At 42.9% G+C, this 144,179-nt stretch overlaps 1 protein-coding gene across 1 annotated transcript; it reads left to right on the top strand.

Annotated features, from left to right (window-relative positions):
* Nucleotides 1-128,150: 128,150 nt before the first annotated feature.
* Nucleotides 128,151-128,453, top strand: LOC122932580 (small ubiquitin-related modifier 2-like). Its single transcript, XM_044287075.1, has one exon. It carries the CDS (start codon nt 128,151-128,153, stop codon nt 128,436-128,438), a length of 288 nt encoding a protein of 95 aa, XP_044143010.1. The 3' UTR covers nt 128,439-128,453.
* The last annotated feature ends 15,726 nt before the right edge of the window (nt 128,454-144,179 follow it).

Here is a 144,179-nt window from a genome sequence, read left to right as displayed (position 1 = left end):
ACCAGAAGGATGGTCCCCACTGGTAGATGGTGGAAACAGGAGGCTGCTCCAGCCAGCATGGCTGAGAGCAACCTACTGAACCAAGCCAGGAACTGAGGCTTTATAGGCCAAGTGGCCCCACCCACCGGTCAGACACACCCAGTGACTCACAGACACACTGGGAAGGGAATTAACCCTTCCAACACCACAGAAGGGAAGGGAAGACAGCAACTAAAAGGAACAGTGTCCACACACAACAAATACACTGTGCCCACCAATAAAAGGCACACCTAAAGGAGAGGTTGCCAGGTGCAACCGCATGCCTACCGCAGCAAGCTGCCTAACACCGCTCAGGCAGCACTGCTGCCACATATCCAATGTTGCCAGCGGCAACCACACCTAGACCGCAGGCAACTGCTTGCGGTCACAAGAAGTCACGACCATGACCAAAGGTCATGACAGATAGGATTAGAAGAGACCAAGTACCTGGGGTATGTAATTGGTCACGGAATTATCAAGCCTCAGCTGAACAAAATTGAAGCAATTCGGAATTGGCCCCGAACTGTCACTACTCGGCAAGTACAGTTGTTCCTGGGAATGGTGGGATACTATATGAGGTTTGTCCCCCACTTTGCTACAGTCGCCACATAATTGACAGGCCTTTTGAAAGGACGCAAGTCAGTGACGGTCCACTGGAATGAACAGGTGGAAAAGGCTTTCTCTGCTTTGAAGTCGGCTGTTAATGTGCGAGGTACCACTATCACTGTCCCCAAACCAGTTTGCATCCTATACTACAATAAGCACATGGAAGGGTTTGATCTTTCAGATCAAGTTCTGAAGCCCTACAGTACCACACGAAAAACAAAAGTGTGGTACAAAAAGCTGGCCGTACACATTGTATAGGTGGTAATGTACAATGTGTAAGTTCTATTTCAATCTGCAGGCCACAAAGGAACTTTCCTCCAGTTCCAAGAGGTGGTTATTAGTGTTGAGCGCGAATATTCGAATTACGAATTTTAATCATGAATATCGGCACTTCAAGAAATCGCTAATATTTCGAATATAGTGCTATAAATTACTTTTTCGAATATTCATCATTTTTTCTATCTGAAGTCATGATTCCTCCTTGCTTAAGTTGCTTGACAGTGCTATATATTTGTTTTTTTAAAATATTCATCATTTTTTTCCATCTGAAAACTTAAACAGGGAGGAATCAAAACTTCAGATTGAAAGAAATGGCTAATATTCTAAAAAACAAATATTTAGCACTATATTCTATAGTGCTATATTATTTTTTTTTGACCCACATCTGTATTGATCGCGTAATATTTGCATATTACGTTATCATTACCTTGCCGATTTTCGAGTGAAAAAAAAGAATGTAGAATATAACGAATATTCAAATTCGCAAATATTCAACAAATATTCTACAAATTATTCGCAAAATATCACAAATTCGATCACTAGTGGTTATCAAGGCCCTAATAAGCCAGGCCGGGGAGGGTCCCAGTACTTTAGGCAGCCATGGTGCCTGTGTTGTACCAGGGCAACATTTTCCAGGTCAAGTCCCCCAGACAGCAAGGAAGGGAAGGAACCAAAAAATATGCGGGGTGTGTTCCAAAAGGGGAATAAGAAAATACACCATTTACCACTGCGAAAACCTGCCCTGAAAAACCTGGTCTATGCATGCTGGAGTGTTTTAGAATCTACCACACATCCATGACGTATTCATTTCATCCTTGATGTACACTGTCATTTTACCACCTTATACATCTGATTTAGTCCGCATAGCTTAACGATCCACTTTTTACCAACCACTACATATTCATTTCTATGAAATACCTGTTAGGTCAAAAATGCCCTTTCCACCCCTTAACATTTTCACACGGGGGTCTACTTTCCAAAATGGGGTCACACTTCTTGGGGTTTTTAATTTCTGGGGACCTCAGGAATTTCTTTAATGCGACATGGCACCAAAAATTAATCTCTGTTTATTCAGGCATACAAAATCCATATTTTTGCAGTTTGCCTCTAGAGCCCTGCTGTGCGCCCATACAGCAGGTTACAAGCACATATGGGGTGTTTCCTGAATAGGGAGAACATGGGGAACAGATGCTGGGGTGCATTATCTCCTTGGGGTCTGCTAGAATTTTTTTTATTTTTACCAATGTGTGATTTAAAATCCTTTCTCTACAGGGAGTGCAGAATTATTAGGCAAGTTGTATTTTTGAGGATTAATTTTATTATTGAACAACAACCATGTTCTCAATGAACCCAAAAAACTCATTAATATCAAATCTGAATATTTTTGGAAGTAGTTTTTAGTTTGTTTTTAGTTTTAGCTATTTTACAGGGATATCTGTGTGTGCAGGTGACTATTACTGTACATAATTATTAGGCAACTTAACAAAAAACAAATATATACCCATTTCAATTATTTATTTTTACCAGTGAAACCAATATAACATCTCAACATTCACAAATATACATTTCTGACATTCAAAAACAAAACAAAAACAAATCAGTGACCAATATAGCCACCTTTCTTTGCAAGGACACTCAAAAGCCTGCCATCCATGGATTCTGTCAGTGTTTTGATCTGTTCACCATCAACATTGCGTGCAGCAGCAACCACAGCCTCCCAGACACTGTTCAGAGAGGTGTACTGTTTTCCCTCCTTGTAAATCTCACATTTGATGATGGACCACAGGTTCTCAATGGGGTTCAGATCAGGTGAACAAGGAGGCCATGTCATCAGATTTTCTTCTTTTATACCCTTTCTTGCCAGCCACGTTGTGGAGTACTTGGACGCGTGTGATGGAGCATTGTCCTGCATGAAAATCATGTTTTTCTTACCTTGCAGACTTCTTCCTGTACCACTGCTTAAAGAAGGCGTCTTCCAGAAACTGGCAGTAGGACTGGGAGTTGAGCTTGACTCCATCCTCAACCCAAAAAGGCCCCACAAGCTCATCTTTGATGATACCAGCCCAAACCAGTACTCCACCTCCACCTTGCTGGCGTCTGAGTCGGACTGGAGCTCTCTGCCCTTTACCAATCCAGCCATCTGGCCCATCAAGACTCACTCTCATTTCATCAGTCCATAAAACCTTAGAAAAATCAGTCTTGAGATATTTCTTGGCCCAGTCTTGACTTTTCAGCTTGTGTGTCTTGTTCAGTGGTGGTCGTCTTTCAGCCTTTCTTACCTTGGCCATGTCTCTGAGTATTGCACACCTTGTGCTTTTGGGCACTCCAGTGATGTTGCAGCTCTGAAATATGGCCAAACTGGTGGCAAGTGGCATCTTGGCAGCTGCACGCTTGACTTTTCTCAGTTCATGGGCAGTTATTTTGCGTCTTGGTTTTTCCACACGCTTCTTGCGACCCTGTTGACTATTTTGAATGAAACGCTTGATTGTTCGATGATCACGCTTCAGAAGCTTTGCAATTTTAAGAGTGCTGCATCCCTCTGCAAGATATCTTACTATTTTTGACTTTTCTGAGCCTGTCAAGTCCTTCTTTTGACCCATTAGACCACACCCCTTCTCATTACAGAGATGCACATCACCTAATATGCTTAATTGGTAGTAGGTTTTCGAGCCTATACAGCTTGGAGTAAGACAACATGCATAAAGAGGATGATGTGGTCAAAATACTCATTTGCCTAATAATTCTGCACGTAGTGTAGTATTTCTGCCTTCTGTGAGATACTGTTTGCTGAAAAGTACCCTTCCACCACTTAAAATGTTCATACGGGGGTGCTCTTTCAAAAATGGAGTTACTAGTTTTTCATTTCTGGGGACCTCAGGAAATTTATTTAATGCAACATGGCAGCTAAAATCCATGTCTGTTTATTCAGGCCTGCGAAAAACAGTTTTTGCACTTTGCCTCTAGAAACCTGCCGTGCACCAATATAGCAGGCTACAAGCACATATGGGGTGTTTTCAAAAAGGGGAGAAAATGGGAAACACAACCTGGGGTGCATTTTCTCCTCTAACCCCTTGTGGGAAAAGATTGGGGTCTGCTAGTATTTTTTTTTTTCACAAATATGTGCTTTCTAAGTATTTCTGTCTTTTGTGAGACACCTGTTTGCTGAAAAGTACGCTTTCTACCCCTCAAAATGTTCCTACTGGGGTGGCACCTAAAATATATGTCTGCCAATTCAGGTCAGCAAAATTCATATTTAGCTGTTTGACTCTAGAGCCGTGCCATGTGCCCATACATCATTTTTTGAGCACATATGGGGTGTAGGCATATTCGGGGGGAAATGGGGAACAAAATGTGGGGTGCATTTTGCCCTGTTACCCCTTGTGAAAGTAAAAAATGTGGGTGTAAAGCAACTTTTTCTGAAGAAAATAGTAATTTTTCATTTTCATAGCCAAGTGTTTCTTAATTCTATGAAACACCCGATGAGTCAAAGTACTCACTACATACCTTAAAATATTCCTTAAGGGGTGTCGTTTCTGGAATGGGGTCATTTTTGGGGGATTTCCACTGTAGGGACACCTCAGGGTGTATTCAGATACAACATAGCTCCCAATTACCATTCTAGCTAAATCCGCTCTCCTAACGTCATATGGTGCTCCTTCCACTCTGAAGCCTGCTATGCGCCCATACATCATTTTTTCTGCACATATGAGGTGTTGGTATATTTGGGGGGAAATGGGGAACAAAATGTGGGGTGCATTTTGTCCTGTTTGCCCTTGTGAAAGTGAAAAATGTGGGTGTAAAGCAACTTTTTCTGGAATTTCCATTTTCATAGCCAAGTGTTTCCTAATTCTATGAAATGCCCGATAGGTCAAACGGCTCACTACACACCTTGAAATATTCCTTGAAGGCTGTATTTTCTGGAATAGAGTCACTTTTTGCTGGTTTCCACTCTAGTGGTACCTCAGGGTGTGTTCAATTGCAAGATGGCGCCTGTCAATTATTCTGGTGAAATCTGCCTTCCAGAAGCCATTTGGTATTCCTTTCCTTCTGACCCCATGTGGTACGCCCATATAGCATTATACAAGCACATATGAGGTATTGCTATAATCAGGAGAAAATGTGCAATACATTTGGTGGTAAATTTTTTCTAGTTCCCCATTGTGAAAGTGAAAAATTTGGGCCTAAAGTCAATTTTTGCGGAAAAAAATGTATCCCATTAATTAGGGGTATATCCAGAGGTATTAGTTAGAAATGAAAAAAAGCCAGCAGCACACCAAGAATTTCAAAAGGAAAACGTGTGGTTTATTCACCCAATGTCAGTAGCAGCAGAGGTATTACAGTCATGTGAAAAAATTAGGACACCCTTTGAAAGCATGTGGTTTTTTGTAACATTTTTAATAAAAGGTTATTTCATCTCCGTTTCAACAATACAGAGAGATTAAAGTAATCCAACTAAACAAAGAAAACTGAAGAAAAGTCTTTTCAAGATCTTCTGTAAATGTCATTCTACAAAAATGCCTATTCTAACTGAGGAAAAAGATAGGACACCCTCACATGTATTCCCTCTTAAATTGGCTCAGATCTCACACAGGTATATCACACCAGGTGCACATAATTAGTAGATCGTTACTCTGCATGTTGAATGAGGCTTGCCCTATTTAAACCTCAGACATTTAGTTTGGTGTGCTCCTGACTGTTGAAGTGAGAGTAAGCACCATGGTGAGAGCAAAAGAGCTGTCAGAGGACTTCAGAAAAAAGATTGTAGCAGCCTATGAGTCTGGGAAGGGATTTAAAAAGATCTCAAAAGATTTTGAAATCAGCCATTCCACTGTCCGGAAGATAGTCTACAAGTGGAGGGCTTTCAAAACAACTGCCAACATGCCCAGGACTGGTCGCCCCAGCAAGTTCACCCCAAGAGCAGACCGCAAGATGCTAAAAGAGGTCTCCAAAAACCCTAAAGTGTCATCTCGAGAACTACAGCAGGCTCTGGCTACTGTTGATGTAGAAGTACATGCCTCTACAATCAGAAAGAGACTGTACAAGTTTAACTTGCATGGGAGGTGTGCAAGGAGGAAACCTTTGCTTTCCAAGAGAAACATCGAGGCCAGACTGACATTTGCCAGAGATAAAGTTGACAAAGACCAGGACTTCTGGAATAATGTTCTTTGGACAGATGAGTCCAAAATTGAATTATTTGGACACAACAGCAGAGGACATGTTTGGCGTAAACCAAACACAGCATTCCAAGAAAAGAACCTCATACCAACTGTGAAGCATGGAGGTGGAAGTGTCATGGTTTGGGGCTGCTTTGCTGCAGCAGGACCTGGTCAGCTCACCATCATAGAATCCACGATGAATTCTACTGTGTATCAGAAGGTGCTTGAAGAACATGTGAGACCATCAGTTAGAAAATTAAAGCTGAAGCGGAACTGGACCATGCAACATGACAATGACCCAAAACATACTAGTAAATCAACCAAAGATTGGCTGAAAAAGAAGAAATGGAGAGTCCTGGAATGGCCAAGTCAAAGTCCAGATTTGAATCCCATTGAGATGCTGTGGGGTGACTTGAAAAGGGCTGTACGTGCAAGAAACCCCTCAAACATCTCACAGCTGAAAAAGTTCTGCATTGAGGAGTGGGGTAAAATTTCCTCAGACCGATGTCGAAGACTGGTAGATGGCTACAAGAACCGTCTCACTGCAGTTATTTCAGCCAAAGGAGGTAACACTCGCTATTAGGGGCAAGGGTGTCCTATCTTTTTCCTCAGTTAGAATAGGCATTTTTGTAGAATGACATTTACAGAAGATCTTGAAAAGACTTTTCTTCAGTTTTCTTTGTTTAATTGGATTACTTTAATCTCTCTGTATTGTTGAAACGGAGATGAAATAACCTTTTATTAAAAATGTTACAAAAAACCACATGCTTTCAAAGGGTGTCCTAATTTTTTCACATGACTGTAGTTGCTCCTGAACCTAAGTACTTTTGGGGGCTCAAAGACCCTTCTGCTACACAACAAGATACAAATATTATTAATAGGGGCCCAGTTACAGATTTAGCATTGTGACCCAGGTTTCCCCATTGACTTTTTTTTTTCAATCAATTTTCAGCGCACAGATGACAATGGATAACAATGCCAATTTATCTTGGATACCTTTTTAATGCAATCAAACCACAATAGCAATGGCGATGGTAAGGGAAGAATAATGGAAAACCACCTATATCAACCAACCAGATTTCAGGTCACATTTTTTAGAGGCCAAAATGAGAGTAAGCATCAATGGGTATTTACACTCTTCCTCTCTTCACACATATAACCTTCGTTATAGGAGAAATACCATCTCTCCCTAATCTTCAAGAAGGGATCCTAGGGAAGGAAATCATGAGAACTCCCCTGAAAAAAAAATTTACACAGCAATTTTCAACTTTAGGGTTGCATATTATGCCCTTTCTGTATTGCGTTCCTTGATGACTGCAAGAGCATAGAAACGCATCAGGACTGGGATTTCTGATATATTTCTTTTACCGATATTGGTATTAATTTACTATTTGGGGACCTTAACTTGTTTAATCATTAATATTCTTTCTGGTGGCTCTGATATTGTTAATGTTAATACATGTCACTACAAATGTACTGTTATTAGCTAACATTGGTGATCACTGCTTTTTCATCCTTCAAGCAATTTTCCTTATTTAAGGTACATTGCAAGGCGGGACAGGGCAGGTTCCTGTGCAGAGTCATTCCAAAGGGGACGTTGGCTTTGCATTTATTTTTAGGGTCTAATCAAAGTACTATACGGTCAAATAGGCATGTCTGAAATAAGCTTTCCATGTACCCTACCAATACTAATACTTCTTTTACCACTCTTTTCCCCTCACATGCATCTATTTTTCAGTCAGGGGATATGTTGCTAGACGCCTGTCTATAGTTTATATTTGATGTTGTAGCGTGGGATGGGAGTTTTTATATTATTTTTTCGTTAGAATTTATTTTAATCACCGTAATAAACGTTTCAAAAATAGTTTTCATATTGGCTCTGCTTCTTTGTACAATCATAACTTCGAAAGAATGTTACTTTTTGTGTTTTACTATTGTCTTTTTTTAGCCATATTATTCTCCTCTTCAGCTGAATAGCTAGATGCATTTCACTCAGAAGTAGGGGGCATATCCCTTCTGTGAAACAGAACTGTACTACTGTGATTTATTTTCCTATTCCCACAGTTTGTTTTATACTCCGGATCTCAAAGAGCATATAAGGAGGCGGAAATCCAGTTTAACAGACACATAGGAGGCTCCTATAATCTTAAAAATCTCTGTAAATGTTACTTTTATCAGGCTCAGGATCTTAGCTACCATAGCTCTGATATGCCCCCTCTTCTTCTCTGTCTATGTTTACTAAGATACTGAATGACAACAGGTGGTGGACTGCAAATTAGGTAGAAGTGAGAACTAGAGATGAGCGAAGTTTACAAAAATTCTGTTAGTTTTGTAATGAATAACTTCATCATGAGGCACATTTCTTTGTAAGTAGCGGGCACAATGACAGAAAACGGAATCAAAACTTCAGATACTTTGATTTGCTCAACACTAGTGAGAACCTTAGTGCTCATGACTTCATAGCTTTCAGGTGGGTACAGGCATATTTTTTCAAATAAACTGATTTAGAAATCTGCTTTTTACAGCATACATTATTAAATTAAATCAAATTGCGTGGAAGTACAGCGACTCTTTAAGTTTTATGGCTTTTGCATTTTCAGTGTGAAGGTTGATTGGATGCTATGGAAGATTGCTAAAGTTACTCTTTTACCTATCATGTCAATATAATGCATAAATCATCAGGCAGTCATTTTGCAATGAATTTTATGGTGAAATGTACAAGTTCAGTCCATAACAGAACAGAAATGATATTCTATATCCAGGCATATGTAGCCCATACTTATGAACCAGCAAATTAAAATGTATTGTGAAGCTATGACACAGAGAATATAAAAGGATTGGCCTTTTGATGTGCTATGGAATTTGTAATTAGACCAAGATTTGCCATTTAATTATAATACTATTTCATTGATAATGCTGAATGAAAAAAAACATTAAAGCCTTTCAGTGAAACACTGGAAGGATAAGAAGAGTATCACACACATATTTTTCCCTGAGCGGCCATATTTCATTACACTGCACACAGAGTTGAAAGCAATCAAGCGTAGTTAGCCTTCCTCATCCTTGGGTAAGGTAATTATTAGCATGAGTTTTTCTCTTACACTGCGCTTGCCAAAGAGGCTGCATGCATGAAGTGCTAATATAAGCGACCGGGCTAAATCAGGTTTTAAATCCACAGTACAGGTACTAAAAAGGGTGAATGTTTAGTAAGTCAATGACAATTTAAAAGACAAGGACATTTTACAATGTTTATTTCCAGTTGGTGCCTGATGTTAAAATAGAATATTATTGTAATATTATGGTAATTATTTTTACATACAATTTACTAACATTAAAAAGTGCTTAACTTTTTAAAATTATTCTCTGCAAATTTTAATAAATTGTATTCCATACACCAAAACTGGGTAAAAAACATTTTTAGCAAAAAATTCCCATAAAATATAAGAGCACACATACCATAAATTTTACTTACATAATGTATTGAATTGAATATCATTGTTATCATTGTCATTGTACCTTGTGCCATCGATTATATACAGAAGCATACAGAGTTTGTTCTTGAGGATTCTTATGGAATTTGAGAAAATTTATATTACAGGGGTGGAATATCTCTTCTATAGGATATTTTTATTTTATCTAATCTGTTTTTATTTTTTTATTGCAATTTTTTTTAATTCTATTTCCTGAACATGTTTATGGGGGGTGCCATCTTGCCTGAGTGTTTTTAACAGCATTTAGAAAACATTAAGAAAATTGCTTTATGGCAGCCCCATGGGCCATATACACAATGGTCAGTAGGGGACATCATTTACTTCTATGGGAGAATTTCCTAGGCATGCTCTGTGACCTATGCAGAGGTCATTGTACAATAGATAAGCTCTGGCAATCACCTATTGTGAATGGTGGATCCTGACTTATCTATACACAGATATGATATAGCCGTATTATTAGGTAGGTTTAGAATAATACATAAGTGCAGTAAAGTAATCTTTACAGACCAAGAAGTGGTGCCTATTATTAGGCTTAGTGGCCAGAGCAAAAACTGCAGAATTTTATGTTTTTTGTTTGACTATAGATGTTAATATGGAAAAGTAAAAATAATATATATTTTTTTTATATGTTAAATACAAAAAAGTGATTTAAATAATAGGTCATTTTTTGATGACAAGTTCTTTATATGCAAATGTTATCTTGTCTACTTTTTATTCCTAATAAATGGGAAAGACACATCTCTATATTTAATGAATTCCCCATCAGTCCTATTGGGTGGAGAGGGGGAGCAGAATAGAGAGCCACTCTTTATCTGAATGGCCACAATGTAATTTTACTATGGACATAGCAGTTGAGAATGGAGACATGCTATGATCAGCTGGCTTCCTTAAAAATCAGTTATGAATTTGTGAAAGTTGTTCCATTGGTCAGGAAAGCTAATGAATGTTGATATTTACATCTCGATCATCATAACAATTTGTAAAATCATTTTCATCATCAGAAATAACTCATCCAGTCAGATCCACGTTTCTACTATAGTCTCTCCTTGCCACTGTAAGGTATTGACTGGCCATGGTACATTGTTATAGCCTAAATGTTTTTGTGCTTTGTGTCTTCCTCTATCTTTGACTTCTATCATTTTTCACTTGACATACAGCTTCTAATCCTAACCCTTGACTATATTTTTTACTTGTCTTGTTTGATCCCTGGTTCTGCTGTCATTCTGACTTTTGGATTGGACCTCTGTCTATGCATCAAACCAGAAATCTTCTGGTTTCTCTAGTATAATTATCAACAACAGGAGACTATGTAGAGACTTATGGAGTGCATTGCAGACAGGGGCATAGCTAAAGGTTCATGGATCCTGGTGCAAGATTTCAGCCTAGGCCCCCCTTCCCTCAGTGTTTTGTGACCAGGGAGGCAAAAATTGAAACAGCACCCCCAACCCCCCTCATGCCAAATTCTTGACCTAACCCCTTCCCTGCAGCCAGAGGTGTAACTTGACCAGCATGCACTTTCCATAATACCAGTGTCTTCCTGTGCAGCACTAGGGTCTTTGGGCCCCTCAGGCTCCTGGGCCCGGTAGCGACTGCTACCTCTGCACCCCCTATAGATACGCCCCTGATTGCAGCATATAAGGTTCAGAACAAACGCTCAATATCCCTAGCTACCCAGTGCCAATTCACTTGCTATAGAAGGTAAATTATCTTTATATATAAAGTGATATCTTAATGCGTATTATGTTATGCAATGCTCTTCTCCTGGCAGGACAAGAAGATGCCAAATCAATACTTTTGATTAAAATATTTGACAAATAAAGAAGCTAATAAATTTTATTTAAATGATGTAAATGTTCATTAAAGTATTGCTTTGCTTGATTTTTAAAAGAACAATTAAAAAACTGCATTTATGAGGCACATGGGTCATCGCTAAAACTGCTAATTTCTTACATCTACAATGTATTTCGGCAGTTGTTTACACAAGATAATGACAATGAATGCCACCTAAATTATTAGAATTAGATCTATTGTTGACACTCAATTTGCAATTTCTTTAGTCACCAAAGGAAAATATATTGTTAAGACTGTTCTGCTTCCATTGTCTTTATGTCCCAGAGTGCATCATTAGCTTATCTCTTAGATTCTCTAGAATCCACACACTTAAGTGTTTGAGTTTAATTTGCTCTTGGGATATAGTATGCTAAATAACCATCAGATTACGCCTTCTCAGGCAAAATTGTGCTTGGTGGCTATAACATCCCAAATTAAAATGCAATGTGATTATCTCAGATAATGTGTTCAGCCATTCACTGCTTTCAAGCATAATAGAGTCCTAAAGTTTTACTAAGTCTGCAGAAAAAATGAAGAGGAAAGAACTTATCAAACTGGATTGGCTGTTAAATATTTAACTTTCATTTTAAGTGCATACATAAACTGGGATCAAAGATTTCTAAGTATGACTTGGTGAGCAAGCAGCAATTATGGACTCCAAGTGTACAGCCTTGAGGCCTCTTGGTGCCTACATGTAGGCGGCCTATTACACTGCCCGATGTTCGGACAGTGCATGTGCCGATTTATGAACCTATCAATCTGCGGTCGTTTGCACAGCCTAGATTACACAGGCCAATGCATACTGAATGTGTGAGGAATGACTGCTACTGAAGTTGTTCCTCCCTCATTCACTTCTATTCATTATTGTCAGCACATCCCTGATTACATAAGGATATGTGCTAAGGATAATTGGGCATCTTTTATCCTGCTGAAAGATGCCCATCAGCTGATAAATAATCGTTGGTTCATTCATCATCTGATAGGCTGCACAATTATACAGGTTAATTATTGGGAACAAGCTTTCATATGAACACTTGTTCCCTATAATTCTTCCAAAATAGTGCCGTATAATAGGACATTAAATGGGTTGTCTCATTTCAGCAAATGGCATTTATCATGTAGAGAAAGTTAATACAAGACACTTACTAATGTATTGTTATTGTCTATATTGCCTCCTTTGCTGGCTTGATTCATTTTTCCAGTCACATTATACACTGTTTATTTCCAGAGTCACCGCTGCAGTGCAGATATACCAGATGCCAGAGACGGGTGCTGCTCCTACAGTATGCATGCTTCCGAGGTCCCAGTTACTAAAGAGACTGGTGCTTTTTTTGATAGTGTGCAAGCACGACCACCGCTGCTGGATTGAAGTGGTGGTTGTAACCTCTGGAAATGAACAGTATATGATGTGATTGAAAAATGAATCAAGCCAGCTAAGGAGGCAATATGGCTAATAGTCCTCAATCAAATCATATGAATATTATGGTTATATAATAACATCTATGAAGAAAGCGACAGACTTTTTTATTAGGATTTCATACTACACAGAAAGCAATTATTCAAGATAAATCCAATTCTATAGTAAATGGAATTGACACTATTGACCCATATGTGCCTTCAAAGACTGACAAAGAAAATGTATTTTTCAAGGTATGTCCTTTCATTTACAATTGGTATCATTTGGGAGAAAGGTTTATTGCCAATTTAAGTATAGGACCCACAGTTCCATGATAAGACTATGGCTGGACAGCAGAATATATGGATCATTCTTATAGAGGAGAATAATCAATACAATGCAAACTAACACATGATGAGGTAATGTATGGTTCACTAAGCAGCTCAATATTGCTTTTAGGTACAACATATATAATTATCTTCTCTTCATAACATATATTATTGCAGACCATTAATGGCATAAACATTAATCGCACAAAATGACCACAATGGTGCAAAAATGTTGATATCCCAACTCCACTCCAAAAAAACTGCATGCTTGATAAAGGCGGTGGACCCCCAAAGCATAGCTACATGCTTGCTAGGCACCACATGTCTTGAACCTCAGAAGGACCCTATGCACACAGGACTTTATTGCTAGGTATGGACTTTGTGATAAATATGCGGTTTTGACTGAGTCATTTTTGAATGCACTATAATGTGAAGTATTTTTGATAAAGAAATATAAGTAAGAAGCTAATTCGGTTTTTGATGTGTTTTTTTTTACTTTGAGTCTGAATTGGAGTCGAGATGGGATATTGGCAATATGGAAAATAACAATACATCAGTAAGTGTACTTCATCTACATAATAAATGCCATTTTCTAAAGTGAGACAACCCCTTTAAAGGGGTTGTGTAGGCCATATATATTAATGACCTATTATCAGGATAGGCCATCAATATCTGATCTGCGGGGTCTGGCACCCAGGACCCCAGCCGATCAGCTGTTTGAAGAGAAGGTGGTGTTCCATGCGAATGTTGCTTCCTGTCCATCATCTCAGAAGCAGGGGCGTAGCTATAGGGGGTGCAGAGGTAGCAGTTGCTACCGGGCCCAGGAGCCTGAGGGGGCCCAAAGACCCTTGTGCCACATAAGAAGATACCAGTATTACAGGGAGTGCAGAATTATTAGGCAAGTTGTATTTTTGAGGATTAATTTTATTATTGAACAACAATCATGTTCTCAATGAACCCAAAAAACTCATTAATATCAAAGCTGAATATTTTTGGAAGTAGTTTTTAGTTTGTTTTTAGTTTTAGCTATTTTAGGGGGATATCTGTGTGTGCAGGTGACTATTACTGTGCATAATTATTAGGCAACTTAACAAAAAACAAATATATACCCATTTCAATTATTTATTTTTACCAGTGAAACCAATATAACATCTCAACATTCACAAATATACATTTCTGACATTCAAAAACAAAACAAAAACAAATCAGTGACCAATATAGCCACCTTTCTTTGCATGGACACTCAAAAGCCTGCCATCCATGGATTCTGTCAGTGTTTTGATCTGTTCACCATCAACATTGCGTGCAGCAGCAACCACAGCCTCCCAGACACTGTTCAGAGAGGTGTACTGTTTTCCCTCCTTGTAAATCTCACATTTGATGATGGACCACAGGTTCTCAATGGGGTTCAGATCAGGTGAACAAGGAGGCCATGTCATTAGATTTTCTTCTTTTATACCCTTTCTTGCCAGCCACGCTGTGGAGTACTTGGACGCGTGTGATGGAGCATTGTCCTGCATGAAAATCATGTTTTTCTTGAAGGATGCAGACTTCTTCCTGTACCACTGCTTGAAGAAGGTGTCTTCCAGAAACTGGCAGTAGGACCGGGAGTTGAGCTTGACTCCATCCTCAACCCGAAAAGGCCCCACAAGCTCATCTTTGATGATACCAGCCCAAACCAGTACTCCACCTCCACCTTGCTGGCGTCTGAGTCGGACTGGAGCTCTCTGCCCTTTACCAATCCAGCCACGGGCCCATCCATCTGGCCCATCAAGACTCACTCTCAATTAATCAGTCCATAAAAACTTAGAAAAATCAGTCTTGAGATATTTCTTGGCCCAGTCTTGACGTTTCAGCTTGTGTGTCTTGTTCAGTGGTGGTCGTCTTTCAGCCTTTCTTACCTTGGCCATGTCTCTGAGTATTGCACACCTTGTGCTTTTGGGCACTCCAGTGATGTTGCAGCTCTGAAATATGGCCAAACTGGTGGCAAGTGGCATCTTGGCAGCTGCACGCTTGACTTTTCTCAGTTCATGGGCAGTTATTTTGCGCCTTGGTTTTTCCACACGCTTCTTGCGACCCTGTTGACTATTTTGAATGAAACGCTTGATTGTTCGATGATCACGCTTCAGAAGCTTTGCAATTTTAAGAGTGCTGCATCCCTCTGCAATATATCTCACTATTTTTGACTTTTCTGAGCCTGTCAAGTCCTTCTTTTGACCCATTTTGCCAAAGGAAAGGAAGTTGCCTAATAATTATGCACACCTGATATAGGGTGTTGATGTCATTAGACCACACCCCTTCTCATTACAGAGATGCACATCACCTAATATGCTTAATTGGTAGTAGGCTTTCGAGCCTATACAGCTTGGAGTAAGACAACATGCATAAAGAGGATGATGTGGTCAAAATACTCATTTGCCTAATAATTCTGCACTCCCTGTATAGAAAGACACCAGTATTATAGAAAATGCATGCTGGTCAAGTTATAGCTCTGGCTGGAGGGAAGGGGTTAGGTCAAGAATTTGGCATGGGAGGGTTGGGGGGGTCTACTGTTTAAATTTTTTTCTGCAGGCAGCATGAAGGCTATGTGCTTCCCTAGCCACAAAACACTGAGGGAAGGGGGGGGCACAAGCTGAACCCTTGGACCAGGGCCCATGAGCCTTTAGCTACACCCCTGCTCGGAAGGTTCACTTGAATGGAACGAGTACTTGTAATTTCAGTACACCACCACTCCAGAGGAGATGATGCTTAGTGTAATGAACAGGAAGCAGTACTCGCATGGAGCACCACCCCCTATTCAAACAGCTGATCGGTGCATGAACAACCCCTTTAACTTTAATACATATAATAAACATAATAATACATTTACCTAAGAAAGGTTATATAATAACATCTATGAAGAAAGCAACAGACTTTTTTATTAGGATTTCATACTACACAAAAAACAATTATTCAAGATGATCCAATTCCATAGTAAATGGAATTGACACTATTGACCCACGTGTGCCTTCACAGACTGACAAAGAAAATGTATTTTTTAAGGTATGTCCTTTCAGTTACAATTGGTATCATTTGGGAGAAAGGCTTATTGCCAATTTAAGTATAGGACCCACAGTTCCATGATAAGACTATGGCTGGACAGCAGAATATATGGATCATTCTTATAGAGGCGAATAATCAATACAATGCAAACTAACACATGATGAGGTAATGTATGGTTCACTAAGCAGCTCAATATTGCTTTTAGGTACGATATATATAATTGTCTTCTCTTCATAACATATATTAATGCAGACCATACACTTGAGCCGTTGGTCAAACACTCATTTGGCTGACAGTTATCTTTCCTCGTTCCCCCATTCACATGCACGCTTAGCTCAACTGAGTATGCCTACATTGTGAATTCGGAGAGAGAACACTACCAGATTCCTCTGGCAGAGGTTTATCTCCTTGAGAATAAAAGGACTCCTGTTCCTGACATAGATTCACAGCATTTCACTGTAGTTGTCCCTAGAGGCATCTCAGTGCATAAAGATTTTACAGATTCCATTAACTGCAAGTGTAATAGTATAACTTCCAATGCACTGAGCACCTACTAGTGGTGGATGCAGGCAGCCAGTGATGTGAAGGGAAGCATGGTGTTTAAAGCTATATTAGGGAGATTTATCAAAGTACTGCTGTTACTTGTCTCTATAAATACATTCAGTGTCGGACTGGGGTACCTAGGGCCTACCGTACGAATACATTCAAATATAATAAATAATATAACAAGTTTCTTATATGAACATAGGCTGGTTGAGGTGCTGTACATTGAATATACTGTATGTATGCAGTGCAGTAAATCTACTCTGTTATGTGCCACTTGTGCAGGGGGTGGGAGACTAGGGGCCCACCTTGCTCAGGGACCCACCGGGGGATTCCACTGTACCCCTGTGGGCCAGTCCGAGCCTGAATACATTGAGAAGTACAGTATTCAGGATGAGTACCGTATTTATGAAGTACCTGTTACACGTTTTCCAAAACAGAAGGGAGGTAAAGTGGATAGGACAGAACACTTTTTAAAATTATTATTAAAAAAAAAATCATCCACTTTATAAAAAAATACATACATTTATCAGAAATCTCAGCCAAAGTTTTCCTATGGGGCCCTATGAAATCTGTGTGCACCCCTGCTATAAGGATCATGAGTACGCATCTCATTTTTTCAGACACTGTAAGAAGTTGTAAGATAGCAGCAACAAAAATTATAAAATATATATACAAAAAAAGCTCTGGTGGTTCCCTGCTGGCTCTTGAGGAGCAATGATATGTCCTCCTGGCATGTGATTGCTGCAGCCAACCAATGTCTTGATATGTTCTGGCATCAAATCTGAAGCCAGTGACTTGCTAAAGTGGTCACCCAGAATAAGACATCACCACACCTGGAAAGTAAACTATGACAAGTGTGGACCACTTGCCACTGGACATATTTAACAGGTATTCAAAAAAAAAAAAAACGTATGTTGCCACTGCAGTGTTTATTCTACTAACTCTCAGACAACCCCTTTAAGGACAATGTTTAAAAAAAATCTATTATGACAGTGTTCCCTACAGTACATATGCTCAACATGCTATCCTTATCTGTATTTAACAAATCTAATATATTCTCAGCCTGTCTGAAATAGGAAAATGCTATGTTGTCTGCAATCTTCATTCCTTCATTTATTTTTAGACCCACTGAAATTCAGTTTGTAACTGCTACAGTTGACAATATGACAAGTCGATTGGTGCTCATTTAGCTCAGTTTGCATGGAGCACATATTGGCACTAGATGAGCCCTAACAATCATTCATGCAATTGTTAGATATATACATGTTCATTATTGCTGTTAGCATATCCCTGTTTATACAGAATGCCTTGATCTGTAAACAGGCAGCCCTGACTGTAAGGCTACTTTCATACTAGCGGCACAGACCTCCGGCAGGCTGTTCCGTCAGGCTAGATCCGTCCTGCCGCTGGTGAACGTGTGCCCCCGTACTGCCGCTCTATCTCCATTGGCTATAATGGGGGCGGGGTGTAGTTACTGCGGAGGTACGGCAGCGCAAGGCGAGAGGCTGCCGGAATAAATGCTGGACATGTCGTAGTTTTATTTCGGCAGCCTTTCTCCGTGTGCTGCCGTGCCTCAGCCCCTTTATAGTCAATGGAGACGGTGCGGCAGTCCGGGGGCACACAGTCACTAGCGGCAGGATGGATTCGACAGGCTGTTCACCCGACGAAACAGCCTGCCAGAGGTCTGTGAAGCTAGTGTGAGAGTAGCCTACGACACACAAATAACTGCCCCTATCCTATCCCTAATGATTAAACCTGACTTTCTTCCTAGTAATTTAATCTATCGAACTAAATATGTCTTCATAGTCCCTACACTGCCCCTGCAAATCTTCATAAGGCTGTTTTGTGTGTCTAATTAATGTCTGTCAGAGACATGGAAGACATGTCCAATCAGAAGCTAGCATAGAACCTGATAGACCAGCTAATACGATCCCTTCTGATTTGCTGTCAGGCTGACTGCAAAGCATTGTGGGCAAGCTTGTCGTTATGTGATCCACCATATTCATCTTCCCTACCCTGTTTTCCTTGCTAGTGTACTGAATTTTAAAAGTAAAATGCCATCATTTTGCACAATTAGTCCTACTTAAATCTCCCAAATTTTCGATTGATGTATCAGAATTTTTGACAAATTTATGATGAATCTGATTTGTTTAGAATTGTTTTACTCATCTCTAGGGATGAGCGAACTCGAACTGTATAGTTCGGGTTCGTACCGAATTTTGGGGTGTCCGTGACACGGACCCGAACCCGGACATTTTCGTAAAAGTCCGGGTTCGGGTTCGGTGTTCGTCGCTTTCTTGGCGCTTTTGTGACGCTTTCTTGGCGCTTTTTGAAAGGCTGCAAAGCAGCCAATCAACAAGCGTCATACTACTTGCCCCAAGAGGCCATCACAGCCATGCCTACTATTGGCATGGCTGTGATTGGCCAGAGCACCATGTGACCCAGCCTCTATTTAAGCTGGAGTCACATAGCGCCGCCCGTCACTCTGCTCTGATTAGCGTAGGGAGAGGTTGCGGCTGCGACAGTAGGGCGAGATTAGGCAGATTAACTCCTCCAAAGGACTTGATTAACTGATCGATCTGCAGCTGTGGATCATTGAGCTGCTGATCCTCAATTGCTCACTGTTTTTAGGCTGCACAGACCGTTTGTCAGTCTCATTTTTCTGGGGTGATCGGCGGCCATTTTGTGTCTTGTGGTGCGCCAGCACAAGCTGCGACCAAGTGCATTTAACCCTCAATGGTGTGGTTGTTTTTTGGCTAAAGCCTACATCAGGGTGAAGCTGTCACACCAAGTGCATTTAACCAGCAATAGTCTGTTCATTTTTTGGCCATATACAAAATCAGGGGCAAGCTGCGCCTGTCACCAAGTGCATTTAACCCTCAATGGTGTGGTTGTTTTTTGGCTAAAGCCTACATCAGGGTGAAGCTGTGACACCAAGTGCATTTAACCAGCAATAGTCTGTTCATTTTTTGGCCATATACAAAATCAGGGGCAAGCTGCGCCTGTCACCAAGTGCATTTAACCCTCAATGGTGTGGTTGTTTTTTGGCTAAAGCCTACATCAGGGTGAAGCTGTCACACCAAGTGCATTTAACCAGCAATAGTCTGTTCATTTTTTGGCCATATACAAAATCAGGGGCAAGCTGCGCCTGTCACCAAGTGCATTTAACCCTCAATGGTGTGGTTGTTTTTTGGCTAAAGCCTACATCAGGGTGAAGCTGTCACACCAAGTGCATTTAACCAGCAATAGTCTGTTTATTTTTTGGCCATATCCCAGTCTAATTCTGTCACTAAATCCATACCGGTCACCCAGCGCCTAAATACTAGGCCTCAAATTTATATCCAGCTAAATCTGTCCCTAGTGCTGTAGCTGGGCGAGTTATTTAGTGTCCGTTCAAGCACATTTCTTGTTCTGGGTTGAAATACAATTCCCAATTTAGCAATTTCATAATTTAGTGGTTCCTGCTATATCAGAGCTATTTGAAATCTATCCCAAAAAGGGTATATAATATTCAAGGTGCACATTGGGTCATTCAGAATAACTTCACACACACGCTTCTGTGCATTTCCAAGTCTAATTCTGTCACTAAATCCATACCGGTCACCCAGCGCCTAAATACTAGGCCTCAAATTTATATCCCGCTGAATTTGAATACAATACATTGGGCCAAATAATATATTTGTTGTTGTGGTGAACCATAACAATGAGAAAAACATCTAGTAAGGGACGCGGACGTGGACATGGTCGTGGTGGTGTTAGTGGACCCTCTGGTGCTGGGAGAGGACGTGGCCGTTCTGCCACATCCACACGTCCTAGTGTACCAACTACCTCAGGTCCCAGTAGCCGCCAGAATTTACAGCGATATATGGTGGGGCCCAATGCCGTTCTAAGGATGGTAAGGCCTGAGCAGGTACAGGCATTAGTCAATTGGGTGGCCGACAGTGGATCCAGCACGTTCACATTATCTCCCACCCAGTCTTCTGCAGAAAGCGCACAGATGGCGCCTGAAAACCAACCCCATCAGTCTGTCACATCACCCCCATGCATACCAGGGAAACTGTCTCAGCCTCAAGTTATGCAGCAGTCTCTTATGCTGTTTGAAGACTCCGCTGGCAGGGTTTCCCAAGGGCATCCACCTAGCCCTTCCCCAGCGGTGAAAGACATAGAATGCACTGACGCACAACCACTTATGTTTCCTGATGATGAGGACATGGGAATACCACCTCAGCATGTCTCTGATGATGACGAAACACAGGTGCCAACTGCTGCGTCTTTCTGCAGTGTGCAGACTGAACAGGAGGTCAGGGATCAAGACTGGGTGGAAGACGATGCAGGGGACGATGAGGTCCTAGACCCCACATGGAATGAAGGTCGTGCCACTGACTTTCACAGTTCGGAGGAAGAGGCAGTGGTGAGACCGAGCCAACAGCGTAGCAAAAGAGGGAGCAGTGGGCAAAAGCAGAACACCCGCCGCCAAGAGACTCCGCCTGCTACTGACCGCCGCCATCTGGGACCGAGCACCCCAAAGGCAGCTTCAAGGAGTTCCCTGGCATGGCACTTCTTCAAACAATGTGCTGACGACAAGACCCGAGTGGTTTGCACGCTGTGCCATCAGAGCCTGAAGCGAGGCATTAACGTTCTGAACCTGAGCACAACCTGCATGACCAGGCACCTGCATGCAAAGCATGAACTGCAGTGGAGTAAACACCTTAAAACCAAGGAAGTCACTCAGGCTCCCCCTGCTACCTCTTCTGCTGCTGCCGCCTCGGCCTATTCTGCTGCTGCCGCCTCGGCCTCTTCCTCCGCCTCTGGAGGAACGTTGGCACCTGCCGCCCAGCAAACAGGGGATGTACCACCAACACCACCACCACCACCTCCGTCACCAAGCGTCTCAACCATGTCACACGCCAGCGTTCAGCTCTCCATCTCACAAACATTTGATAGAAAGCGTAAATTCCCACCTAGCCACCCTCGATCCCTGGCCCTGAATGCCAGCATTTCTAAACTACTGGCCTATGAAATGCTGTCATTTAGGCTGGTGGACACAGACAGCTTCAAACAGCTCATGTCGCTTGCTGTCCCACAGTATGTTGTTCCCAGCCGGCACTACTTCTCCAAGAGAGCCGTGCCTTCCCTGCACAACCAAGTATCCGATAAAATCAAGTGTGCACTGCGCAACGCCATCTGTAGCAAGGTCCACCTAACCACAGATACGTGGACCAGTAAGCACGGCCAGGGACGCTATATCTCCCTAACTGCACACTGGGTAAATGTAGTGGCAGCTGGGCCCCAGGCGGAGAGCTGTTTGGCGCACGTCCTGCCGCCGCCAAGGATCGCAGGGCAACATTCTTTGCCTCCTGTTGCCACCTCCTCCTTCTCGGCTTCCTCCTCCTCTTCTTCCACCTGCTCATCCAGTCAGCCACACACCTTCACCACCAACTTCAGCACAGCCCGGGGTAAACGTCAGCAGGCCATTCTGAAACTCATATGTTTGGGGGACAGGCCCCACACCGCACAGGAGTTGTGGCGGGGTATTGAACAACAGACCGACGAGTGGTTGCTGCCGGTGAGCCTCAAGCCCGGCCTGGTGGTGTGTGATAATGGGCGAAATCTCGTTGCAGCTCTGGGACTAGCCAATTTGACGCACATCCCTTGCTTGGCGCATGTGCTGAATTTGGTGGTGCAGAAGTTCATTCACAACTACCCCGACATGTCAGAGCTGCTGCATAAAGTGCGGGCCGTCTGTTCGCGCTTCCGGCGTTCACATCCTGCCGCTGCTCGCCTGTCTGCGCTACAGCGTAACTTCGGCCTTCCCGCTCACCGCCTCATATGCGACGTGCCCACCAGGTGGAACTCCACCTTGCACATGCTGGACAGACTGTGCGAGCAGCAGCAGGCCATAGTGGAGTTTCAGCTGCAGCACGCACGGGTCAGTCGCACTACAGAACAGCACCACTTCACCACCAATGACTGGGCCTCCATGCGAGACCTGTGTGCCCTGTTGCGCTGTTTCGAGTACTCCACCAACATGGCCAGTGGCGATGACACCGTTATCAGCGTTACAATACCACTTCTATGTCTCCTTGAGAAAACACTTAGGGCGATGATGGAACAGGAGGTGGCCCAGGAGGAGGAGGAGGAGGATGAGGAAGAGGGGTCATTTTTAGCACTTTCAGGCCAGTCTCTTCGAAGTGACTCAGAGGGAGGTTTTTTGCAACAGCAGAGGCCAGGTACAAATGTGGCCAGCCAGGGCCCACTACTGGAGGACGAGGAGGACGAGGATGAGGAGGAGGTGGAGGAGGATGAGGATGAAGCATGGTCACAGCGGGGTGGCACCCAACGCAGCTCGGGTCCATCACTGGTGCGTGGCTGGGGGGAAAGGCAGGACGATGACGATACGCCTCCCACAGAGGACAGCTTGTCCTTACCCCTGGGCAGCCTGGCACACATGAGCGACTACATGCTGCAGTGCCTGCGCAACGACAGCAGAGTTGCCCACATTTTAACCTGTGCGGACTACTGGGTTGCCACCCTGCTGGATCCACGCTACAAAGACAATGTGCCCACCTTACTTCCTGCACTGGAGCGTGATAGGAAGATGCGCGAGTACAAGCGCACGTTGGTAGACGCGCTACTGAGAGCATTCCCAAATGTCACAGGGGAACAAGTGGAAGCCCAAGGCCAAGGCAGAGGAGGAGCAAGAGGTCGCCAAGGCAGCTGTGTCACGGCCAGCTCCTCTGAGGGCAGGGTTAGCATGGCAGAGATGTGGAAAACTTTTGTCAACACGCCACAGCTAACTGCACCACCACCTGATACGCAACGTGTTAGCAGGAGGCAACATTTCACTAACATGGTGGAACAGTACGTGTGCACACCCCTCCACGTACTGACTGATGGTTCGGCCCCATTCAACTTCTGGGTCTCTAAATTGTCCACGTGGCCAGAGCTAGCCTTTTATGCCTTGGAGGTGCTGGCCTGCCCGGCAGCCAGCGTTTTGTCTGAACGTGTATTCAGCACGGCAGGGGGCGTCATTACAGACAAACGCAGCCGCCTGTCTACAGCCAATGTGGACAAGCTGACGTTCATAAAAATGAACCAGGCATGGATCCCACAGGACCTGTCCGTCCCTTGTCCAGATTAGACATTAACTACCTCCCCATAACCATATATTATTGGACTCCAGGGCACTTCCTCATTCAATCCTATTTTTATTTTCATTTTACCATTATATTGCGATGCTACCCAAAGTTGAATGAACCTCTCCTCTGCCTGTGTGCTAGGCCTAAATATATGCCAATGGACTGTTGCAGTGGTGGCTGACATGAAGCCTGATTCTCTGCTATGACATGCAGACTAATTCTCTGCTGACATGAAGCCAGATTGTCTGTTACGGGACCTCTCTCCTCTGCCTGGGTGCTGGGCCTAAATTTATGACAATGGACTGTTGCAGTGGTGGCTGACGTGAAGCCTGATTCTCTGCTATGACATGCAGACTGATTCTCTGCTGACATGAAGCCAGATCCTCTGTTACGGGACCTCTCTCCTCTGCCTGGGTGATGGGCCTAAATTTATGACAATGGACTGTTGCAGTGGTGGCTGACGTGAAGCCTGATTCTCTGCTATGACATGCAGACTGATTCTCTGCTGACATGAAGCCAGATCCTCTTTTACGGGACCTCTCTCCTCTGCCTGGGTGCTGGGCCTAAATTTATGACAATGGACTGTTGCAGTGGTGGCTGACGTGAAGCCTGATTCTCTGCTATGACATGCAGACTGATTCTCTGCTGTCATGAAGCCAGATTGTCTGTTACGGGACCTTTCTCCTCTACCTGGGTTCTGGGCCTAAATTTATGAAAATTGACTCTTACAGTGGTGGGTGACGTGAAGCCTGATTCTCTGCTATGATATGAAGACTGATTCTCTGCTGACATGAAGCCAGATTGTCTGTTACGGGACCTTTCTCCTCTGCCTGGGTTCTGGGCCTAAATTTATGAAAATTGACTCTTACAGTGGTGGGTGACGTGAAGCCTGATTCTCTGCTATGATATGAAGACTGATTCTCTGCTGACATGAAGCCAGATTGTCTGTTACGGGACCTTTCTCCTCTGCCTGGGTTCTGGGCCTAAATTTATGAAAATTGACTCTTACAGTGGTGGGTGACGTGAAGCCTGATTCTCTGCTATGATATGAAGACTGATTCTCTGCTGACATGAAGCCAGATTGTCTGTTACGGGACCTTTCTCCTCTGCCTGGGTTCTGGGCCTAAATTTATGAAAATTGACTCTTACAGTGGTGGGTGACGTGAAGCCTGATTCTCTGCTATGATATGAAGACTGATTCTCTGCTGACATGAAGCCAGATTGTCTGTTACGGGACCTTTCTCCTCTGCCTGGGTTCTGGGCCTAAATTTATGAAAATTGACTCTTACAGTGGTGGGTGACGTGAAGCCTGATTCTCTGCTATGATATGAAGACTGATTCTCTGCTGACATGAAGCCAGATTGTCTGTTACGGGACCTTTCTCCTCTGCCTGGGTTCTGGGCCTAAATTTATGAAAATTGACTCTTACAGTGGTGGGTGACGTGAAGCCTGATTCTCTGCTATGATATGAAGACTGATTCTCTGCTGACATGAAGCCAGATTGTCTGTTACGGGACCTTTCTCCTCTGCCTGGGTTCTGGGCCTAAATTTATGAAAATTGACTCTTACAGTGGTGGGTGACGTGAAGCCTGATTCTCTGCTATGATATGAAGACTGATTCTCTGCTGACATGAAGCCAGATTCTCTGTTACGGGACCTCTCTCCTCTGCCTGGGTGCTGGGCCTAAATTTATGACAATGGACTGTTGCAGTGGTGGCTGACGTGAAGCCTGATTCTCTGCTATGACATGCAGACTGATTCTCTGCTGACATGAAGCCAGATTCTCTGTTACGGGACCTCTCTCCTCTGCCTGTGTGTGTGCTGGGCCTAAATATATGCCAATGGACTGTTGCAGTGGTGGCTGACGTGAAGCCTCATTCTCTGCTATGACATGCAGACTAATTCTCTGCTGACATGAAGACAGATTCTCTGTTACGGGACCTCTCTCCTCTGCCTGGGTGCCGGGGCCTAAATATCTGAGAATGGACTGTTCCAGTGGTGGGTGACGGGAAGCCAGATTCTCTGCTATGGAACCTCTCTCCAATTGATTTTGGTTAATTTTTATTTATTTAATTTTTATTTTAATTCATTTCCCTATCCACATTTGTTTGCAGGGGATTTACCTACATGTTGCTGCCTTTTGCAGCCCTCTAGCTCTTTCCTGGGCTGTTTTACAGCCTTTTTAGTGCCGAAAAGTTCGGGTCCCCATTGACTTCAATGGGGTTCGGGTTCGGGACGAAGTTCGGATCGGGTTCGGATCCCGAACCCGAACATTTCCGGGATGTTCGGCCGAACTTCTCGAACCCGAACATCCAGGTGTTCGCTCAACTCTACTCATCTCTAGTAAAGAATCTAAATATGTTATCTTAGTGTATAATTCTTTGCCTCTTGACCAAGTATACCATTAAAATAAGCACAATATCATGTTGATTATGCCAGAGAAATGCTCAGGCAGCATATTATCAATTATGTAAAAACTGCTCCCTGATTTACAACTAAACTGGCCGGTATATTTTTCTTGCTCTAGATCAGTGATGGCTAACTTTCAGCAGTCCAGATGTGGTGAAACTACAACTCCACTCGGTTCTGTGTTCTGAGAACAGCCACATAAGTGTACATCTTGGGAGTTGTAGCTTTAACACAGCTGGAGTGCCGGAGGGTAGCCATCCCAGCTCTACATTATTATCAAATTATATTCAAGCAATAAAAAAATGGTTATTTTATTGTACGATTATTATAATCTCTTAGCAAAAGTGATACACTCCCATTTATAACCCATTTATAATCCCCAGCAACTACGTTAGTGGTGATTTTTATTTTTTTTCTAAAGGGTGTACAATTCTAATTCAATAAAATAAAATAAAGAAACCCTTTGATATTGAGGAGGGAAACCTAAAGGAAGGTTATCAATGCTTATAAAATATCAGCTAATTTGTACATGGATCATATTGTATTATATTAGAGTGGTTCATACTTTAGTAAGACAGATACTTAAACTGATATATAATGTCCTTGTGCAGCGTGTTCCTCAAGCAAAACAGAGCATCATTAGGGCTTCAACATCTAAGAGTGACATTAGCTCCACTGTTTGTGAAGTCAAATCTATTAGTAACTGATTTGTTCATTCTGAGATGTTCCATCTTTGGATTGCTTTGATTTCATTGGCATACAAGGGTCACACATACCTAGTGTTTCAGGAAGGAGGGTTGGCATTTCACAGAGAAAACTAATGAGTTATGTTCTAAACACTATTTTTCGTTTATTATAGCTATATATCAGGAGAATTAGTCCTCACTCTATGGCTAATGTAACGGTAACATTTTCCAAAAGGTAGTGCAAGAGTTAAATCCTATGACCTATGCAGCTAACAAAAAGTAAATGATAAGGAGACAGAGTAGTCAGATGAAGAGAATGGTGAAACCAGTATATAATCCACAGGGCACCACCAATAAAGCAAGATAAGGTAATTGACTCAGGTGGTGCTGTGCCACATACAGTAGGTACAAGTGAGTTATGGTGGCAGGGCCGTGGACAATGAGCGCTTCCATATCATCTCTTTATATTGAATTGCATAGCTGTTCTCAGGGTGACGATGCATTTACAGTTGTACCTGCCCTTCTGATCCTTCTGATAGCCTTCAAGCCTAGTGCCTGAAGCCTATAGGAGGCCAGGGTAGATGGCACAATGATATTATCATCATCACACCACCTGAGCCGGGCGGCATGCAACCCAGGACATAGCTTGGAAGAGGCCTATGTCCTGCACTGCATCCTGATAGCGTTGTGGCACATTTTATAAGGGGTAATTTTTTGTACAGGCACACATAATAAGGGGGGCACTATGAGGACATTGGTTCTACTGGAGCTCTAAAAGAAGCAATTTTTTTGTACACCACACTTTATAAATTTTTATACTGGCATACTTAAGGGAGCATTTGTACTGACACACAAGGGGTAATTTTTGTACTGGCACACATAATAAGGGACATTTTTGCAGCAGCACACATTATAAGGAGATATTTTTGTACTGGCACACATAAGGGGTATTTTATGTACTGGCACACATTGTAAGGCACATGTTTTGTACTGGAACACATTTACAAGGAGTTATTTTTTTATACTGGAACATAATATAAGGGGGTATGTTTTCTACTGGCCCACATTATAAGGGGATATTATAACTTTTACTGTTAAAGGCCTCCTGGCACAGTATCAGCTTGACATTTTTGAAGGACACTATATTTATAACAGTAGTACCAGGGACACTATTTGATGAGTCATTTTTCAGGACACTGTGTGGAAATATTTACTGAAGGGGAACTATATGTGGGGTACTAAAATTTTCAAGGGGGATTATCTGTTTATGCAGTATAGTATTAGGGATCAGAGTGGGGACAGTATTGGAGGTAGTAGGATGGGATGTTCAAAGGTGGGAGGATGATAGAAAAGTAGGAAACTAAGATGTCTGTGTGTCAAACTCTGCAGAGACAAGAGATGGCTGACAATTATCATGGCAGTCTGGCCCAAATGGAGAAGATGAGGAAAAAGAATATCTATATCAGAAGAGACATCACTGGGTGTCAGAGGTATGTGGTGCTATATTGCCCTATATGTTATGTGGTGCTGTGTGTAATGTTTTACAAGTAGGGCTGGAGGGAAGGGATTAGGCTGAAAATTTTGCATGGAGCGGCGTCATTTCAATTGTCACCTGAGGCATCAGAAAAGCTAGGCGCACCTCTGATAACCCACTTGTAAATTAACATCTAGCAGAGAGGATTTGTCTTTCTGTCACATAGTAGGCCATTTGATGACCCACACACTGACACCAAAGCAGTAAAGCTATTCAGTATAATAAAAATAAAATAAAACTTACACTGGCCACAGCAAAAGTTAATCTCGAAAATCGGCACTTCGAGAATTCGCGAATATTTAGAATATAGTGCTCTATATATATTCGTAATGACAAATATTCAGCATTTTTTTCCATCTGAACACGATTCCTCCCTATTTCTTGTTTGTGGGCCAAGACTCATTGGCCACAAGCAAGAAGCAGGGAGGAATCGTGTTCAGATGGAAAAAAATTACGAATATTCGTCATTATGAATTTATAGAACTATATTCTATAGTGCTATATATTAGTTTTTGACCTACGCCTCTGTTGAACGCGCAATTTTTGCATATTACGCGAACATTACCTTGCCGATTTTCGATTTTTTTAAACAATGTCGAATATATTACGAATATTCTACAAACTACAGAATTCGAATATGACCCCTGCCGCTCATTACTAATGTTAAACTATTTTATGCTCTGTCCTGTGAACATGGACATGTTTTCATATGGAATACTCAGACGATTTCATACTTGCTTTTCTTGCAGACTCACTCACTTGAGTGAATAAATCTTGAGGGAAAATCAGAACTAGATGGTAGATTCTACATGCTATGCCAGGGATGGCCAACCTGCGGCTCTCCAGCTGCTGTAAAACTACAACTCCCACCATGCCCTGCTGTAGGCTGATAGCTGAAGGCAGTCTGGGTATGCTGGGAGTTGTAGCTTTGCAACAGCTGGAGAGCCTCAGGTTGGCCACCCCTGTGCTATGCTATTAAAAAACACATGAAGCCTCCAGTGTAGAACAGTGTACAGTGTCTTCAAAGCATTGTAATCTTAAAGTACAAGTCAAATCTTATAAAATAATGGCATATTACTTGGACCCCACTGATACTGAAAATGCAGGGGCTCTGGAACTGATTTAGAGCTGTGTCCTCTGCATAGTAGCATTCCAGCCAGCACCTTTGCAGGGATTATATAATATGGAATAAAAAATGTATGCACAAGTAGGGACTATATCTCCTGTGGCCTAGGGCAAGCTCCTCTGTAATAATTCTAAAAATAATAATACACATTTTGCATATGCAGAATTAATCAGTGGAAGGTTTTAGTTTTTTTGCTGTTATAGTCCTTACATTTTAAATTGCATTTAATCAAGTCTGTCTACTGCTTTACATGAACCTGTGTGTTTCTTGGCAAGAACTTATTACAGCAATAATTTGCTAAACACTGCCACCTGCTGTAAAGCAGGACTTTATGCAGTTAGATTACTAAATTAAATCTACCAATAGTATACTTTAATCATACAGGCAATAATATTTCAATTTAATGAAAATTATTTACAGTTCAAATTTTTATTTTGTATTAAATCGATTTCTCAATGTTACTAAAGCGGGACTAAAACCCTTTTGTAACATACGTATTAAATGTTTATTAATAAAAAACATCATATTAAGCCCTCTGTATGTCTTGATTTGTGATGAGGTTAATATTTTTATTTGTTATTCATCTATAGGGGTTAAAAATCTGTTTTGCTCATACTGAACTTAAAATGCCCTGCTTCCTTTCATATAGCTATTATGTAACACAATATTATACCATTTCATGCCAGGCCAGACTAGGGAGGATCTCACTGAACACAAATTTATACAAACCCACTGGCGTTGAGCTCCTTTTAGTGGCATCAGAAATAATCTAATTATTAAACTCTTCTTGCAAGAAAGTTTCCTTGACTTCCTTAGTAATAAGAAGTGTTTAACCACCTGACAGCCACAATGAAATAGGAAAACTGCTCCCAAAAATGTCACTTTTTGTAGATTATGCAGATTTTGAATTTATATCTGAAATAAATATAGCTGGTGCATAATTGAGGTGCCTTAAGTGCATTTTAACCCTTTAGTGGCATAACTAGGGTTGAGCGAACCCAAACTATAAAGTTTGGGTTCGTACCGAACTTTACAATTTTTTGATCCCGGACCAGAAATTTTTAGTAAAAGTTCGGGTTCGAGTTCGGTGTTCAGCAATTTAATGACACTTTTTGAAAGGCTGCAGGGCAGCCAATCAACAAGCGTTTATCTTGTGTGCCCTTAGAAGCCATCACAGCCATGCCTACTAATGGCATGGCTGTGATTGGCCAGTGCAGCATGTGACCCAGCCTCTATATAAGCTAGAGTCACGTAGCGCTGCACGTCACTCTGCTGTGCTTAGTGTAGGGAGAGGATGCTGCTGCTGTGAGGGAGAGAATAGGACAGAATCTGATATCAGAACTTGTTGATAACTCTGCGATCTACAGTGATTTTTCTTGTTTGTGGGCACAATGCAACATTTTTGTACCCTGCCCTGAGCCCAGTGAGTGTTAGTTAGGTGGGCGTCGGCGGCCATTTTGTGCAAGTTCAGTGCACCAGCACTGCATATGCGCCAGGGGCAATAATTTAATCCTGTTCTTTTAGTTCAGTGGGCAACATATACCAAATTTTTAAGTACACCTGCACTGCATATATGCCAGAGGAAGGGAAAATAATATAGGTAATCCATCTATGAGTTCAGGGACCCAGGGGGTGACATATTCAATTTTTTTCCTGTAAAGTACCCATGTGCTGCATATGTGACTGTAATCAATTCAGTAAATCCATCTGTTAGATTCTGAGGGGACAAATACTTTTCATTTTTTTTTTGCTAAAAAGTACATTGCACTGCATTTGTGATAGTGAAAGAAAATCTGTTAAATCCATCTCTTTCATTTGTAGGTGAAAAGAAATCATATATTTTTTTCCCATAAAGTACCTTTGCGGCCTGTGCTGCAAATATGATAGTGAAATATAATCAATAAATCCATCTTTATCACTGTGGGTGAAAAAATCATCTTTTTTCCCCCATAAAGTACCTTTGCGGCCTGCACTGCAAATCTGATAGTGAAATATAATCAGTGAATACAACTGGGACATTGTGGGTCAAAAAAACACTTTTTTTTGGGGCCATAAAGTACCTTTGCGGCCTGCACTGCAAATCTGATAGTGAAATAAAATCTGTAAATCCATCTATTTCACTGTGAGTGAAAAAATCATGTTTTTTCCATAAAGTAGCTTTGCGGCCTACACTGCATTTCTGACAGTCCAATTATACAGTTAAATACTGCTGTTACATTGTCGCTTTAAAAAAAAATCACTTTTTGTGCTAGATAGTACATTTGCGGCCTGCGCTGCATTTCTGACAGTCCAATACAACCGTTAAATACTCTGTTATATTTTTGTTTGAAAAAAGCACACTTTTTGTGCTAGATAGTACATTTACGGTCTGCGCCGCATTTCTGACAGTCCAATAAAACCGTTAAATACTGCTGTTACATTGTCGTTTGAAAAAAAAAAAAAAAACTTTTTGTGCTAGATAGTACATTTTCGGCCTGCGCTGCATTTCTGACAGTCCAGCAAAACCAGTCAAAACTGCTATTACATTGTTGGTTGAAAAATTCTCATTTTTTGTGACCGTGAAGCAATTGTATTAAATTCACCTGTCACACTGTTGTGTGACCTCAAGAAAGTTTTTCTCTTTATAACACCGACACAGCCTTACTGTCACTAAACCTAATTGTTGACTATTGGCGGTTACATTGTCGTCTGACATAAACCATCTTTTAGTTTGGTGGGTGAACGCAAAGAATGAGAAGAGCGTCAAATAAGGGACGTGGCCCTGGTCGTGGTGCTACTGGTGTTGGTGGAGCTCCTGTTGCAGCGAGAGGATGTGGTCGATCTGTGCCAGCTACACGCACAAGTGAAACACCTTCCTCAGGTGCGAGTAGGCAACAGAACCTTCAGCGTTATTTGGTCGGGCCTAATGCGGCTCTACGAATGGTGAGGCCAGAACAAGTACAGGCGATAGTATATTGGATGGCTATCAGTGCCTCCAGTTCCTTCACATTGTCTCCCACCCAGTCTCCGGCTGAAAGATCAGAGTTGGCACCTGCAGCCCATGGCCATCAGTCTTTTACCTCACCCCCTTTAAAATCAGCCAAGCAGTCTGAGCCCCAAGTCATGCAGCAGTCTCTTCTGCTTTTTGATGACTCTGCTAGCAGGGTTTCCCAGGGCAATCCACCTAGCCCTGCCCCAGAAGTGGAAGAAATTGAGTGCACCAACCACTTATGTTTCAGGATGAGTACATTGGAGGACCACCGCAGCACGTCTCGGATGATGACGAAACACAGGTGCCAACTGCTCTTGCTTTCTGCAGTGTGCAGACTGACAAGGAGGGCAGGGGTGAAGACTGAGTGGAAGATGATGTGGAGGATGATGAGGTCCTCGACCCCACATCTAATCAAGATCATGCGAGTGACCTGTCTAGTTCGGAGGAAGAGGCGGTGGTCGCACAGAGCCACCAGCACAGCAGAAGAGGGAGCAGGGTGCAAAAGCGGAGTGGATGTCCCCTAGACAGTACGCCTGCTACTGTCCAAAGGACCAAGGAACCGAGCACACCAAATCCAGCTCCAAGGAGTTCCCTGGCGTGGCAGTTCTTCAGACAATGTGCTGACGACAAGACACGAGTGGTTTACACGCTATTCAATCAAAGCCTGAAGCGAGGCATAAACGTTCTCTACCTGAGCACAACTTTAATGACCAGGCATCTAAGTGCAAAGCATGAGCTGCAGTGGAGTAGACATATCAAAAACGAAGAAAGGTCTCTGGCTCCTCCTGCTTCCTCTTCTGCTGCAGTCTTGGCCTCTTCATCCCCCTCTGGAGTGACAGTGGCACCTGCCACCCTGCAAACAGAGGATGTGCCATCAACGCCACCACCTCGGTCATCAAGCATCTCCACAATGTCCGATGGAAGCGTTAAGCTGTCTATCTCCCAAACTCTGGAGCGAAGAGGAAGTACCCCCCCTACCCACCTATGATCCCTGGCCCTGAATGCAAGCATTTCCAAATTTCTGGCCTTTGAAATGCTGTCATTCTGTCTGGTGGACACGGACAGTTTCAAGAATTTAATGGCGGTGACTGTCCCACAGTACGTTCTGCCCAGCCATTACTACTTTTCCAGGTGAGCCATCTCTTCCCTGCACAACCAAGTGGGGTACAAAATCAGGTGTGCACTGCGCAAAGCCATCTGTGGCAAGGTCCACCTAACTACGGATACGTGTACCAGTAAGCATGGTCAGGGACGTTATATCTCCCTAACAGCATACTGGGTAAATGCAGTGGCGGCTGGGAGTGAGGCGCATAGCAGTTTGGCGCATGTCCTTCCACCACCGACTCTTTAACTTCTGTTGCTTCCTCCTCCTACTTCGCTTCCTCATCCTCTACCGCCTCCTCATCTGGTCAGCGTAACACCTTCACCACCAACTTCAGCACAGCCAGGGGTAAACAACAGCAGTTTTAAAAAGTATCTGCCTGGCGCATGTGCTGAATTTGGTGGTGCAGAAATTCCTAAACAATTTCCCCAATATGTCAGAGCTGCTGCAGAAAGTGTGGCCCGTCTGGGCGCTCTTTCGGCATTCTCACCCTGCTGCTGCTCACCTGTCAATGCTGCAGTGTAACTTTGGCCTTCCCGCTCACCTGCACCAACATACGCGAGGTAAACAATTGTCCAGCCAGGGCACAGTTCTGGAGGATGAGGAGGTGGAGGATGAGGGGTGGAGGATGAGGAGGAGGAGGAGATAGAGGAGGAGGAACCGTGTTCACAGCAGGGTGGCACCCAAACCAGTTCATGGGCATCACTGGTGTGTGGCTGGGGGGATACAGAGGATCCCCGTTACAAGGACAACGTACTGTCCTTAATTTCGTCACTGGAGCATGATCGTAAGATGCGCGAGTAAAAGAGCACACTGGTCGACATGCTGCTGAATGCATTCCTACCTGACAGCGGGGGATCAGTGGAAGCACAAGGCGAATGCTAAGGAGGAGGTTGCCAACGCAGCTGAGGCACCGTCAGCACCTCAGAAGGCAGGGTTAGCATGGCCAAAATATGGAAAAGCTTTGTCAGCATGCCACAACGACCAGCACCACCAGCTGATATGAAACGTCTTAGCAGGAGGTAGCATTTCAGCAACATGGTAGAGCAGTATTTGTGCACATGCCTACACGTACTGACTGATTGGTCTGCCCCCTTCAACTTCTGGGTCTCCAAATTGGACACATGGACTCAGCTTGCCCTTTACTCCTTGGAGGTGCTGGCCTGTTTTGCAGCCAGTGTATTGTCTGAACGTTTGTTTAGCACGGCAGGAGGGGGTTATCACAGACAAGCACAGCCGCCTGTCCATAGCCAATGTGAACAAGCTCACGTTCATTAAAATGAGCCAGGCAGGGATCCCACAGGACTTGTCCGTACCTTGTGCAGAATAGACATGTATACCGGCCTCACCCAGCCATTGTTGTACTCCAGCACACTTTCTCTTTGTTTTATTTTTTATATTTCCCAATGTTTTGGGGTCTACCCAAATTTGAACAAAAAATAAATAAAATAAAATAAAATAAAAAAACTAAACTAAAAACCAGTGTTGGCTACCTCCTCCTCCTCCACCGCCGCTTCCACCACATCCACCGCCTCCTCAACCTCCTACTCCATATGGACCTCGTCCTCCTAGATCAAGATTATTATTTTTTATTTTTACGTATTTTATGTTATTTGAAATAATTTCCCTATCCACATTTGTTTGCAGATCACTTCTCATGCTCTTAACCACATTTTGCTGCCCTTTGCAGCCCTCTAGCCCTTTCCATGAATTTTTTTTAGCCATTTTAGTGCTCCAAAGTTTGGGTCCCCATTGACCTCAATGGGGTTCGGGGTCAAGTTTGGGTCCCGAACTCGAACTTTTTTGCAGGTGTCCGCTCAACTCTAGACTTAACTAATTTAAACCTTAAAGGGGTTGTGCAGGGGTTTTATATTGAAGACCTATTTTCAGGATAGGTAATCAATATCACATTGATGTGAGTCTGGCACCTGGAACCCTAACAAATAAGCTGTTTGAAGAGAGGGTGGTGCTCCATGCAAGCGTTGCTTCCACTTCATTACATTGCCCATCATCTTGGAATTCTCAACAGTGCAATGTAATTACAAGTACTCACTCCAACCACTTCAATGGAATGATTACTTGTAATTACACTATGCCGCTGCTGCAAGGAAGTCAATGAAGAGGAAGCAGTGCTTGCATGGAGGGCCACCCCCTCTTCAAACAGCTTATCTGCTAGGGTGCCAGGTGCCAGACCCCCACCAATCAGATATTGATCACCTATTCTGAGGATAATTCATCAATATAAAATTCCTGCACAACCCCTTTAAAGAACCATAACCCCCCCCCCCCCCTAAATGTCAGTCTCATGGGAATGAATAGAAAAATAATTGACTTTTTGTCCTATGTCAGTTGGAGATCAGAGCTTCAAAACAGGTCCAGGACAATGATTTATTTCATAAAACCATAAATATAGCCTTTAGAATACAGGCCTGGAGTGAGACATACATGTTTATGCAGCTTTCACTGGCACCCATTTGTAAAGGTTATATTTTGTGCTTTGTAGTGTCTGCTTTAAAGCTTAGATTGTCAGCTTTAAAACAAGACTATGGCTCTAGCTCAATGACACTGCTAAGGACCAGAAGGGAGTTTTGTGTTGTTGTGTATTCTGATAACCATGAATAATGTATTAAGTTTACAGTATAGGTCATTACTGATACAGCATATCTAGATTTTCCACCTTTCCCATAAATAAATACTGCCCTGGTTTAAACAGGAAAAAAGGGTGTGTGGTCTCAGGTGCATAAATTAACACAAGGTATCACATGAAACTAATGGTTTGTTCATGCTTTGAGTTTTGCAGCATGTGTTACTTGCAGAAGCAAATAACCACAAGGCCAAGAAAAAAGTACAGTATATACTATATAGTAAATATGGTATAGTATACATGGAAACAATTCAACTATCTCTCACACAGCCTGTCAGCATGTTCCCTAGTTGTTCCCCTTCACTTCCTCCACACTAGCTGAGATTGCAAATGACTGAAGTCAAAAGGACTGCTTTAATATATAGTATTTCAGGCCAAAATTGACTCAGTATAACCATGATTATGGTTTAGGACAATTAAAGCTTCAAAACAGGTCCAGGATAATGATTCTAGCTATCATAAAACCATAAATATAGCCTTTAGAATACAGGCCTGGAGTGAGACCTACATGTTTATGCAGCTTTCACTGGCACCCATTTGTAAAGGTTATATTTTGTGCTTTGTAGTGGCTACTGTAAAGCTTAGATTGTCAGCTTTAAAACAAGACTATGGCTCTAGCTCAACAGTAGCCCAACAAACAGCCCTCAGAAGCAACCTTCCCACCCCCTGTATCCACACAACCCCCAAAAAGTTCTTTAAAAGCAGCATTATCCTTTTCTGCCAGGATGAATCGTGTTCAGGATGATTAGTAAAGAGATTAACTTCTCTGTAGCAGCACCACCAGGCCCTCCAGAGAAAGAAATATGTTCTCAATAGACTATATGAAAATCTTTTCACATTAGAAAACCCCTTTTCATGAATGGCTAAAAGATGGGTTTCTAGACACTAGCAAACCCCTGTTATGTGCACACAGGTTACACATATGATAGGTTCACAGATCAAATATTGATAGTCTAGCCTAAGGATAAGCTATGAATTTGAAATCATAGAAAAATATAATATTTAATAAAGAGATTTCACACTCCTAGTCTTCCTTAATTCTTTTCGCTATAAAGAACCACATATAGGGCGGATTTCTCTCAACTCTAAATAACTCCTAGCAGTAATAACCAGAATAAATTGCTCCTTGTAGTCACCAAATCCAAATGGTGTCACTAGATTATAAATTAATTTCTTACACATCGAGTTAGGAATCCTACAAAATGAATGTGACTGCAGGATGTCTTTGCAAATGGTAAATACGGATTGTGCAGGTGGATGTGCAATGTCTCGCTAGCTTGTTGGCTCTGAAAAGGTCAAGCAATAAAAGGGAATCTAATGTTTATGTATTATGTATTATGTCCTTGATAGTCAAAGACATCTATCATATTTTACAGATCCTGGCATCTTACCTTCAGTGGTAAAGACAATATTGCTCAAGCTGGATTTATTTCTATGTAGATTGAGTAACTAGATGGAACTCCCTCTGATCGCCAGGTTTGTATAGCATCTCAATAAATGTTAGGCAAGATATTTATTAACACAGTCTTCTGGATATTTTATATGCCCAGTGATGAGTTAAATATATATATATATATATATATTATTTTTTTGCATGGCCTGCTATTGCCCTTGTTTGACCTTGTTGACATCACTATTTATTTTACCTTTCTTCTGATCTGTCAGAAGGACGGAAAAATGAGAAACACAACGGATCCTGTCTGTGGAGCAGCCGTAAGGCCTGTATCACATGGTCCCTATTTTGCATCAGGATTGGATCATAATTTGGAAGCCAAAAGCAGGAGTGGATACAAAACACAGAAGACATACAAATATTCCATTCACATGTCATCTCTGTTTTGGATCCACTCCAGTTTTTTTGGGCCTTAGCAATACTGTTGGATTACTGAGCAAATGCTGACCTTGGGAAGGGGGATGCTCAAAAGACAGGAGGCATTTTTTTGGAGTTGTTCTTATGACAGATGAGAAGAAGGGCAAAATAAACAGTGACATCAACACAAACTTACTCCTGACACCCTCTCTACTCTGTCAGGGGGACACTACTTGTCTTAGCATGTAACAGAACAGGTTCTGTAGAAATCTATGTGGAATCTTGGGCCACTGCACAGTTATTTATACCTGATGTTAACATTGACTTGTAAGCAGGGGCGTCGCTAGGTTAAAACATTCGGGGCCTGGGCCCCGGATGTTTTGTCCCGTGCCCCGAATGTCCTGCTAGATACAACTGTATTGCCGTACACAGAACGGCAAATACAATTGAATCTGACACTGGGAAGAGGCGAAGGACCTTTGGTGACATCACAGGTCATGTGATCAGCAAAACAGGCTGTGATAGGATGACCTGGGTGATGTCACCATCCAGGTCATCCTATCACAGCCTGTTTTGCTGATCACATGACCTGTGATGTCACCAAAGGTCATTCGCCTCTTCCCAGTGCAGGATTGGACCGGAGTCAAGAGGAGAAGGAGCCTAATGGTGATGTCTGTACAGGAGAGGTAAGTGAAGGGAGAGGCAGAGAAATGCTGGGAGTTGTAGGTATTTAACTGGGATGTATTTTAGGGCTGAAGGGAGGGATGTTATTGGCATGGAACTGTGTGCTTGAGGTGGCTGGGGGAGGGAGGGATGTTATTTACATGGGACTGTATGTTGAAAGTGGATGGTGGGGGGAATTATGTTTATGTACATGGGACTTAATGTTTAGGGTCCAGTGTTTCCCAACCAGTGTGCCTCCAGCTGTTGCAAAACTACAACTCCCAGCATGCCTGGACAGCCTTTGGCTGTGCGGGCATGCTGGGAGTTGTAGTTTTGCAACAGCTGGAGGCACATTGGTTGGGAAACACTGGTTTAGGCTACATTCACACTTGCGTTTGGTGATCCGCTTGTGAGATCCGTTTCAGGTCTCTCACAAGCAGCCCCAAATGCATCAGTTTAACCCCAATGCATTCTGAATGGATGCGGATCCATTCAGAATGCATTCGTTCGGCTCCGTGCGGTCCCCCGTTCCATTTTGGAGGCGGACCCAAAAAATGCTCCAAGCAGCGTTTTTTGTGTCCGCATGGCCTTGCGGAGCCAAACGCATCCGTCCTGACAATGTAAGTCAATAGGGACGGATCCCTTTGCATTGACACAAAATGGTGCAATTGTAAACGGATCCGTCCCCCATTGACTTTTAATGTAAGTCAGGACGGATCCGTATTGGGACTTAGAAATTAAAATCTAATACAAACGAATTGGTCCTGAACGGATGCATTCGTTTGTATTATATCGGTGTGGATCCGTCCTGTACAAGTACAAGACAGATCCGCACGAACGCAAGTGTGAAAGTAGCCTTAGGGGGTGATGTTTACATGGGATTGTGCGTTGGAGGCGGCTGGGGAAGAGGTGATGTTATTTACATGGGACTGTATGGTGGAGGAGGATTATAACTACAGGGGGCACTGCAAATCCAGGGGACATTATAGGCGTTCTTATTACTACTGGGAGCTCTATAGGAGGGTCTTGTAGATCTGCCTTATTTCTACTAAGCGCACTATGGGGGCCTTATTACTACTGTGGGGTCTGTAGGGAGCTTTATTACCACTGGGGGAACAATAGGGGGCCTTATTTCTACTAGGGACTCTGTGAGGGTATTATTAATATGGGAGGGCATTGTTGAGGAGCATTATCACGGTTGGGGCAGTGTTACTAATAAGGGCATTCCAGAAGGGAATTACTATTGGTGGGACTATGAGGAGCACTATTACTATGGGGGGCAGTAATGTTTCTTTAGGATAGTATTTGGGGGTATGGGGGGGGGGGGGTTGAGGTTTTGGCATAGCAAGCAGCAGGATAACACTGTGGGGACTCCAGTTGGGGGATAATGATAGAAAGTGAGGAAGCTAAGATGTCTGTGTGTCACACTCTGCAGAGACGAGGCGGCTGAGAGAAGTTGTCCAGACCGAATGGAGAAGATGATGACAGAGAGGAGACGTCACCTGGAGGCCCTGGATGTGACAGGTAAGTGCCGCTGTATAGCAAGTACAGCATAGTGCGGGGGGGGGGGGCATATTTATTGGGGCTTGTGCCCCGGATCTTTTGAGACCCTAGCAACACCCCTGCTTGTAAGGTTCACAATTTAGTTATTTGGTCAGTTTTGGCCCCGTAGCTGACTAAATGAGTGAAGTGGGAAGTGATTCTAAGAGTGATGCCTGTCACCTGCATGTCATACTGACTCACAGTACTGTTTCACTAGCACAGCGCACTCCCTATGCGTGTAACTGTAATGCACAGTGTTCTACACCACTGTACAGGCTCTCAGCAGCCAGGAAAGACATGAATCATCACAGAATTTTTTTTTAATCAAATCAGATCTTTTTGGGAAATTCGGCAAACCATCCAAATCAAATTTTTCAGAAACTTGCTCATCTCTATCATCTATATTCAAACTGGACATGTTTTGTGTGTACATCAGTAGCTTTAACGGTGTACACACTAAACATACATCACAAAAGTTATGTGAACCCAGCCTAACATTTTTCTGTGTTACACCCCCATTTATTCCAAATAATATCCTCCTGACTATACCTGTCAATCAAATGACATCACTTCCTGTCTCACTGACCAAAGTCTAGTCTCCTCACAGTCACGCTATAACGTTGGTTTCACAACTTCAGCATCAATTTTGGCAAGCTGTTCTGGCAGAGAAAAGCCTGAAAAAATAGTCCAGATCTGGCACTGCTGGATTCAAGCGGAATGCCCACTGGACACATATAAAGGTGTCCGTGGAGATCTGGCAAATATGCTGAGAATAGGCCAGACAGAAACTGCTACATACTCTAGTTTGTGTCTGGCCGATTCTCGGCATTTCTGCCGGAACTGGCTGCCAGATGAAGATGTGAAACTAGCCTAAAACAGTTAAGGCTTGGAGGAAAACAGGGCAGATTTGCTCCATCCTAAAGCCAGAAAACTATACCTTCCAGTTCTGAGCTAAAAAAAAAAACCCAACTAATACTGTACCTAATACTGTTCATAATGCAGGGAGATATGTTAGATTCATAAAGGACAGTATTTTTTGTGCAAAAGTCCCTTCAAGATCCCTGTAATAGAATGTCAGAGAGCACAAAAAGTTAATGGAGTCGGTTCATTAGTTGTGCCCGCTCCATTAGCGGCAGGTTTTGGCTGTGTAACACAGCCGGGACCCAGCCACAATAACTGGGGTCTGAGATAACACTGATCCCTGTCATTTAATACTTTCATATGCCATGGTAAATAGTGATCACAACATCTGAGCGGTTAGAGAGGGGTTCCCGCTGCCCTCCGATTGCAGTTCCCATGGTAAAATCACAACAGTTGCTATGACTCATCGCAAATTTTTATTTTGTAAGGAATGCAAAACATGAAAAAACACGGTGGAACTGTGCTTTTTCTTATTTCTTCTGGAATATATTTAATTTTTTCTGTTTTTCAGTACAATATATAGTGAATTAAATGGTACGATTAGAAAATACAACTCTCATGAAAAATAAGCTCTAATAAGCTGCGTCGTACTGAAGTCTCTTGGGCACACCAGAGGAAATGATCGAGGGCCCACCCTCTGTGTATATAGGATCTTAAGGCCCCTGTTTTATTAAGGTTCCATTAATGAGTCACAAAATGTCTAACTGGTCACAAATTGGCTATTTTCACTTAGGGGTGTACTCACTTTTGTTGCCAGCGATTCAGACACTAATGGCTGTGTGTTGAGTTATTTTGAGCAGTGATGGCCAGTTCGCATTGTTCGCTCCCGAACACATGCGGGCTGCCATCTTTTCTCACAAGTCCGGCGAGGCACAGGTAAGCCATTACCTGTGCCTGTGCCGTGAGCCGGTCTGAAATCAAATGCGGTCACCGGGAGCAGGCAGTTCCGAGAACAGCCACCGGGGGCTTTCATCGGGCTGTTCTTGGAACTGCCTGCTCCCCCTGACCGCATTTGATTTCAGACAAGTTTGCGGCACAGGTAAGGACTTACCTGTGCCTCGCTGGACTTGAGAGAAAAGATGGCAGCCCGCATGTGTTCGCGGGAGAACAATGCAAACTGAACATCACTAATTTTGAGGGCACACCAAATTTACACTGTTCTACAAGCTATACACTGACTACTTTACATTGTGTCAAAGTGTCAGATCTTCAGTGTTGTCCCATGAAGAGCTATAATAAAATATTTACAAACATGTGAGGTGTGTACTCACTTTTGTGAGAAACTGCATAGGAAATTAACCAGTAGTTTCAAATTTTATTTTATGAATTGTTCCATTTCGCATAACAGATCTGTTCCCTGCCAGGCTTTCTAAATGCATTAAAGCTCACATGGTATAAGATCTGCAGAGATAAGTGAACGTCTAGTAGCAGTGAGTGGCAGTTATCAAGTCAGACAAGACTGTGTTCATTTTTACCTCTGTAAAACCGTGCTATGGGAGCACTTTTAGTTTTAAGTAACACTTAGCAGGAAAGATATTGATACAGACAAAACACATCTCTGGAGTGCAATGTTTAGACTGAAAGGCATTTAAAAGGGTTCTACAGCACCATCTGCTGGTTAGATATCTGAATAGCATGGTCCATAGGTTTAAATGACTGTATTCTGTGATTTTCTTTCAAGTTAAAATTTTAAACTGATATGTTTGTATGTACATGAGTAGAGATGTAATTAATCTTGTGGGAAAACAACATTATATTATATATGTGAAAAAAATATTAAAACAGGACACCTGCATAACAAAAACCAGGACGGATCCATTATGCTCCTATAGACTTCTATTATTAGTCAGAAAAAACGGATCCGTCCCCATTGACTTACATTGTGTGCCAGGAAGGATCCGTTTGGCTCAGTTTCGTCAAGCAGACAGCAAAATGCCGCAGGATGCGTTTTGCTGTCCACATCCAAAGCGGAATGGAGACTGATCGGAGGCAAACTGATGCATTCTGAGCGGATCCTTTTCCATTCAGAATGCATTAAGGCAAAACTCATCCGTTTTGGACCGCTTGTGAGAGCATAAGGAAAGCCAAAACGCTAGTGTGAAAGTAGCCTAAGCCACATACATATAATGAAGAGAACCTCCTGAGCCAGAGGCGTACATAGGAATCACTGGGCCCCATAGCAAAAATCTGAATTGGGCCCCTTAACCCCGCCCACTACCCACCATGGCCTCTCCCACTTCCTGACTTTGCTCCTCCCATGCCACACCCCCATTAAATAAATTTATACATGACCTACAGAAACTGTTAGGGGTTTCCTGGGGGTGACTTGTCACATGGGATATCTGCTGCAGCCTGCAGGTCTCCTTATTTGGGGTGCCATGTTAGGCTACTTTCACACTTGCGTTCGGGTCTCCGCTTGCGAGTTCCGTTTGAAGGCTCTCACAAGCGGCACCGAACGGATCCGTCCAGCCCTAATGCATTCTGAGTGGATGCGGATCCGCTCAGAATGCATCAGTCTGGCTCCGTCTGTCCTCCGCTCAGCAGGCGGACACTTGAACGCTGCTTGCAGCGTTCGGGTGTCCGCCTGGCCGTGCGGAGGCAAACGGATCCGTCCAGACTTACAATGTAAGTCAATGGGGACGGATCCGTTTGAAGTTGACACAGTATGGCTCAATTTTCAAACGGATCCGTCCCCCATTGACTTTCAATGTAAAGTCAAAACGGATCCGTTTGCACTATCATGAACAAAAAAAAAAAAAATGTTTTTTTTTTTGTTCATGTTAATGCAAACGGATCCGTTCTGAACAGATCTAAGCGTTTGCATTATAGGTGCGAATCCGTCTGGGCAGACACCAGACGGATCCGCTCTGAACGCAAGTGTGAAAGTAGCCTTAAAGGGAATCTGTCACTAGCAATTTACCCCCAATTTTTTTTTCATGAATTCATGTTTAACAGAGTACCTGTTTTCCATCTGTCTTGTTCTTTTGATTGTGAGTCTTGTCATTTCTTCAAAAAATCGATTCTTATGATATGTAAATGAAGCTGTAAGGAGCCCAGAGGGGCGTTATTCTTTCTCCACGGTGCCCAGGAACGCCCCTCTGAAATGCCGTGCCCGGCTAAGTTTGAAAACTAATAACGCCTCCAAGTTCATCTAAATCGCCTCCCAGAGGCGCGGCTAAGTGCTCAACACCCCCCCTCCTCAGTGCCGCGCTCTGCGGCAAAAACCCCGATCCTCCTCTCGCCGGCATCCCAAATCCCGCGCAGGCGCAGTGCCGTCAGTCATCTTATCATAGCGCAGGCAATCGCCGGCACTGCGCCTGCGCGGGATTTGGGATGCCAGCGAGAGGAGGATCGGATTTGGGAGGCGATTTAGATGAACTTGGAGGCGTTATTAGTTTTCAAATTTAGCCGGGCACGGCACTTCAGAGGGGCGTTCCTGGGCACCGTGGAGAAAGAATAACGCCCCTCTGGCTCCTTACAGCGTCATTTACATATCATAAGAATCGATTTTTTGAAGAAATGACAAGACTCACAATCCAAAGAACAAGACAGATGGAAAAAAGGTACTCATGGATCCATGTTTAATAAAGTACCTTTTTTCCATCTGTGTTCTTCTTTTCCATGTCAGTCTTGTCCTTTCTTCTAAAAATCGATTCTAAGGACTGGAGCCCAGAGGGGCGTTTTTCTTTCTCCACGGTGCCCAGGAACGGTGCCCCTCTGATTAGTGCCGTGCCCGCCTAAATATGAAAACTCTAACACCTCCATGTTTAGCTGAATCGCCTCCCAGAGGCGCGGCTAAGTCCTCAACACCCGCCCCCCTCCTCAGCGCCGCGCTCTGCAAACACCCGATCCTCCTCTCGTCGGCGTCCCAAATCCCGCGCAGGCGCAGTGCCGGCGATTGCCAGCGCCTGCGCTCTGATAATACGGCTGAGGGCAACAGCTACAACATCGTCACTGGGCTCGGCGCATGCCCAGTGACGATGTTGAAGCTGTTGCCCTCAGCCGTATTATCAGAGCGCAGGCGCAGGCAATCGCCGGCACTGCGCCTGCGCGGGATTTGGGACGCCGATGAGAGGAGGATCGGGTGTTTCAGAGCGCAGCGCTGAGGAGGGGGGCGGGTGTTGAGGACTTAGCCGCGCCTCTGGGAGGCGATTCAGCTAAACATGGGGGGGGCCCTGGGGAGAAAAGCAGCCGCATAGCCGGCTGCAGGTCATCAGTGGGCGGGGCCTTATCTGCGCTACGGGCCCCCCAGTGCCGCGGGCCCCATAGCAGTGGCGTGGTCTGCCTCTATGGGCGGTACGCCACTGTCCTGAGCGCAGGTTCAGCAGCATCTTTACACTTGATCTAGTATGCCATGATTAATCTATGATCTTGTAAACTCCATTTTAACCCTTTCCAGACTTTCACACTATGTATGGGGGAAGACAGGCCTTTAAAAATGGCGCTTTCTCACAAGAGCAGCGGTCAACTTGGGCTAATGTCTGATATGGGCAATAATGCCAATGGCAAACATTTAGGGGTATATTTATAAAGACCAGCCATTTAGACGCTGTTTTTTGTCCCTCCCGCACTGGTGGTTCATCCGCCTAAGTCATGCCTCTACATAACCTAGGCAAACTTTACACTTGCCTAAATCTATACCAGCTCCTTTGCTGACATAGATTTAGACTATTTTCTACACCCCCTTTTTAGACCTGGTGTGAACAGTGGAAAAGAGGGAAAACCTTTGCTGTAAAATCTGTGACAGATATATATGCAAAAGAGTGGCATATATTTGTTTGTAAATGACCCCCTTAGTCCCTCAGATTTCGTGATTAATTGTGACCTTGGCAGCTGAGGTGGCTTTCCCCGGTAGTGATGCACTCCCTGGGCCCGAATGACTTTCCCGATGGGGGAAGATGTTCGATGACGGTGGTAGCCTGGAGACTGCTAAAGGCTCTGATGTATGTTCCTATAGAAGCCTGCAGGTGGCAGTGCTCCATAGGAATAAATCCATGGGAGACTTAAAAATGCGAAAAAAAAGTTTTTATAAAAGTTCCCTTCCCTTTCCCCATATTAAAAATTTAAGCAAATAAAAAAATATTGTCCCAAAAAGCCCATACTATTAAAATATAAATGTATTTATCCTGTATGGTGAATACCATAATGGGAAAAAAAAAAATCTAAATGACCAATTTGCTCTTTTTTTATTGCTTCACCTCCCGAAAAAATGTAATAAAAAGTAATCAAAAAGTCATATACACTGCAAAATTATAAAAAAATATATCAATAAAAACTACCGATTGCCTGCAGAAAATGTGCCCTCGCTCAGCTTCATAGAGAATAAACTTTAAAACTTTTCAATTGATTTTTTATAAAGAAAATGCCTTTCTTTACATATCAGTCACTACTTTCCTTATTTTGAAAATTCATGTGGAGTGAGAGGTTGGATTTAAAGCTTTTTTCTGTAAAAATATATTTTTTTTTAACAATTACCCTCAGCATAGCACTGCAGCAAAACATTGCTACTTACCTGCGCCCCGCCATTGCGGTCCCCCCTTGGTCTCCATCTTCCTGACCTAGCGCTCTTTCCATCTGGCTGGCTATGCGCATGGTCACATGCAAAGCTCTAGCCAATGATTGGCTTCAGTTGTGACTAGCCACCTCACGGATGTAAACAGTGTTGGGACTGGAAGATGGAGACAGCGAGGGTAGCACAGAGTAATGCAAAATATTTAGACAGTGTAAAGTTAGACCAGGTAGCTGTGTCAATGCCAAAGTCATTACAGTGGCTCATGCTGAATGATTACTGGAAGTCTATCTAAATTTTGTCTAATGAGTTGGCTTAATTTGCACCACACCTCCTCTTGTCTAGTGACGCCCCCAAAAAGTGCCTAAACACAGTGAGGGAAAATAATAATCTAAATATGGCAATTTTTGTGGTGTGAAAAAGTTACAAACTGCATGTTCTGCTCAATTAGTATTCCTACACCAGCATCGCGACTGTCCTGAAAAGGGGGCATGGCTAGAGGGCTGTGAGGGCTATGGGTACGGCACATACCTGCAGAAAGCTTCTGCACCATCTTCTCCTTCTGGTCTGGTCCTCCTGTTCCCTGGCCAGGCACTGCATACATCACTCATACAAATAGCCTGCCGCTGGCACAGGGAACAAGGACAAACAAGCAGTACGTGCAGCACCAAATTAAACGAGCTGGAAGGTCATATGATGCAGGCCCTTCCTTTCATGAATTAAGGAGGCTGGGCCCCAATTTTACTGCCTGTTGAGGGGGCCTGGCAATAAAATCATTTAGTACTATCCCCGGGTACCTGCTTCCCTGATAGATATGCCAGTGATGCCAATCTTGGCCCACACTTACATTGAAAAACATGCTTAAAAAAAATTCATGTGTCTTTAGCAAGAAAAAATGCAGGATGGAAAAGCATAGCATACTAGACATTTACATGTTTTTTTTCACACGTACAGTATATGTTAAATGTGGGACAAAAATGTGATGTGAATTAGAAGCGTGTTATACATATTTGTTGGATAAAAGAAATACTCGCCTGCTCTCCAATGCTCTGTTCTGTGATCTTCCAGTCCTTGTTCTGCAAATGTTTGGGTGGATGTGGTCACATGACCAACCTTATAATGATGTGTCCCCAAGCAGCATATGGGCGCCCAGAGAACTGGGGGCATCATATGGGTGGAGGCCAAAGGAAATGGGAGCATCAGATGGGTAGGGTGCCCATGGAACTGTGGCATCGGATTAGTAGGGGGCCTAGACGACTGGGGAAGGGGGTCCAGAGGACAACAGATTAATGCAGCTGGGACGACAGGGAACATGAGATGCAGGACAGCTAGTGATGGCAGAGTAAAGCTTGGAATGTATGGGCTGTATGGGAGTGAGAGACACAGGCTCTTCATTCTGTAGCACTTGTGTCACTGATCAGTCTCCCCTCTCCCTCCTGTTATTGCCGACCACAGAAGAGTCTGGACTGTACTAATAGTACAGGAGAGAGAGGGGAGACAAGATCTTCCTGGGGCACACTGTACTAAGCCTTGGGTGCACTATGAAAAAGCCAGGCTGCTCCAATAATGGTCTGTGCTGATGCGCGGGGCTTATCTCACTGCTCTACTCTACTGCCAGTGCAGTGACTGTAGAGGGTGTGTGTGGCCAGTCTGACCCTTCTCAGCTCGGCCCCAAAGCAGCCACTTTCCCTGCTTTACTGGTAGATTCACCACTGTCCGAGAAAGATCTTTCCTTGCAGATTAACTCAACATGTATGGGCAGTCTGAACAACTATCATAACTAATTTGTACTAGAATGTGTATGAATGTGCCTGTGTAATGATCGTGCATCATTCAACCATCAACCAACATCTATCTAATGTGTATGACCACCTAAGGTTTCAAAGCTCACTGTCAAAAATGTAGACCTATCTCGCACATCACAGAATTCATTCCCCATTACTTTATGACTAATTTGTTTACAATATTACCTATATTATAACAAAAGTTACTTATAGTTATGATGTGTGGCAGAGCGGCTCTACTGTATTGTGACACTAAGACATTGCAAGTACAGAGATAAAAGAAACCTTCAGTCATAAGAAATGACAAAGGACATTTGCAATATTCTTTTTTCGCCAGCATATCTTCAGAAGTCTCTTAAAGATTTAATGTTCTTTTTGTGCTTGTGTCCATTCAGCCATTAATTACTGATGTTCACTGAATTTCTGTCAACTCCTGTGATGTCATTTGGAGAGACGAAGCTGCCGCAGCAGAAATGATTCAGATTCTAGCAGGTTGAAAGGGTAAGACAGTCTATGTAAAGTTCATAAGTAGAGATGAGCGAATTTCTCAAAAATTTGATTCAGTCAGTTTGCTGAATTTTCCAAAAAGATTAGATTTAATCTGAAGTTATTTGTGGCGAATCACATTAAAAAACAGCTATTTGATGGCTGCATAGAGCCTTTATATTGGTGTAGAACACTGTGCCTTGCAGTAACACGCATAGGGAGTCTGCTGTGGTAGTGAAATAACACTGTGAGTCCGTATGACAAGCAGATGACAGGCGTCGCTCTTAGAATCACTGCACACTTCACTTATTTGGGCCGTTACGGTGCCAAAACTGACTAAATAACTAATAAATCAAGTATGAACTCAGCCTTACTGGTCGATGTTAGCGTCAAGAAGAAGCGCACTCCTTCTACACCGTCGTCAGCTGATTCCACATAGATGTCTACAGAACCTGTTCCATTAAATGCTTATACAAGTAGAACCCCCGACAGAGTGGAGAGGGTGTCAGCAGTAAGTTTGTGTTGACGTCACTGATGATTTTGCCCTTCCTCTGACCACTCGGTCAGCATTTTGTTAGTAATCCATCAGTATTGCTAAAACCAATAAAAAAACAGGAGTGGATCCAAAACAGAGATGACACGTGAATAGAATATTTGCATGTCATCTGTGTTTTGCGCCCACTCCTGATTTTGGCTACTAGTGTTGAGCACGAATATTCTAATCATAATTTTTTTTATCACTAGATAAACCTATTCTCTTTTCTCACTTATTGTATATAGCTACTCTTAACCTTTATTATCTATCATCCATACCAATTTATTTTTTTAGAGTTATTGTTCTGCCTATCATTAATTTCTTTTTATAGATACTATATTATTTTATTTTTTAAATAAATCAATACCTATAACTCAAAATAAACAACATATAACATACAATCACACAAAGGCTGTATGCAAACAACCTATCCATGAGACAGGAACAGTCAGCATACCTTACAATGGCAGCCTTATGTGCAATGAGACATTCAAGACCGGCTCTCACCAGACTGAGAGCCAGTAAGCCTCAAAGTTCCTTAATTTTTGTTGGATGGCTTGGGGGTCCTGCGCACCTAGATAATTATCATTATGGTGACAAACATTTTACATATACAATTTTTGTCACCCTAAAGATAATATTGTAGGTGCGCAGGTCCACCAAGCAGCATGAGGAGACCACAGAGTGGTGAAGTTGTAGCAGCATTAAGAGACCAAAGAGTGGCTCAGAGACATAGTGTTGAGGTGGCAGCAGCATAAGGAGACCACAGAGTGGCTCATAAACATAGTGTTGAAGAGGCAGCAGCATGAGGAGACAATGGAGTAGTGATGTATGTGGCAGCAGCATGGCCTAGTGAGGTGAGGGGAGGGGCAATACCAGTACCAGCTGAAGATGGTGGCTTACAGTAGGAGCACCTGGCAGCAGCTATGGCATCAGGCAGATGGCAGCATCAGAATAGTAGCTGAAGAAGGTAGCCAGAAGAAACAGGTCTCTTTTGTCAAAGTGTTGGTATGGTGCCATGGATGATCTAGTCTGGTGCATCAGGCATTGGTGTTTTAAAATCCCGGCTGATCCATGCTCATTCCTTTTTACAAAGGTCAATTTCTCTACATTTTGGGTGGACAGGCAAGTTCTCCTTGAGGTAACTATGGCCCTGTCCGCACTAAACACACGCTATGATGCCACAATGCTGGCCAGGCAGGAAAGCTTGCCCAGTGCAAACTCGGCCAGTTGCAGCCACAAATCCAGTTTGGCTGCCCAGTAGTCCAGGGGATATCCGAAGTGGGGTGGCAGAGTGAACTCCAAGTATGTCACAATTTGCTGGTTCAGATTCTGAACCAGATACTGTATGGCATCCGTCTGAAGCATCTATTTAATGTATGTTTTTGTGTACGTTAAACATAAGACAAAAATGTGATGTGAACTCAGCCTAAAAAAGCTCTATCCCATATAGGCATGGGCACTACAAGACCTCTTAAGCTGGGTTTGCATCACGGTTTTGTCTTACGTTTAATATATGCAAAAATGTAGACGTTAAAAGGCCGCATCAGACCCGCATCATACAGTGGCAATGGATTCCACTGTATGACACTGGTCTGATGCAACTCTTTAACGTATACCAAGTTCCATTGTGAAAAAGTAGACGTTAATGTATACATTTTTTGATAGACTCTGCATCCTTTTCTTCTCCAATGTGTATGTAGGGGAAAATAAAGTGATGCAAACTCAGCTTTAATGTGTCCTGTGAAAGCTGGCACTAAGAGGTTAGCAGTAGATCCTTTGAGTCCTGTAAATTGCAAAGTGGAACATCTAAGCACTGGACTTGTTTTTCTAGCATAACCTACAAATGCTCTAGCCTACTGAGATCTGGAGAATTTAGAGGGTAAGTCAACAACCTGAACTCTTTCTTCTTCAAACGAATAAAGGGCATCAGGAGATTGGTACCTATGAAATTGGATGACCTGAATCTGTGTTGGTCCCATGTTAATATGGTCCCACATTTCTGAGAGAGAAGAAGTTTAGTAACTGGAGAAAGGTTTGGGAGAGGAATTAACATTATATGCCAGGGAATTACAGATCTAGTTAGGGATATACAGCATAACTGTGCCTATGTATTTGTTACCAGACACTCAAGTTCTTACAACTCTCTACTATATGGACATATCAAAAGATGGCCTCACTGGAGTGTGCAGTAGCTGGGACAATCACCAATGTCCCATCACTTATTAAGTGGGACATAACTTTGTTCAAGTCTTGTTTGGTTCTAATTTCTATAATACAGACATACATATCCTCAGTGATTATTTTTAAACTTTTCCTAATTTGACAATGAAGGAAAGTCTGCAAACCGTTTGGTGATTGGGAGGGAATTAAGGTACATCATTCAAAATCCCTCTATTAAATCCTACACCTCCAAGTACAATGCAAAAACCATCGTAAACAATAGATCATAACAGCTCCATTTCAACTTTTATATAATGTTGTTAGTGTAACCAGGACAATAGTATTTTACATATTCAAAAAAGATACACTACAAAAAAAAGTTGCCACCTGGATTTAACTAAGGAAATAGGTATGAGCCTCCTATTGGATAATTACTGCATGGGTGATTATCTTTCAGCTTTCAACAAGTTATTTAACCCCAACTGGTGCAATGAGTTGCTTCTCATTTCTTAAACAACCATGTCGAAAAACACATTTTGTGGGCGTGGAAAAGATGTTAGTTTGTTAGAGAAGGATCAAATAATTGACATGCATCAAGCAGAGAAAAAATCTAAGGAGATTGTAGAAACTACAAAAATTGGGTTAAGAACTGTCCAACACATTATTAAAAACTTGAAGGATAGTGGGGACCCATCGTATTCGAGGAAGAAATGTGGCCAGAAGAAAATCCATTCCTGAATGATCGTGATTGGCGATCACTTAAACGTTTGGTGAAATCAAATTGAAGAAAAACAACAGTAGAATTCAGGGCTATGTTTAATAGTGAAAGTAAGAGCATTTCCACATGTACAACGCGAAGGGAACTCAAGGGATTGGGACTGAACAGTTGTGTAGCCGTAAGAAAACCACTAGTCAGTGAGGCAAACCAGAAAAAAAGGCTTCAATTTGCTAGGGAGCATAAAGATTGGACTTTGGAGCAATGGAAGAAGGTCATGTGGTCTGATGAGTCCAGAGTGATGGGTGCATCAGGGTAAGAAGAGAGGCAGATGAAGTGATGCATCCTTCATGCCTAGTTCCTACTGTTCAAGCCTATGGGGGCAATGCTATGATCTGGGGGTGCTGCAGTTTGTCACGTCTAAGTTCAGCAACAGTATGTGCTCCAGAAATGAGGTCAGCTGACTCCCTGAACATACTGAATGACCAAATTATTGCACAAATGGATTTGTTCTTCCCTGATGGCACAGGCATATTCAAAGATGACAATGCCAGGATTCATCGGGCTCAAATTGTGAAAGACTGGTTAAGGGAGCATGAGACATCATTTTCGCACATAGATTGGCCCCCACAGAGTCCAGACCTTAACTCCATTGATAATCTTTTTTTTTTTTTTTTTGGGTGGCGACTTTTTGGGGGGGACAGGCAGTGTATATGTAGGCAAATCCCACATAACAAGACACACCTCAATAAATTGCCCCAAAATGTCCCTATAGAAAAATGTTGACAACCATGCTATTTACTTCTTGTCAACATCTTTCAGATCTTTACTCTTGCCCAATTTCCCTGCTTTCACCATATCAACTTCAAGAACTTGCTGCCTAATACATCCCACCCAATGACAGATTCATCATGGAAACTCAATGTCATTCACCTGTTGGTGGGTTTAATCTATTCACTGTACCCTATATACAAACAGAAAAATGGACAGATAGATATGAGATGATAGCTAGATATGAGATTGACAGACAGGCAGACAGATATACAGACACCCCTGCATTTTTACATTTTGTTCTATTACTATTGCAGATCTTTCACTTTGTTCAAGGATGTTCAGTACATGCTCAGTCACTGTTTGATGTTTGTGCAAACATTCATCAGATGCTTCATAAGGCCTTTACTATTTCATTTCCATGGTTTACAGTTTACCATCTTCAAGTGTGCTACATTAATTTATTGCTGTCATAAATCGCCAGCAGATTGTCAACATAAATTTAATTAATGCCACCGGTTCTTCTAGAATATTCTCTTTAAATTGAGTGCTCTTTATTCAAGGCTTCAATCACAATGTGTCTGCTTGTTTCAGGAAAAATGGCCCAGCAGATTATAAAAAATACATATATGAAAAAATAATAGAGTTTTATGTTCTTTTATGTTCTTATATGTGTATGTGTGCTGCAGTGCCATTTCTTCATTTCTGAGACTGTATTTAATCCAGCAAGCAAAAAAATGGACACAACCTATAGCTAATTTTCGAAACTAAACATGATTCACTTTTAAATCACTGGTAAATGGAAATATTTTAGGTGACCTTTTCTGACAAGTTAACCACTTAATGCAATATGACATTCCTGTACATCATAAGCATTCAGGGGATATATGCTCACATTTAACCCCTCAGGTGCCTCTGTCAATACAAACCGTTAGGGAGCTCCCTCTGTGCTCTAATCTGAGCCCCCATAGTAAAATTGTCAGGCTTTGATCAGCTTCTTGTGAATCCTCCCAGACTTGTTATTGTAAGCTGTCTTCAAAAACAAACCTTAGGCATAGCTTCATAGGTAGGCAGTGAAAATTCCATAGACTGCAATAATACTATTTTGCAGTCTATGGGACAACCGGTCAGAACATTGCATGTACAAGTTCCCTAAGGGGTCTAAAAGGTACAAAGAAAAAAGTTTTAAAAAATATTTAAAAAAAACCACAAAAGTATTCAAAATTAAATCTACCCACTTTTCTCACTTTTAGTCAAAAATTATATAAATAAACAAAATTGGTATTGACCCATCTAAAAATGCCACAACTATTAAAATGTAACAATATTTATTGTGTGCAGTAAATTCCATAACTGAAAAAGGGACAATTTGCTATTTTTGGTCACACTGGCCCCCCAAAAAAAGTGATCAAAAAGTCATACTGAAAATTGTGCCAACCACAAAATACAGCTTGTCCTGCAAAAAATAAGCCCCCACACTGAATTGTCAATGGAAAAAAAAGGTATGGTTAACAGAATATTTTTTAAAGGTTTCCATTTAAAGTAGTAAAACATAATAAAAGTATATACATTTCATCTCGTCTCAATCATACTGACTCACAGAATAAGACCACGCATACATTAGTCCTGGGTGCCTACTGTTTAAAACAACAGGTACGCAGCGGCTATGGTGCCCACTGTGCTCACGAGCAGGCATCAATTATAAATACCCATGCGCTGACATAAATTTACGTTAGGTGGTTGGGAAGGGGTTAAGGAGAACCAGTGGCCCCCTAAGTTGAGAGAAATAAATATTGCATATTCTGCATTTTAGCAGACAGTGCCCTGTCCTCTGGTCTTGTGGGAGACAAAAAGTGTATGGCAGCATTCTCTAAGGAAATAAACATGCACGTTTGGCCAAGTGCACATGTTTATGGCTGACTTGGGAAAGTTAACGCTGGGACCACAGTTATCTCATGTCTGTCCAGTTTAATAAACAGTAAATTTGCAATATAATTAACTGGTGTTCTTTTTTAATGTGGTGAAATGATCTTTACAAATTTAATAAATAAGCTCAGTCATTTAATTAACCACTTCCAGACTGGCCCTTTACCCTCTTCCTGACCAGGCCTAATTGAAAAAATCTGACATGTGTCACTTTATGTGGTAATAACTTTGGAACGCTTTTACTTATCCAAGCCAGATTGTTTCTTCGTAACACATTGCACTTCATGTTAATTGTAAATTTGATTTAATATGTTTTACCTTTATTTATTAAAAAGATCCAAAAGTTAACAAAAATGTAAAAAATTCACTGTTTTCTAAACGCTTCCACAATAGAAGCGCTCATCTCAGTGCCTGCCCAGCCGTCGTCGCACAGTGCCTACCCCGCCGCAGCCGCACACACACTGCCGCAGGCCTGGGGATGATTTGATCAAACCTGTCCCCCCCGCATTATTTCCTGGGGGGATCCGTCCCCCCCCCCCGCGCTTCCTACGTCCATGCCGGACCCGCGGCAAAGGTTCAAAAGAGCCGCATGCGGCTCCGGAGCCGCGGGTTGCCGACACCTGGGCTAGATCATATGATATAATTATAGAGCCGGTCATTGCGGAAGCGGTAATACTAAATATGTCTATTTTGCTTTTTTTCTTCTAACAAAAACTGTTTTGACATAATTTTTATTTGTTTTTTTTTTTTACACCGTTCACTTGATGGGGTAGATCATGTGATATTTTTGTAGAGCCAATTGTTACAGATGCAGCGATATCAAATATATAATTTTTTTATTTATATTCTTACATTTTACACAATAAGATTATTTTTAGAAAAAAATAATGTTTTTGTGTTGCAATATTCATAGAGTTTTAGTGTCTATTTTGTTTTTTTCTTCTATTTTAAAAAAAAGAGATTTGAGGGGATTTTTTTATATATGATACCTTTTTAAATGTGTTTTTAAAAACACTTTATTTTTATTTTATTATTTATTTTACACTTTGTGTCCCCCATAAGGTCATACATGACCTCTGGGGGACATTTAACTTCATTTTTTTTTTTTACTATCGATTTCACCTGTAACTGGGGCTGACATAGTAGCCCCAGTTATAGGGTAAATAACCCCCCCCCCCGATAGGCTGTACATCATAGTATCATAGTACAGCGCTTTACAGCCTCAGTGAAGGGCTGATCGAGGTCTTTGGAAGACCCAACAGCTCCTACACTCACCCGGCCACAGCAATACATGACTACTAGGCCGGGACAGGAAGCAGCATAGCGCTTACTTATCTGTATAGACAGCGCCTTCTTGAGCACTGTGCATGCAGTGATCTAGAAGGCAGGGACACCCAGGAATGGTCCCTGCCTTCTCTCTGGGTTGCCTTGCTGTCACTGACTGTGGGCCCCCCGCCTTGCAGCTGAATGATTAGAGTGCAGCTGGGATCTCTGAATGGACATTTCAGAATGTCCATTCAGAGATAAAGCGACCGCCCAAGGATGTTTATAGTCAATGGGTGGTCAGAAAGTGGTTAACAAGCTGTTGACGGCAAACATTTTTTTCCAAAACAAAAAAATTAAAGAACATGTCCTTTTTGTGTGCACATTCTCTAATGACTCCCATACACTTTCTCTGAAATTATAATCCCAGTGATCCTTCATTTGTGCAGTATATCTGTATTATACGAATTAAAGGATTTTTTCTTAGTTCGCTTGTTTATTATAATTTACAACACTCTTTAAATCCTTGGCACCTTTAGAGAGAAAATCATTTTCAAAGCTATTAGCAAAAAAATTAAAAATAAAGTGAAACTTAAAATCTCCAGTTTCAATTATCAGCAGTGGAGAATAGAAGCTTGGGCAGCTTTTCAAAATGCATAAAATTCCTTAAAGAGTGCTGATTTGAGGAAGTAAAGTAAAACTAAATTTATTATTTGTGTCACTAGATGGCAAACATATGGTCTAAAGAAGTAAAAGGCACTAAAAAACCTCAATTAAGGCACAAACTTAATGGAAACACGTCCTGCATAACCAGCACCATGGCTTTTTTTTATTACATTCTAAATTGTAATTTTTAAAATTACAATCCTAACCAAATTGTGATGCTGATAGCCATTGCTGGTAATGAACGTATTTCCACTTCATATGCTGGTAATGCTTTATAAGTATTATGATCTGGAAATGTCATTAAGAATGCGGTGGAAGACATCTTGAAACTGATTATAGCATGTTATATTAATTCTGCAAGAAGCAAATTTGTTTAATTAAAAAGTTGGACACAGTCTGAAATGTCATAAGCGGTTGTGTAGCTCTCACTTTGAAGCCTATGGTACAGAGTGTAAACACTGGATGGGGCACTTGAGCACATACATTCAGCAGAATGTTCTGTGTCTACTCTTGCGCTAAATGCTTTCTCAACCTGAACAGGGTTTAAACAAGTCACTTGTATAAATCACCTGATCACCAACATCTTAACAGATATGGAGGTTACATCTGCTGCATCAAGTGGTTATACACCCTGTATGGGTGCCTATGGGCAACAGGGGGCTTCAGCCTGAGCTACTATTAGGCATTTTAGTCATTCTTATGCCAGTACACACATTAATGAAATTTTATCAGAAAGTTGCCAATCCTTTAAAATATCTAAAAATATGTTGTGACCCTTGGGGTCCACTAAGTGCAATCTACCTCAGCAAGGTATAAATGAGGCTGTCAGGTTAACAAGCTGCTCACTGCTAATTTCTGCATATAAGTGGGAACATTTTATCTTCATGGGTTAGTGGTTCAGTGTGTCAGTCTCCATGTCTCCACCATTTTCTTATAGAGGCTTATTGGTAAGTAGAGCCTGTGAAGCTGGAATCAGTGGGGGCACTGGGGTATCTGCAACATTAGTATTAAAAAATGCATATTCTCTGCATGCCATAAGTATCTACAAAAAATACACTGCAAGTCAGTGGCCCTGATCAAAATGTATTATTTTAGCAGTCTCTTGTAGAATATAACAAGCATATAACACACTTTTGAATTTGTCTAGGTATTGCATAGATGATGTCATCAAAAACTGCCTATGTATTCAGCATTTACTTTATTCCCATACACACCAGTTTTCTGGTGTACAGAAGTTGCAAACTTTGTATTTGTAAGTGTTTAAGAGTTAGTACACCTAAATCTAGGTGCCAGTGGCACTTCTACACTGACCTTACCAATTTCTAAGATGGGGTGTGGTAGAGGTGGAAAGGGAGCGGGGACAGTGAACCCAGCACATGTATCTTCTTTTATGCCAGTTTTCTGAACTCTATGGGATCTTGGAGCTATAATAAATTGATGGTATTTAAAAATGTATGAGAGGTAATAGGGAAGACCACAGAGGCAAGGGAGTAATCACGCAGCCACATATTATACGATGAAGTCCATTAAACTAAATGTTAGAGCTCATTTATATGACAGTGTCTATTTTTTCTATATCCATAAAAAAAGCATCCAAGAAAAGGTGCAGTTTTTTTAAAATTATTGAATGGGAGAGCTTGATCCCCAAAAATAGACCGGAATATGGCTCAAAGCGATTTTCTTGGATCAGGCACACTGACTTGTATAAGTTATTGGACTATCCATTAGCACGTAAAAAAAAAAAAATGGTTGTGCAAATAACCACATCCTTTCAGGGCCAGCGGTTAGTCTTAAAATCAATTACATAATCCTGTATTGTGTGTACTGTCCTGTACTGGTGTTGTGTGTTGAACAAAAGACCTATAAAATCTATTAAAAATGGAGGAACATGTGTATTTGCAGCTGAGAATGTCAGAACTAGTCCACTGTCTCTCTGATTTAATAGAAACTGCTTTGTGAGCCATAAGATAAACTGGCAGTGTTGTTTAATTTTGACAATGGCAGGTTTCAAGAATCCAATGAAACCTGCATAAGAATTAGCATTTAAAATTCAATTAGTTCTAATCCATCTGTCAGCCATGTGCATTCTTTTTAATACTACCCATAAAGATTTGCAGGCAGAGCAAATTCAGGTGCATAGCATAGCAGTCCTATTATCCTATTAAAAAAAAAAAAGGTCTCTTGCCATTTTATTTAATTTTATCTAAGAATCAGTACTATTTTTTTTAAACTACACTTAAGAACAACAGATTTGATATTATAAGGGCTATATGCAGCATTTTCTTTAAATCTTTGGACAGATTTTGTTCCACACTGATAGTGTCACCTGTCACCTATGTTCCATTTATCACAGTTTCTTTGGTTCCTCATGGCTATATATAGATCTTTTCTTTCCCCAATGTGGTCTATTAATTTAATTGTGTGTCAACCATGATAGGCTGGCTACTAAAGATCACCGTAGAACACTACATCATTATCACAAATACAAGAGACTTGGGAATTCATATGCCAAAATGCCTGGCATTGTGATTTCAACAACAGGTACCTACGAAGAGCAGGTGATTGGTATGTTGTTCCACATAGGGCTTCATAATGTGTACATTACGGAACTGAACTGATACAATGGAGAATGTAACACTTTTATGAGGACAAAAATCCCAGCAGCAAAACAATGTTTTCTGAGCAGTCAATATTAACCATCTTCTGAATATGGTTCTTGAAAATGTGTTACCTTTTTTATGATACAGATTGTTCAGCATAAGCAAAGCAAAATATATAGCAATATAATATAATAAATAAATATAGGTCAAAATGGCTGGTTCTTTATTATTACCTTTTATTTCTTTGAGCAACAGCAGAATTTATTGTATTTATATCTGTTTTCAGCAATTTAAATTAGTTTTAGGCTTCATGCACACAACCGTTGTTTTGGTCCTCATCCGAGCCGCAATATTTGCGGCTTGGATGCGGACCCATTCACTTCAATTGGGCCGCAAAAGATGCGGACAGCACTCCGTGTGCTTTCTGCATCCGTTGCTCCATTCCGTGGTCCGCAAAAAAAATATAACCTGTCCTATTCTTGTCCGTTTTGCAGACAAGAACAGGCTGTTATATTAATGGCTGTCCGCGCCGTTCCGCAAATTGCGGAATGCACACGAATGCCATCCGTGTTTTGCGGATCCGCAATTTGCGGACCGCAAAACACACAACGTTGTTTTGCATGTGGCCTTATTGTGGAGAAAAAAGTACTTTTAATTCATGGACAAATGAGCTGTCCCAAGAGGCTTACCCAAGTCATTTTGTGCACCCTAGCTCCTCCTGCTTCCTACGCCAGTCCCTCCCACCCGTTTCTTGATTGCCAGGGTCAGGCCAGATTACTATGCAGAAATTTTGCTCGGTCAATTAAGAAGGAGAGGAGGAGCTGGCAGAGGAAGCAGGAGGTACATGTGTCCACAAGTGGCTTAGCATTGAATATATAACCAGGAGCATGCCTCTACTGGGAAATACAATATTTAAAGCGTAGCTTTTGATTACTGTAGATAAAATACAAGGCCCAAAACAAAACACTTTTCTGAAATAAAAAAAAAATATATACGAAAGAGCAGAATCTGGCTGCCGTTCAAAATGAATACTCAAGGCAGGATCAGAAGAGAAGACCTGGCTGCCCCTAGCAATCCCTAAATGCCCTTTATCTTATCTGGTTATCAAGGTAGGTCAAGTGACTACCTTGTCGGGAGGGATCCCCCTGGAGTTTCCCTACTCCATGCCTACAGCAGAGCCCTGGAAAAAGTCCTACAATTGAAATGTGGGCTATGTCCTGAAACGTTTCCACTGAACTATGTTGTTCATTCTCATGAGGGAACCTATAAATTAAGCCAAATATGCAAGTGGTTCTATTAGGGATATTGTCCCACATCGGATTATAAATGGTGCAGGCTAAACAAAGAAACAGTATATACCTCTTGGTCCCAGAAACAACACAGCGAGTGGCAGTAGATATGGTGTCTCACCATCAAGCTTAAGTAGTGATGCTGCCAATATAGCGCTGCACCCTGAGGTGTATGAGGTGGCCTGCCTACAGACCACGGCATGAGTTGTGGAGGGAAAGTTATAATCACATTCAGCTTTGTGCCAGGATTAACAGTACATTTCTTGTGACAGACCCCCTTTAAGAAAGATTCAATATGAAAGGCAAATTTACTCTTACTATCTAGCTTGTCTATCTTAGAATTAGATCAGCGTTAATCACAATGAAATTCAATCATAGCCTATCTATAATTATGTCCCTACCATTAAATATAATTATGTGTAAACTGGAAAGGTTAATCATTTTTGCAGAGAATTATAGACATCACTGTTAAAACTTTATTTCTATACACCAGGATGGCTAATAATATAAATTTATCCTTCAACTGAACATTAGCGGATATCTAGGAAATTAATGCCTGTCAATAAACAAATTAACACTTCTCGTGATTACCAAAGGCCAGTTAAAGAGAACCCGCCAACATTACCATGTAATCTGTAGGTAGTATAGTAGCATGTAGTCATGGGGGGCAGTGATAGTCAATAGTTTACAGCTCAATTTGCATGACTAAACAAACAAGGAAGACTGTCAATCACTGAGTAGGACCGCCCCCTTAACTCCAATGCATAAAAGAACAAAGGTTACTCAATTAAATTATTAAATTACCGGTTTTATTGAATCTTTTCCCATAAAACTATATATTAATCTGCTCAGCATTTCCTGCTCTACAACATGCTGCAGATTGTATTTTGTGGTGACATGTTCCCTTTAATGCTATGGTGTCACATGCCGGCAGAAACAAAAACTTCCAAAGAAACTTTTATTTATCAATAAGGATGAGCGGACCCGTGGATGTTTGGGTTCACCAGGTTCGGCCGAACTTCAGGTCAAAGTTAGGGTTCGGGACCCAAGCTTGACCTGAACTTGAACCCAAACCCCATTGAAGTCAATAAGGAACTTAACTTTGGTGCAATAAAAATGCTGTAAAATAGTCCTAGTAAGGGCTAGAAGGCTGTAAAAGGAAGCAAAATGGGGGTAATAGCAAGACAGTTGCCCTGCAAACAAATATAGTTAGGGAAGTGACTTAAAATAACATAGAATAGAAAAATAATAATAATAATCTTGAACTAGGAAGCGGAGGTCAAAGTGTTGTAGAATGCAAAGAGAAAATGCGCTAGAGTATAACAATGGCTGGGTGTGGCCGGTATACTTGTCTACTCGGCACAACCATGCCTGGTTCATTTTAATGAACAAGAGCTTGTCCACGTTGGCTGTGAACAGGCGTCTGCGCTTGTCTGTGATTACCCTCCCTGCCATGCTAAACACACGTTTGGACAATACATTTGCAGTAGGGCAGGCCAGCACCTCCAAAGTGTAAAGGGCAAGCTTAGGGAATGTGCCCAATTTGGAGACCCAGAAGTTAAATGTGGAAGACCCATTAGTCAGTATGTGTAAGCATGTGCACACGTACTTTTCCACATGTTGCTGAAATGCTGCCTCCTGCTAAGACGTTCCGTATCAGCTGGTGGTGCTGGTTGTTGTAGCGTACTGACAAATATTTTCCACATTTTGACCATGCTAATCCTCCCTTCTGAGGTGCTGGTGGTGCCCTTCTTTCTCCTCCTTTGCCTTCGCCTTGTGCTTCTACTGAGCCCCCGCTGTCAGGTGTGAATGCCAATAGCAGTGCGTCTACCAGCGTGCGCATGTACTTGCGCATCTTTTGATCATGCTCCAGTGACGGAATTAAGGACAGCACGTTGTCCTTGTAGCGGGAATCCAGCAGGGTGGCTACCCAGTAATCAGCACTGGTTAGAATGTGGGCAACTCGGCGGTCGTTGCGTAGGCTGTCCTCTGTTAGAGGTGTATCATCTATGTCCTCTGTGTCCCCCCAGCCATGCTTAATTGATGCCCATAAGCTGGGTGCCACCCTGTTGTGAACACAGTTCCTCCTCATCATCATCCTCCTCCTCCTCATCCTGCAGAACTGTGCCCTGGCTAGATAGTTGCATACCTGGTCTCTGTTGGTGCAGGAATCCACCCTCCAAGCCACTTGTGAATGATAACCGTGGAAATGATCCCTCTTCCTCCCCCTCTTCCTCCTGTGCCACATCCTCTTCCATCATCGCCCAAAGTGTTTTTTCAAGGAGACATAGAAGTGGGATAGTAACTGTGAGGACTGCGACATCGGCACTGGCTATGTTGGTGAAGTACTTGCAACAAAGAAACATGGCACACATGTCCCACATGTCCCGAAACTCGACTATCGCCTGCTGCTGCTCGCACAGTCTCTCCAGCATGTGCAAGGTAGAGTTCCATCTTGTGGGTACGTCGCTCATGCAGTGGTGTATCTTGGTTTTGTGCTGCCCTAGGCGAAACTAAACTCGGGCACCTCCCTAATATAAAATTGACCCACCCCTTCCTGTCAAGGCCAAGCCCCTTCCTCTCTAAACCCCACCCCTTCCTATGTGCCATCCTCAGATCCCCCCAAACAGTGCGATCCACAGATCCCCCCTAAACAGTGCCATCCACAGATCCCCTCCCCTAAACAGTGCCATCCACAAATTCCCCCTCCCCTAAACAGTGCCATCCACAGATCCCCCTCCCCTAAACAGTGCCATCCACAGATCTCCCTCCCCTAAACAGTGCCATCCACAGATCCCCCTAAACAGTGCCATCCACAGATCCCCCTCCCCTAAACAGTGCCATCCACAGATCCCCCTCCCCGACGCTCACATGAGTACATTTATAAACTGTAATCAGTAACTGTAACTTTAATCATTGCTGATCTCTTTACTTGGATACCTTACTCTTAGCTCCGGTAACAACAGGCAGTACGGGTGGTGCTCACTCACCGCCCGCACTGCGGGAGCAGGCGCGTGACGTCATGAGTGAGCGCCACCCGTACTGCCTGCTGTTACTGGAGCTAAGACAGAGTAAGGTATCCAGTAAAGAGATCAGCAATGATTAAAGTTAAAGTTACTGATTACAGTTTATAAATGTACTCCTGTGAGCGGCGTGGACCTGTATAATCTAACCCCCAGGCAAGCGTCCCTGTCACCATGGGAACGCCTGGGGGTTAGAATATAACATTGGATCTTCTGAGTATACTGCGTTTAAGACAGATAGGACAAGGGGCAAACAAGGCATTTTGCCGCCCCATTGGCAAGTGCCGCCCTAGGCAAATGCCTTCTTTGCCTCGTGATAGATACACCACTGCATATGAGGCGGTGAGCGGGAAGGCCGAAGTTACGCTGCAGTGCAGACAGGCAAGCAGCAGGGTGAGAACAGTGAAAGCGCGCACAGAGGGCCTGCACTATCGGCAGCAGCTCTGACATATCGGGGTAATTTTTCAGTAACCTCTGCACCACCAAATTCAGCACATGCAACAGGCAAGGGATGTGCATCAAACCAGCTAGCCCCAGAGCTGCTGCGAGATTTTGCACATTATTGCATACCACCAGGCCAATTTTGAGGCTCACCTGATTTTGTCCGCTACTCGTTTGTGCAGGGCAGGGATGGCTCGTCTGGAAAAGTAGTGGCGGCTTGGAACCGCGTACTGTCGGACAGCCAACGCTATAAGGTTTGTAAAAGTCTCTGTCTCCACCAGATGGAATGACAGCATTTCGAAGGCCAGTAATTTTTAAATGCTGGCATTCAGAGCCAGGGATCCCAGATGGTTAAGGGGGTACTTCCTCTTTCTTTCCAGCATTTGGGGGATGGACAGCTGAATGCTTCCATGGAACAGTGTGGACATGCTGGGAGACGGTGGTCGAGGTGGTGGTGTTGCTGCCACATCCTCTGTTTGGGGGGTGTCAGGTGGCACTCTCACTCCAGAGAGGGAGGAAGAGGCCGAGACCACAGCAGAAGAGGGAGCAAGAGGAGCCTGAGATCTTTTGTGGTCTTCCAGGTGTGTACTTCCCTGCAGCTCGTGCTTTGCATTTAGATGCTGTTCATGCAGGTGGTGCTCAGGTTTACAACATTTATGGGACATTGTGGAGATGCATGGTGACCCAGGTGTTGGTGTTGCTGGCAGATCCTCTGTTTGCGGGGTAGCAGGTGGCACTGTCACTCCAGAGGTGGATGAAGAGACCGCGACTGCAGCAGAAGAGGAATCAGGAGGAGCCAGAGACCTTTCTTGGATTTTTTGAGGTGTCTACTCCACTGAAGCTCGTGCTATGCACTTAAATGCCTGGTCATGCAGGTTGTGCTCAGGTTGATAACGTTTATGCCTCGCTTCAGGCTCTGATTGAACAGCGTGCAAACCACTCAATTCTTGTCGTCAGCACATTGTCTGAAGAACTGCCATGCCAGGGAACATCTTGGAGCTGGCTTTGGTGTGCTCAGTCCCTGGGTGTGGTGGGCAGTAGCAGGCGTACTGGCTAGTGGACGGCCACTCTGCTTTTGCACCCTGCTCTCTCTTTTGCTGTGCGGCTGGCACTTTGTGACCACCGCCTCTTCTCTGAACTGCACACATCACTCGCATGACCTTGATTCCATGTGGGGTCTAGGACCTCATCATCCTCCACATCATCTTCCACCCACTCTTCACCCCTGCCCTCCTTGCCGGTCTTTACATGGCAGATGGCCGCAGCAGCTGACACCTGTGTTTCGTCATCATCATCAGAGACATGCTGCGGTGGTCCTCCCATGTCCACATCCTGAAACATAACTGGTTGGGCATCAGTGTACTCAATATCTTTCACTTCTGGGGCATGGCTAAGTGGATGGTCCATTGAAACCTCACCAGCAGAGTCATCAAAAAGCATAAGAGACTGCTGCATGACTTGAGGATCAGACTGCTTAGCTGATTTGCAAGGGGGTGAGTTGAAAGACAGATGCCCATTGGCTGCAGGTGCCAACTCTGCGGTTTCAGCAGGGGACTGGGTGGGAGACAATGTGAAGGAACTGGAGGCACAGTCAGCTATCCATCTACTACGGCCTATACTTGTTGTGGCCTCACCATTTTTCGGGCCTACAAAATGACGCTGAACGTCCTGTCACCTACGTGCACCTGAGGAAGGTGTTTCATTTGAACATGTAGCTAGCACAGATCAACCACGTCCTCTCCCTACAACAGGAGCTCCACCTGCACCAGCAGCACCATGACCTTGGCCATGTCCCTTATTTGATGCTCTCCTCATTCTTTGAGGTCACCCACCGAACTAACAGACAGTTTAACTATATTAATTTCCATGTCACGTATGCAGTGCAGGTGTACCTCACACCAAAAATGGGAATATATCACCCACCGAACTAACAGACGGATTAACTATATTAATTTCCCTGTCATGGATGCAGTGCAGGTGTACCTCACACCAAAAATGGATATATGTCACCGACCGAACTAACAGTCAGATTAACTATATTAATTTTCCTGTCACAAATAAAGTGCACGTATATCTCACACCCAAAATGGGTATAGGTCAACCACCGAACTAACAGACAGATTAACTATATTAATTTCCCTTTCACATATGCAGTGCACGTGTATCTCACACCAAAAATGGGTATATATCAACGGCCGAACTAACAGTCATATTAACTATATTAATTTCCCTGTCACGTGTAGGTACAAAAATAGTGCATTACACCCAGAAAAAAATACTCAGAGCTGATGGGCTGTGCTACATGTGATTCAGCTTGTATAGAGGCTGGGTCACATGATGCACTGGCCAATCACAGCCATGCCATTACTAGACATGGCTATGATGGCTTCTAAGTGCCCTGCAGCCTTAAGAAAGCTTTATTAAATGCCCGAACACCAAACTCGAACCTAAGCTTTTCTGGCAAAGTTCGGGTTCGGGTCCGGGTACCCGAATTTGCCAAGTTCGGTACAGACCCAAACTTTACAGTTCGGGTTCGCTCAACACTATTTATCAACCTATATATTTCTAAAAAGGATAGAAGTACTAAAAACCTTATATATTAACAATGTGAACATTATGTGAGAACCGACTCATTCCTGTGCCTGCATATATTAGAAATCATTCTTGCTAGGGTTTTTATTAATACAATTTTACTCTTAAATGTGACGCCAAATCAAATAAATGTTTCATTCTAATGCATAAAATATACAATAACTACATTTTTTTCAGACTTCTCTAGAATAATTACTGTTTCAGTGGTGTCTTGCTGCAGGAGGAATGAAAGAAACCGAAATAGCACAGTGTTCTTAAGTAACAAAGATTTGTTTGACATTCTATTCTGTAAAGTTGGCAAGAGAAATTGATGAGGCACGGGTGCCAAATGCTTCTGTTATTGTAGCCTAAGCTATGTGTAAAATGCTACCAGAGGCTATTAAAGCCGTTAACCCATTTGAGATATGGATGGCATATAGCTAGGATATGCCATCAATGTCAGACAGGGGTGGGGTCCACCTATGGGAGGACCCCTAAAGTGAAGCATAGCACACCATGCATTTACAGTGTGCTCTCCATACATTGCTATAGGGGTTCCAAAAATAGCGAAGTAAGTGTGCTCAGCTATATTTGGAAGTTCCATAGAGGTGAATGGAGGGTGCACCATGTAAGTGTTGCCACCATTTCAGTCACCATTTTAGGACTGCAGGAAATAGCTGAGCCAATGCTTAGCGCTCATAATTCCCATAGTGGTGAACAGAGGGGGGCACATAGGCGTGGCTGCTCTCTGTTCACTTTGTGGCCACTCTTCTGGAGAAGTGAGAGGGTGGCAGATGTAGGACCTGCCCCTACCTGACATTTATAGTATTTCCTAGCATTTCCTATTTCAGATAGACCATACAAAATAAAAGTGCACTAATTTGCCACCACGTAATATATACAGTAGCATTGATGTCATGAATTGCACCTTTTTTTTTACTACTAACTGAAAATCTCCAATACCTAATTTAATGTATTATTTCATATGATAAACATTGTTATAGCTGATTATACTTTGCGGCTTCCTGGGACATTACTTAATACAATTAATTTCTATTGACCTGATGCTCGGAATAGAAGTATTTTGGCTGGTTAAACAATTGGCAGCCATCCTGTTCCTGGCATAGAATGAATGTGTGATTTGCTTGGCTAAAATTCTCCAAGTACTCTGTGTAATTACTGTAACTATTACTAGTAATAACATTATTCTGTGAAATGTTTATTGAATTTATTCATAAGGCACTTTTAATTTCCCACAGTTTTAGTCCAAGTGCTTGTCATGATTGTTGTATATCTCATTTATATGGCCTTCGGGTGAACTTTAGTTTTAACACTTCGCAAGGTTATTATTTTTTTTTTACTTTGCTTAAGTGTGAGCAGATGTCAAATGCCTGTGCTTATTGCTGTGAATAGCTGGTTTCTGGTTATCTGTAAAGATATGTCAAAGTTGGCTGCAGTTCAGGGTGTACTTACAGTCTACTCATTTTGTTCTCGATGTTTACTGGGTTTATAAAATCACTATGGACCCCTTATTTATCTACCCAAAAGACAATAAAAAAATGTCATCTGTCATCCTTATTTGAAAATGTAAGCCTCTGTCTAGATTAGAATGGTTTTGCTTTGGTTTATAACAGCCTTGACATTTTCAAATTGGCTTCAATTGGAGTCTGTTAGGATTTCATTGAGGTTTCAGAATATCTATGGCAAAAATTACACATTAGACTGCAATATTATTCTCTCTTGCCATCAAAAATACTTGAACCACATACAATAACTATTAAATGCAAGTGTAAACAGAGCTTAATTCCGGAATAAACTTGGTGTAACAAAATCAGTATTGCAGATGACCATGCATTTGCTGCTTTACATTATATGCTATCCCCTTGTTTAAAGGGGTTGTCCAAGTTATTTGTTTGTTCTTTGGATGTCTCTAACTAAACAAATGTAAGGGGATTACAATTCACTTACTTCTTGTGCAGTGGCCCCTTTCTAAAATTTACTGAATGGCACATGACCTATGATGTCAGCTTCTCTGCCTGCCCTGTTGATGTTTTGTGCACAAGCCTTAGGAGCAGGTCTATGTCTGTGCACAAGATGGCACTGTGCTGCCTACATGTCCCTGGACTGCGGGATCTGCTGGCTGAGCTGTCTGCTTTGTGTCTCTCCTCCCACTGGATTCTTTAGCAATGTTTAACCCCTTCTACCATCAGAAGCACAGACTCAGGACTGGAGGCTTTGCTGAGCAGCTGCAGGGTTTCTCCAGGCAGTGTAGAGACAAATGATGGGCACTGGATCTTCCCTCCTTACCGTGAAAACAGAGATGACAGACTGGAGGAGTTCTGCAGAGCATTGCACAAGAACAGGTAGGGGGGAAATCCTGTATGTATGAGAAATGTCATTGTACTGTATAACTGGGACTTCTAGTACTACATATACAACATGAGTATCCCAGCAGCCAGCCTATAGACAGGGCAGCAATTTTTTGTTGTTATTGCAGGTAAACAAAGGGCTAGAATAGAAATAAGGAAATGAGTAAATATAATATTATTTTGTCTAAAACTTTTTAGCTTATGTATATATTGCTGACCTTTAGATTTACGGTGTTGTATTTTTTTTCTTTTTACATAACTTAGACAACCCCTTCAAGACCACCAATTCAGCCCTTATATACTGGCTGGAGCCTCCTTGCTTTATTCTCAGATCCCTATATGAAATATTATGCTATAATGAGCATTTATGAGCTGTCAGGACTTCAGAGATAAGGGCTACAGATCCAGCCATCAGACCTGTTCTCTGACAGGATTTTGTGTGAACAGAAAAGCCTGCTAGTCTGCAAATAAACTTAAACTGAAATCTAAACAGGAAAATATGATTTTTAATAAAGACCAATTGACAATAAATAAATACATTAGCCGAAAATGAGTGGAATCAGTATTAACCCTTCCTTCTATGTGTCCATAGCCTTTAATATTTTACTGGTCAATGAAAATCTTGGAAGTTTGCCATGTTAAATCATATTACAATATATTGCAATCTATTAATATAATGTATATGTATTACTTCAAAAAAATACATTTTTTACTTTAGTTTCTTTTTTTTGTTTTATTTGTTTGTTTTTAATTCAGATCAAGATGGTTTAATATAGAGAATCTCTTGATGAACCATATTCAGGGTCAAACTTAACAATGTCAATTTCTTCTGTCTAAAACACCCTTAGGATTAGCGAAGGAATTTCTGTGAAAGAATGACTCTTTTAAGACTTTTCTTTCTATATACCTTGGTCTTCCGACAATTCATTAACTGTCATGAAAGGTGATGCCTGATTAAAGAGCGTTTTTGACAACTTGTTTATCTTTTTAACCATCAGGTATAAATGTTGAAGTTTGCTAAACCAGGTTTGTGGTCTAAAAATGCTGCAGGCGATGCCCATGTGAGATAACTGGTGCATATTTTTGAACATTTGTTCAAATGTTGCAAAATTTGGTGAGGCACGCCACTTAGAAATGAGGTGAAAAGCTGGTGAGGATTACAGATTAAAACACTTTTAAGTCTCATTTATGATGTGTGACATTTTAAAAAGCCATATAATCACGCCAGGCACCCCACTGGTGAACTTTTACAGCCATAGGAGTACACTAAATTGCACTTACGCTATATTATACTTATGCTATATGTTGTTACTGTGCGACATTTCCTATATTTGTCACAAATTTACAAGGCAGACAGACACCAACACCATCACAAATTATAAATCCCCACCTTTATTTTTAAATATCACTTATCCAGTCAAAATGTATAAATTTAATATATACACTGCTAAAGAATATAGGACTATTAGTAGAGTTGAGCGAACACCTGGATGTTCGGGTTCGAGAAGTTCGGCCGAACATCCCGGAAATGTTCGGGTTCGGGATCCGAACCCGATCCGAACTTCGTCCCGAACCCGAACCCCATTGAAGTCAATGGGGACCCGAACTTTTCGGCACTAAAAAGGCTGTAAAACAGCCCAGGAAAGAGCTAGAGGGCTGCAAAAGGCAGCAACATGTAGGTAAATCCCCTGCAAACAAATGTGGATAGGGAAATGAATTAAAATAAAAATTAAATAAATAAAAATTAACCAAAATCAATTGGAGAGAGGTTCCATAGCAGAGAATCTGGCTTCCCGTCACCCACCACTGGAACAGTCCATTCTCAGATATTTAGGCCCTGGCACCCAGGCAGAGGAGAGAGGTCCCGTAACAGAGAATCTGTCTTCATGTCAGCAGAGAATTAGTCTGCATGTCATAGCAGAGAATGAGGCTTCACGTCAGCCACCACTGCAACAGTCCATTGGCATATATTTAGGCCCAGCACCCAGGCAGAGGAGGGAGGTCCCGTAACAGAGAATCTGTCTTCATGTCAGCAGAGAATTAGTCTGCATGTCATAGCAGAGAATGAGGCTTCACGTCAGCCACCACTGCAACAGTCCATTGGCATATATTTAGGCCCAGCACACACACAGGCAGAGGAGAGAGGTCCCGTAACAGAGAATCTGGCTTCATGTCAGCAGAGAATCAGTCTGCATGTCATAGCAGAGAATGAGGCTTCACGTCAGCCACCACTGCAACAGTCCATTGGCATATATTTAGGCCCAGCACACACACAGGCAGAGGAGAGAGGTCCCGTAACAGAGAATCTGGCTTCATGTCAGCAGAGAATCAGTCTGCATGTCATAGCAGAGAATGAGGCTTCACGTCAGCCACCACTGCAACAGTCCATTGGCATATATTTAGGCCCAGCACACACACAGGCAGAGGAGAGAGGTCCCGTAACAGAGAATCTGTCTTCATGTCAGCAGAGAATTAGTCTGCATGTCATAGCAGAGAATGAGGCTTCACGTCAGCCACCACTGCAACAGTCCATTGGCATATATTTAGGCCCAGCACACACACAGGCAGAGGAGAGAGGTCCCGTAACAGAGAATCTGGCTTCATGTCAGCAGAGAATCAGTCTGCATGTCATAGCAGAGAATGAGGCTTCACGTCAGCCACCACTGCAACAGTCCATTGGCATATATTTAGGCCCAGCACACACACAGGCAGAGGAGAGAGGTCCCGTAACAGAGAATCTGGCTTCATGTCAGCAGAGAATCAGTCTGCATGTCATAGCAGAGAATGAGGCTTCACGTCAGCCACCACTGCAACAGTCCATTGGCATATATTTAGGCCTAGCACACAGGCAGAGGAGAGAGGTCCCGTAACAGACAATCTGGCTTCATGTCAGCAGAGAATCAGTCTGCATGTCATAGCAGAGAATGAGGCTTCACGTCACCCACCACTGCAACAGTCCATTGGCATATATTTAGGCCTAGCACACAGGCAGAGCAGAGAGGTCCCGTAACAGACAATCTGGCTTCATGACAGCAGAGAATCAGTCTGCATGTCATAGCAGAGAATGAGGCTTCACGTCACCCACCACTGCAACAGTCCATTGGCATATATTTAGGCCTAGCACACAGGCAGAGCAGAGAGGTCCCGTAACAGACGATCTGGCTTCATGTCAGCAGAGAATCAGTCTGCATGTCATAGCAGAGAATGAGGCTTCACGTCACCCACCACTGCAACAGTCCATTGGCATATATTTAGGCCTAGCACACAGGCAGAGCAGAGAGGTCCCGTAACAGACAATCTGGCTTCATGTCAGCAGAGAATCAGTCTGCATGTCATAGCAGAGAATCAGGCTTCACGTCAGCCACCACTGCAACAGTCCATTGTCATAAATTTAGGCCCAGCACCCAGGCAGAGGAGAGAGGTCCCGTAACAGACAATCTGGCTTCATGTCAGCAGAGAATTAGTCTGCATGTCATAGCAGAGAATCAGGCTTCATGTCAGCCACCACTGCAACAGTCCATTGGCATATATTTAGGCCTAGCACACAGGCAGAGGAGAGGTTCATTCAACTTTGGGTAGCCTCGCAATATAATGGTAAAATGAAAATAAAAATAGGATTGAATGAGGAAGTGCCCTGGAGTCCAATAATATATGGTTATGGGGAGGTAGTTAATGTCTAATCTGGACAAGGGACGGACAGGTCCTGTGGGATCCATGCCTGGTTCATTTTTATGAACGTCAGCTTGTCCACATTGGCTGTAGACAGGCGGCTGCGTTTGTCTGTAATGACGCCCCCTGCCGTGCTGAATACACGTTCAGACAAAACGCTGGCTGCCGGGCAGGCCAGCACCTCCAAGGCATAAAAGGCTAGCTCTGGCCACGTGGACAATTTAGAGACCCAGAAGTTGAATGGGGCCGAACCATCAGTCAGTACGTGGAGGGGTGTGCACACGTACTGTTCCACCATGTTAGTGAAATGTTGCCTCCTGCTAACACGTTGCGTATCAGGTGGTGGTGCAGTTAGCTGTGGCGTGTTGACAAAAGTTTTCCACATCTCTGCCATGCTAACCCTGCCCTCAGAGGAGCTGGCCGTGACACAGCTGCCTTGGCGACCTCTTGCTCCTTCTCTGCCTTGGCCTTGGGCTTCCACTTGTTCCCCTGTGACATTTGGGAATGCTCTCAGTAGCGCGTCTACCAACGTGCGCTTGTACTCGCGCATCTTCCTATCACGCTCCAGTGCAGGAAGTAAGGTGGGCACATTGTCTTTGTAGCGTGGATCCAGCAGGGTGGCAACCCAGTAGTCCGCACAGGTTAAAATGTGGGCAACTCTGCTGTCGTTGCGCAGGCACTGCAGCATGTAGTCGCTCATGTGTGCCAGGCTGCCCAGGGGTAAGGACAAGCTGTCCTCTGTGGGAGGCGTATCGTCATCGTCCTGCCTTTCCCCCCAGCCACGCACCAGTGATGGACCCGAGCTGCGTTGGGTGCCACCCCGCTGTGACCATGCTTCATCCTCATCCTCCTCCACCTCCTCCTCATCCTCGTCCTCCTCGTCCTCCAGTAGTGGGCCCTGGCTGGCCACATTTGTACCTGGCCTCTGCTGTTGCCAAAAACCTCCCTCTGAGTCACTTCGAAGAGACTGGCCTGAAAGTGCTAAAAATGACCCCTCTTCCTCCTCCTCCTCCTCCTCCTCCTGGGCCACCTCCTCTTCCATCATCGCCCTAAGTGTTTTCTCAAGGAGACATAGAAGTGGTATTGTAACGCTGATAACGGTGTCATCGCCACTGGCCATGTTGGTGGAGTACTCGAAACAGCGCAACAGGGCACACAGGTCTCGCATGGAGGCCCAGTCATTGGTGGTGAAGTGGTGCTGTTCTGTAGTGCGACTGACCCGTGCGTGCTGCAGCTGAAACTCCACTATGGCCTGCTGCTGCTCGCACAGTCTGTCCAGCATGTGCAAGGTGGAGTTCCACCTGGTGGGCACGTCGCATATGAGGCGGTGAGCGGGAAGGCCGAAGTTACGCTGTAGCGCAGACAGGCGAGCAGCAGCAGGATATGAACGCCGGAAGCGCGAACAGACGGCCCGCACTTTATGCAGCGGCTCTGACATGTCGGGGTAGTTGTGAATGAACTTCTGCACCACCAAATTCAGCACATGCGCCAAGCAAGGGATGTGCGTCAAATTGGCTAGTCCCAGAGCTGCAACGAGATTTCGCCCATTATCACACACCACCAGGCCGGGCTTGAGGCTCACCGGCAGCAACCACTCGTCGGTCTGTTGTTCAATACCCCGCCACAACTCCTGTGCGGTGTGGGGCCTGTCCCCCAAACATATGAGTTTCAGAATGGCCTGCTGACGTTTACCCCGGGCTGTGCTGAAGTTGGTGGTGAAGGTGTGTGGCTGACTGGATGAGCAGGTGGAAGAAGAGGAGGAGGAAGCCGAGAAGGAGGAGGTGGCAACAGGAGGCAAAGAATGTTGCCCTGCGATCCTTGGCGGCGGAAGGACGTGCGCCAAACAGCTCTCCGCCTGGGGCCCAGCTGCCACTACATTTACCCAGTGTGCAGTTAGGGAGATATAGCGTCCCTGGCCGTGCTTACTGGTCCACGTATCTGTGGTTAGGTGGACCTTGCTACAGATGGCGTTGCGCAGTGCACACTTGATTTTATCGGATACTTGGTTGTGCAGGGAAGGCACGGCTCTCTTGGAGAAGTAGTGCCGGCTGGGAACAACATACTGTGGGACAGCAAGCGACATGAGCTGTTTGAAGCTGTCTGTGTCCACCAGCCTAAATGACAGCATTTCATAGGCCAGTAGTTTAGAAATGCTGGCATTCAGGGCCAGGGATCGAGGGTGGCTAGGTGGGAATTTACGCTTTCTATCAAATGTTTGTGAGATGGAGAGCTGAACGCTGGCGTGTGACATGGTTGAGACGCTTGGTGACGGAGGTGGTGGTGGTGGTGTTGGTGGTACATCCCCTGTTTGCTGGGCGGCAGGTGCCAACGTTCCTCCAGAGGCGGAGGAAGAGGCCGAGGCGGCAGCAGCAGAATAGGCCGAGGCGGCAGCAGCAGAAGAGGTAGCAGGGGGAGCCTGAGTGACTTCCTTGGTTTTAAGGTGTTTACTCCACTGCAGTTCATGCTTTGCATGCAGGTGCCTGGTCATGCAGGTTGTGCTCAGGTTCAGAACGTTAATGCCTCGCTTCAGGCTCTGATGGCACAGCGTGCAAACCACTCGGGTCTTGTCGTCAGCACATTGTTTGAAGAAGTGCCATGCCAGGGAACTCCTTGAAGCTGCCTTTGGGGTGCTCGGTCCCAGATGGCGGCGGTCAGTAGCAGGCGGAGTCTCTTGGCGGCGGGTGTTCTGCTTTTGCCCACTGCTCCCTCTTTTGCTACGCTGTTGGCTCGGTCTCACCACTGCCTCTTCCTCCGAACTGTGAAAGTCAGTGGCACGACCTTCATTCCATGTGGGGTCTAGGACCTCATCGTCCCCTGCATCGTCTTCCACCCAGTCTTGATCCCTGACCTCCTGTTCAGTCTGCACACTGCAGAAAGACGCAGCAGTTGGCACCTGTGTTTCGTCATCATCAGAGACATGCTGAGGTGGTATTCCCATGTCCTCATCATCAGGAAACATAAGTGGTTGTGCGTCAGTGCATTCTATGTCTTTCACCGCTGGGGAAGGGCTAGGTGGATGCCCTTGGGAAACCCTGCCAGCGGAGTCTTCAAACAGCATAAGAGACTGCTGCATAACTTGAGGCTGAGACAGTTTCCCTGGTATGCATGGGGGTGATGTGACAGACTGATGGGGTTGGTTTTCAGGCGCCATCTGTGCGCTTTCTGCAGAAGACTGGGTGGGAGATAATGTGAACGTGCTGGATCCACTGTCGGCCACCCAATTGACTAATGCCTGTACCTGCTCAGGCCTTACCATCCTTAGAACGGCATTGGGCCCCACCATATATCGCTGTAAATTCTGGCGGCTACTGGGACCTGAGGTAGTTGGTACACTAGGACGTGTGGATGTGGCAGAACGGCCACGTCCTCTCCCAGCACCAGAGGGTCCACTAACACCACCACGACCATGTCCACGTCCGCGTCCCTTACTAGATGTTTTTCTCATTGTTATGGTTCACCACAACAACAAATATATTATTTGGCCCAATGTATTGTATTCAAATTCAGCGGGATATAAATTTGAGGCCTAGTATTTAGGCGCTGGGTGACCGGTATGGATTTAGTGACAGAATTAGACTTGGAAATGCACAGAAGCGTGTGTGTGTGAAGTTATTCTGAATGACCCAATGTGCACCTTGAATATTATATACCCTTTTAGGGATAGATTTCAAATAGCTCTGATATAGCAGAAACCACTAAATTATGAAATTGCTAAATTGGGAATTGTATTTCAACCCAGAACAAAAAATGTGCTTTGACGGACACTAAATAACTTTCCCAGCCACAACAGGACAGCGTTAACGAGAGATTTAGCAGGATATAAATTTGAGGCCTAGTATTTAGGCGCTGGGTGACAGGTATGGGTTTAGTGACAGAATTAGACTTAGAAATACACAGTAGCGGGTGTGTGTGAAGTTATTCTGAATGACCCAATGTGCACCTTGAATATTATATACCCTTTTAGGGATAGATTTCAAATAGCTCTGATATAGCAGAAACCACTAAATTATGAAATTGCTAAATTGGGAATTGTATTTCAACCCAGAACAAAAAATGTGCTTTGACGGACACTAAATAACTTTCCCAGCCACAACAGGACAGCGTTAACGAGAGATTTAGCAGGATATAAATTTGAGGCCTAGTATTTAGGCGCTGGGTGACAGGTATGGGTTTAGTGACAGAATTAGACTTAGAAATACACAGTAGCGGGTGTGTGTGAAGTTATTCTGAATGACCCAATGTGCACCTTGAATATTATATACCCTTTTAGGGATAGATTTCAAATAGCTCTGATATAGCAGAAACCACTAAATTATGAAATTGCTAAATTGGGAATTGTATTTCAACCCAGAACAAAAAATGTGCTTTGACGGACACTAAATAACTTTCCCAGCCACAACAGGACAGCGTTAACGAGAGATTTAGCAGGATATAAATTTGAGGCCTAGTATTTAGGCGCTGGGTGACAGGTATGGGTTTAGTGACAGAATTAGACTTAGAAATACACAGTAGCGGGTGTGTGTGAAGTTATTCTGAATGATCCAATGTGCACCTTGAATATTATATACCCTTTTAGGGATAGATTTCAAATAGCTCTGATATAGCAGAAACCACTAAATTATGAAATTGCTAAATTGGGAATTGTATTTCAACCCAGAACAAAAAATGTGCTTTGACGGACACTAAATAACTTTCCCAGCCACAACAGGACAGCGTTAACGAGAGATTTAGCAGGATATAAATTTGAGGCCTAGTATTTAGGCGCTGGGTGACAGGTATGGGTTTAGTGACAGAATTAGACTTAGAAATACACAGTAGCGGGTGTGTGTGAAGTTATTCTGAATGACCCAATGTGCACCTTGAATATTATATACCCTTTTAGGGATAGATTTCAAATAGCTCTGATATAGCAGAAACCACTAAATTATGAAATTGCTAAATTGGGAATTGTATTTCAACCCAGAACAAAAAATGTGCTTTGACGGACACTAAATAACTTTCCCAGCCACAACAGGACAGCGTTAACGAGAGATTTAGCAGGATATAAATTTGAGGCCTAGTATTTAGGCGCTGGGTGACAGGTATGGGTTTAGTGACAGAATTAGACTTAGAAATACACAGTAGCGGGTGTGTGTGAAGTTATTCTGAATGACCCAATGTGCACCTTGAATATTATATACCCTTTTAGGGATAGATTTCAAATAGCTCTGATATAGCAGAAACCACTAAATTATGAAATTGCTAAATTGGGAATTGTATTTCAACCCAGAACAAAAAATGTGCTTTGACGGACACTAAATAACTTTCCCAGCCACAACAGGACAGCGTTAACGAGAGATTTAGCAGGATATAAATTTGAGGCCTAGTATTTAGGCGCTGGGTGACAGGTATGGGTTTAGTGACAGAATTAGACTTAGAAATACACAGTAGCGGGTGTGTGTGAAGTTATTCTGAATGACCCAATGTGCACCTTGAATATTATATACCCTTTTAGGGATAGATTTCAAATAGCTCTGATATAGCAGAAACCACTAAATTATGAAATTGCTAAATTGGGAATTGTATTTCAACCCAGAACAAGAAATGTGCTTGAACGGACACTAAATAACTCGCCCAGCTACAGCACTAAGGACAGATTTAGCTGGATATAAATTTGAGGCCTAGTATTTAGGCGCTGGGTGACAGGTATGGGTTTAGTGACAGAATTAGACTTGGAAATGCACAGTAGCGGGTGTGTGAAGTTATTCTGAATGTCCCTATGTGCACCTTCAATATGATCTACCCTTTTAGGGATAGATTTCAAATAGCTCTGATATAGCAGAAACCACTAAATTATGAAATTGCTAAATTGGGAATTGTATTTCAACCCAGAACAAGAAATGTGCTTGAACGGACACTAAATAACTCGCCCAGCTACAGCACTAACGACAGATTTAGCTGGATATGAATTTGAGGCCTAGTATTTAGGCGCTGGGTGACAGGTATGGGTTTAGTGACAGAATTAGACTTGGAAATACACAGTAGCGGGTGTGTGTGAAGTTATTCTGAATGACCCAATGTGCACCTTGAATATTATATACCCTTTTAGGGATAGATTTCAAATAGCTCTGATATAGCAGAAACCACTAAATTATGAAATTGCTAAATTGGGAATTGTATTTCAACCCAGAACAAGAAATGTGCTTGAACGGACACTAAATAACTCGCCCAGCTACAGCACTAAGGACAGATTTAGCTGGATATAAATTTGAGGCCTAGTATTTAGGCGCTGGGTGACAGGTATGGGTTTAGTGACAGAATTAGACTTGGAAATGCACAGTAGCGGGTGTGTGAAGTTATTCTGAATGTCCCTATGTGCACCTTCAATATGATCTACCCTTTTAGGGATAGATTTCAAATAGCTCTGATATAGCAGAAACCACTAAATTATGAAATTGCTAAATTGGGAATTGTATTTCAACCCAGAACAAGAAATGTGCTTGAACGGACACTAAATAACTCGCCCAGCTACAGCACTAAGGACAGATTTAGCTGGATATAAATTTGAGGCCTAGTATTTAGGCGCTGGGTGACAGGTATGGGTTTAGTGACAGAATTAGACTTGGAAATGCACAGTAGCGGGTGTGTGAAGTTATTCTGAATGTCCCTATGTGCACCTTCAATATGATCTACCCTTTTAGGGATAGATTTCAAATAGCTCTGATATAGCAGAAACCACTAAATTATGAAATTGCTAAATTGGGAATTGTATTTCAACCCAGAACAAGAAATGTGCTTGAACGGACACTAAATAACTCGCCCAGCTACAGCACTAACGACAGATTTAGCTGGATATGAATTTGAGGCCTAGTATTTAGGCGCTGGGTGACAGGTATGGGTTTAGTGACAGAATTAGACTTGGAAATGCACAGTAGCGGGTGTGTGAAGTTATTCTGAATGACCCTATGTGCACCTTGAATATTATATACCCTTTTAGGGATAGATTTCAAATAGCTCTGATACAGCAGAAACCACTAAATTTTTAAATTGCTAAATTGGGAATTGTATTTCAACCCAGAACAAAAAATGTGCTTTGACGGACACTAAATAACTTTCCCAGCCACAACAGGACAGCGGTAACGAGAGATTTAGCGGGATATAAATTTGAGGCCTAGTATTTAGGCGCTGGGTGACCGGTATGGATTTAGTGACAGAATTAGACTGGGATATGGCCAAAAAATAACCACACTATTGCTGGTTAAATGCACTTGGTGATGGGCGCAGCTTGCCCCTGATGTAGTATATGGCCAAAAAATGAACAGACTATTGCTGGTTAAATGCACTTGGTGTCACAGCTTGACCAACCACACTACTGAGGGTTAAATGCACTTGGTGACGGGCGCAGCTTGCCCCTGATGTAGTATATGGCCAAAAAATGAACAGACTATTGCTGGTTAAATGCACTTGGTGACGGGCGCAGCTTGCCCCTGATTTAGTATATGGCCAAAAAATGAACAGACTATTGCTGGTTAAATGCACTTGGTGTGATAGCTTGACCAACCACACTACTGAGGGTTAAATGCACTTGGTGACGGGCGCAGCTTGCCCCTGATGTAGTATATGGCCAAAAAATAAACAGACTATTGCTGGTTAAATGCACTTGGTGTGACAGCTTCACCCTGATGTAGGCTTTAGCCAAAAAACAAACGCACCATTGAGGGTTAAATGCACTTGGTGACAGGCGCAGCTTGCCCCTGATGTAGTATATGGCCAAAAAATAAACAGACTATTGCTGGTTAAATGCACTTGGTGTGACAGCTTCACCCTGATGTAGGCTTTAGCCAAAAAACAACCACACCATTGAGGGTTAAATGCACTTGGTCGCAGCTTGTGCTGGCGCACCACAAGACACAAAATGGCCGCCGATCACCCCAGAAAAATGTGACTGACAAACGGTCTGGGCAGCCTAAAAACAGTGAGCAATTGAGGATCAGCAGCTCAATGATCCACAGCTGCAGATCGATCAGTTAATCAAGTCCTTTGGAGGAGTTAATCTGCCTAATCTCGCCCTACTGTCGCAGCCGCAACCTCTCCCTACGCTAATCAGAGCAGAGTGACGGGCGGCGCTATGTGACTCCAGCTTAAATAGAGGCTGGGTCACATGGTGCTCTGGCCAATCACAGCCATGCCAATAGTAGGCATGGCTGTGATGGCCTCTTGGGGCAAGTAGTATGACGCTTGTTGATTGGCTGCTTTGCAGCCTTTCAAAAAGCGCCAAGAAAGCGTCACAAAAGCGCGAAGAAAGCGACGAACACCGAACCCGAACCCGGACTTTTACGAAAATGTCCGGGTTCGGGTCCGTGTCACGGACACCCCAAAATTCGGTACGAACCCGAACTATACAGTTCGAGTTCGCTCATCCCTAACTATTAGCTTTTCTATTATTTTTAAGCAGTAATACTTAGTTTACTGATGTAATGGAAGATGTCTAGTGCGTATTCATAGTCATGTGTTCGCTGTTATGATAGCATTACAAACTGGGTGCGTGATGTAAAGCTGTGCGTAGGCATCTTAAGCTAACAGATGTGACAGAGAAATGTGGCAAGTCAGATGAGTAAGTGACAAGTTTTCATTGCCGCTTTATAAATATTAAAATGCTAAGAGTTGGCACAAAGAAAGGTGAAATGTTATGAAAAATCACACTTCTCTGAAAATACATCATAGATTTGACTTTAACAAGTTGGATGACTATTCTGATTTGGTGAAATGTAAATTCCCATATTTTTATCATAGCACTTCTTATTTTCATATACAGGTATAAACTTGTGTAGAAACATGCTTTCTTTAAAAAGAAACAGAACCAGGGGTGTAGCTAAAGGCTCATGGGACCTGGTGCAAGAGTTCAGCTTGGGCTCCCTTGTTTCAGTGCTTTGTAGCAAAGTGCAGTGGTGTACCTAGCTTTTCTGCTGGACGAGTAAAAAATTTAAATGCCTCCCCCCATGTCAAATTCTCAACGTAACCCCTTACCTCCTACCATTAATGGCATACTTGGAAAACATTGCATACAGCGGTACAAAACATACAGGGTAATACAGCTTCACATACCTTCTATATCAGTGATCTCTCCTCTGATGAAGATATTATCATTCCTCATCTTCTCCATTCAGACCAGACAACACCAAAATACCCCATCACCTTTCTGATCAGACCCATATATCACACCTCAGATCAGACCCCCATATCAGATCCCCAAATCAGACTGCAATATCAGATCCTCAGACCCCCATATCAGATCCTCAGATGAGACCCCTATCAGACATTCTAGTCAGATGCCCATATCAGACCCCAATTAGACTTCCATGTCAGACTCCCCGAATATCAGACCACTATTCATCTTCAGATTAGACCCTGTTTAGACCTGCATATCAGACCCCCTGAGTATCAGACCTCAAATAAGACCCACAAATATCAGACCTCAAATCAGACTCCCCCCAAGTATCAAACCCTCAAATCAGTCCCCCACAAGTATCAGACCTCAAATCAAACCCCCCAATTATCAAACCTCGGATCAGACTTTAAAATAAGTAAGTTAAGTTACCTCTCCTGCTCAGCCACTCCTTTCCAGGTCTGGCAGTCTCCCTGACTCTCAGCTACCGATCTTCTTTAGGCCCAGGCTGCACTATCACCTGACTGCCTGCAGCGTCAGATAATAATGCGCGCACTATGTCCTCATGCTGTACCAGTCAGGACAGGGGCGTAGCTAAAGGCTCATGGGCCCTCATGCAGGAGTTAAGCTTGCGCCCCCCTTCCCTCAGAACTTTGTAGCCAGGGGCAGGGAAGCACATTGCCTTCGTGCTGCCTGCGGCAAAAAAAACCCGGTGCCTCCCATTCTAAATTCTTGCCCTAACCCCTTCCCTCCAGCCAGAAGGGCAGCTTGACCAGCATGCACTTTCTATAATACTGGTGACTTCTTATGCGGCACAAGGATCTTTGGGCCCCCTCAGGCTCCTGGGCCCAAATATGCACCCCCTATAGCGACACCCCTGAGTCAGGACACAACAGTGTGTCAGTCCCTCCACCTCCTGCAGACTAGTGAGCACTCACTTGCATTCAATTTATAAAACACATTACATCTTATAAAGCGAAAATTGCCCTCATGGTTTAGGGTTCCGGTCGCTACGCCAATGACCAGGACTTTAGATTCCAGGTAAAATTAATAGCCACATAAACATTAAGAAGACTTAGAGAAAGACTTTGAGGAATGCTTTAGTAAATAGTAATTTGCTGAATTACACTAATGCAACCTGCCTAGTTTTAGGTCCAAATACTTATTATAAATTAAGAATTGATGGGGGCGAAGCCTGCGCCAGACGCGGATTGTAGTGTGAAGCACAGCTCCGCTTCTAGCTAAACCCTCATACAATAGCCTTCGCAAGAATGAAGGATCAAAAATTGTCAAGATCGGTTGATCTAAAGCTTCTGACCTGTCCAGTCCAACCAGAAATAACATTCAGGCCGGGAAGATGGAGAAATTCATTAAAAAGTCAGTGACTACTTACATAGCTAGAGAATCCAAGATGGCGCTCGGAACGCCGAGAGCATCCGGTCACAAATCACGTGCCTCTGAAGAAGTGGGCAAAGGTAGGGAGGAATCCCCAGAGTCCGAGGGACTTCCTATATTAAGGGTCTTCTTGAAAGAAGCCCTAGCAGAAGCTTTTTACCCCCTCAGCCAGGACTTAGCCTCTATTAAAGAGGATGTACACCATGTGGGGAGGAGAGTGGAGGCCCTAGAAGAAGCCCAAGCTGCAGCCATCCTGCATCAGAACGCAGTATCCACAAGCTTGAATAAGTGCCAAACCCATCTAAACGCTATCTATTCAGGAATTGAAGACCAAGAAAACTGGGGCAGATGCAATAACTTGCGTTTCAGGGGAATCCCAGAAACTGTTGTCCCTGATGACATCCCAGGGACAGTCGTCCAGATATGCCTTACACTTCTTTGCCCAGACTCTGCGCATGAAGTACTTCTAGAAAGGGCCAACAGAGCTCTCAGAGCATAACCTCAATAAGGAGAACCACCCAGAGATGTGATCTGCAAGTTTCTGCACTACCCTGCTAAAGAAGCCATACTAAACAGCACCAGAAATACGCCAACAATAATGTGGGAGGACCATCACATAACAGTCTTCCAAGATCTAGCACAGTAGACTTTGAAAAAAAGGAGGGATTTAAAACCATTCACTAACTGGCTTCGTGCTCACAAGATCCTCTATAGATGGAACTTTCCGTTTGGTCTTTCTTTTCTCCATGAAGGCCGGCGCATCAATATTTCTTCTTTCAGTGGCCTTGAGAAGGCATACAACAGACTCAAGATCTCTTTACTACCGATGGAGAACTGGGAACCAGTCCTGGACTTAGCAATCCTACCAGAACTTTCCACAATAACGCCCTGGGAGACACCTCGGATCCAGAAAACTCAAAGAGAAAAAAGAAACACCACTTCTACACTAAGAAGAATATCTCTGGAAGACAAGGACTAGTGATACCATCATCTAGTCCCCATCTCTAATAAGAAATTATACTGTTTCACATAAGTATTACTTTTATTCTCAATTATTACCTCCCATAACTCTGTTTCCAGGCTGACATCCTGAACATTATAACCAAAAGGTTATTTGGGTATTCCCCTCCCTTTTTTGGGGGGGAGTGGAGGTTGACCAGGGTAGAATAGATATCATTCACCTTATATCACCCTGAGGGTGCTGCATGTCTCTTTCAATTTCCCCTTGTGATTTTCTAGAGCTTAGATGGTCTAGCACAGGGATCTCACACTGCGGCCCTCCAGCTGTTGCAAAACTACAACTCCCAGCATGCCTGGACAGCCTACAGGTATCAGCCTACAGCAGGGCATTGTGGGAGTTGTCGTTTTGCAACAGCTGGAGGGCCACAGTTTGAGATGCCTGGTCTAGCACATTACTGTCTGACCTCTTTCTTGGAGGCCTTCATGTTTGGTTCTTTCTCAATGTTTTTGCCCTATTTTTCTTTTTATTTACCAGGTTCTGCCACACTACCGTTACCACGGTTTCTTTATCCAAAGTGGTCAATTGGTTCCTTTGTCCCCAACCTAGATCTTGGGTACCCATAGAACAAACTAGCATTAAACAGCCATTCACTGGCCTCCTAGTGGGTGTTGATGTCCCCCCTTCCACTGATAGACCTTCCAACCCACTGATTAACTCAACATTAGCAGCATGGAAATGGCTCCAGTCTTCACAAAATGCCATACCCTTACCTTCACCCCTAATCCTAATAAAGGATATACTGGCTAATGCACCACAAGCACTCAGAGATAGCTTACCCAAAACTGTGTGCAACTCTACAATCAGAGCCATCTTCCTGCTTGGTGAGGGAGATGAGGTTCTAGTTCTCACCCTTTTCCCAGAATTAAACTTCTCCTCGCCCCTAATTTCATTTTTAGAATCTTTCATTACAAAACACATATCTAAGAGCGCTCTGTTACGCCAAATAACATGGTTTGAAAGCCTTATTACAAAACAAGACCCCCCCCAAATTTATATCTATTTCAAAGATATACAAAAAAATCTGTACCCCAATAGTGATGCCCAAACCCGCCTTCATTGGTCTCTTGGGAGAAGGATCTAAAGATTTCCTGGTCCCCTCCTGAACTATCAGCACTTTTTATGACACCCCACGGAAACTCCAGATGCGTGCGAACACAGGAGAATGGGTATAAAATTCTAACTAGGTGGTATAAAACTTCTGACGTCACGTGTCTTTTCAATACAGATAGATCGGATTTCTGTTGGAGGTGTCTAGAGCATAAAGGCTCCTTCTTCCACATCTGGTGGACGTCCCCCTGGATTCAGACTTGGTGGTCTGAGATCTTGGCCAATTGCAACAAAGTGTGCAATACAAACTTCCCCATCTCACCACAACTTGCATTACTTGGGATCTCACCGCCCAACTCTAATGTTTCAAATGATCGTCTGTACCCAGGAGGTCAAGTTTGATATTTCAATAGTCTGTGACTATAAATTCCTATTTCTGGTCTTATCATTTAAAATATAACTTTTATTCTTTCTTTATTAAACAATACATTGCCACAAAAACATAAAGTGAAAATGTTAAAAATACATATGGAGGGCTACTATATTTGGGGCTGAGGGTGCAATTTCTCTATTTTGTTGGTGAATCAGAGGGATATTACTCCATATCTCGCTGAAGCTGCGTGCAGCTGTGCTAACTGTGCTAATTGCACTTTTTTTTATTTACACTGCCCCTATCATATATTCTGGTGTATTCGGCGTTTGCAAATCGCCTTATTCCTATTCCGTTTTTTGCCCTGCCATAATTTAAAAAAAAAGTGTTAAAGATGCAGCTCCCCTTTAACACTGCTGCATCTTTAACACTTCTTTAAAAAATTATGGCAGGGCAAAAAACGGAATAGGAATAGGGCGATATGCAGACGCCGAATACACCTGAATATATGATAGGGGCAGTGTAGATAGAAAAGTGCAATTAGCACAGTTACCGAGAGACTCATAGAAAGAGGCATTATATTAATCCAAGAAGCATCCTCTATAGGGTGATCAGCCAACAGAGTGCAGTCTAGGTGACAGAATGCCTGGTGTCGGCCGACATTGCAGACATAAAATTACAGTGATATAGGTTACATCATTAACTAGCCTGCACGCAGCTTCAGCAAGATATGGAGTAATATCCCGCTGATTCACCAACAAAATAGAGACATTGCACCCTCAGCTCCAAATATAGTAGCCCTCCATATGTATTTTTAACATTTTCACTTTATGTTTTCGTGGCAATGTATTGTTTAATAAAGAAAGAATAAAAGTTATATTTTAAATGATATAACCAGAAACAGGAATTTATAGTTGCAGACTATTGAAATATCACACCCCCCAACTCTCTTCAAAATTATTTAATTCCCTCCTTTGTGCAGCTAGACTCTTGATCCCAAAATTTGAGTTCTCTTCAGACCTGCCTTCCCTGTCTCAATGGATAAACAAAGTAGATTAAATCTATAGATTCGAAGAACTATCAGCATGAGAAAACCATACAATAGCCAAACATAAAGAATGTTGGAAGCTATGGGGGTCTTTCAGGAATTTCTGACTGTTCCTTTTATTATTAGGTCTTACCCTCGAAACTCTACCCATAAGTGAAGTAAAGTAATTAGTAGAGAGTTTAAACAATCCCAAAGAATTAATTTTGCTCACTACTGCTGGACAATTACCTTCCCCTAGCGCCATTACATTGTACCTAGTGTTTTTTTTTTTTTGATTTTTTTTTACTTGTCTTCCTTCTTCTTTTGTTATTACCATTATACATTACAATGTATTCTGATAATTCTCAATAAAGACAATTTAAAAAATAAAAATAAATAAATGAAGAATTGGTGACTATGCACATTGATTTAATTATTTACCATATACCAGATTAACTACATGATATTGAATACTTTTACACACAGAATATAGATTAAAGAAAATAACAAATACTGGGATATCTAAGGGCTTAAAAAGGAAGAAATCGAAGTTAACAAAGTGACCTTTGATCCGAATTTCTGGAAAAATTAGATGAATGTGGCATCTGAGGGGTTCAATGACAGGGGGCAACGCAATCCCTGTCATTGCACCAGCTAGTTACAAAAAAAAATGTGCTTCTTGACTTTGCTCATCTCTAGTGATAGCCTATCTTCAGGATAGGCCATTACTAGCTGATCAGAGTGGTAGGGTACCCCACAACCCCTCCAATCAGCCAATCAGCTGTTTGTGTAGCTCCATCGATGGATTTCAACACCAAAGCTATACTGCCCCATCAACACTGTAGTGGCGGGAGCTTCCTACTACAACACTACTCCCATCGAAGTTAATGGGAGCAGCACTGCAGTAGTGAGCTCTCGCCACTACAGTATTTATGGGGCAGTGTAGCTCTGGTGCTGACTAATGAAAAAGGAGAGCACAGAAAGGTGTCTGGCAAATGCTCATGTCCTGAGAACAAAAGGATTGGGCAGTTGAAATACAACATGCCCGATCCTTGTCTCCACCGACATCAGAGTAAGAAAACCCAGTACACATTAGATGGTCATCCTAAACCACCAAAATTGGCAGATTCAGACAACATACATATGAGCATGGCCAGCTCTAGATGAGAGCCAAGAAGAAAGGGAAGGCAGTATTATTCATAATAATTATGACCTTATAGATATAGACAAAACTTTTATGTACTGTATATACTTGAAAAATGCCTGTGGGGTTTCAATGCATGTTGTTTAACTCACTTTCTTTCTGGAATTCATTCAAAATCTTACATTTGAAGCATACTGAATTGTAAGAGTTACCTTTGAATTATAAGATCTATGTGGCTTATTATATGTGTTAGGCTAGGGCTGCAATTATCCTTTTTAGTTCTCACTACTAAAAATAATCTAAAATTATTGCCTAATGTAACTTAAAAATCTCTTCAAAATAGGTTCAATCAAGTCCCAAGTCACATGCTGGGATTTCTGAGCGATTTAAAATATTAATAGCTACTTGAAAATCTATTTCAAATCACAGTTAAGGTTTTGATCAATTGACAGTATAAAATAGTCTTACACCCCAAAAAAAAAATCTAGGTATAGTTATAGCCTTAGGGTGGTAATTACACTGACCAATATGCAAATGCCAATGGCTGATAACACAGAATGACATTTGCACCAGCCTGATTAAACTAGCCGATGCAAACTGAATGTGGAAGTAATGATTGCTACTGCAGTAATTCCTCATTATTCTGTTTTGTTTTTTAATCAGCAGCACATCCCTGATTACACAGGGGGATATGCTGCCGATTGTGCATCTTTCATCTTGAATAAAGATTCCAATCAGTTGACAAATAATTGCTTGCTCCTTCATCAGTCTATTGGCTGTTTGATTATTCAAGCCAATTATCAGATATGAGCATTCCTATGAACTCTTGTTCCTGATAATTCCCCCGATTATTGTACAGTTTAATAGGGGATTAAGTATGTACTGTGTAGGGTATTCTTTTTTCAGAAAATAAAACATTCATTGCATAATGGAAGATTACTGGGGTTGAACTATGAAATCAGTGTCCAAGCAGTTCAATCCCACCAATCAGATGCTCCTGTGGCGATTAGTTGGTTTTTCAGCACAATCTGTTTAAGCCATTTTCTATACTTGTGTATACATTCTTCACTAGTTTCAACATCTCTAATTTCTGTGTTTGTGTAAGAACAGTCATCTTTAACATTCAGGGGCTATACACTTGTCATGGTTATATGATGATCTTAATGGTAAATTGTCTTGCAAGGTCAGATTTTCAGCCTTTGAAGATAAAAAGTGGAAGTTCCTATTCAATGACTACAAAGAACGAAAAGGGGTTGTCCCAGTGTTTACTATTGATGACCTATCCTTAGGAGAGGTCATAAATATCAGACTAGAAGATGTTCAACTCCCGACTCACTGGTCGAAGAGCTGTTTGTGGACTATCTTAAGGATAGTCAATCAATAGGAAAATCTCAGACAGTCCCTTTCAAAATTAGAAAATAGTAACTTTTCAATATGCAATAAATTAGCTTATAATTAGGGATGAGCGAACTCGAACTGTATAGTTCGGGTTCGTACCGAATTTTGGGGTGTCCGTGACACGGACCCGAACCCGGACATTTTCGTAAAAGTCCGGGTTCGGGTTCGGTGTTCGTCGCTTTCTTCGCGCTTTTGTGACGCTTTCTTGGCGCTTTTTGAAAGGCTGCAAAGCAGCCAATCAACAAGCGTCATACTACTTGCCCCAAGAGGCCATCACAGCCATGCCTACTATTGGCATGGCTGTGATTGGCCAGAGCACCATGTGACCCAGCCTCTATTTAAGCTGGAGTCACATAGCGCCGCCCGTCACTCTGCTCTGATTAGCGTAGGGAGAGGTTGCGGCTGCGACAGTAGGGCGAGATTAGGCAGATTAACTCCTCCAAAGGACTTGATTAACTGATCGATCTGCAGCTGTGGATCATTGAGCTGCTGATCCTCAATTGCTCACTGTTTTTAGGCTGCCCAGACCGTTTGTCAGTCACATTTTTCTGGGGTGATCGGCGGCCATTTTGTGTCTTGTGGTGCGCCAGCACAAGCTGCGACCAAGTGCATTTAACCCTCAATGGTGTGGTTGTTTTTTGGCTAAAGCCTACATCAGGGTGAAGCTGTCACACCAAGTGCATTTAACCAGCAATAGTCTGTTCATTTTTTGGCCATATACAAAATCAGGGGCAAGCTGCGCCTGTCACCAAGTGCATTTAACCCTCAATGGTGTGGTTGTTTTTTGGCTAAAGCCTACATCAGGGTGAAGCTGTCACACCAAGTGCATTTAACCAGCAATAGTCTGTTCATTTTTTGGCCATATACTAAATCAGGGGCAAGCTGCGCCTGTCACCAAGTGCATTTAACCCTCAATGGTGTGGTTGTTTTTTGGCTAAAGCCTACATCAGGGTGAAGCTGTCACACCAAGTGCATTTAACCAGCAATAGTCTGTTTATTTTTTGGCCATATCCCAGTCTAATTCTGTCACTAAATCCATACCGGTCACCCAGCGCCTAAACACTAGGCCTCAAATTTATATCCCGCTAAATCTGTCCTTAGTGCTGTAGCTGGGCGAGTTATTTAGTGTCCGTTCAAGCACATTTCTTGTTCTGGGTTGAAATACAATTCCCAATTTAGCAATTTCATAATTTAGTGGTTTCTGCTATATCAGAGCTATTTGAAATCTATCCCTAAAAGGGTATATAATATTCAAGGTGCACATTGGGTCATTCAGAATAACTTCACACACACCCGCTACTGTGTATTTCCAAGTCTAATTCTGGCACTAAACCCATACCTGTCACCCAGCGCCTAAATACTAGGCCTCAAATTTATATCCAGCTAAATCTGTCCCTAGTGCTGTAGCTGGGCGAGTTATTTAGTGTCCGTTCAAGCACATTTCTTGTTCTGGGTTGAAATACAATTCCCAATTTAGCAATTTCATAATTTAGTGGTTTCTGCTATATCAGAGCTATTTGAAATCTATCCCTAAAAGGGTATATAATATTCAAGGTGCACATTGGGTCATTCAGAATAACTTCACACACACCCGCTACTGTGTATTTCCAAGTCTAATTCTGGCACTAAACCCATACCTGTCACCCAGCGCCTAAATACTAGGCCTCAAATTTATATCCCGCTAAATCTGTCCTTAGTGCTGTAGCTGGGCGAGTTATTTAGTGTCCGTTCAAGCACATTTCTTGTTCTGGGTTGAAATACAATTCCCAATTTAGCAATTTCATAATTTAGTGGTTTCTGCTATATCAGAGCTATTTGAAATCTATCCCTAAAAGGGTATATAATATTCAAGGTGCACATTGGGTCATTCAGAATAACTTCACACACACCCGCTACTGTGTATTTCCAAGTCTAATTCTGGCACTAAACCCATACCTGTCACCCAGCGCCTAAATACTAGGCCTCAAATTTATATCCCGCTAAATCTGTCCTTAGTGCTGTAGCTGGGCGAGTTATTTAGTGTCCGTTCAAGCACATTTCTTGTTCTGGGTTGAAATACAATTCCCAATTTAGCAATTTCATAATTTAGTGGTTTCTGCTATATCAGAGCTATTTGAAATCTATCCCTAAAAGGGTATATAATATTCAAGGTGCACATTGGGTCATTCAGAATAACTTCACACACACCCGCTACTGTGTATTTCCAAGTCTAATTCTGGCACTAAACCCATACCTGTCACCCAGCGCCTAAATACTAGGCCTCAAATTTATATCCCGCTAAATCTGTCCCTAGTGCTGTAGCTGGGCGAGTTATTTAGTGTCCGTTCAAGCACATTTCTTGTTCTGGGTTGAAATACAATTCCCAATTTAGCAATTTCATAATTTAGTGGTTTCTGCTATATCAGAGCTATTTGAAATCTATCCCTAAAAGGGTATATAATATTCAAGGTGCACATTGGGTCATTCAGAATAACTTCACACACACCCGCTACTGTGTATTTCCAAGTCTAATTCTGGCACTAAACCCATACCTGTCACCCAGCGCCTAAATACTAGGCCTCAAATTTATATCCCGCTAAATCTGTCCTTAGTGCTGTAGCTGGGCGAGTTATTTAGTGTCCGTTCAAGCACATTTCTTGTTCTGGGTTGAAATACAATTCCCAATTTAGCAATTTCATAATTTAGTGGTTTCTGCTATATCAGAGCTATTTGAAATCTATCCCTAAAAGGGTATATAATATTCAAGGTGCACATTGGGTCATTCAGAATAACTTCACACACACCCGCTACTGTGTATTTCCAAGTCTAATTCTGGCACTAAACCCATACCTGTCACCCAGCGCCTAAATACTAGGCCTCAAATTTATATCCCGCTAAATCTGTCCCTAGTGCTGTAGCTGGGCGAGTTATTTAGTGTCCGTTCAAGCACATTTCTTGTTCTGGGTTGAAATACAATTCCCAATTTAGCAATTTCATAATTTAGTGGTTTCTGCTATATCAGAGCTATTTGAAATCTATCCCTAAAAGGGTATATAATATTCAAGGTGCACATTGGGTCATTCAGAATAACTTCACACACACCCGCTACTGTGTATTTCCAAGTCTAATTCTGGCACTAAACCCATACCTGTCACCCAGCGCCTAAATACTAGGCCTCAAATTTATATCCCGCTAAATCTGTCCTTAGTGCTGTAGCTGGGTGAGTAATTTAGTGTCCGTTCAAGCACATTTCTTGTTCTGGGTTGAAATACAATTCCCAATTTAGCAATTTCATAATTTAGTGGTTTCTGCTATATCAGAGCTATTTGAAATCTATCCCTAAAAGGGTATATAATATTCAAGGTGCACATTGGGTCATTCAGAATAACTTCACACACACCCGCTACTGTGTATTTCCAAGTCTAATTCTGGCACTAAACCCATACCTGTCACCCAGCGCCTAAATACTAGGCCTCAAATTTATATCCCGCTAAATCTGTCCTTAGTGCTGTAGCTGGGCGAGTTATTTAGTGTCCGTTCAAGCACATTTCTTGTTCTGGGTTGAAATACAATTCCCAATTTAGCAATTTCATAATTTAGTGGTTTCTGCTATATCAGAGCTATTTGAAATCTATCCCTAAAAGGGTATATAATATTCAAGGTGCACATTGGGTCATTCAGAATAACTTCACACACACCCGCTACTGTGTATTTCCAAGTCTAATTCTGGCACTAAACCCATACCTGTCACCCAGCGCCTAAATACTAGGCCTCAAATTTATATCCCGCTAAATCTGTCCTTAGTGCTGTAGCTGGGCGAGTTATTTAGTGTCCGTTCAAGCACATTTCTTGTTCTGGGTTGAAATACAATTCCCAATTTAGCAATTTCATAATTTAGTGGTTTCTGCTATATCAGAGCTATTTGAAATCTATCCCTAAAAGGGTATATAATATTCAAGGTGCACATTGGGTCATTCAGAATAACTTCACACACACCCGCTACTGTGTATTTCCAAGTCTAATTCTGGCACTAAACCCATACCTGTCACCCAGCGCCTAAATACTAGGCCTCAAATTTATATCCCGCTAAATCTGTCCCTAGTGCTGTAGCTGGGCGAGTTATTTAGTGTCCGTTCAAGCACATTTCTTGTTCTGGGTTGAAATACAATTCCCAATTTAGCAATTTCATAATTTAGTGGTTTCTGCTATATCAGAGCTATTTGAAATCTATCCCTAAAAGGGTATATAATATTCAAGGTGCACATTGGGTCATTCAGAATAACTTCACACACACCCGCTACTGTGTATTTCCAAGTCTAATTCTGGCACTAAACCCATACCTGTCACCCAGCGCCTAAATACTAGGCCTCAAATTTATATCCCGCTAAATCTGTCCTTAGTGCTGTAGCTGGGCGAGTTATTTAGTGTCCGTTCAAGCACATTTCTTGTTCTGGGTTGAAATACAATTCCCAATTTAGCAATTTCATAATTTAGTGGTTTCTGCTATATCAGAGCTATTTGAAATCTATCCCTAAAAGGGTATATAATATTCAAGGTGCACATTGGGTCATTCAGAATAACTTCACACACACCCGCTACTGTGTATTTCCAAGTCTAATTCTGGCACTAAACCCATACCTGTCACCCAGCGCCTAAATACTAGGCCTCAAATTTATATCCCGCTAAATCTGTCCTTAGTGCTGTAGCTGGGCGAGTTATTTAGTGTCCGTTCAAGCACATTTCTTGTTCTGGGTTGAAATACAATTCCCAATTTAGCAATTTCATAATTTAGTGGTTTCTGCTATATCAGAGCTATTTGAAATCTATCCCTAAAAGGGTATATAATATTCAAGGTGCACATTGGGTCATTCAGAATAACTTCACACACACCCGCTACTGTGTATTTCCAAGTCTAATTCTGGCACTAAACCCATACCTGTCACCCAGCGCCTAAATACTAGGCCTCAAATTTATATCCCGCTAAATCTGTCCTTAGTGCTGTAGCTGGGCGAGTTATTTAGTGTCCGTTCAAGCACATTTCTTGTTCTGGGTTGAAATACAATTCCCAATTTAGCAATTTCATAATTTAGTGGTTTCTGCTATATCAGAGCTATTTGAAATCTATCCCTAAAAGGGTATATAATATTCAAGGTGCACATTGGGTCATTCAGAATAACTTCACACACACCCGCTACTGTGTATTTCCAAGTCTAATTCTGGCACTAAACCCATACCTGTCACCCAGCGCCTAAATACTAGGCCTCAAATTTATATCCCGCTAAATCTGTCCTTAGTGCTGTAGCTGGGCGAGTTATTTAGTGTCCGTTCAAGCACATTTCTTGTTCTGGGTTGAAATACAATTCCCAATTTAGCAATTTCATAATTTAGTGGTTTCTGCTATATCAGAGCTATTTGAAATCTATCCCTAAAAGGGTATATAATATTCAAGGTGCACATTGGGTCATTCAGAATAACTTCACACACACCCGCTACTGTGTATTTCCAAGTCTAATTCTGGCACTAAACCCATACCTGTCACCCAGCGCCTAAATACTAGGCCTCAAATTTATATCCAGCTAAATCTGTCCCTAGTGCTGTAGCTGGGCGAGTTATTTAGTGTCCGTTCAAGCACATTTCTTGTTCTGGGTTGAAATACAATTCCCAATTTAGCAATTTCATAATTTAGTGGTTTCTGCTATATCAGAGCTATTTGAAATCTATCCCTAAAAGGGTATATAATATTCAAGGTGCACATTGGGTCATTCAGAATAACTTCACACACACCCGCTACTGTGTATTTCCAAGTCTAATTCTGGCACTAAACCCATACCTGTCACCCAGCGCCTAAATACTAGGCCTCAAATTTATATCCCGCTAAATCTGTCCTTAGTGCTGTAGCTGGGCGAGTTATTTAGTGTCCGTTCAAGCACATTTCTTGTTCTGGGTTGAAATACAATTCCCAATTTAGCAATTTCATAATTTAGTGGTTTCTGCTATATCAGAGCTATTTGAAATCTATCCCTAAAAGGGTATATAATATTCAAGGTGCACATTGGGTCATTCAGAATAACTTCACACACACCCGCTACTGTGTATTTCCAAGTCTAATTCTGGCACTAAACCCATACCTGTCACCCAGCGCCTAAATACTAGGCCTCAAATTTATATCCCGCTAAATCTGTCCTTAGTGCTGTAGCTGGGCGAGTTATTTAGTGTCCGTTCAAGCACATTTCTTGTTCTGGGTTGAAATACAATTCCCAATTTAGCAATTTCATAATTTAGTGGTTTCTGCTATATCAGAGCTATTTGAAATCTATCCCTAAAAGGGTATATAATATTCAAGGTGCACATTGGGTCATTCAGAATAACTTCACACACACCCGCTACTGTGTATTTCCAAGTCTAATTCTGGCACTAAACCCATACCTGTCACCCAGCGCCTAAATACTAGGCCTCAAATTTATATCCCGCTAAATCTGTCCCTAGTGCTGTAGCTGGGCGAGTTATTTAGTGTCCGTTCAAGCACATTTCTTGTTCTGGGTTGAAATACAATTCCCAATTTAGCAATTTCATAATTTAGTGGTTTCTGCTATATCAGAGCTATTTGAAATCTATCCCTAAAAGGGTATATAATATTCAAGGTGCACATTGGGTCATTCAGAATAACTTCACACACACCCGCTACTGTGTATTTCCAAGTCTAATTCTGGCACTAAACCCATACCTGTCACCCAGCGCCTAAATACTAGGCCTCAAATTTATATCCCGCTAAATCTGTCCTTAGTGCTGTAGCTGGGCGAGTTATTTAGTGTCCGTTCAAGCACATTTCTTGTTCTGGGTTGAAATACAATTCCCAATTTAGCAATTTCATAATTTAGTGGTTTCTGCTATATCAGAGCTATTTGAAATCTATCCCTAAAAGGGTATATAATATTCAAGGTGCACATTGGGTCATTCAGAATAACTTCACACACACCCGCTACTGTGTATTTCCAAGTCTAATTCTGGCACTAAACCCATACCTGTCACCCAGCGCCTAAATACTAGGCCTCAAATTTATATCCCGCTAAATCTGTCCTTAGTGCTGTAGCTGGGCGAGTTATTTAGTGTCCGTTCAAGCACATTTCTTGTTCTGGGTTGAAATACAATTCCCAATTTAGCAATTTCATAATTTAGTGGTTTCTGCTATATCAGAGCTATTTGAAATCTATCCCTAAAAGGGTATATAATATTCAAGGTGCACATTGGGTCATTCAGAATAACTTCACACACACCCGCTACTGTGTATTTCCAAGTCTAATTCTGGCACTAAACCCATACCTGTCACCCAGCACCTAAATACTAGGCCTCAAATTTATATCCCGCTAAATCTGTCCCTAGTGCTGTAGCTGGGCGAGTTATTTAGTGTCCGTTCAAGCACATTTCTTGTTCTGGGTTGAAATACAATTCCCAATTTAGCAATTTCATAATTTAGTGGTTTCTGCTATATCAGAGCTATTTGAAATCTATCCCTAAAAGGGTATATAATATTCAAGGTGCACATTGGGTCATTCAGAATAACTTCACACACACCCGCTACTGTGTATTTCCAAGTCTAATTCTGGCACTAAACCCATACCTGTCACCCAGCGCCTAAATACTAGGCCTCAAATTTATATCCCGCTAAATCTGTCCTTAGTGCTGTAGCTGGGTGAGTAATTTAGTGTCCGTTCAAGCACATTTCTTGTTCTGGGTTGAAATACAATTCCCAATTTAGCAATTTCATAATTTAGTGGTTTCTGCTATATCAGAGCTATTTGAAATCTATCCCTAAAAGGGTATATAATATTCAAGGTGCACATTGGGTCATTCAGAATAACTTCACACACACCCGCTACTGTGTATTTCCAAGTCTAATTCTGGCACTAAACCCATACCTGTCACCCAGCGCCTAAATACTAGGCCTCAAATTTATATCCCGCTAAATCTGTCCTTAGTGCTGTAGCTGGGCGAGTTATTTAGTGTCCGTTCAAGCACATTTCTTGTTCTGGGTTGAAATACAATTCCCAATTTAGCAATTTCATAATTTAGTGGTTTCTGCTATATCAGAGCTATTTGAAATCTATCCCTAAAAGGGTATATAATATTCAAGGTGCACATTGGGTCATTCAGAATAACTTCACACACACCCGCTACTGTGTATTTCCAAGTCTAATTCTGGCACTAAACCCATACCTGTCACCCAGCGCCTAAATACTAGGCCTCAAATTTATATCCCGCTAAATCTGTCCTTAGTGCTGTAGCTGGGCGAGTTATTTAGTGTCCGTTCAAGCACATTTCTTGTTCTGGGTTGAAATACAATTCCCAATTTAGCAATTTCATAATTTAGTGGTTTCTGCTATATCAGAGCTATTTGAAATCTATCCCTAAAAGGGTATATAATATTCAAGGTGCACATTGGGTCATTCAGAATAACTTCACACACACCCGCTACTGTGTATTTCCAAGTCTAATTCTGGCACTAAACCCATACCTGTCACCCAGCGCCTAAATACTAGGCCTCAAATTTATATCCCGCTAAATCTGTCCCTAGTGCTGTAGCTGGGCGAGTTATTTAGTGTCCGTTCAAGCACATTTCTTGTTCTGGGTTGAAATACAATTCCCAATTTAGCAATTTCATAATTTAGTGGTTTCTGCTATATCAGAGCTATTTGAAATCTATCCCTAAAAGGGTATATAATATTCAAGGTGCACATTGGGTCATTCAGAATAACTTCACACACACCCGCTACTGTGTATTTCCAAGTCTAATTCTGGCACTAAACCCATACCTGTCACCCAGCGCCTAAATACTAGGCCTCAAATTTATATCCCGCTAAATCTGTCCTTAGTGCTGTAGCTGGGCGAGTTATTTAGTGTCCGTTCAAGCACATTTCTTGTTCTGGGTTGAAATACAATTCCCAATTTAGCAATTTCATAATTTAGTGGTTTCTGCTATATCAGAGCTATTTGAAATCTATCCCTAAAGGGTATATAATATTCAAGGTGCACATTGGGTCATTCAGAATAACTTCACACACACCCGCTACTGTGTATTTCCAAGTCTAATTCTGGCACTAAACCCATACCTGTCACCCAGCGCCTAAATACTAGGCCTCAAATTTATATCCCGCTAAATCTGTCCTTAGTGCTGTAGCTGGGCGAGTTATTTAGTGTCCGTTCAAGCACATTTCTTGTTCTGGGTTGAAATACAATTCCCAATTTAGCAATTTCATAATTTAGTGGTTTCTGCTATATCAGAGCTATTTGAAATCTATCCCTAAAAGGGTATATAATATTCAAGGTGCACATTGGGTCATTCAGAATAACTTCACACACACCCGCTACTGTGTATTTCCAAGTCTAATTCTGGCACTAAACCCATACCTGTCACCCAGCGCCTAAATACTAGGCCTCAAATTTATATCCCGCTAAATCTGTCCTTAGTGCTGTAGCTGGGCGAGTTATTTAGTGTCCGTTCAAGCACATTTCTTGTTCTGGGTTGAAATACAATTCCCAATTTAGCAATTTCATAATTTAGTGGTTTCTGCTATATCAGAGCTATTTGAAATCTATCCCTAAAAGGGTATATAATATTCAAGGTGCACATTGGGTCATTCAGAATAACTTCACACACACCCGCTACTGTGTATTTCCAAGTCTAATTCTGGCACTAAACCCATACCTGTCACCCAGCGCCTAAATACTAGGCCTCAAATTTATATCCCGCTAAATCTGTCCTTAGTGCTGTAGCTGGGCGAGTTATTTAGTGTCCGTTCAAGCACATTTCTTGTTCTGGGTTGAAATACAATTCCCAATTTAGCAATTTCATAATTTAGTGGTTTCTGCTATATCAGAGCTATTTGAAATCTATCCCTAAAAGGGTATATAATATTCAAGGTGCACATTGGGTCATTCAGAATAACTTCACACACACCCGCTACTGTGTATTTCCAAGTCTAATTCTGGCACTAAACCCATACCTGTCACCCAGCGCCTAAATACTAGGCCTCAAATTTATATCCCGCTAAATCTGTCCTTAGTGCTGTAGCTGGGTGAGTAATTTAGTGTCCGTTCAAGCACATTTCTTGTTCTGGGTTGAAATACAATTCCCAATTTAGCAATTTCATAATTTAGTGGTTTCTGCTATATCAGAGCTATTTGAAATCTATCCCTAAAAGGGTATATAATATTCAAGGTGCACATTGGGTCATTCAGAATAACTTCACACACACCCGCTACTGTGTATTTCCAAGTCTAATTCTGGCACTAAACCCATACCTGTCACCCAGCGCCTAAATACTAGGCCTCAAATTTATATCCCGCTAAATCTGTCCTTAGTGCTGTAGCTGGGCGAGTTATTTAGTGTCCGTTCAAGCACATTTCTTGTTCTGGGTTGAAATACAATTCCCAATTTAGCAATTTCATAATTTAGTGGTTTCTGCTATATCAGAGCTATTTGAAATCTATCCCTAAAAGGGTATATAATATTCAAGGTGCACATTGGGTCATTCAGAATAACTTCACACACACCCGCTACTGTGTATTTCCAAGTCTAATTCTGGCACTAAACCCATACCTGTCACCCAGCGCCTAAATACTAGGCCTCAAATTTATATCCCGCTAAATCTGTCCTTAGTGCTGTAGCTGGGCGAGTTATTTAGTGTCCGTTCAAGCACATTTCTTGTTCTGGGTTGAAATACAATTCCCAATTTAGCAATTTCATAATTTAGTGGTTTCTGCTATATCAGAGCTATTTGAAATCTATCCCTAAAAGGGTATATAATATTCAAGGTGCACATTGGGTCATTCAGAATAACTTCACACACACCCGCTACTGTGTATTTCCAAGTCTAATTCTGGCACTAAACCCATACCTGTCACCCAGCGCCTAAATACTAGGCCTCAAATTTATATCCCGCTAAATCTGTCCCTAGTGCTGTAGCTGGGCGAGTTATTTAGTGTCCGTTCAAGCACATTTCTTGTTCTGGGTTGAAATACAATTCCCAATTTAGCAATTTCATAATTTAGTGGTTTCTGCTATATCAGAGCTATTTGAAATCTATCCCTAAAAGGGTATATAATATTCAAGGTGCACATTGGGTCATTCAGAATAACTTCACACACACCCGCTACTGTGTATTTCCAAGTCTAATTCTGGCACTAAACCCATACCTGTCACCCAGCGCCTAAATACTAGGCCTCAAATTTATATCCCGCTAAATCTGTCCTTAGTGCTGTAGCTGGGCGAGTTATTTAGTGTCCGTTCAAGCACATTTCTTGTTCTGGGTTGAAATACAATTCCCAATTTAGCAATTTCATAATTTAGTGGTTTCTGCTATATCAGAGCTATTTGAAATCTATCCCTAAAAGGGTATATAATATTCAAGGTGCACATTGGGTCATTCAGAATAACTTCACACACACCCGCTACTGTGTATTTCCAAGTCTAATTCTGGCACTAAACCCATACCTGTCACCCAGCGCCTAAATACTAGGCCTCAAATTTATATCCCGCTAAATCTGTCCTTAGTGCTGTAGCTGGGCGAGTTATTTAGTGTCCGTTCAAGCACATTTCTTGTTCTGGGTTGAAATACAATTCCCAATTTAGCAATTTCATAATTTAGTGGTTTCTGCTATATCAGAGCTATTTGAAATCTATCCCTAAAAGGGTATATAATATTCAAGGTGCACATTGGGTCATTCAGAATAACTTCACACACACCCGCTACTGTGTATTTCCAAGTCTAATTCTGGCACTAAACCCATACCTGTCACCCAGCGCCTAAATACTAGGCCTCAAATTTATATCCCGCTAAATCTGTCCTTAGTGCTGTAGCTGGGCGAGTTATTTAGTGTCCGTTCAAGCACATTTCTTGTTCTGGGTTGAAATACAATTCCCAATTTAGCAATTTCATAATTTAGTGGTTTCTGCTATATCAGAGCTATTTGAAATCTATCCCTAAAAGGGTATATAATATTCAAGGTGCACATTGGGTCATTCAGAATAACTTCACACACACCCGCTACTGTGTATTTCCAAGTCTAATTCTGGCACTAAACCTATACCTGTCACCCAGCGCCTAAATACTAGGCCTCAAATTTATATCCCGCTAAATCTGTCCTTAGTGCTGTAGCTGGGCGAGTTATTTAGTGTCCGTTCAAGCACATTTCTTGTTCTGGGTTGAAATACAATTCCCAATTTAGCAATTTCATAATTTAGTGGTTTCTGCTATATCAGAGCTATTTGAAATCTATCCCTAAAAGGGTATATAATATTCAAGGTGCACATTGGGTCATTCAGAATAACTTCACACACACCCGCTACTGTGTATTTCCAAGTCTAATTCTGGCACTAAACCCATACCTGTCACCCAGCGCCTAAATACTAGGCCTCAAATTTATATCCCGCTAAATCTGTCCCTAGTGCTGTAGCTGGGCGAGTTATTTAGTGTCCGTTCAAGCACATTTCTTGTTCTGGGTTGAAATACAATTCCCAATTTAGCAATTTCATAATTTAGTGGTTTCTGCTATATCAGAGCTATTTGAAATCTATCCCTAAAAGGGTATATAATATTCAAGGTGCACATTGGGTCATTCAGAATAACTTCACACACACCCGCTACTGTGTATTTCCAAGTCTAATTCTGGCACTAAACCCATACCTGTCACCCAGCGCCTAAATACTAGGCCTCAAATTTATATCCCGCTAAATCTGTCCTTAGTGCTGTAGCTGGGCGAGTTATTTAGTGTCCGTTCAAGCACATTTCTTGTTCTGGGTTGAAATACAATTCCCAATTTAGCAATTTCATAATTTAGTGGTTTCTGCTATATCAGAGCTATTTGAAATCTATCCCTAAAAGGGTATATAATATTCAAGGTGCACATTGGGTCATTCAGAATAACTTCACACACACCCGCTACTGTGTATTTCCAAGTCTAATTCTGGCACTAAACCCATACCTGTCACCCAGCGCCTAAATACTAGGCCTCAAATTTATATCCCGCTAAATCTGTCCCTAGTGCTGTAGCTGGGCGAGTTATTTAGTGTCCGTTCAAGCACATTTCTTGTTCTGGGTTGAAATACAATTCCCAATTTAGCAATTTCATAATTTAGTGGTTTCTGCTATATCAGAGCTATTTGAAATCTATCCCTAAAAGGGTATATAATATTCAAGGTGCACATAGGGTCATTCAGAATAACTTCACACACCCGCTACTGTGCATTTCCAAATCTAATTCTGTCACTAAACCCATACCTGTCACCCAGCGCCTAAATACTAGGCCTCAAATTTATATCCCGCTAAATCTCTCGTTACCGCTGTCCTGTTGTGGCTGGGAAAGTTATTTAGTGTCCGTCAAAGCACATTTTTTGTTCTGGGTTGAAATACAATTCCCAATTTAGCAATTTCATAATTTAGTCGTTTCTGCTATATCAGAGCTATTTGAAATCTATCCCTAAAAGGGTAGATCATATTGAAGGTGCACATAGGGTCATTCAGAATAACTTCACACACACGCTTCTGTGCATTTCCAAGTCTAATTCTGTCACTAAATCCATACCGGTCACCCAGCGCCTAAATACTAGGCCTCAAATTTATATCCCGCTGAATTTGAATACAATACATTGGGCCAAATAATATATTTGTTGTTGTGGTGAACCATAACAATGAGAAAAACATCTAGTAAGGGACGCGGACGTGGACATGGTCGTGGTGGTGTTAGTGGACCCTCTGGTGCTGGGAGAGGACGTGGCCGTTCTGCCACATCCACACGTCCTAGTGTACCAACTACCTCAGGTCCCAGTAGCCGCCAGAATTTACAGCGATATATGGTGGGGCCCAATGCCGTTCTAAGGATGGTAAGGCCTGAGCAGGTACAGGCATTAGTCAATTGGGTGGCCGACAGTGGATCCAGCACGTTCACATTATCTCCCACCCAGTCTTCTGCAGAAAGCGCACAGATGGCGCCTGAAAACCAACCCCATCAGTCTGTCACATCACCCCCATGCATACCAGGGAAACTGTCTCAGCCTCAAGTTATGCAGCAGTCTCTTATGCTGTTTGAAGACTCCGCTGGCAGGGTTTCCCAAGGGCATCCACCTAGCCCTTCCCCAGCGGTGAAAGACATAGAATGCACTGACGCACAACCACTTATGTTTCCTGATGATGAGGACATGGGAATACCACCTCAGCATGTCTCTGATGATGACGAAACACAGGTGCCAACTGCTGCGTCTTTCTGCAGTGTGCAGACTGAACAGGAGGTCAGGGATCAAGACTGGGTGGAAGACGATGCAGGGGACGATGAGGTCCTAGACCCCACATGGAATGAAGGTCGTGCCACTGACTTTCACAGTTCGGAGGAAGAGGCAGTGGTGAGACCGAGCCAACAGCGTAGCAAAAGAGGGAGCAGTGGGCAAAAGCAGAACACCCGCCGCCAAGAGACTCCGCCTGCTACTGACCGCCGCCATCTGGGACCGAGCACCCCAAAGGCAGCTTCAAGGAGTTCCCTGGCATGGCACTTCTTCAAACAATGTGCTGACGACAAGACCCGAGTGGTTTGCACGCTGTGCCATCAGAGCCTGAAGCGAGGCATTAACGTTCTGAACCTGAGCACAACCTGCATGACCAGGCACCTGCATGCAAAGCATGAACTGCAGTGGAGTAAACACCTTAAAACCAAGGAAGTCACTCAGGCTCCCCCTGCTACCTCTTCTGCTGCTGCCGCCTCGGCCTATTCTGCTGCTGCCGCCTCGGCCTCTTCCTCCGCCTCTGGAGGAACGTTGGCACCTGCCGCCCAGCAAACAGGGGATGTACCACCAACACCACCACCACCACCTCCGTCACCAAGCGTCTCAACCATGTCACACGCCAGCGTTCAGCTCTCCATCTCACAAACATTTGATAGAAAGCGTAAATTCCCACCTAGCCACCCTCGATCCCTGGCCCTGAATGCCAGCATTTCTAAACTACTGGCCTATGAAATGCTGTCATTTAGGCTGGTGGACACAGACAGCTTCAAACAGCTCATGTCGCTTGCTGTCCCACAGTATGTTGTTCCCAGCCGGCACTACTTCTCCAAGAGAGCCGTGCCTTCCCTGCACAACCAAGTATCCGATAAAATCAAGTGTGCACTGCGCAACGCCATCTGTGGCAAGGTCCACCTAACCACAGATACGTGGACCAGTAAGCACGGCCAGGGACGCTATATCTCCCTAACTGCACACTGGGTAAATGTAGTGGCAGCTGGGCCCCAGGCGGAGAGCTGTTTGGCGCACGTCCTTCTGCCGCCAAGGATCGCAGGGCAACATTCTTTGCCTCCTGTTGCCACCTCCTCCTTCTCGGCTTCCTCCTCCTCTTCTTCCACCTGCTCATCCAGTCAGCCACACACCTTCACCACCAACTTCAGCACAGCCCGGGGTAAACGTCAGCAGGCCATTCTGAAACTCATATGTTTGGGGGACAGGCCCCACACCGCACAGGAGTTGTGGCGGGGTATAGAACAACAGACCGACGAGTGGTTGCTGCCGGTGAGCCTCAAGCCCGGCCTGGTGGTGTGTGATAATGGGCGAAATCTCGTTGCAGCTCTGGGACTAGCCAATTTGACGCACATCCCTTGCTTGGCGCATGTGCTGAATTTGGTGGTGCAGAAGTTCATTCACAACTACCCCGACATGTCAGAGCTGCTGCATAAAGTGCGGGCCGTCTGTTCGCGCTTCCGGCGTTCACATCCTGCTGCTGCTCGCCTGTCTGCGCTACAGCGTAACTTCGGCCTTCCCGCTCACCGCCTCATATGCGACGTGCCCACCAGGTGGAACTCCACCTTGCACATGCTGGACAGACTGTGCGAGCAGCAGCAGGCCATAGTGGAGTTTCAGCTGCAGCACGCACGGGTCAGTCGCACTACAGAACAGCACCACTTCACCACCAATGACTGGGCCTCCATGCGAGACCTGTGTGCCCTGTTGCGCTGTTTCGAGTACTCCACCAACATGGCCAGTGGCGATGACACCGTTATCAGCGTTACAATACCACTTCTATGTCTCCTTGAGAAAACACTTAGGGCGATGATGGAAGAGGAGGTGGCCCAGGAGGAGGAGGAGGAGGAGGAGGAAGAGGGGTCATTTTTAGCACTTTCAGGCCAGTCTCTTCGAAGTGACTCAGAGGGAGGTTTTTGGCAACAGCAGAGGCCAGGTACAAATGTGGCCAGCCAGGGCCCACTACTGGAGGACGAGGAGGACGAGGATGAGGAGGAGGTGGAGGAGGATGAGGATGAAGCATGGTCACAGCGGGGTGGCACCCAACGCAGCTCGGGTCCATCACTGGTGCGTGGCTGGGGGGAAAGGCAGGACGATGACGATACGCCTCCCACAGAGGACAGCTTGTCCTTACCCCTGGGCAGCCTGGCACACATGAGCGACTACATGCTGCAGTGCCTGCGCAACGACAGCAGAGTTGCCCACATTTTAACCTGTGCGGACTACTGGGTTGCCACCCTGCTGGATCCACGCTACAAAGACAATGTGCCCACCTTACTTCCTGCACTGGAGCGTGATAGGAAGATGCGCGAGTACAAGCGCACGTTGGTAGACGCGCTACTGAGAGCATTCCCAAATGTCACAGGGGAACAAGTGGAAGCCCAAGGCCAAGGCAGAGGAGGAGCAAGAGGTCGCCAAGGCAGCTGTGTCACGGCCAGCTCCTCTGAGGGCAGGGTTAGCATGGCAGAGATGTGGAAAACTTTTGTCAACACGCCACAGCTAACTGCACCACCACCTGATACGCAACGTGTTAGCAGGAGGCAACATTTCACTAACATGGTGGAACAGTACGTGTGCACACCCCTCCACGTACTGACTGATGGTTCGGCCCCATTCAACTTCTGGGTCTCTAAATTGTCCACGTGGCCAGAGCTAGCCTTTTATGCCTTGGAGGTGCTGGCCTGCCCGGCAGCCAGCGTTTTGTCTGAACGTGTATTCAGCACGGCAGGGGGCGTCATTACAGACAAACGCAGCCGCCTGTCTACAGCCAATGTGGACAAGCTGACGTTCATAAAAATGAACCAGGCATGGATCCCACAGGACCTGTCCGTCCCTTGTCCAGATTAGACATTAACTACCTCCCCATAACCATATATTATTGGACTCCAGGGCACTTCCTCATTCAATCCTATTTTTATTTTCATTTTACCATTATATTGCGAGGCTACCCAAAGTTGAATGAACCTCTCCTCTGCCTGTGTGCTAGGCCTAAATATATGCCAATGGACTGTTGCAGTGGTGGGTGACGTGAAGCCTCATTCTCTGCTATGACATGCAGACTAATTCTCTGCTGACATGAAGACAGATTCTCTGTTACGGGACCTCCCTCCTCTGCCTGGGTGCTGGGCCTAAATATATGCCAATGGACTGTTGCAGTGGTGGGTGACGTGAAGCCTGATTCTCTGCTATGACATGCAGACTAATTCTCTGCTGACATGAAGACAGATTCTCTGTTACGGGACCTCTCTCCTCTGCCTGTGTGTGTGCTGGGCCTAAATATATGCCAATGGACTGTTGCAGTGGTGGCTGACGTGAAGCCTCATTCTCTGCTATGACATGCAGACTAATTCTCTGCTGACATGAAGCCAGATTGTCTGTTACGGGACCTCTCTCCTCTGCCTGTGTGTGTGCTGGGCCTAAATATATGCCAATGGACTGTTGCAGTGGTGGCTGACGTGAAGCCTCATTCTCTGCTATGACATGCAGACTAATTCTCTGCTGACATGAAGACAGATTCTCTGTTACGGGACCTCTCTCCTCTGCCTGTGTGTGTGCTGGGCCTAAATATATGCCAATGGACTGTTGCAGTGGTGGCTGACGTGAAGCCTCATTCTCTGCTATGACATGCAGACTAATTCTCTGCTGACATGAAGCCAGATTGTCTGTTACGGGACCTCTCTCCTCTGCCTGTGTGTGTGCTGGGCCTAAATATATGCCAATGGACTGTTGCAGTGGTGGCTGACGTGAAGCCTCATTCTCTGCTATGACATGCAGACTAATTCTCTGCTGACATGAAGACAGATTCTCTGTTACGGGACCTCCCTCCTCTGCCTGGGTGCTGGGCCTAAATATATGCCAATGGACTGTTGCAGTGGTGGCTGACGTGAAGCCTCATTCTCTGCTATGACATGCAGACTAATTCTCTGCTGACATGAAGACAGATTCTCTGTTACGGGACCTCCCTCCTCTGCCTGGGTGCTGGGCCTAAATATATGCCAATGGACTGTTGCAGTGGTGGGTGACGTGAAGCCTCATTCTCTGCTATGACATGCAGACTGATTCTCTGCTGACATGAAGCCAGATTGTCTGTTACGGGACCTCCCTCCTCTGCCTGGGTGCTGGGCCTAAATATATGCCAATGGACTGTTGCAGTGGTGGCTGACGTGAAGCCTCATTCTCTGCTATGACATGCAGACTGATTCTCTGCTGACATGAAGCCAGATTGTCTGTTACGGGACCTCTCTCCTCTGCCTGTGTGCTAGGCCTAAATATATGCCAATGGACTGTTGCAGTGGTGGCTGACGTGAAGCCTCATTCTCTGCTATGACATGCAGACTGATTCTCTGCTGACATGAAGCCAGATCGTCTGTTACGGGACCTCTCTGCTCTGCCTGTGTGCTAGGCCTAAATATATGCCAATGGACTGTTGCAGTGGTGGGTGACGTGAAGCCTCATTCTCTGCTATGACATGCAGACTGATTCTCTGCTGTCATGAAGCCAGATTGTCTGTTACGGGACCTCTCTGCTCTGCCTGTGTGCTAGGCCTAAATATATGCCAATGGACTGTTGCAGTGGTGGGTGACGTGAAGCCTCATTCTCTGCTATGACATGCAGACTGATTCTCTGCTGACATGAAGCCAGATTGTCTGTTACGGGACCTCTCTCCTCTGCCTGTGTGCTAGGCCTAAATATATGCCAATGGACTGTTGCAGTGGTGGCTGACGTGAAGCCTCATTCTCTGCTATGACATGCAGACTAATTCTCTGCTGACATGAAGCCAGATTGTCTGTTACGGGACCTCTCTCCTCTGCCTGGGTGCTGGGCCTAAATTTATGACAATGGACTGTTGCAGTGGTGGCTGACGTGAAGCCTGATTCTCTGCTATGACATGCAGACTGATTCTCTGCTGACATGAAGCCAGATCCTCTGTTACGGGACCTCTCTCCTCTGCCTGTGTGTGTGCTGGGCCTAAATATATGCCAATGGACTGTTGCAGTGGTGGCTGACGTGAAGCCTCATTCTCTGCTATGACATGCAGACTGATTCTCTGCTGACATGAAGCCAGATTCTCTGTTACGGGACCTCTCTCCTCTGCCTGTGTGTGTGCTGGGCCTAAATATATGCCAATGGACTGTTGCAGTGGTGGCTGACGTGAAGCCTCATTCTCTGCTATGACATGCAGACTAATTCTCTGCTGACATGAAGACAGATTCTCTGTTACGGGACCTCCCTCCTCTGCCTGGGTGCTGGGCCTAAATATATGCCAATGGACTGTTGCAGTGGTGGCTGACGTGAAGCCTCATTCTCTGCTATGACATGCAGACTAATTCTCTGCTGACATGAAGACAGATTCTCTGTTACGGGACCTCTCTCCTCTGCCTGGGTGCCGGGGCCTAAATATCTGAGAATGGACTGTTCCAGTGGTGGGTGACGGGAAGCCAGATTCTCTGCTATGGAACCTCTCTCCAATTGATTTTGGTTAATTTTTATTTATTTAATTTTTATTTTAATTCATTTCCCTATCCACATTTGTTTGCAGGGGATTTACCTACATGTTGCTGCCTTTTGCAGCCCTCTAGCTCTTTCCTGGGCTGTTTTACAGCCTTTTTAGTGCCGAAAAGTTCGGGTCCCCATTGACTTCAATGGGGTTCGGGTTCGGGACGAAGTTCGGATCGGGTTCGGATCCCGAACCCGAACATTTCCGGGATGTTCGGCCGAACTTCTCGAACCCGAACATCCAGGTGTTCGCTCAACTCTACTTATAATGCATAAACATGAAAGTTGAAGTCTCACATTTTTTTGCAAATTTTTATTATTTACTATTCATTGTATACTTGAAGAGACAATAACATGTAGATGACATCCAACTTTTGACCTTAAGCCACGTATTTAATTGAAAGGCAGACCTAAGTCTCATAAATCAGTGAAAGCTCTTTTGTTTTGAATCGAGGAGAAATAACAATGACCACACTGTAGATTTATCTGGAGATTCATCTAGAAATGTAAATCACTTCACAGCTATAATGCATCTATCCATTACAAAGAAATGCTTAAGAAAGCTGAATCTGGAACAAGTCTCTTGAGTGTTTTACTTACAACTGTCTGGGATTTCATTATAGCTTTTGAATTTATTTTTTTTATACTACATTTTGGCTGTGATGTTTTTGGAATCATTTCAACATAAAAACAAATAGAAATAACTGGCAAAACAGCAAAGGAATCATGTTAAAGCCCAGAAGAACAAAGAAAATAAAATATGAAACTGAAAACCCTAGAATTTGAGCCTATTTTCTATTTTCTCAAAATACAAACACACTTGTATTTAACTATATTACATTATTAGCAACAATGTATTCAGTCTATACGTAGAAGAGATGCTAATTACTTCAAGTAATTAGGGATTTTGCTACATTTATTTAGATTTTCTTTCATGCTTACAATGCTAAATCATAGATTTTTTATGTAATGTAACTCGTTAGTTACAATAGAGCTTTTTTTATTTTAAGCCTGCCACTGCATAAAACTTTTGGCTCAAGTGTCCACAAGATAAATAAATTAGGAAAAGGTGGCCGATGGCCCAGATTTACTAAGGTGTCCTTGTCAAAACTCAGTCTAAAATTTGGTGCAAATTGTCACAATTTGGTATATCTAGGGTCTTTACACTTTTTGCAGACAATGGAATAAGGCTAATCACAGTGAATGGAGCTTCACGTGAAATGGGGCTACGACTAACAAGTCAGCCAGCCAGTAGCTGGTATACAGTTATTAAAATTTGTCTATCTCTGCAATACATTTAACATACAGCCTGAGCCATTGTGATAAATTTGGTTTAGGTCTAGACAGCCTAAATAAAGATGGCTGTCACGGCTGAGGATGGGGAAAACCCTCAGCCGTGCGATGACTGAAGATGGGAGTCACGACTCGGCCAGGAAGACAGAATTAGGGAGCAGGTCACCCCCTATTGCTTCCCTAATCTGACCCTAACTCCTAGCGACATGAGCCGACCTTGAAGGTAGGAGGACTCATGCTCTGGAACCTCGGGTCCCTACTAACCCTCCGCAGGTCCCTAAGCTAGAAGCTGGGTAGACTACCTGTTCCTCCTGGACATGGAGAAATAGGAGTCTAAGGCCAAACTATAAAGAAAGGGGAACTGGAACAGTCATATGGCAATGGCAGGTAAGTGCAACTAGTACTAACACCTACCTGCCACAGACACAGAGCCTGGGACCCAAGTATAAGTGCTGCTGTCCACAACAACACCATAGACAGAGCACACACACCACACAGGACGCCAGGAAACCATATGCTGCAATAAAAGACATGACACACAAACACATCCTCATCACATCGTGTATAAAAATATATAACAATTATTTATGACCACAAGGGTGGCCCCCACTGGCAGATGGAATTACCAGGAGGGTGTCTCCAGCAAAGCATGGCTGAAGAACCCCTCAGCTTCTGATCTCCAAAGAGGCTTTATAGCCCAAAGTGGCCACACCCACACAGACACACACAGGAGAGGGAATTAACCCTTCCAACACTAACCAGGGAGTGAAACCACTTAAAGGGGAAGTGTCCAAAAGAAGATCACACTGCAGCTGTTACCGCAGGCAACGACATGGGTGGCAACCATGTCCTGGGAGTCAGCCAGAATGCCGAGACACTGCCACCACATGTACACTAAACCAAACGTTGCCACGGGCAGCCACAGTGAAGGGAAGAGTCACAGTGCACACCTACATAACACCTAGTGCACACCAGACATACAAAGTGCATAACATACACACACACCTAACAGAGAGGTTGCCAGGTGCAACCGCATGCACATTGCAGCAAGTTGCCTAGCACCAGCTCAGGCTGCTATACTGCGACAATACCAAATGACTTGTTGCCCGCGGCAACCACAAGTGAGGCAACACACTAGCGGCCCTCACCTGTGGTTGAACAACCAAACCAAACCGCAGGCAACAGCCTGCGGTTCAGGAGTCACGACCATGGCCGTGACAATAGCCTTGCAGTTCGCCCAACTGTCGTTTCGCGGCAAACTTTGCTCGTTCGCGATTCGCTGAACATGTGAACATATGACGATGTCTGCCGGTGCCATATTCTTTTGCATTTGCCGTACTTTGACCCATGACAAATCCGTCAGTTGGGACAGGACAGCCAATTGAGACATTTCAGCACATGGACACACCCCCTACCATATAAATAAACCCGATCTGGCCGCCATTTTACATTCAGTCTTTTGCCAGTGTAGGGAGAGGTTGCTGTGTGGAGCAGAGGCAGACTGTTAGGGACACCAAATGCTAGCTAATAGGGCCACAAAAGTCCTTTTAAGGACTGGTATAGGTGTGCTATATACAGGTTTGACATACTAAGGGGTTTGATATACTTATAAACTATGCTCTAACATGGAAAGTATATTATAGTGAATTTGTATTGTGCAGCAGTTGTGTGCGGTTCTGCTGAGATACTGCAGCTATACAGAGACACAAATGCTATTGGAACAACTAATATCAACTGGTGTGATATACCAATTGCCCCCCAAAAAAACTGATTGAGGCAGGGGTGTGATATACCTATAATATACTTTCTGTATAGTGCATTTGTATTGTGCAGCAGTTGTGTGCGCTTCTGCTGAGATACCGTAGCAATACAGAAGGACATATGCTATTCGAATAACTAATTGCCTGTTAGTAAACAATCATTAAGGTGTTCTATATACCTGCTTCCACAAATACTGCTGCTCTTCGATAGAGACTTTGTCACAGGGTCAATTTGAAAATGAAAGGCAGAGGAAGAGGCAGGCGATTCCACAGGGGTGGTAGGGGTCGGGCAGGTGCCCAAGGCCGGAGCCTAAGTGGGAAGTTGGAGAAGATGCGTGCGATTAAGTCAAAGGATGCATCACAGTTGAGTGGATCTCTCAGCCTTCCTCTTCTGCACCCTCCTCATCCTCTGTATCAGAACCCTCCTCACTCTCTGCTATGTGCACCCCCAAAGACACCCCCACCACCACCACAATAGCACCTTCACTCGAGTCAGAGGAATTATTTTCTCATCCATTCCCAGACTTTACCGATGCACAGCCATTTTTGGCATCGGATGAGGAAGATGAGGTAGCAATGGCCGCCACCCAGCGGTCTGACGACAGTACCCAGATCAGCCCAAGGAGGGTGGTCCCCACTGTTGCTGCCTTCTCCGAGATCTCTAATGTCAGTGGTAGTGAAGGTGACGATGATGACATGTCGATAGAAGTCACGTGGGTGCCCACATGAGAAGAAGAGGAAGCGAGTTTAGAGGGAGAGCAGCAGATAGGGAGGAGAAGCAGGCAGAACTCGCAGTGCACAGGAGGCAAAAAGCAGACTGCAAATGTATCTGGAGCGAGTCACCAACCATGCACAGTCACAGCTTGCGCTCCCAGGATGCTGGCAAATGGCTCTGCAGTGTGGGCTTTTTTTAATGTGTCAGTTGCTGACAATAGTGTTGCCATCAGGAGGATGGTGCCTTGGGGGAGGAGGAGAAGGAGAAGCACGAAGATCAGGCTTTAAACTTTTCTGGGATCCCTGGTGTTGTCCATGGATGGGGAGAGGAGACCAATGGCGACATTCTCCTGGGCGATGAGCAGGAGCCAGGCCGCTCCACCACTTCCAATTTAGTGCAAATGGGGGCCTTCATGCTCCAGTGTTTGAAGAGGGACCACCAGTATAAAAAGCATTAAAGGCAAGGACCAGTACGGGGTGGCAACGCACTTAGAATCCCGATACAAACACAAAATGGAGGATATGTTCCCAGCATCACAGATGGCTGTCAGAATGTAGCATTTCCAGGACTTTCTTCGAGAGATGCTGCATTCTGCTGTTGCGGGCGCTGGCAGAGGAATTTTCACCCACAGAGAAACAGTTGTGCGTACCAATTCTACCGCACATGCAAGAAGAGGGCGTTTTGAAGATGTGTTGGTCACTTCAGATATGAGATCATTCTTGCAGCCAACCATTTGAAAGCCGCCCTCTGTATCCAGCCTCAGGGAATGCCTAGACCAACAGGTGTCCGACTACATCGGGTTAACAGCCGATGTGGACGCTCTGAGAAGTGAGAAACCCCTTGACTACTGGTTGTGCAGACTTGACCTGTGGCCAGACCTGGCACAATTTGCCATGGAACTCTTGGCTTGCCCCTCGTCCAGTCTACTGTCCGAAAGGACGTTCAGCGCAGCAGGAGGGATCGTGACTAATAGGCGCACTCGCTTAGCTCACGACAGTGTAGACTACCTCACATTTATAAAAATGAATGAGGCATGGATATTGGAGGAATCCAACACCTGTGATGATCACATTTAATTGAGGGATTTCATAGCCATGTTTTTAATTAAATTCTATATTTTTTGTTATTTTAAACATATGTATTTTACATGTATTTGTACTGGCTTGCAGTAAAATTAATATCCATTGACCCTCTAATATACATCCAGCCACATAATCACTTGATGTTTTCTGTCCGGTGAATGCCTAATGTTTGGGGCCTGTACACCACTGGCCTGCAGTAAAATTGATATACAATGACCGTCTAATATACCTCCAGCCACATTGCCTAATGTTTGGGGCCTGTACTCCACTGGCCTGCAGTAAAATTGTTATCCACTGACCGTCTAATATACACCTCCAGCCACATAATCACTTGATGTTTTCTGTCTGGTGAATGCCTAATGTTTGGGGCCTGTACTCCCGTGGACTAAAATAACATTTTTCTAGGCTCCAGCAGGGCACATTTTTGAGAGTTTCCCTTTAAGATGCATAAAAATGGCCCCTGAATAAAATACACATTTTTGAGGGAATTGTTGCCATTGATCTCCCTCTGGTATGTCATTGTCCATGTTGTAGGATGATTTGTGCACTTCTAGTAAGTATTTGGTGGCTGCAAATATGATCTTAAGGTTTTTCAGGTTCGCCTGCCGTTAAAGTGAATGGGGCCCGCCGCAAACTTGCGGTTCGCGAACATTTGATGTTCGTCCATCACTAAGCCTAAATGCTTGCCATTTATAGTATAAGTAATTCTGGGCCAATATGTTTGTGTTATAGTTTGGGATCTCCATCATTACAGACAATATGTATATACGTATAAATGTATGTTAGTCTATGAAATGCTCTTATATACATTAGGCTACTTTCACAATAGCGTTAATATTTTCTGGTATTGAGATCCGTCATAGGGTCTCAAAGCCAAATAAAAACGCTTCCATTTTGTTTCCATTCATTGTCAATGGGGACAAAACGTAACTAAACTGAACGGAATGCTCCAAAATGCATTCTGTTCCATTCTCATACCAGAGAGCAAACAGCAGCATGCTGCGGTTTGCTTTCCATCCTTATAGGAGGAGAAGAAGAAAAGGGAACCTCTGTATCGGTGCTGTCAGCTGGAGTTAGATACCAGGAGAGTATTGGTACAAGTAGATAAAAAAATTTATTGTCAGTCGATGCGTTTCAAGGGTGGAGTGCCCCCTTCATAAGGACAGTAATCAGATGACATTCACATACAGCGATATTTAAAACCATTTTTTGCGCGCAGGCCAGGGGGTGGGAGAGAGAGGAGGGAGAGAGGGCAGATGTGGGTGTCTTTTTGTATAATCCTGTGAGTGGACAAGGCAGAGGAAAAGGTGTACTATATGTAAATAAAAATGCATGAGTGTAAAATATGTTTTACTTCTCTTTATTTTGATTGTAGATGAGCGGTATGTTGGGCAGTATGTTACTTGCGCTAGTGATAAGCACAGTGAGATGAATGGGGAGGTCAGCTGGTGGGATGAAAGTGTCTATTGTTACATGGAGTGTAAAATATATCTGGTGGGATGGGGAGCAAGATGGATTCTTCCTGACCCACAATGCAAGTCAATGGGTATGGATCCGTTTAACTCTGACACAATCTGACACAATAAAAAACTAATATGTCCCGCATTGACTTTCAATGGAGTTTATGACAAATCCGTCTTGGCTATGTTAAAGATGACACAACGGCATCCGTTCATAACGGATGCAGATGGTTATATTATCAGTAACAGAAGCGTTTTTGCTGAACCCTGCTGGATCCAGCAAAAACGCTAGTGTGAAAGTAGCCTTAAGCTGGCAGCTGACTATAAATACGAGACAGAAGAAGATTTTGTGAGGATCACTGAAAATGTAATATATATGGGACTGCCCTCCCAGGTCTCTATGGAAAAAAGCTTATTCTATTTAATTGAAACTAAGCATTCCAGTTCCCAATTAAAACTTCATATTTTATGATGCAAAACACAAATATATGGTCAAATAAGGCTACTTTCACACTCGCGTTTTGTGTGGATCCGTCATGGATCCATCTGCATCCATTCAGAACGGATCCAATTGTATTACCTTTAACATAGCCAAGACAGATCCGTCTTGAATACTATTGAAAGTCAATGGAGGACGGATCAGTTTTCTATTGTAACAGATCCATCCCCATTGACTTACATTGTGTGCCAGGACTGATTTGTTTGGCTCAGTTTCATCAGGCGAACACCAAAAAGCTGCGAGCATCTCCAAAGCGGGAGACTGAACTGATGCAAACTGATGCAAACAGATGCATTCTGAGTGGATCCTTTTCAATTCAGAAAAACTGTCAAAAAATGCATTAGAATGCAAACTGATCCGTTTTGGACCGCTTGTGAGAGCCATGAACGGATATCAAGAACAGAAAGCCAAAACGCAAGTGTGAAAGTAGCCTAACCTTTAATTAACTTATATCCTCCAGGTGCTGCTGCTGAATCCCGTTTCGGCGCCACCACCTGATGAAGCAACATATGAATCATATATCGAGATCCCCAGGTGTTTGGATCTACAGCCAGCGTTGACCATATTTTGTTATGATTAGATATTGTATGTTATTGCTATACTTAGCGATGTACCACTGGCTAGATAGATAGCTGAGAGACAATTATTTTTAGTAAAGCATTGCGGTTACTATTCTGTAAAACGGCAGCAGTGCCTGGAGGCTACATGTGAATTAGGATTTTTTCACCATGTATTTTATGTTTTTAACATTGGTATTTAATAAAATTTGACACAAAATTGTATTAGAAAATTGAATGCTTAGTTTGGGTTTTGAAGTGTATGAGCATGTTTAACCCCTTCAGGAACCTGCCATTTTTCACCTTAAGTACTAGGCCATTTTTTGCAAATCTGTCATGTGTGACTTTATGTGGTGATAACTTTAAAACACTTTTACTTATCAAAGCAATTCTGAGAATTTTTTCTCGCCACATGGTGTACTTCGTGACAGTGGGAAATTTAAGTCAAAATATTTCATTTTTATTTATAAAAAAATACCAAATTTACCAAAAATTTGGAAAAATTCACAATTTTCTAAATTTCTATTTCTCTGCTTTTAAAACAGATAGTGATACCTCCTAAAATAGTTATTACTTTACATTTCCCATATGTCTACTTCATGTTTAGATAATTTTGTAAATTACATTTTCTTTTTTGTAACGTTAGAAGGCTTAGAAGTTTAGAAGCAAATCTTAAAATTTTTAAGAACATTTTCAAAACCCAATTTTTAAGGACCAGTTCTGGTCTAAGGTCACTTTGTGGGGCTTGCATATTAGAAACCACCCAAAAATGACCCCATTTTAGACAGCACTCCGTGTGCTGTCCGCATCCGTTGCACCGTTCCGTGGCCCCGCCCAAAAAATATAGCATGTCCTATTATTGTCCGTTTTGAGGACAAGAATAGGCATTTCTACAATAGGCTGCCCATTCTGTTCCACAAACGGACGGCTTCCATTTTTTGTAGATCCGCAGTTTGCAGACCGCAAAAAACAGCACGGTCGTGCGCATGAGGCCATATTCTGACAGCCATATTTTTTTTATATTTTGGGCAATTGTCTTAGGTAGGATCTCATTTTTTGATTGGTACTATTTTGGGGTGCATATGACTTTTTGATTGCTTGCTATTACACTTTTTGTGATGTAAGGTGACAGTAAATGGCTTTTTTGACAGTTTTTATTTCATTTTTTTTTACGATGTTAAACTGATTGGTTAGTTCATGTGGTATTTTTATAAAGCAGGTTGTTACGGACGTGGCAATACCTAATATGCATACTTTTTTATTTATTTCAGTTTTACACATAATATCATTTTTAAACCAAAAAAATTAAAAAAAATCATGTTCAAGTGTCTCCATAGTCTGAGAGTAGGGATGAGCGAACTCGAACTGTATAGTTCGGGTTCGTACCGAATTTTGGGGTGTCCGTGACACGGACCCGAACCCGGACATTTTCGTAAAAGTCCGGGTTCGGGTTCGGTGTTCGTCGCTTTCTTCGCGCTTTTGTGACGCTTTCTTGGCGCTTTTTGAAAGGCTGCAAAGCAGCCAATCAACAAGCGTCATACTACTTGCCCCAAGAGGCCATCACAGCCATGCCTACTATTGGCATGGCTGTGATTGGCCAGAGCACCATGTGACCCAGCCTCTATTTAAGCTGGAGTCACATAGCGCCGCCCGTCACTCTGCTCTGATTAGCGTAGGGAGAGGTTGCGGCTGCGACAGTAGGGCGAGATTAGGCAGATTAACTCCTCCAAAGGACTTGATTAACTGATCGATCTGCAGCTGTGGATCATTGAGCTGCTGATCCTCAATTGCTCACTGTTTTTAGGCTGCACAGACCGTTTGTCAGTCTCATTTTTCTGGGGTGATCGGCGGCCATTTTGTGTCTTGTGGTGCGCCAGCACAAGCTGCGACCAAGTGCATTTAACCCTCAATGGTGTGGTTGTTTTTTGGCTAAAGCCTACATCAGGGTGAAGCTGTCACACCAAGTGCATTTATCCAGCAATAGTCTGTTCATTTTTTGGCCATATACAAAATCAGGGGCAAGCTGCGCCTGTCACCAAGTGCATTTAACCCTCAATGGTGTGGTTGTTTTTTGGCTAAAGCCTACATCAGGGTGAAGCTGTGACACCAAGTGCATTTAACCAGCAATAGTCTGTTCATTTTTTGGCCATATACAAAATCAGGGGCAAGCTGCGCCTGTCACCAAGTGCATTTAACCCTCAATGGTGTGGTTGTTTTTTGGCTAAAGCCTACATCAGGGTGAAGCTGTCACACCAAGTGCATTTAACCAGCAATAGTCTGTTCATTTTTTGGCCATATACAAAATCAGGGGCAAGCTGCGCCTGTCACCAAGTGCATTTAACCCTCAATGGTGTGGTTGTTTTTTGGCTAAAGCCTACATCAGGGTGAAGCTGTCACACCAAGTGCATTTAACCAGCAATAGTCTGTTTATTTTTTGGCCATATCCCAGTCTAATTCTGTCACTAAATCCATACCGGTCACCCAGCGCCTAAATACTAGGCCTCAAATTTATATCCAGCTAAATCTGTCCCTAGTGCTGTAGCTGGGCGAGTTATTTAGTGTCCGTTCAAGCACATTTCTTGTTCTGGGTTGAAATACAATTCCCAATTTAGCAATTTCATAATTTAGTGGTTCCTGCTATATCAGAGCTATTTGAAATCTATCCCAAAAAGGGTATATAATATTGAAGGTGCACATTGGGTCATTCAGAATAACTTCACACACACCCGCTACTGTGTATTTCCAAGTCTAATTCTGTCACTAAACCCATACCTGTCACCCAGCGCCTAAATACTAGGCCTCAAATTTAAATCCCTCTAAATCTCTCGTTACCCACCGCTGTACTGTTGTTGCTGGGCAAGATATTTAGTGTCCGTCAAAGCACATTTTTTGTTCTGGGTTGAAGTACAATTCCCAATTTAGCAATTTCATAATTTAGTGGTTCCTGCTATATCAGAGCTATTTGAAATCTATCCCTAAAAGGGTATATAATATTGAAGGTGCACATAGGGTCATTCAGAATAACTTCACACACACGCTTCTGTGCATTTCCAAGTCTAATTCTGTCACTAAATCCATACCGGTGACCCAGCGCCTAAATACTAGGCCTCAAATTTAAATCCCTCTAAATCTCTCGTTACCCACCGCTGTACTGTTGTTGCTGGGCAAGATATTTAGTGTCCGTCAAAGCACATTTTTTGTTCTGGGTTGAAGTACAATTCCCAATTTAGCAATTTCATAATTTAGTGGTTTCTGCTATATCAGAGCTATTTGAAATCTATCCCTAAAAGGGTATATAATATTGAAGGTGCACATAGGGTCATTCAGAATAACTTCACACACACGCTTCTGTGCATTTCCAAGTCTAATTCTGTCACTAAATCCATACCGGTGACCCAGCGCCTAAATACTAGGCCTCAAATTTAAATCCCTCTAAATCTCTCGTTACCCACCGCTGTACTGTTGTTGCTGGGCAAGATATTTAGTGTCCGTCAAAGCACATTTTTTGTTCTGGGTTGAAGTACAATTCCCAATTTAGCAATTTCATAATTTAGTGGTTTCTGCTATATCAGAGCTATTTGAAATCTATCCCTAAAAGGGTATATAATATTGAAGGTGCACATAGGGTCATTCAGAATAACTTCACACACACGCTTCTGTGCATTTCCAAGTCTAATTCTGTCACTAAATCCATACCGGTGACCCAGCGCCTAAATACTAGGCCTCAAATTTAAATCCCTCTAAATCTCTCGTTACCCACCGCTGTACTGTTGTTGCTGGGCAAGATATTTAGTGTCCGTCAAAGCACATTTTTTGTTCTGGGTTGAAGTACAATTCCCAATTTAGCAATTTCATAATTTAGTGGTTTCTGCTATATCAGAGCTATTTGAAATCTATCCCTAAAAGGGTATATAATATTGAAGGTGCACATAGGGTCATTCAGAATAACTTCACACACACGCTTCTGTGCATTTCCAAGTCTAATTCTGTCACTAAATCCATACCGGTGACCCAGCGCCTAAATACTAGGCCTCAAATTTAAATCCCTCTAAATCTCTCGTTACCCACCGCTGTACTGTTGTTGCTGGGCAAGATATTTAGTGTCCGTCAAAGCACATTTTTTGTTCTGGGTTGAAGTACAATTCCCAATTTAGCAATTTCATAATTTAGTGGTTTCTGCTATATCAGAGCTATTTGAAATCTATCCCTAAAAGGGTATATAATATTGAAGGTGCACATAGGGTCATTCAGAATAACTTCACACACACGCTTCTGTGCATTTCCAAGTCTAATTCTGTCACTAAATCCATACCGGTGACCCAGCGCCTAAATACTAGGCCTCAAATTTAAATCCCTCTAAATCTCTCGTTACCCACCGCTGTACTGTTGTTGCTGGGCAAGATATTTAGTGTCCGTCAAAGCACATTTTTTGTTCTGGGTTGAAGTACAATTCCCAATTTAGCAATTTCATAATTTAGTGGTTCCTGCTATATCAGAGCTATTTGAAATCTATCCCAAAAAGGGTATATAATATTGAAGGTGCACATTGGGTCATTCAGAATAACTTCACACACACCCGCTACTGTGTATTTCCAAGTCTAATTCTGTCACTAAACCCATACCTGTCACCCAGCGCCTAAATACTAGGCCTCAAATTTAAATCCCTCTAAATCTCTCGTTACCGCTGTCCTGTTGTAGCTGGGAAAGTTATTTAGTGCCCGTCAAAGCACATTTTTTGTTCTGGGTTGAAGTACAATTCCCAATTTAGCAATTTCATAATTTAGTGGTTCCTGCTATATCAGAGCTATTTGAAATCTATCCCAAAAAGGGTATATAATATTCAAGGTGCACATTGGGTCATTCAGAATAACTTCACACACACGCTTCTGTGCATTTCCAAGTCTAATTCTGTCACTAAATCCATACCGGTCACCCAGCGCCTAAATACTAGGCCTCAAATTTATATCCCGCTGAATTTGAATACAATACATTGGGCCAAATAATATATTTGTTGTTGTGGTGAACCATAACAATGAGAAAAACATCTAGTAAGGGACGCGGACGTGGACATGGTCGTGGTGGTGTTAGTGGACCCTCTGGTGCTGGGAGAGGACGTGGCCGTTCTGCCACATCCACACGTCCTAGTGTACCAACTACCTCAGGTCCCAGTAGCCGCCAGAATTTACAGCGATATATGGTGGGGCCCAATGCCGTTCTAAGGATGGTAAGGCCTGAGCAGGTACAGGCATTAGTCAATTGGGTGGCCGACAGTGGATCCAGCACGTTCACATTATCTCCCACCCAGTCTTCTGCAGAAAGCGCACAGATGGCGCCTGAAAACCAACCCCATCAGTCTGTCACATCACCCCCATGCATACCAGGGAAACTGTCTCAGCCTCAAGTTATGCAGCAGTCTCTTATGCTGTTTGAAGACTCCGCTGGCAGGGTTTCCCAAGGGCATCCACCTAGCCCTTCCCCAGCGGTGAAAGACATAGAATGCACTGACGCACAACCACTTATGTTTCCTGATGATGAGGACATGGGAATACCACCTCAGCATGTCTCTGATGATGACGAAACACAGGTGCCAACTGCTGCGTCTTTCTGCAGTGTGCAGACTGAACAGGAGGTCAGGGATCAAGACTGGGTGGAAGACGATGCAGGGGACGATGAGGTCCTAGACCCCACATGGAATGAAGGTCGTGCCACTGACTTTCACAGTTCGGAGGAAGAGGCAGTGGTGAGACCGAGCCAACAGCGTAGCAAAAGAGGGAGCAGTGGGCAAAAGCAGAACACCCGCCGCCAAGAGACTCCGCCTGCTACTGACCGCCGCCATCTGGGACCGAGCACCCCAAAGGCAGCTTCAAGGAGTTCCCTGGCATGGCACTTCTTCAAACAATGTGCTGACGACAAGACCCGAGTGGTTTGCACGCTGTGCCATCAGAGCCTGAAGCGAGGCATTAACGTTCTGAACCTGAGCACAACCTGCATGACCAGGCACCTGCATGCAAAGCATGAACTGCAGTGGAGTAAACACCTTAAAACCAAGGAAGTCACTCAGGCTCCCCCTGCTACCTCTTCTGCTGCTGCCGCCTCGGCCTATTCTGCTGCTGCCGCCTCGGCCTCTTCCTCCGCCTCTGGAGGAACGTTGGCACCTGCCGCCCAGCAAACAGGGGATGTACCACCAACACCACCACCACCACCTCCGTCACCAAGCGTCTCAACCATGTCACACGCCAGCGTTCAGCTCTCCATCTCACAAACATTTGATAGAAAGCGTAAATTCCCACCTAGCCACCCTCGATCCCTGGCCCTGAATGCCAGCATTTCTAAACTACTGGCCTATGAAATGCTGTCATTTAGGCTGGTGGACACAGACAGCTTCAAACAGCTCATGTCGCTTGCTGTCCCACAGTATGTTGTTCCCAGCCGGCACTACTTCTCCAAGAGAGCCGTGCCTTCCCTGCACAACCAAGTATCCGATAAAATCAAGTGTGCACTGCGCAACGCCATCTGTAGCAAGGTCCACCTAACCACAGATACGTGGACCAGTAAGCACGGCCAGGGACGCTATATCTCCCTAACTGCACACTGGGTAAATGTAGTGGCAGCTGGGCCCCAGGCGGAGAGCTGTTTGGCGCACGTCCTTCCGCCGCCAAGGATCGCAGGGCAACATTCTTTGCCTCCTGTTGCCACCTCCTCCTTCTCGGCTTCCTCCTCCTCTTCTTCCACCTGCTCATCCAGTCAGCCACACACCTTCACCACCAACTTCAGCACAGCCCGGGGTAAACGTCAGCAGGCCATTCTGAAACTCATATGTTTGGGGGACAGGCCCCACACCGCACAGGAGTTGTGGCGGGGTATTGAACAACAGACCGACGAGTGGTTGCTGCCGGTGAGCCTCAAGCCCGGCCTGGTGGTGTGTGATAATGGGCGAAATCTCGTTGCAGCTCTGGGACTAGCCAATTTGACGCACATCCCTTGCTTGGCGCATGTGCTGAATTTGGTGGTGCAGAAGTTCATTCACAACTACCCCGACATGTCAGAGCTGCTGCATAAAGTGCGGGCCGTCTGTTCGCGCTTCCGGCGTTCACATCCTGCCGCTGCTCGCCTGTCTGCGCTACAGCGTAACTTCGGCCTTCCCGCTCACCGCCTCATATGCGACGTGCCCACCAGGTGGAACTCCACCTTGCACATGCTGGACAGACTGTGCGAGCAGCAGCAGGCCATAGTGGAGTTTCAGCTGCAGCACGCACGGGTCAGTCGCACTACAGAACAGCACCACTTCACCACCAATGACTGGGCCTCCATGCGAGACCTGTGTGCCCTGTTGCGCTGTTTCGAGTACTCCACCAACATGGCCAGTGGCGATGACACCGTTATCAGCGTTACAATACCACTTCTATGTCTCCTTGAGAAAACACTTAGGGCGATGATGGAACAGGAGGTGGCCCAGGAGGAGGAGGAGGAGGATGAGGAAGAGGGGTCATTTTTAGCACTTTCAGGCCAGTCTCTTCGAAGTGACTCAGAGGGAGGTTTTTTGCAACAGCAGAGGCCAGGTACAAATGTGGCCAGCCAGGGCCCACTACTGGAGGACGAGGAGGACGAGGATGAGGAGGAGGTGGAGGAGGATGAGGATGAAGCATGGTCACAGCGGGGTGGCACCCAACGCAGCTCGGGTCCATCACTGGTGCGTGGCTGGGGGGAAAGGCAGGACGATGACGATACGCCTCCCACAGAGGACAGCTTGTCCTTACCCCTGGGCAGCCTGGCACACATGAGCGACTACATGCTGCAGTGCCTGCGCAACGACAGCAGAGTTGCCCACATTTTAACCTGTGCGGACTACTGGGTTGCCACCCTGCTGGATCCACGCTACAAAGACAATGTGCCCACCTTACTTCCTGCACTGGAGCGTGATAGGAAGAAGCGCGAGTACAAGCGCACGTTGGTAGACGCGCTACTGAGAGCATTCCCAAATGTCACAGGGGAACAAGTGGAAGCCCAAGGCCAAGGCAGAGGAGGAGCAAGAGGTCGCCAAGGCAGCTGTGTCACGGCCAGCTCCTCTGAGGGCAGGGTTAGCATGGCAGAGATGTGGAAAACTTTTGTCAACACGCCACAGCTAACTGCACCACCACCTGATACGCAACGTGTTAGCAGGAGGCAACATTTCACTAACATGGTGGAACAGTACGTGTGCACACCCCTCCACGTACTGACTGATGGTTCGGCCCCATTCAACTTCTGGGTCTCTAAATTGTCCACGTGGCCAGAGCTAGCCTTTTATGCCTTGGAGGTGCTGGCCTGCCCGGCAGCCAGCGTTTTGTCTGAACGTGTATTCAGCACGGCAGGGGGCGTCATTACAGACAAACGCAGCCGCCTGTCTACAGCCAATGTGGACAAGCTGACGTTCATAAAAATGAACCAGGCATGGATCCCACAGGACCTGTCCGTCCCTTGTCCAGATTAGACATTAACTACCTCCCCATAACCATATATTATTGGACTCCAGGGCACTTCCTCATTCAATCCTATTTTTATTTTCATTTTACCATTATATTGCGATGCTACCCAAAGTTGAATGAACCTCTCCTCTGCCTGTGTGCTAGGCCTAAATATATGCCAATGGACTGTTGCAGTGGTGGCTGACATGAAGCCTGATTCTCTGCTATGACATGCAGACTAATTCTCTGCTGACATGAAGCCAGATTGTCTGTTACGGGACCTCTCTCCTCTGCCTGGGTGCTGGGCCTAAATTTATGACAATGGACTGTTGCAGTGGTGGCTGACGTGAAGCCTGATTCTCTGCTATGACATGCAGACTGATTCTCTGCTGACATGAAGCCACATCCTCTGTTACGGGACCTCTCTCCTCTGCCTGGGTGCTGGGCCTAAATTTATGACAATGGACTGTTGCAGTGGTGGCTGACGTGAAGCCTGATTCTCTGCTATGACATGCAGACTGATTCTCTGCTGACATGAAGCCAGATCCTCTGTTACGGGACCTCTCTCCTCTGCCTGGGTGCTGGGCCTGAATATATGCCAATGGACTGTTGCAGTGGTGGGTGACGTGAAGCCTCATTCTCTGCTATGACATGCAGACTAATTCTCTGCTGACATGAAGCCAGATTGTCTGTTACGGGACCTCTCTCCTCTGCCTGTGTGTGTGCTGGGCCTAAATATATGCCAATGGACTGTTGCAGTGGTGGCTGACGTGAAGCCTCATTCTCTGCTATGACATGCAGACTGATTCTCTGCTGACATGAAGCCAGATCCTCTGTTACGGGACCTCTCTCCTCTGCCTGGGTGCTGGGCCTAAATTTATGACAATGGACTGTTGCAGTGGTGGCTGACGTGAAGCCTGATTCTCTGCTATGACATGCAGACTGATTCTCTGCTGTCATGAAGCCAGATTCTCTGTTACGGGACCTCTCTCCTCTGCCTGTGTGTGTGCTGGGCCTAAATATATGCCAATGGACTGTTGCAGTGGTGGCTGACGTGAAGCCTCATTCTCTGCTATGACATGCAGACTAATTCTCTGCTGACATGAAGCCAGATTGTCTGTTACGGGACCTCTCTCCTCTGCCTGTGTGTGTGCTGGGCCTAAATATATGCCAATGGACTGTTGCAGTGGTGGCTGACGTGAAGCCTCATTCTCTGCTATGACATGCAGACTAATTCTCTGCTGACATGAAGACAGATTCTCTGTTACGGGACCTCCCTCCTCTGCCTGGGTGCTGGGCCTAAATATATGCCAATGGACTGTTGCAGTGGTGGCTGACGTGAAGCCTCATTCTCTGCTATGACATGCAGACTAATTCTCTGCTGACATGAAGACAGATTCTCTGTTACGGGACCTCTCTCCTCTGCCTGGGTGCCGGGGCCTAAATATCTGAGAATGGACTGTTCCAGTGGTGGGTGACGGGAAGCCAGATTCTCTGCTATGGAACCTCTCTCCAATTGATTTTGGTTAATTTTTATTTATTTAATTTTTATTTTAATTCATTTCCCTATCCACATTTGTTTGCAGGGGATTTACCTACATGTTGCTGCCTTTTGCAGCCCTCTAGCTCTTTCCTGGGCTGTTTTACAGCCTTTTTAGTGCCGAAAAGTTCGGGTCCCCATTGACTTCAATGGGGTTCGGGTTCGGGACGAAGTTCGGATCGGGTTCGGATCCCGAACCCGAACATTTCCGGGATGTTCGGCCGAACTTCTCGAACCCGAACATCCAGGTGTTCGCTCAACTCTATCTGAGAGCCATAGTATTTTTTATTTTTTGGGTGATTGTCTTAGGTAGGGTATCATTTTTGCGCGATGAGATGACAGTTTGGTTGGCACTATTAGGTGCATATGACTTTTTGATTGCTTGCTATTAAACTTTTTGTGATGGAAGGTGAAAAAAAATGGCTTTTTTGACACTGTTTTATTTTGTTTTTTTACGGTGTTCATCTGATGGGTTAGGTGATGTGATATTTTTATAGAGCAGGTTGTTATGGATACCTAATATATCTTCTTTTTATTTTTATTTTTTTACATTTAACACAATAAAAGCATTTGTTGGGCGATTGTCTTAGGTAGGGTCTTATTTTTGTGCGGGGTTAGATGACGGTTAGGTGACATTACTATTTGGGGGGGCATACACCTTTTTTTAATCACTTGGTGATGCACTTTTAGTGATGTAAGGTAATAAAAAGTACGTTTTATAGCATAGTTTTTATTATATTTTTTTGACAGTGTTCACCTGAAGGGTTAGGTGATGCCAGATATGTATGTATATATGTGTTTTTTTCACAATTTTATGTGTTTTATTTTGGGAAAGGGGCGTTTTTCAGTTTTTTACTTGAAACCTTTTTTTTTTTATTATATAAAGTGTTTATTTTTTAACTATTTTTACTTTTTATTTTTGTCCCACTCTGGGGGTCGTGCAGCTGCTGAGCGGGGGCCCCCTGTCAGTGACAGCAGGGCAACCCAGAGAGAAAGCAGGGACAGTTCCCAGGTGTCCCTACCTTCTAGATCGCTATATACACAGCACTCAGATCAGGAAGCTGTCGGGTCTTCTATACTGCTGTACAGCCTCTCTAGGGGCTGTATTTCTCCTGTAACTGGGGATACTATGTCACCCCAAGTAACAGGAGAAATCAATGGTGAAAAAAAAAGTGAAGGTAAATGTCCTCTAGAGGTTTTGTATGACTTTATGGGGGATGCAAAGTGTAAAATAAAAAGTCATCACATCCAGTCATCACATGATCCATCACCATGGTAAAAGATCATGTGACGGACCATGTGATAACGGAAGTGATGTCACCACAGGTCCTTTTCCTGCACACAGCAAATAAGAAGACAGAAAAGAGTGGGGCGTGGCCAGGCGGGGGCGCGTACGTCACCACGCAGTGTTTCTTAAAGATTGTACGTGCACTCTCCCGACAGATGACCCGCGCTACCGGATACCGGCACTATCCCCAGCATGGCTGACGATAAACCAAAGGAGAGCGTGAAGACTGAAAACAATGACCGCATCAACCTGAAGGTCGCTGGCCAGGATGGCTCTGTCGTCCAGTTCAAGATCAAGAAACATACACCACTCAACAAGCTTATGAAGGTTTATTGTGAACGACAGGGATTGTCAATGAGACAAATTAGATTCCGGTTTGATGGCCAGCCTATTAATGAGACGGACACGCCAGCACAGTTGGAAATGGAGGATGAAGATACGATTGATGTTTTACAGCAGAAGACAGGAGGAAACTTCTAGAACAAGATTTGCCCAGCCCCTCACCCACTGCCTCCACTGTTCATTTTCCTATGTTCACCATAATCCCCCTTCCCATACTGTACATAAAATAGGGTGGATGTGTGTGTTATGCTAGGGGTTAATTTTTCACTCCTGCCCCAGCTCCCGTTCCTTTTATCTTTTTGCTTAATATCCTTTCCGATTCTGGACCAAGTTAATTTGAGATGGTGGGTGCTTTGCACAGTCTCCCACTGTGCTCTGGTATCGCTACGCTGTCTACTTTTATTCCAGAAAATTATTTTTGCGTTCTCTTTTTTACAAGCCCGTCAACTCCTTACAGATACACGACTGCTGTTGCCGAGGTGCCCTATATGGCAAAATGTGGCACCTCTGCTGGGTAATGGGTTAAAATACTTAGCGAAGCAAGCCCACAACTCAATTGGTATATATATATTTTTTTTATTTCCCCCCCACCCCACATTCTTTTTATTAAACTGATTACGATTTTATAACTTTTTGTATGTAGCTGTTACATGTAGCTGGGTGAATAGGAAAAAAATGTAAAAAGCTGAAAATTCTTAGGTAGAAATTCCCTTCTGGCATCTCATTGTTTAAATAAACCTGGTTTAAAAAAAAAAAAAAAAAAAAAAAAAGAAGACAGAAGAGAAGCCGGGCTGCGCGATCAAGTGGATTAAGGTGAGTTAAAAAGGTTTTTTATTTTTTTTAACCCCTCCAGCGCTGTTGTACTATGCATTCTGATTCAGAATGCTATTATTTTGCCTTATAACCATTTGTTTGGCTGTTAACCCTCGATGTGTTAAAGAAAAAAATGGATTAAAATGGAAAATCTGTCAAAAAAGGGAAATTTTGAGATTAATTTTAATTTTCCTTTATTTCTTGTGGAACATGTAAATGGTTAACAAAGTTTGTAAAATCAGTTTTGAGAAACTTAAGGGGTGTACTTTATACAATGGGGTCGTTTATGGGGGGTTTCCACTATGTAAGCCCCACAAAGTGACTTCAGACCAGAACTGGTCCTTAAAAAGTGGGTTTTGGAAATCTTAAAAATGTTAAGAATTGCTTCTACAATTCTAAGCCTTCTAACATCCTAAAAAAAATAATATGCCATTTCCAAAGTGATGTCAACATAAAGTAGACATATGGGGAATGTTAAGTAATAAATTTTTTATGAGTTATCACTTTCTATTTTAAAAGTAGAGAGATTGAAATTTATAAAATTTTTATTTGTCAAAATTTTTGGTAAATTTGGGATTATTTTATAAATAAAGCTGAAAGATATCGCCTCAAAATTACCACTGTCATGAAGTACAATGTGTCACGAGAAAACAATTTTCAGAATGGCTTGGATAAGTTATTAAGATCTAAAGTTATTACCACATAACCCGACACATGTCAGATTTGCAATATTAGGCTCTGTCAGGAAGAGGGAAATGGCCCAGATGTGAAGTGGTTAATAAAAATAAAAGTTATTTGTTTAAAGGGATTCTGTCACCAGTTTTTTGCCCCTCCATTTAAAAATATGGTTATGTTCATGGAGCTTTAGTGATTCCTAATGTGGTCTTATAACTGAAATCTGTAGGCTCATTTTGTCTAAAAAACGTTATAACTAACCTGTCATTCATCCAACTAAGGTGCCCAAGGGGATGCTCATGTCTTCCAGATGCCGCCCGCACCCGCCGCCGTTCGTGCCCTGCTCCTCCTTTTTATGACATCAGTGCCGCATCAGAATCCTTTGCTACGCCTCTGGCTCTCCCTCACTCCCCCCTCCTTCTTCTCTAACATCCCGCGCGTGCGCACAGGCCTGTGCCTGATGCGCCCGTGCGGACTTCTCCGTTTGGCTTCATGGAGCGAAGTGCGCATGCGCTGGCACTTCGCTCAACCTCCCGATGACCTGAAGGCTGTTCAGGTCATCGGGAGGTTGAGCGAAGTGCCGGCGCATGCGCACTTCGCTCCATGAAGCCGAACGGAGAAGTCCGCACGGGCGCATCAGGCACAGGCCTGTGCGCACGCGCAGGATGTTAGAGAAGAAGGAGGGGGGAGTGAGGGAGAGCCGGAGGCGTAGCAAAGGATTCTGAGGCGGCGCTGATGACAGCAAAGTAGGAGCTGGGCACGAACGGCGGCGGGTGCGGGCGGCATCTGGAAGACATGAGCATCCCCTTGGGCACCTTAGTGAGATGAATGACAGGTTAGATAAAACGTTTTTTAGACAAAATGAGCCTACAGATTTAGGTTATAAGACCACATTAGGAATCACAAGAGCTCCATGAACATAACCATATTTTTGAATGGGGGGGTAAAAAACTGGTGACAGAATCCCTTTAAGCAATATTATAGTGGATTTTGTGTGTAAAATATTCAAACATACAAATATATTTTTTCTTTTTCTTTTAACTATATTTAGTTTACTAGCAGAAGGACCTGGCTTAGCACGGGTATTTTTCATCTATTTCATTTAATATTTGTGTGTGTCATTAAAATATATCAACAGTAACCCCTATAACAGTAACACCTATAGTACCCCCTCCACTTAACAGTGATGTTCACAGCCCACCTACCCCTTAATACTGACCCCCCCATAGTGCCTTGCCTCCTTAAAATGGGACCTCCACAGCACCCCACCCCCTTAATTTTGACCTTCATAGCAGCCTGCCCCTTTAACAGTGAGTTCAACAGTACCCCACCCCCTTGACAGTGACCTCCATAGGGGACCACCTCCTTAAATGCAACCTCTACAGTACCCGCCCCTTAACAGTGACCATAGGTTACAGTCCCCTTAACTGTGACCTCCACCATTCCCGGACCACTTAACAGAGACCTCCACAGCGACTGCCTATTTAACAGTGACTGCTACAGTACCTTGCTCCCTTAACAGTGACCTTACAGTACCCCGCTGCCCCTTTAAAAGTGGCCTCCACAGTCCCCCACCCCTTTAACAGTAACCTCCACAACGTCCGCCCCTTTACCAGTGACCCCCACAGCGGCCGGCCCTTTATTTGTGACCTCCACAGTACCCCTTCTCATTTACAGTGATTTCCACAATAAGCTCCCCCTTTAACAGTGACCTACACAGAGCTCCATTCCCTTAAAATGTGACCTCCACAACACCCTACCTGTTTAACAGTGACTTCTATAGCACCTCATCTCTTAACATTGACCTCCATAGCGGACCGTCCCCTTGATTGTGACCTCCACTGTTCCCTGCCCCCTTAACAGAGACCTCCACAGTGCCCCTCCTTTTTAACAGTCACCTTCATAGCATCCTACCCTCTTAACAGTGACCTCCACAGTGCCTTGCCCCTTTAACAGTGATCTTCATAGCGGCCGCCCCTTTATTAGTGACCTCCACAGTACCCCATCTCCTTAACAGTGATTTCCACAACACCCCACCCCCTTAACAGTGGCCTCCACAGCAATCTACACCTTAACACTGACCTCCATAGCGGATCGTCCCCTTAATTGTGACCTCCACAGCAGCCTGCCCCCTTAACTGTGAACTCCACAGCACTCCACCCCTTAACAGTGTCATCCAAAGTGCCCTGCCCCTTTAAAGCTGACCTAAAGCAGTGATGAAAAATGGCTGGGTTTGTTAGGGAAACCTGGCGCAAATTGTGTGTATGTGGAGACTAAGGGCCTGCAATCTTCTATTGGCTGATAATGGTCATGTGACTGTATATATGGCAGTTGGGATATGAGGAGAAAGACCTGCAGGCTTCTATTGGCTAATGTAGGTCATGTGATGGAGCCATATTTGCATTTTTGGGAATATCTCAGGAACGGTACTGCTAGAGAGCTGAGATCCTGTCTAAAACCTTCCCGAACACCTGATTGACCTGTGTGCCAAATTCGTGATTGTAAATGCGACGGTGCGGATTCCTTTAGCGGGCATATATACATACATACACTAAGGTTTATATATTAGATTTAGTGTATTTTCTGTGCATAAAATCAACAATACAAAAAATAATCATTTTTAAGGAGTTTCTAATGTTTTGGCACTATACTGGCAGAATTGTGCAATAGAACCAGCAATAAAAAATAGACCTCCTAAATGCTAGTTTTCCTAAAAAAGCCAAAAGCTTAAAATCCCCAAGTTTAATTTTTAATGTTTTGATAATGTATTGTACAACATCTACTGTAATTTATTGTAAAATATGGTATGCTACCATAAATTGCATTCCGTTATCAAAAAAATATTAGCCATAGGTAAGCTTCTGAGAGAAAATAAGTCAAAATATAAAAAAATGATACTTTTGAAAATTGTTAAAACATTTTGCAGTTTAAATCTTAGTACAATATGTCTTGCATTTCTGTATGTAGGCCCCACAATGACTAATATCAGTAACTTCTGTTGAATATGTTGGTGTTGGTAATACTGCCCATAACAAAAAATGTTTGCTAAATATAATATTGAAAGTGTATTATGGGACATGATGAAGTAACCCTAAGTTTAGCCATTTATACATAATCAGTTGGGGTATTACAACTGGGATACCTGCTAATGAGCTCAATGAATAAGTATAAAACCGTTTAATTAAGTCAATCATACATCACATGACATTGATATGTATAACAGCAGGAGCTCCGAACGTGACTACATACTGCTATGTTATCAAATGAGGCAGATATATGAAGACTGCAAATCACAAATCAGCTTCCATTTTTCCAGAAAAAAACTGAATATGAAAGCTGTTCTGTGATTAGTTGCTATGGACATAAAGATGGTTTTTCATCTAGACAGACTTATAAATCTCCCCTATAAATTCTTCTGAGTTTCAACTAAAAGGTTATGGGTACTGTAGCATATATCAAGTACTGTGAAGATGTGCTTTAAGGGAGCTATAGCCTTTGATCCACCTGCCAGACTTGACCAAAGTTTGAAGACACATTTCAATCACTATTTAAAATACGTTTTGACCCTAGACACTGCTTAACTCATATCTAAATTTCTACAAACTTTTGTCTACATGCGTTTCGCTTCTCTAACTTCTTTGGTATACACTGTAAAGAAAGTGGCATCCAGGATGTAGCATTGACTGCACCTTATTGTGTTTCATTTTATTTAATTTTCAACTTACTATTTTTATTCTATTTATGTTTTTTGTTCTAAATACCTTACCTACATCTATATTATAGCATTGAGCCTTTTTCTTGGCGATTTCAGCCTCTTCCTGGCTCATTATTGAGAACTGGAACAGGCACTTAACAATTTGCAATTCCATATGATTTGGAATAGCGTATTATTAAATAGATACTCCCCTAAGCATTCCCTATTTCCCTCCTTGCCCCTACCTCTCTCTTCTTCTCACTCTTTCCTTTTTCCCTTGCCTTCCACATTCTCCCCCACTGTCAAACCTTTGCCTGTAATATTAGGCGTTTTGTATCATTATACCATATGTTTACAGCTTAAATTCTGTAACAATTGTTATTTATTTGAAAAATTTATAAAAAGAGATTTGTAAAAGAAAAAAATTGTACAGCTAATGAATTGTCCAATAAAATTTATTTGTATATGCCACCTTATTTTTGCTTTTTCCCTTCACTGTCCTCCTTACTGAAGAGGACGCACATGCTCAGTTCCATACTTCAACTACCACCAGTCCTTTAAACTGTGACAGGCTACATACACACAACTGTTTTGGTCCACATCCAAGCCACATTTTTTGAGACTCGGATGCAGACCCATTCACTTCAATGGGGCCACAATAGATGCAAACAACACTCCATGTTGTGCCCGCATCTGTTGCTCCATTCCGTGGTCCTTCAAAAAAAAAATAGAACATGTCCTATTCTTGTCCATTTTGCAGACAATAGGCATTTCTATACATAATTTGCAGACTTCAAAACATGGCACGGTCGTGTGCATGTAGCCTTACAGGGAGAGAGCTTCAGCAGAAAGGACACAACCCCTGAAAAAGGACACATCCACTGAAATGACACCCCTCCCTGAGAAAGGGCATGCCCCCTGAGCTGCAGCAGAAATGACATAGTCTCTGAGCTGTCAGCTTGAAATAAATCTACTAGATCATTTAGAACAATTAATTGGTACAGGGCTGGTTCTAGCTTTGGTAGAAAGAAACATTAGATTGTTAATGTCATCCAAAACATTGAGATTATATTGTTCAATTATTAGGTTTGTTATGACCGCTTTTAATTAAGTTTTATTGCCTACCTCTAAAATAGTCTCATATTAAAAAGCACTCTTCTGTTAATAGATCCCCTGATAGCGTTTTATCTTTAGCTGCTTTTAACATGAGTGTTCACAATGCTCACATTATAAATATTTAAATAATTGTATTTTCCGAATTTAAAAAATAGCGGCTCGGCTAGCAAGGTCATTTGTTTTCTGAGGTAATATGGAAATGTATCCTTTCATGTTGTGTTATTCAAATAATAAATTCATTGACAAAATACCGTGCTTAAATATTTCAAACAGTGACTGCCAATACAAATTGTAGCAATATTTCACAGCAACAGTAATCAATGAATTTGCCAAGAACTGAGACTTACTGCCTGTATGAGCACATTTTCTTCAGAACTAATTAATCATAGCAATAACATAAACAACAAGAAAAAAAAGAAACAAATAATTGAATTGGGCAATAAAATGCTAAATAGAAACATTACTCAAATCATTTGCAGTCTACATACAATTAGATTATGCAGTTAAACGGAGTAGGCTAAAAAGCCTATCAATGTAATACAAAATGTGTCCTTCTTTATGAAATTTAAATATAAAATATAATAAATAAGATAATAAATGATATCTATCTATTAGTGTTGCTTGGGGGCTTGGGCTGAACACATCGGGATGTTCGGGTGCTCAAACGAGCACCTGAGTATAATAGAAGTCAATAGGAGAACCCGAGCATTAAACCAGGAACCCCCTGTTATGAAGAGTGGAGGGTGCCTGGTTCATACGAAAATGTCTGAAATTTATGTAAACACCACCAAAATGGTTCTGTAACAGCATTGGGAAGATATCTGGAGGCATCTTGGACTCGCAGGTCGCTGCTGGGAACAATGTTGTCCGAATAGTACTACTCTCCTCGCTCGGCTTTCCACCTTTCCAGGTTGGGTCAGTGACCTCATCTTCCACCACATCCTCTTCCACTTCCTCACTCTGATGATCCTGATTTTTTGACCTAACTACAAGCTCAGTAATTGCCAACTGTGTCTCGTCCTCTTCATCAACCTCTTGAGACAGTAATTGCAGTTGACTCATTGGCAAGTGTGTCTCATCATTATCCACCTTATTAAACTCTAATTGCCGTTCACCACCATCATGTTCTTGTGACTGTGGATGTTCAAGAGGTTGGGAATCAGGGCACAAGATCTCATGTCCCTCTTCAAGCGTGCTTGGCAAGAATGCCAAATCAAGTGATGGTGCTGAAAAGAGCTGCTCGGAATATCTAAGTGTGGGATCACTTGTTTGGCCACACTGTAAATGGTGGGAGGAAGGAGGATCAGGGTAAGGATTGTGTGGACCAAACTCCTGGCTACTGAGACTGGACTTTATGGAAGACAGGGTGGTGCTTAACCGACTGGAAGCATTATCTGCTGCAATCCAACCGACCACCTGCTCGCACTGGGTTGACTTCCAGAGTGGTGTCCTGCACCGCCCTGCAAACTGGGACATGGTTAGGTATGTTGGATGATTGTTTTTCTTGTGCTTTGGCAGCAGGCACAGTTTCTCAGCGCCCAGGGCCATGGCCTCTACGAGCACCATCAGCATCACGGCCACTTCGCCGTCCCCTACTGCTCGCCTTTTTCATTTGAAATGTGATATATTCTTGAAATATATGAAAAAATTACAACAGCATTTGTGAAGAGGTGCCACAGGTAATTTCACAGTTTGCAGCGTCTACAGAAAAACTGCACTGCATGTTACTGATATTTTAGGAATGCGCACACTTTAAACAGGAGATGTGGCGCGGATAATTTAACTGTCCGCAGGGGACACCGTCTACGGAAAAACTGAACTGGATGTCACAGATATTTTAGGGATACGCACACTTGAAACAGGAGATGTGGCGTGGATAATTTAACAGTCCGCAGCAGACACCATCTACGGAAAAACTGCACTGGATGTCACTGATATTTTAGGGATGCGCACACTTTAGACAGGAGATGTGACGCGTATACTTTAACTGTCCGCAGGGGACACCGTCTACGGAAAAACTGCACTGAATGTTACTGATATTTTAGGGATACGCACACTTTAAAAAGGAGATGTGGCACAGAAAATGTAACTGTCTGCAGCGGCCTATTACACGGTATTTAACGCAGGATGCGCTAAAAATATATATTCCTGCTGTCACACACAATAGTCCTTAAATGGACTTTTGAGTCTCTAAAATGTTTTTTGCATACAAATCCTCCTCTTACACTCCCTACACTGTCAGTCCCTTTCTATGCACAGCTCTCCCTAACACTGAGCAATTTAGCGCTATATTGCTGCTGTCACACACAATAGTCCTTACAAGGACTTTTGGGTCTCTGAAACGTTTTTGTACACTTATAATATTCGATTGCACTCCGTACACCCTCTTTTCCTTCCTTGCCTCAGCACTCCCTGACTTAGAATGAGCCAAACACGTGAGCCGGCCAGCTAATCTTTGTAATGCCAGTAGCAAACATGGCTACATGCATTACAGTGAGTGCAGAACTTACCTGCATGTTTATTGGCTACTTAGCAGCCGTGAAACATGCAGGGAGGAAACTCAAGCATTGCCGAGTCCCGCCATGTGCCGAGCATAGCAATGCCATCGTTCTAGTCCTGTCAGTGTATCACACCAGAGCTTTGTGGCAGCACAGAGTGGAACAGTACCGACATGTAAACTCACAGTAAGGACTCAGTGTCAGCAGTATTACTGATATACGGATGTAACAAAATTAACAGTCATTGTCATAACACATTAACTAGATGTGATAAATCGCCAGGTGTGTGTTAACTCTGGTACATCTGTAGTTCAACAGTTATAACTTCAGGAATATAATGAGGTCACTGTCCAAAAACACAGTTATCAAACTCGAAACTACTGCCAATCTTCCAACATCACTAAGGTTATACTCTTAGTTTTTCACCAGTGCCTGTTACAAAGTTGGATGGACCTGACTTCTAGGGACCCCAGCAACAGAAAACTAACACAAGTTCACATGACCAAACAGGAAAAACAGAAGAGCAGTCAGCCAGGCTCAAAACCAGGAGAGAGTAGAAACTAAATCAGCAGACAATGGGTTAATCAGGAGCAAATCCAAAGTTGGTACAAATGAGATCAATTAAAATTGGGGAATGAACATTAAGCACAGTAGGGCAACTACGTAAGTGCCAGAACTGTGCCTGATTTCAATCCCTTGCCTAGCCCTATGAACATATAGTAGAGCCAGATACCTGATTGGCTCAACATCTCGTCTCTCTGATATATCAAATAGGCAAGGCTTGACCACAGAAGTGATTAATGGGTGAAGAGACAGACACAGCCAGATAGTTGACTTGTAAGTATGTAACAATAGACTTTAAAACATGGCTGATACATAAAGCACAGTGGCTTATGGTTAGCACTGGTATCTTGCAGTGCTGGGGTCCTACGATCCAATCAGAGCAATGAAAGCATCTGCATGGAGTTTTTATGCTCTCCTGGGTTTGCATGGGTTTCATCCCACACTCCAAAGACGTACTGATGGGGAACTTAAATTTTGAGCTCCACTGGAGACAAAGGGATGCTAATGTCTGTAAAGCGCTACGGAAAATGTGAGTCCTATATAAGTGAGCAAAATAAATAGTGTTAATTGAACAAAATATATAGGATTTTTCTTTAAAGGATAACTGTCATATTTTTTTTATTTGCTAGTTTATTAAAGCTAGGCATGTATACCTGAGTTAGTCTGTCAATGATTGCCAAAAGATCTGTAATTACCTTATAATAACTGCTTTTATTAGCGTCCTCTGTCCCTTTCCACTAGTCCGGCTAGGAAGACTGAGGGGCGGTCCTTCACACTGAATGCCTGCATTATACTTCAGAGTAAGGAGGTGTGTCTCTCAGTAATCCAATCTGATTGGCTGTCAGGAAGCTGCTGGCTACAGCAAGTGTGTATGGGAAGTGAGGGAAAGTAGTTTTGGCCTCAGAGAACTGGCAGAGGAGCCATCTTGAGAAAATCATCGTAATGTAGGATTCAAAACAGCCGTGAGTAAGGGGAAAACACAAGGAAAACAGTGGTAAGTGAAGAAACTAAAGATTGCTTTATGCATAATGCTGCTGCAGCAGTAACATAGGCCAACATAGATTTTTTTAAATGAAATTATGACAGTTAACCTTAAAAACTTATACCAAATACTGTTTTGCAAAATGTGATTGTAAAAATGTTACAAAACTGTATGTAGGGTAATGGTTTATTTATTTATTTTTAGTAGCATTAACTTTGTAGAAAAATCAAACTTTTACTTTCCAACTTTTCTTTTATGATAAACTAAAAGCTGCAAAGTAAATATTACCTACTGTATTTCTTCCATAATCCTTACTATCCTTTACTAGAAACCATCCTACAGGTCTCTGTTGGGAATTCAGGCAGCAAGCTTACCACTCAGGGGCGTAGCAAAAGGCTCATGGGCCCTGGTTCAAGAGTTACGCTTGGGCCCCCCTTCCCTCATGGCTTTGTGACCAGGGGCAGGTAATCACATAGCTTTTGTGCTGTCTGAGGAAAAAATTTAAATGGCACCCCCATGCCAAATTCTTGACCTAATTTCTCTTTCCTCCAGCTAGGGGTGTAACTTGACCAGCATCTACTTTCTATAATACTGTAGTTTTTCTTTGCGCCCCCTCAACGACTACTACTTCTGCAACCCCCATATGCCCCTGTTACCACTACATTATAGAATCTCACTGTTGCAAGGATGGGATTTGCTGTGCCTGAAATCTACTGTACTTACTCATACACAACTATGCAAGATATAAAAAATGGGTGGGTTACATAGCATAAATCCTGCCAGATATAAAGTAACGTATAACAAAGCCATTGATAGTTGAAGTTAGTCCCAACAAGTTAATAACAATTTTTATGTACTTTGTGGATTTTGACATCCTTAGTTGCAGGGCTGGTTGAGGGTGGCTGCAAATTATGGAGGGGGGAGGGTACAGCCATAGTAGCTTTATATTCTATTCCCTTCTTGTCTATACAAGATCATTATTTACAATGTAATCATTTTTCTTGGAATTCATGATCATACCCTTAACTTCCCACACATATGTACTATGTGTAATATATATATATATATATATATATATACACACACACACACACACATACCGTAATTGAGTTGGAATACATATGGATTAAACTGATATTTTAAACACAATTTGCTCTTCTGAATTTTAACTTTTGTTATTAATATAATTCTACATCCGCCAAAGCTAAATCAAACAGCCCTCATTTTCTAGCTTAATTAGCTTTCTCCATTTCAACCCACACTTCTTGTCTACAGAAACCTGTTGTGGGTCCTATTAGGTACAGCTCCTCAACAGCATAATCATAACTATAGTCTGTTTTTCATCACTATTCACTGTCTTAAAAATAATTAACCATTTAGATTTTTCCTAAAGCCTATACAGAAAATCGTGTGAGAGCCTTGATCCAAAGTCTGCTACAAACGTCATGCTACAGATATTACCTTCCTTACCTTTTGCACTTGGATCTATAAATCCCAAGATGTGTGCCAATCTATGGTATGACCAATTTAAGGAAAAAACAAACAAGCATTTTTTTCAATACATTGTAATAAGATGTCTATGCTATATATGTGTCTAACTGTGGCCACACAGTAGTTGTGATCTGAATTGAAGCCTGTCAATGGTATTGTTGGTGTGTCGCAATATTGGTTTAGATTTCTTTTATTAAAAATAGCCTTTATTAAATTCAAGCAAAGAAAAAGGTGGACACATCTGTATTAGAGATAAGCCTTCAAGAGCTGGCAATGACAGGGCTTCTCACCTGGCCCTGCTAATCTCATGCTGGAGTTGTTACTATGACTTTTGGGCAAGTGCAGAGTTGCTGCTGCTCCTACATGATCAGAGCAGATACTGACTGCGCATGTGCAGCGGATTTTGGGTACACGTGGAAGTAGAGGAGGACATTTCTGAAAGAGGAGCACCACCTCTACACCCAAACGTCAACCCAGGAAGCAGTGGCATATGATTTGCACTAATTCCAACAGTTAGCAGTGCAGATACTTATGAGAAGTCTGGGCCTGTCAATTAAGATGGGGGTGCATCTCTTGAGCCTCATAGTCAGCTCCTTGGTGCTCTAGAAGGCTGATTATGAACAAATTCCAATTCACTCATCTGTAATCTGTATGTCTTAGAGGTATTGAGTGTTTGAAGTTGAATCCATATTGAACTGAATACTACTACTACTTCATAATTTTACAATATAATATATTCAAAAATCTGCCACGGCATTTTAAGGACTGATGCAATGTGAACTATGAGGCTCATGCAGACAGGTACTAAAAAATTAAGTGATACCCAATATTGCAACCACTTAGATGTATTCATTCTCAAACCTGCTCTGAAAAAATTGCCAGAGATCTTAATGCTAGTGTGAAACTAGCGGGGGACATTTAGTTATTTTTAAGTCTGTCTTTCTTGCTTTGTTTGCCTGCACCAATTTTATCAAATGGTAGACCTTTGTAATATTTTTGGCATGATTGCAATGTGATTCTCACCCATATGTGTAAAAGTAAACTAGCGGGTTGTCTAGCGTGGAGATACAACTTTTGTGAGGCTTTTGCAAAGGTTGCACAGTATATATTCCGTAATCCAGGTCTAATCTCAATTTTGTCCCTTAAACTTACACCACTTTGTAAAGTGGTGAGGGTTACCAAATGTCACAAAAAAGATGCCGCAATCAACATGACTAGCAACATTTTTAAGCCAAAAAAACTGACATAGTATTGATGTCCCCTTAATTCATACATTTTGTAGAAGTTTGCCAATAGTGTATATTGCACAATACACTAAAGCTGAGTGTTGTTTTATGGTGTTTGAAACCTTTACGTGAGTTATAACCGATCTTACGTTTTTATGTAATTTATTGAAAGTATGCTATTAACTAGGTCACTCTATATTTTTTAATGTCAATAAAAAAAATATATAATTCTCTTTTCTCCAATTTCTTGTCATTTTGCTGGAGAGTGAATGAGCCTGCCAGGTTTGATGGTCTCTGAGTCTAAAGGCTGGAGCTTTAGTGAGAACACTGACCTCTTAGTGAATATAATGTCATACGACAGGTCAATCATCTGTCGGCATGTAGAGGTAGTGAATGTATTGGAGAAACATTCTGACAGGGTGGACAGCGTTGTTCTCATATGTTAGAATATAACATATCTGGAACCATAAACATATAAAAAGAAAGTTACATGAAGGAATAACTCACCAGGACACAAGGCGTGCATATGCAATTTGTACAGGTGCCAACATGCTGTCAGTATGAGGTTTATTAGTCCTTATTCTTAGAAGGGGATATTGCTGAATGCTGTAAATTACTTTGCTTCTTCACCTGAAATAAAAATTGATCTCAATGAGAATAAAATTAACACATTTTTCATTATATCTTTAACTCTTTCAGGACACCAGTCTATTTTTAGTTATTTATTTTCATTTTTTTATTCCCCCTTTCCTGCCATTATTTTTTAACTCTTTCATTCACATAGCCATATGAGGGCTGTTTTTTGAGGGGCAAGCTATATATTTTTTTAATTCATTATACATAGTACTGGGAAACAGGAAACCAATTAATTGTGTTCTAAAATTGAAAAAAAAAAGGTTTTATAGTTATAACATTCTCTGTTTGCTAAAATGGCATGAATTCCTTATTCTGAAGAGAAATACCAAATGTGTACAGTTTTTATTAAGTGCTACTACTTTAAAAAAATAAAACCTTTAAAAAGTAATTTTTCTTTGCATTACCACATTCTGATACCTATTCGTTTTTTTTATTTCTGTTAGGAATTTTTGTTACATATGAACTTTTGATAATTTTTTATTCAATTTTTTTTTCAGAGACAAGGTGACAAAAAAAATGGAAAATTGGTCATTTTTTTCTATTACACCATTTACTGCAAACAATAAATATTTTTATGTTTTAGTAATTCAAACATTTTAGGAGACCACAATAAAATCTATGTTTATTTTTGTATACTTTATTTTAATATTTTTAATTGAGTGATGACTTGATGTTTTTGATATTTTTTATTTTAAAACATTTTTACTATATGCTTTAGTCCCCTTAGGTGATTTGAATATGCCATCATCTGATCATTTTACCATAGACTGCAATATTAATCTTTTACAATGTATGCCTTTTTTATTGACTGTCTGTTAATCACTGCAACAGGCAGTTTGTTATGGTAGGCCTGGAAGACTTCACAAGGCTGTCATAGCAACCAATGAGATCTCTGTAATTTCAGAGCACTCTCTATTTAACCATGCCAATACTGTGGTAATATGAGGGGTTAAATTACCAGGATTAGTTATTGCTGATCCTGGTCATTGTGCCCTGGTGTCAGCTATATTACACAGCTAACATCTGCTGCATGTGGAGTTATGCAGCATGTAAGCCTGTTCTGTGCATTTATAGTGCACTAAAGATTTACACTCAGGGGTCAAGTCCTGGGAAAAAAAGTGTGGGAACTCACCCAAGATCCACTGCAACCCCCCCCCCCCCCCCTCCAAAAAATAAAAAAGCAGAGAAAATCTAGCATGCTGTAATTTGTGTCGCTGCGGACTAAAAAATAAATTAAAAAAATAGCACTTTTAGAAAAGTTTGTCCTGGGATTCGATCTCATGACCTCTACACAGCAGAAGCAAGGCATATGCCCTCACAGCTATGAAAGCTGTCTAGCTTGCTACTTAAAAAAAAAAATATATAAGACTTCTACTGTAGGTAACTTTGCCCACTGTGTATGGATGTAGCAGAGCTGGGTGTGTTGGGGCAGCTGTCATGTGTATGGTTGTACACTAGGTATCAGTACACAAGGTATCAGTAGAAGTATCAGAAAAAGAAAAAAAAACACTTTTAGTTTGTCCTGGGATTCGAACTCATGACCTCTACACATTACAGGCAAGGCATTTACCCTCACAGCCATAAAAGCTGTTGAGGTAGCTGTTTAAAAAAAAAAAAAATAAGACTTCTACTTATACCTAGTGTACTGATACCTAGTGTACAACCATACACATGACAGCTGCCCCAACACACCCAGCTCTGCTACATCCATACACAGTGGGCAGCTGTCATGTGTATGGTTGTACACTAGATATCAGTACACTAGGTATAATTAGAAGTCTTATATTTTTTTTTTTAAGCATTTACCTAGACGGCTTTCATGGCTGTGAGGGTAAATGCCTTCCTCTGATGTGTAGAGGTCGTGAGTTCGAATCCCAGGACAAACTTTTCTAAAAGACATTCTAAATGATCTCGTAGTGAAGGAGATGATGTCATTAGGGGGCGGGGCGCCATGAGAGGAGTCGCAGGCAGCGGCACCGCACAGACAGACAGCTTCCTCTCAACTTGATGTTTTTTATTTTAAAACATTTTTACTATATGCTTTAGTCCCCTTAGGTGATTTGAATATGCCATCATCTGATCATTTTACCATAGACTGCAATATTAATCTTTTACAATGTATGCCTTTTTTATGAGAACATTCTAAATGATCTCGTAGTGAAGGAGATGATGTCATTAGGGGGC

The sequence above is a fragment of the Bufo gargarizans genome, chromosome 1 (assembly GCF_014858855.1).
Source record: "Bufo gargarizans isolate SCDJY-AF-19 chromosome 1, ASM1485885v1, whole genome shotgun sequence".
Taxonomy (NCBI): domain Eukaryota; kingdom Metazoa; phylum Chordata; class Amphibia; order Anura; family Bufonidae; genus Bufo; species Bufo gargarizans.
Note: the sequence above shows the minus strand (reverse complement) of the source record. Positions and strands in the feature narration are given on the sequence as shown.

What these genes read in the sequence shown, in the direction of transcription:
- LOC122932580 (XM_044287075.1), top strand. Translation starts at nt 128,151, where the DNA reads ATGGCTGACGATAAACCAAAGGAGAGCGTGAAGACTGAAAACAATGAC.